Source organism: Beta vulgaris, chromosome 5 (genome assembly GCF_026745355.1).
Source record: "Beta vulgaris subsp. vulgaris cultivar EL10 chromosome 5, EL10.2, whole genome shotgun sequence".
NCBI classification, from domain to species: Eukaryota; Viridiplantae; Streptophyta; class Magnoliopsida; order Caryophyllales; family Amaranthaceae; genus Beta; species Beta vulgaris.
In genome coordinates, this window is record NC_079206.1 from 6,737,679 (window position 1) to 6,859,574 (window position 121,896).

General features: G+C 37.0%; 4 protein-coding genes and 1 non-coding gene across 9 annotated transcripts; 2 read left to right on the forward strand and 3 right to left on the reverse strand.

Annotated features, from left to right (window-relative positions):
- Positions 1–69,788: 69,788 nt before the first annotated feature.
- Positions 69,789–77,385, forward strand: LOC104892454 (long-chain-alcohol oxidase FAO4A). Its single transcript, XM_010678395.4, has 3 exons — positions 69,789–70,150; positions 71,150–71,416; positions 75,382–77,385. The coding sequence occupies exons 1-3, from the start codon at positions 69,863–69,865 to the stop codon at positions 77,275–77,277; spliced, it is 2,451 nt and encodes an 816-aa protein (XP_010676697.2). The 5' UTR covers positions 69,789–69,862; the 3' UTR covers positions 77,278–77,385.
- A 484-nt stretch (positions 77,386–77,869) lies between these two features.
- On the reverse strand, positions 77,870–81,663 carry LOC104892456 (hypothetical protein). 3 transcript variants are annotated; one of them, XM_019249459.3, is made up of 3 exons: positions 81,229–81,663; positions 80,772–80,983; positions 77,870–78,048 (listed from the first exon to the last, which is right to left on the reverse strand). In XM_019249459.3, the coding sequence occupies exons 1-3, from the start codon at positions 81,334–81,336 to the stop codon at positions 78,027–78,029; spliced, it is 342 nt and encodes a 113-aa protein (XP_019105004.1). In that variant the 5' UTR covers positions 81,337–81,663; the 3' UTR covers positions 77,870–78,026. The 3 variants fall into 3 exon arrangements, with proteins under 3 accessions (XP_019105004.1, XP_010676699.1, XP_010676698.1); XM_010678397.4 differs by lacking the exon at positions 77,870–78,048 and adding an exon at positions 78,055–78,287 and having other exon boundaries at positions 81,229–81,662; XM_010678396.4 differs by lacking the exon at positions 77,870–78,048 and adding an exon at positions 79,121–79,530 and having other exon boundaries at positions 81,229–81,655.
- A 3,844-nt stretch (positions 81,664–85,507) lies between these two features.
- LOC104892457 (long-chain-alcohol oxidase FAO4A) lies at positions 85,508–91,637 on the forward strand. Of its 3 annotated transcripts, XM_010678398.3 has the most exons (4): positions 85,508–85,652; positions 85,853–86,165; positions 88,104–88,382; positions 89,438–91,637. In XM_010678398.3, the coding sequence occupies exons 2-4, from the start codon at positions 85,893–85,895 to the stop codon at positions 91,310–91,312; spliced, it is 2,427 nt and encodes an 808-aa protein (XP_010676700.1). In that variant the 5' UTR covers positions 85,508–85,652; positions 85,853–85,892; the 3' UTR covers positions 91,313–91,637. The 3 variants fall into 3 exon arrangements, with proteins under 3 accessions (XP_010676700.1, XP_057250907.1, XP_057250908.1); XM_057394924.1 differs by lacking the exon at positions 85,508–85,652 and having other exon boundaries at positions 86,027–86,165; positions 86,679–88,382; XM_057394925.1 differs by lacking the exon at positions 85,508–85,652 and having other exon boundaries at positions 86,032–86,165; positions 86,742–88,382.
- A 4,765-nt stretch (positions 91,638–96,402) lies between these two features.
- LOC125498119 (U6 spliceosomal RNA) lies at positions 96,403–96,504 on the reverse strand. Its single transcript, XR_007274885.1, has one exon. It is a non-coding gene; the product is annotated as a U6 spliceosomal RNA (small nuclear RNA).
- A 21,150-nt stretch (positions 96,505–117,654) lies between these two features.
- On the reverse strand, positions 117,655–121,332 carry LOC104892458 (abscisic acid 8'-hydroxylase CYP707A2). Its single transcript, XM_010678400.4, has 7 exons — positions 120,962–121,332; positions 120,543–120,861; positions 119,686–120,072; positions 119,202–119,376; positions 118,994–119,100; positions 118,387–118,505; positions 117,655–118,234 (listed from the first exon to the last, which is right to left on the reverse strand). The coding sequence occupies exons 1-7, from the start codon at positions 121,153–121,155 to the stop codon at positions 118,135–118,137; spliced, it is 1,401 nt and encodes a 466-aa protein (XP_010676702.1). The 5' UTR covers positions 121,156–121,332; the 3' UTR covers positions 117,655–118,134.
- Positions 121,333–121,896: the final 564 nt, after the last annotated feature.

The following is a 121,896-nucleotide window of genomic DNA, read 5'->3' on the forward strand; positions in this document are numbered from 1 at the left end:
AAAAGTATAAGTGTGTAGATTAAAATAAAACAGAGAGAGTTATAAGCAAAAATAAAGTATATTAAACAAAATAAGCAAAGAAAAGATTTGCTATTTTTTTTAATAATTAACGCACTATAATTAAGTTTACAGAAGAATAATACTATTATTCATTTTTTAATTTTTAGATAAAACCTTGATTTTGTTATACTATTTAATAAAATTATAGATTATTCAGATAAAACTTTCCTATTATTCAAATAAGATACAAGTTCGAGTTTTAAATACTCTGAAGATCCAAAATATTTGTAATACAAAGGTCATATTATTGCCCATTAGAGTCCCAAATCTCTTATGAAAACCTCAAGGACCTTATCAGTCACTACTACTTTCAAAACCACTGGTCACTACCTCTTCCAGCATGTTATTTGTTGGAATATTTATAGGGTAATGGGTTTATTATGCTCATATGGTCATATACTAGAAGAGGAGGAGATCTAGTATGCAAAAGATTAGAGTACACAAAGTTGCAAAGGCATGTTGAAAACCAAGGAAAACAGAAGCCGGTCGCGGGTTGCGACACCCGTCGCGGGTCGCAACGTGTCTTCTGTCTTTGGAACGTAAAAAGATGCTTTGGCCGTTTTCAACCATTGTGATGTGTACGTTATCCTTTTAATGACTTTTAGGATCCTTAAATCAGTGGATTAAAGGTCCTTAATCAGTGATTAAAGGGGAGGGGGTATGAAAGTAACCACTCTAATCTATGAAGGGTATATTCTCTATGTAACCTTTGTGATTCCTATGAGGAGAGGGTTAGAAGAAAAATCAGATTTTCAATACTCTCTAATCTTCTTGCTTTGCTTGAGAGAAACTTTGATAATTTCTCTTGAGTGTTCTTCACAAACTCCAAAACATAAGTTCTTGTTGATTCACTTAGAAGATCATCTAAGTGAATTGTTCTCTCCATTGTATCTCATTAGTTATTTCGTGGTAACCCGATGATTCTAGAGGGGCGAAATTAAACCAATAGGAAAGTGTAGTTTCCGTGCCTTGGAGTGGTATATCCGGTTCTCTCGTTGATCACACCTAACAATCTATTAGTTTAAAATTTCTTCTTTCTTTTTGGATGTGGCTCAATCACTCAGGGACATGACTATGAACTTATAAAAGTTGAAGGGTCAAGGGAGTCAAATTCGACTCAAATATCATATTGCTACAATATGGAGGAGGATCCTAGGACCTTTGATAAGGCTATGAAGTCTCATGATTCTGCTTTCTGGAAAGAGGCAGTGAATGATGAAATGGATTCAATAATGGGTAATCAACTTGGATTTTAGCTAATTTACCTCCGGTTGCAAACCTAGGTTGTAAATGGATTTTTGTAAGGAAAAAGAAAATCGATGGAACCATACTAAAACATAAGGCCCGGTTAGTGGTCCAAGGTTTTAGGCAAATATATGGTATCGATTATTTTGACACTTATGCTCCGATAGCTAGAATAGCTACTATTAGACTTTTGATAGCATTAGCTGCGATTCATGGTCTAGTAATTCACCAAATGGATGTAAAAACTGTTTTCTTAATGGTGAATTGGAGGAGAAGTGTACATGAATCAACCTGAAGGGTTTGTGGTCAAAGGTCAAGAAACTAAAGTTTGCAAATTAGTTAGATCTTTGTATGGTCTTAAACAAGCACCTAAGCAATGGCATCAAAAATTTGATGAGTTTGTTCTAGTGGGTTAAAATAAATCAGTCCGATAAGTGTGTATATAGCAAATTTGATAATAACGGTAAAGGAGTTATAATTTGCTTATATGTTGATGATATGCTATTTTTGGGACTGATTTGGAACAAGTGGAAAAGACAAAGTCTTTCCTCTCTAGCTTCTCCATGAAAGATTTGGGTGAAGCGGATATTATTCTAGGTATTAGAATAATAAGAGGAAAGGGTTTTTCTTTATCACAATCTCATTATATTGAGAAAGTGGTCAAGAGGTTAATGAGTCAAATTCGACTCATTTTGCTACTCCTATGGATCCTAGTATTCATTGGTTCGAGTAGTGGTACTCCATTTCACAATTGGAGTATGCAAGCTTAATTGGAAGCTTGATGTATGCTATGACTAGAACTCGCCGGATATAGCTTTTGCTATTGGCAAGCTCAGTAGGTATACTAGTAATCCTAGTATGTTGCATTGGCAAGCATTGAGAAGAGTGTTAAGGTATTTGAATAAGACCTTGGATTATGTCATAACTACAATAGAGAACCTTCTATTTTAGAAGGTTACTCGGATGCTAGTTGGATTTCAATAAGGAAGATTATTCATCCACTAGTGGTTGGGTGTTTCTTCTTGGAGGAGGTGGGCATCCAAGAAGCAAACATGTATAACGGATTCCACTATGGCATCGGAATTCATTGCTTTGGCTTCTTGTTGCCAAGAAGCGGAATGGCTAAGGAATGTGTTGAGTGAGGTTGACTTATGGGTTAACCTATGTCACCTCTTGCTATCATTGTGATAGTGCATCAACCATAGCTAAAGCTATAGTGAAGTCTACAATGGCAAGTCAAGGCACATTGGAGTTAGACATAGCTATGTGCGGGAAATGATAAGGAATAGTTGTATAACTATTAATTTTGTTCGGTCTAGTTTGAACTTGGCGGATACGTTTACAAAACCGTTGTCAAGGGAACTAGTGAACAAAATGAACAAAGGGATGGGTCTTAAGCCTATTGACAACCTATGGTGAAGGAAAACTCTATTTGATGTCTAATACAACGTTAGATCTCAACTTCAAAGAGAATAGTACTTCTCTGGAAGGTTGGGAGCACTTGTTTAATACATCCCGAGGTTAGTGCTTGTTGCTACAATGTTAAAGAGGTTATTGATAAATCTTTGATAAAGTGCTTAATTGTAGGAGCATGTACATAAAGATTTACGTATATAAGCTAGAGGTTTGGCCGCTTCACCAAGTCTAAGGCTTGACTTGGAACGCTTATGAATGGATATGGACACCAAGGCTTCATAGGTGTCGGAGGTTAAAGAACCTAGTTTATGTTTATGTGTATTAGTATCTTCAATAATTTGTAGTGGTTATATGATTCAAATTAAGCTTTGTCTATCATTATGATCGAAATTATTGTAAAGTTACTTTTACTGAATGGAAATTCAATCGTAAGATATTTCCATGATGCATGAACATGGTGTTTGTGATTTATAGCAAGTTGAAAACTTTTCAACATTACCCTATAAATGGGAGGAGGATTGTTGGAACATTTATAGGATAATGGGTTTATTATGCTCATATGGTCATATACTAGAAGAGGAGGAGGTCTAGTATGCAAAAGATTAGAGTACACAAAGTTGCAAAGGCACATTGAAAACCAAGGAAAACAGAAGTCGGTCGCGGGTCGCGACCTGAGCCTTGCGACTCGCAAGCTATTTCATGAGTCGCGACGTGTCTTCTATCTTGGAACGTGAAAAGATGCTTTGGCGGTTTTCAACCGTTGTGATGTGTACGTTATCCTTTTAATGACTTTTAGGATCCTTAAATAAGTGGATTAAAGGTCCTTAATCAGTGATTAAAGGGGGGTTATGAAAGTAACCACTCTAATCTATGAAGGATATATTCTCTATATAACCTTTGTGATTCCTGTGAGGAGAGGGTTAGAAGAAAAATCAGATTTTCAATACTCTCTAAACTTCTTGCTTTGCTTGAGAGAAACTTTGCTAATTTCTTTTGAGTGTTCTTCACAAAATTCAAACACAAGTTCTTGTTGATTCACTTAGAAGATCATCTAAGTGAATTGTTCTCTTCATTGTATCTCATTAGTTATTTCGTGGTAACCCGATGATCCTAGAGGGGCAAAATTAAACTAATAGGAAATCGTAGTTTCCGTGCATTGGAGTGGTATATCCGGTTCTCTCGTTGATCACACCTAACATTATTCACATTTCATACATCTGGATTCAAAGGAAGTGCATATGATTCAATTATTTGGAGACATTGCTTAATGATGCCACAATGTGTTTTCCCCATCCAACTTTGGGAAACTATATCAAAGTTTTGATATTGCTTAAGGATGTCTTGACTTAGTGGTTAAGGTTGAGGTACTGTGAACAATAGATCACAGGTTCGAATCCCCCTCCTATTCTTTGTACTTTATACTGCCTTCGTGACTCATATGGATAAAAAAAACATTGTTCAACATATAAGTTGCTAATATTATTTTCGTTAGCTTCACATATGCAAGAAACTTTTATTTGGTGGACTCGGGATAGTCACATACTGGAAGATATTTAAGTCCACATCAAAGGAGACAATTGAAGTATCATATGAAAAACTCGAAGAAGGTGAACACCCAAAAGGCATGTTAAAATACTTCAATTATCGACATTCTTCTTTGCATTCAACAAGATGGAAAAATTTGAACAATATAATATCACATATGGAACACATATCAATTGGCTATAATCGTTGCTTGTTGTACACTTTCATAGCAATAGCAATAACAATAGCAATATCAATATCAATATCAATATCAATATCAATATCAATATCAATAGCAAAAACGGTAACAATAATTAACAACGACAATGATGATGATGATGATGATGATGATGATGATGATGATGATGATGATGATGATGATGATGATGATGATGTGATGACGACGATGATGACGATGATGATGATGATGATGAGGTGAAAGAAGGTGAAGTAAGATGGAATAAGGTCTCGTAAAAAATAAATAAAGTATATTTAGGTGAAATAATATTAAATGAGTTCTAGTTAAGATCTAATAAGGTGAAATAAGATCTAATAAGGTGAAATAAGATTTGTTAGTATGTAAGTGTTGGTTGTTTTAATAAGTATAAACCATTCATATTAATGCAGGCGCAAAACAAGTGCTCTATTTTAGCACACATTCATAAAAACAGGGACTTTTGCAGGAGGGCCGGGGCACTCGTAAATTATATGGAATATGGGACGGTTGCTCCATACTATTCAGTACCGGCAGAAGGTTTTTCCAGGTCTTCTAGAGTGGACCATGTCATGCATCATCCAAATTTGGAACGAGTGCTCCGTTCTAGCGGATACACCTGATTTTAAACGGTCATATCTCCTTCATTTTACTTCAGAATTAGACCCATAACATATTTTGTAGACGACATCAAGCCAAATTTTCATATTCAAATTGAATCACTTAAAAATATTATGTGTACTGAAATATATGTCAAAATTTGAACTTGATCCTTGTTCACAAATTCTTCTAAAAGTTCTAAAATTGCACCATTTTATGCTCAATGTGCAGGATAGGAACTTTTGAGGTCAAGCATAAAACATAAAATACAAAGTAAACATTAACAAACCCAACGAAAGTAGACAAAATAACTAATATTCACAAATAAGTTACAATTAACTCAATTAATCTAACTTACTCAAAATAAGCTAGAAAATTCAAAATAAGGAGGAAAATATACTCTAAAGATAGGAAAATAAGGTATTAGACTCATCAAATCCGCAAAGCATAACCTTTGCTCGTCTTCTAGCAAATTTTTAAAAAACAATGAAGAACTATTGTAGGAAAGAAATAAATTATAACACATTGTTGTAAGAATCATGAATGGTTGCACTTAGCAAGTATACAAAGCCCTTTAATTTCGTAGATCGTTCTAATGGACAAGTTTTGTCTTGTGAAGGTTTCCGAAAATTTTAACCCACAACTCCAATTAAATAAAATTTAGATAAATTACTCCAAGGTCAACTAATCAAACATGGTTTTCAAAATAAAGTATCATTTAAACAAAATTTCAAAACATAACCACCAACAAAATGTGTTCGCATGTTACGATTATAAGGAGTCTAAGATGTAAGAATAACACCAATGCTCAAATAATGGAAACATTCCCAAAATCAACCGTCACAACTTATAGTGCACAAGAGCTCCCCCAAGGATAGACTTTTACTAAGGGAAAAGACAAAATTCAATTAGTTGAGTAATGGATTTAAAGTCTTGAGTTTTGAGCTGCAATGACATTCATCATTATTAGGGGAAGCTTACATATTAGATTTTGAAGCCCCCACTCAATCATCGTAATTAACTCACTTCTCAGAGGATTTATAGTATATACCATTTGTAATATCACTAACGATTGCTTTAAAGGTATTTATCATGCTTCTCATTCCAATTTAGCGGGCAATAAAATGTATCTTTTTTTATGGAGTTCATTTCCTTAAGCACTCCACAGTTAAGCGTGTTTGCCTAGGAGTAGTTCAGGGATGGGTGACCTTTTCAGAAATTTCTCGGGGTGTGCATAAGTGAGGACAAAAAATTTGCCAAAAGAACTTATGTATATTGTGGAGAATTGTTGATCCTGGATGGACATTGGTAAAGATAGACTCGACACCGCATGGGTGGGATGTTACACCATTTATTTATTCTTTTTTTATTTTATTTATTTGAAAGTTACAAGCTTTACAGGCTGCTAGCCTTCTTGGCTCACCGACCCACTTATTTTCTTGAACTTAACATTGTAGGCTAGCTACTAGCCTGTCGGGCTCATTAGCACCCCTTGTTGAACCAAAAGAACACAACATTTTTTTAACTTTTGGATTGCATTGCATTCTCGTATTGGCCTCTTGAATATTTGTTTTATTGATACCTTAATCAAGTTGAGAAAAAAGATTAAGATTTATATTTATGCTAACATCTTGCTCAATAACTCATGAAAGCAGTGAGATATTTGAGTAACAACGGTCATATGATTTTACAGTATACTTATTCCTTGGTTGCTTGTTGAGATTATGAGAGTAGCTTTATTATGTGATTTAGATATTTTTATGTACCCTTGAAAAAAGGCTTAAGATTACTTTGAGAGTTAATAACCTCAATTAGTTGCATATTTTTCTTTCCTCAACTTTCCACCCTTCTAATTGCCTAAATTATGAGTAGGTTGATGTTGGACCCCTTTACCTAATCTTATATGATCTTTAGTGGGTAGTATGGTTTAATGGTCCTAAGTTAATTAACTTGAATCGACTATATTCTTAGTCCTTGCGCGTGGAAGAATAACCCTTGTTTGCCAGTCTACTTAGTTTAGTGCTTACTGCTTGTTTTGTTTGACTTTGGGAGATTAATGACAACCTAAAGTTCTTGTGTTAGCAATGAAGACATTTTATGTTTCTAAAACCATTAATCTACTTTATTTTGACAATACATACTAACAATAAAACCATGTCAGATATTATTATATTTATTTCAATATACATGTCCAAAATATCATGTTTCCATATTTCTTTTTTTTTAGAAAACACCTTATATGATATCTTTAGTTTATCAAAATACCCACTTGTAAGCAGATTTTTCGCCAAAACGGTAAAGAAGTGGTCATCGACCTTTTTTTTTTTGCTCTTACTTGTAATAGTCACGGACATTTACTTAACTTATTTTGGTCGGAATGACGGATCTGAAGCACAAAGTGGGAGGGAAAACCAACATTTTTTTTGATCCTTATGAACCACAAAGGCAGTATAAAGTACAAAAAAGGAGAGGAGGGATTGGACTGTAACCTATCATTGACAGTACTTCAATTTTAACCATTAAGTCAAGACATCCTTATAACAGTACATAGAAGAATGGAGAGAGTTAGAGAGAGAAACACTAGAGAGAGAGGAAAGGGAGAGAGAAGCCATGACAATCACTGGACCGTGGTCACCAGACGCAAATCAAAACCTCACCAACCATCAGCATCAAAAACATGCTTCATCAATCACCTTCCTTTATCAACCACCATCTCTGACCTGTCACAAATCTTCAAGATCCATGGAGCCATATCAAACATACACATACCCACCTTCCAAAAGTACCCAACTCACAAATTCGCCTTCGTACAATTTTATTACCCTCAATCTTTAACCACAGCCATTAGGGATGAAAATGGCAGACAATTTGCCCACAAACGCATCTCAGTCTTCCCTGCAAAGCATGATATGTTTATCAACCACAACAAAATCCCAGAATCAACACCTGCAAAACCAAAACCTGTTAATGGATTCACTTCCAAGGGAGTCCATTTCTCACTAAGGGACAACCGCACCTACAAGGACGCAGCCTCATCTCCCAATCCCCATACATACCAACCCAAGAACTCAACCACCCAACCACCACTGCACACAAACACCTACCCTACCCCAACCACAACAACCAGCCAAAACTATGAAAATCAAAAACCCAATATGTCCACTCCAAAGCCATCTAAGAACAGAATTATGAACTCAAGAGCCTTGGGAGAGGAAACAGAAAACGTTCGCAATAATCTCAAACCAATAGATATTGATAGCGACTTTGCAGCAGCCATGAATGGGTGATATGTGATGAAAACGTGGAGATGCTCCAGCGTAGCGCCCTTGCAATTGCACCCTCTTCGCAAACCTCAGAATCAATCCTAAACGCCATACTTTCGGAGGGTGTTAACTGCCTTACAATAAAGTCAATGGGTGGGATGCAACACCTCTTGATTTTTGACACCTTTGAAGATAAGAAGCAAATGATGGAAAGTGAATGGCTATTGCAATGGTTCATGAAAATTACAAATGTCAATGACCAGAGTGCAACACTATGGAGAGAAACATGTATAAGCATTTACGGAGTTCCACTCATTGCTTGGGGTTATAAAAACTTTTTTGACATCGGATGTGTATTTGGTAGAGTGATATCTGTAGATTATAAAAACTTTGACTGCGCAAATGTACGTATATTCACAGACTGCCTTTTTGATACTAGTTGCAAAATATCCATGGAAATAGAGGGGAAAAGTTACGCAGTTCACATCCTGGAGAAAAAAGGAAACAGGGACAAGGGGAATAACCTGCATCAGGGAGCTAGTCAGAATGATGTCAACCCTCCTCACCTGATCCTGACTGACCAACCAACACAAAAACAAAACAACATCAAATCTGTAACATCATCTCTGGCATCAGACACGCAGAATTTCAATGATTGGAGTGGAGCAAAGCCTGACGAAGAAGAAGTGGAACAGCCGGATAAAAATTGTGCTCACGTGACTCCCAACGTGGGTATTACCGAGGGGAACTCGAAAGCCCAGGGATGTAATGATGGATGCATGGGGAAATCTCCAACATTAAATGACCCGCTGATTGCCGTTGAGCAGGTGGCACCTACATCTCCCTCGCAGCCGCCAGAATTTTTAAAATCCCCATCTCCCTTACCCAAAGCCCAACAAATAAACCCTACCTCTCCAAATTATCCTAAGCCCACCTCATATGGGCTTCACTCAGAATCCAGCCCAGTTCACAACCAGCCCTCCCCTTCTCCAATCCCACTCACAAACCGATTCAAATCTCTTCTAAGGCCCAAAACATCAAACTCATCATCCTCATCCCTATCTGGACCCATTTATCCACCTGGATTCGAACCAAAAATTCCTTTCAACATCATCCGAATAAATGACACAAAAAAGAAGAAAAAGAAGCAAAAGAAAAAACACCCTGACCTCCTGCTCTTGAAACCAAACCAATCAAAATTACCTCCAATTGCATCTACTTCACTGGAAGAAATCTCAACCTCCTCAATAATGGTGCTCGCAGAAAAACTTCAACTTCAATTTGATGGCCCAGCCTCTGACTTGGAAGCTCGAATTGACGAAATTTTACGTCAACAAAAATCAAACTGGGACTCCCGCAACAAGTAGGTTGTCCATCTTAGTTCATCCTCATTTTCAAGCATCAATGATATTGATTTCCTGGAATATTCGTGGGTTAGGAGCAAAAATAAAAAGAAGCTCCTTGAGAAGGCTGATGAGCCAACACAATCCGAGTTTGGTTCTAATCCAAGAAACTAAACTGGAAGAATTCAATCCAAAGCTCAATAGAACCCTATGGAACGAAGATGAGATAGGAATGACCTTTAGCCCTTCGCAAGGGGCCTCAGGGGGTCTATTATCACTGTGGAAAAAAAGCTTCTTCAATATGGAATCAGTTAGAAGCAATAGTCATTGGATTATTCTCACAGGAACCATCACTTCCATAAACCTCAAGTGCTCAGTGATCAACGTCTACAACCCATGCGAAAACTCGGCCCGGTCCATTGTGTGGCAAGAACTTATATCCGTCTGTGGGTCCTCGGAGGTTCCATGCCTATTCATTGGGGACTTTAATGAAGTTCTAAAAGCATCAGAGAGAGGCAGTCTTATTTTTTCTACTAACAGTTCAAATGAATTTCAATCTTTTTTGCAGGAACTTAATCTCATTGACATACCATCATCAAATGGCCTATACACTTGGTTTCGCGGGCAATCGAAAAGCAAACTTGATAGATTGTTGATACAACCACAATGGTTATCTGCTTATCCTTCCATCTCAGTCACACTCCTTAAAAGGACGGTTTCTGACCATTGCCCTCTACTGGTCTTGTCTAAGCAAAATAATTGGGGGCCTAGACCTTTTAGGTTCTTAAATTGTTGGCTTAGTCATCCTGGTTGCTTGAGACTAATTAAAGAAACATGGGCCGATTCAAATAACATATCACTCCCGGAGAAACTGAAGAAGGTGAAAGAGAAATTGAGGGCGTGGAATTTGACCGAATTTGGTCTCATTGACTCAAAAATTTCCATGCTTGAATCGAAAATCCAGGAAATTGATTCCATAGCGAACGAAAGAGACCTTGATCAAGGGGAACTTGAAGCTCGAAAAGAAGCGCAAATGAGTATGTGGGAATGGCTTAGACGAAGAGAATCCTACTGGGCCCAAAATTCAAGGGCCAAATGGATCCGGGAAGGTGATAAAAACACGCGTTATTTTCACTCATTGGCTTCAATAAGAAGAAGGAAGAACAGCTTTGAATCCATCCAAATTGAAGGTCGTGTAACTGAGAACCCAACTGAAATCATCGAGGCAGCAAATGACTTCTTCAGTGGCCTTTTTACGGAAGTCCATCAATCCAGGCCAACCTTTAGTGGGTTAAATTTCAAGCAGCTCAGCGAGGAACAAGGGAATATGCTCATTAAGCCTTTTTCAGATGAAGAGATAGACTTGGCGGTAGCTTCATGTGATGCCTCAAAATCCCCGGGCCCGGACGGGTTCAACTTCAAGTTTGTAAAAGAGTCTTGGGAGATAATAAAGGAAGATGTATATGCCACAGTTCGTGAATTCTGGAGATCATCACATCTGCCGAGAGGATGCAATAACGCTTTCATCGCTTTGATCCCTAAAGTAGAGGCTCCATCAGGCTTCAAGGATTTTAGACCCATTAGCATGGTGGGTTGTGTTTACAAGATCATCTCAAAACTTCTTGCTAGAAGACTTCAACAAGTAATCGGCTCGCTCATTGGCTCACATCAATCATCCTTCATCAAAGGCAGACAAATCTTAGATGGGGCATTGATCGCAGGTGAATTAATAGACTCATGTAAAAGAAACAACATTGAAACTACTATCTTAAAGCTTGATTTTCATAAAGCTTTTGATAGTGTTTCGTGGAACTTTTTGGATTGGACCTTATCTCAGATGAATTTCCCGAGTGAATGGAGAAGGTGGATTAAATCGTGCATTACGACGGCGTCGGCAAGCATCCTCATAAATGGATCTCCGTCACCTCCAATCAAATTGAGGCGAGGTCTCCGGCAAGGCGACCCACTATCGCCCTTTCTCTTTGCCATAATTGCAGAGCCCCTTAGTCTTCTCATCAAGAAAGCAGTTTCGATGAAGTTATGGGACGGGATTGAAGTCTGTAGAGGCGGTTTGAAGATTACTCATCTCCAATACGCGGATGACACAATCATTTTTTGCCCACCGAATCTTGAATTCCTGGCAAACATAAAAAAACTCTAATTCTATTCCAACTTGCGTCAGGCTTGCAAGTTAACTTCCATAAGAGTTCTCTCATGGGTGTGAAAGTTGATAGCTTTCGAATGGGCCAGCTTGCGTCCCACCTTCAATGTAACATGGGCTCAATACCATTCACTTATCTCGGTCTTCCAATCGGTGGAGGCATAGCACGCATCAATCTTTGGGATCCGATAATCGCAAAAATGGAGAAAAAATTGGCAACTTGGAAAGGAAATTTGCTATCCATTGGTGGAAGAGTGACATTGATCAAAGCATCACTATCATGTTTCCCTATTTACTTTATGTCACTCTTCCCCATCCCAAAGGGAGTAATTGAGAAGATTACAAAGATACAAAGCAGATTTTTCTGGAGGGGAAGTGCGGAAAAAAAACCTATTCCATTAGTTTCTTAGAGTGTCATTGAATTGCCAAAAAAATTAGGGGGCCTCAACATTGGCAATCTTCATCACAAAAACACTGCCCTTCTATTTAAATGGGTGTGGCGCCTCCTTAATGAGCCCAATGCTTTGTGGTGTCAGGTCATTAAAAGTAAATACTCCATAAGCCCATATTTCACTATCCAAGATCTGAAACCACTTGTCCATGGTGGTCCCTGGAAATTCATATGCAATTCCATATCAAAAAATGAGGCAGCAAACTTCCTTGCAAATCATAGAGTGAGGAAAAAAGTGGGTCTTCCCTCTTACTGCCAAAGAATTTTTTTATCAGTGGCTCCCCCCCTTCAAAGGCTGTTTTTTCAAGAAAGTTTGGTGTGCCATATATTTCATCATCCTCTGGACCATCTGGCGGGAAAGAAACGCAAGACTGTTTGAAAGCAAAGTATATTCAATCGACTCGATCAAAGATTTGATCCTTTTTCGATTGAGTTGGTGGATCAAGAGGTGGGGTGACCCCTTTCCTTACAACTCAAATGAAATACTCAGAAATCCTTCTTGCCTTAGGTGGGACTCGCACACAAAACCGAGATCTCAAACTGTCTCTTTGGTCTCCCCGGACCAATGGTGCCCGCCTCCATTAGGCTCCTTAAAGTGGAACGTTGATGCGTCCTCAAAGCCATCATCTAGTTCATCCGCCATCGGGGGTGTCCTCCGCGATCACTCGGGCAATTTCGTATGCATCTTCTCTCGGCCCGTACCTTTCATGGACATTAATCAAGCGGAGATATTGGCGATTCATCGAGCCCTTCAAATCACATCCACTAATAGCAGATTTAGTGAATCCCCCATCATAGTTGAATCAGACTCTTCCAATGCAGTAAAGTGGTGCAACAATCCGGAGGGTGGACCATGGAACCTTGCTTTCATAATCAACTTCATAAGAGATGCAATGTCGAAGGAGCCTAGAGTCTCAATCATTCACAAAGGAAGAGGAACAAACACAGTTGCAGATTCAATGGCAAAAAAAGGTCTAACTAGAGCTGACGAGTTTATAGCCTGGATCCACTAATGTAATGGCCAATTCAGTAAAGCTGTAGTCTTTGGCTGTAATGGGCCTCGTCCCAGAATTCCTCATTAATAAAATTACCAAATTATCAAAAAAAAAAAAAAAAAAAAAAAGTACATAGTATTACCGCTGTAGTTGTTGGATGAAGTGGCAGAGTTATATAGCACGTCTTAACTGCATTAAAACATTGTAGTGGTAATGGAATCGTCAAATCAATAATGCATTGACAGCATTGTTGCATAAAAATTTTGTCCACTTGCGAAATCTTAATTTCCACCCAATTAGGAACCATGCCCGTAGCTTGGAATTGTAATGCTACAACTTGCTGCAACACAACAGGAAAAGCCCAAAGAGCCTACAAAGTAAAGCATGCAGCAGCCCACGAAGCATGTCCAGTAAGTGATAGTCATTCAAATTATGATCATCAATAAAGTTACTTCTTTCATTTTTTTTTATATGTTACACTTTTAAAAAATCTATTTATTTAGGCAAAAATTCAAAGAGTGATTAAGAGAAAGTAAGGGTGGAGATTAAATGGAGTGGAAAACACCATTGAGCCACCACCACCAGTGGGCCATAGCAGTGCCGCAGTGCGCCACCGCTGCAACCACCGGCGCCACCATCGCGACCACCGACGCCACCAAATCGACCACCGACCACCAAATCGACCACCAATTTGACCACCAAATCGACCACGAATTCGACCACCGACACCACCAAATCGACCACCGACACCCTCTCCCTCCCCTTCCCCTGCTGAACGCGCAACCCTCTCCCCTTCTCCTCCCTTGCAGTCGCCCGATTGGGTTTTCGACGGGTGGGGTTTTCGGCGGTGGGGTTTTTGGCGCGTGTTGTGGGGTTTTCGGTGGGTGAGTGGGGTTTTCGGTGGGTGGGGTGGGGTTTTCGGTGGGTGGGGTTTCCGGGGGGTGTAGTGGGGTGCAGTGGTGGGGAGAGGGGGGCTGCTGTAGTGGTGGAGAGGGGGGCTGCTGCAGTGGTGGGTGGAAGAGGGAGGGTGCTTAATTGTTAATTTAGGTTAAATTTAGTTAAATTAAACAGGTTTAATTTTGATTAATTGTTATAAGTAAGGGTAAGTTGGTCATTTTACAAGGCAAAACTTACTAATTTAGGAAAAAAAAGTGTAACATTTAATTTGAAACATGCCAGTTTAGAAAAGTGTAACATCTAAAAAAAACAGAAGAAGTATTATTAGATTTTAGGTTCGGACGATATCTTGACATTTTATTTATTATTCAGTAACTAATTAGTATGTCATAATATTTGTGACTCTCTATTTAAGAAGTGCTAGTTGATTTGATTATGTTTAGTAAATAATGCCTCGTGTCAAATATCGAGACGTTATATTAATAGTTTGTCATATTATTTTAGGCTGCGATATTACGAGTTACTTACATGTGTTACATTTAGGAAGTTCAAGAAATAACGTATGTCATTTTTCTTGCACTAAGTAAATTATTACAGCCTTGGTAAATGACTTGTCTTTTCTATTTATGGATGTTAATTCCATTGATTTTTTTATACCACTAAAAAATGTTGAATATAATAGTGGAATTTTTTCCTTGAATAATGTAAAAGTGGGTTTTAATTCCCAAAATATGTCCAAAAAAATTAGAATTCCCTGCGTACCGTCCACGTAGGACTAGTGGTGTCAAAACAGGTTCTGGGTATACCCACGGCGAACCAGGTCATACCCGGACAGGTCAGGATTCTGATTGTCACTGTCCCAGGTCATGATTGGTCGGGTTTTGTTCAACTGGGTCGAACACATTTGAATCATTGGATTCCCGGGTGCCGAACAGGTCTGAGCGTTCCATTTACAAACCGATCAAATCCCGGAAATGATCACCCGTTGATATTTTTTTGCCCGCTTTGCTAATGTCGTATTTAGGTTTCATGTACGGTTGCGTTAAGTCAAATGTACTCGGGTTGAATTACTAATGACCTTAGTTCGATCATTGTGAAACATCGGGTCCATTCGCTATTGAACGTCCATTCAACTTCGGGTAACTCCTGATCGGGCCATCTTGATTTTGTTATATATTTTGTAAATAAATCATATTAATAAAAGTATTAAGATCGACATATATATATATGCGTGTGTGTGTGCGATAAATATATGGATGACGACGAAAAACCAATAAAAACACTATATTGATTACCGTGATGTTTAGTGTATTCTCTTAGTCAACTCTTATTTCGAATAATCAACTGCGTAAAACCACTCTAATGAGTAAAGGACTAGAATGACTCTTCATTGTTTTAATATTATATACTATAACCAACGATAATAATAACGGGTAGACGATTAATTTCAAACTTTATATTGATGATTTATTACTATAAACATTATGATTGATATATAAGTTTGTAAATAGCTTTGATGGTAATGAGAATAATAATACTAATAAACATAAAGCGACAATGATAATAGATAAAAATACAAATAATAACAGTAATAGTAACAAGGCTAACAATAGCAATAGGAATACAAATAAGAACAGTAATACTAACAATAACAATATAAATACTAATATGTCGAATCATTTTAATATAAGATTGATATCAAAATAATTGTAAAAGCAATCTAATACTGTATTGATTATAAATTAGTAAACGACTCTTAATATATATGTTATATTAATATAACAAATGACAATCATACATTTATGTGTTTACAACGACGGTTATGTGAGGCCTAAGTGATTACAATGAGGCTGGATTCGTAAGTGTTGCACAACCATATAGTAGTTTAACACTTAGTCAGTTACTCGGTTATTCCTTTGTCCATAAGCATTATCATTTCTTAAATCTCATATCATTGACCAAAAAACAATACGAGTATAATGTGATCATAATTGGTGATAATGATGATTAAAGTCGATCAACACAAGCTAATACGAGTATAACGTGATGGAAGCCAATGTAGGGGGTAATCACCAGGCTAAACTAAATTAGTATATAGATTAATGTATTGCATTTCGACTATATGTCAATGTATAAATATTGTATAGATCAATGTATTAAATTTCTAGATAGTATAGATTAGTATAAACACAAAGTAATACAAATGGATTATTGTATAGATTAGTCAATGTAAGTGGGTAATCATTATGATAATCGTCCTCGAGTGTTAATGCGTTTCATAAACAAAGAAATCTACTTGAATGATTCAAATTACATATTATACTAAACGAATGTGTATGGTAGTTGATAGGCTAATTAAGATAACAATACAATATTTGAGTTAATCGTCTTTATAAAATGTGCATTTTGAAACAAAAAACATCTACTTGAGCTATATGTCTTAACTTTGTATATAGTGACTATAAACAAACTATTTTATCTGTAGATTTAAATACTTTAGTACGATATAATAATATTGGAATCATTCTAACTAATATGCCATTGATTATTAATGAGTATAGACTCTTAATATGTTCTAATATCATAACTAACGATAATAATAATGAGTATTATATATTAACTACGAATATACGATCAATTAGTGGATATGAGATTACTACTATAAATAATTATATTATTATTTGAAAAATGGGGTCATAAGGTATGAGATTTGGGGTTTAGGGATGTGAAACATGGAGATTAGTTGTCATGAATAATAATTTGGTAGGATTATTTGTTTTCTTAAGGCAAAATCCAAAATCATCTAATGGGCAAAATCTAAACCGTTAGATCATCATAATCAAGGGCACACAAGAAAATAACACAAAGCACACGGATCATGAATATTAACCGTTGGATACATGTCATAAAACAAACTGAACCGTTAGATCCCCTCCTACCCTATTACCTTCTCCCATCTCTCCTCCAAACCTAAAAAATCCTATTTCTTTATGTTTCAGCCGCTGCTCTTTCAATTGTGTTGCTCCTTCCTTCCTTTCTCTGTCCTTGCCGGAATTCGGCCGCCACCACCACCCTTCCTCCTTTTTTCGATGCTCCTCAGTCACCATATCTATCGCGAGCGCTCAAAAAATGAAGGAAGCAAACCAAATCACCTTAAGACGATTAAGAAGACATCCCTCGAGTTGACAGAAGAAGACCATTGTAAAATGCACCAAGATCAAACCAAATCACCTACATAAGTCTGACATGATTACCAGCACAGTCTGAACCTGATTTCCAAATCAAAACTCGAGAGTAACCCAGAGAAATCGACATCTTCAACTTCAATGTGTTTCAAGGGATGTCTCCAACATTTTGCTTTGTCCCTCAAAGCCTTTAAGAGCAACTACAAAACAAAGATAAACATTTAACGTTGCAGATCTTTCAGGGTAATTTATCGATCTCATAATCGTTTGTCCCTCAATCGCCACCCTCATCCTCGCTTGTCCCTCCTCGAAGGCTGTCCACAATCTCTCATCGTCGCTCGTTGCTCGTCGAAGAACCAACATCTAAAGTCACTGTGTTTTCGCACCAACACCCTCTCGTCTTCGCCGTCGTTAAGCTACAATTTTTCAAAGTCGAAGCTCCGGTCAAGTTAGGGTTTTGGATCTCTAATTTCATTTTAATTCTTGAATGATTTACGATCTTTATTTTTGTAGTTGTTTTTGTTAGATCTGTCAAATGTATAAAGCTGTGAATTTTTCCTTGAATTATTTTTGTAATTACTCATTTCTGTCATGTTTCTCTTTGATAATTGAGTTTATATATTCTTAATTTATTTCAATTTATGAATAATTTCTTTTCCTTACTTTAACTACATTCACTTGATTCAGATTGCTGTAGTTTTATGATGAATTAATTTGGTATAACAGAGACATCAATTTCTTTCTTTTTTTGGTTGTGAGTAATGTTTTTGTTGATGGTATACTGTTGAATGTGAAGCATGGGAGATATTCCTGATTCTTTGTCAACTTCATTCCTCTTCTAAGAATGTATTTGATGTAATGGACGTTTATACATCATACATGTTGACGTTGTGATTTTAATAATATACATCATTAAATGTCAAATTAAAACAAGAGTGTAATGTACACAAGTAATTCAAAATAAATGAAAATAAAAATATAAACCAATACATGATAAGATTATTAAAAAATGTAACCCTCAAATAGTCAAATTACATGTAATTTAATTTTTTATTTAATTAATTATTAAAAATAAGCAAATTTATAAATTAACATATTTAAATGATTTTGTAGATATAAAAATAATAATTGAATTTTAATAATATCTTGTTGATTACGGTCGGGTTCGGGTTTGAAAGCAGGTCTGTCTGAACAAGTCAGGATATAATCTTGCTAGGTGCCGGTCAGGTCTGGGTAATCCCAGGTCAGGTTTCGGTCAGGTCTGGGGACTGACCCTCACAGGTCGAACCAGGTTCAAGTCAGGTCAGAATCAGGTTGACCCAGCGGTCAGATCTGTTTCTGACACCATGACGTAGGACGGCACGCGAGAAAATTGTTTTTTTTTTTTTGTTTTGACCCACGGAAACCGCTACTCAAAGTAGCGGTTTAATTTTAAAATAAACCGCTACTCTGAGTAGCGGTTTACCTGCGCAATATATGGTAAGTAGATATCAGTTTTCATAATAAACTGCTACTCCGAGTAGCGGTTTTACCTAAGTTGAGAAAAAAAAATTCTCGACACTTGTAAACCGCTACTGCAAGTAGCGGTTTTACTAAAAAAAAAAATCTCGCGTGCCGTCCTACGTGGACGGTACGCAGGGAAATTTAATTTTTTTGGACATATTTTGGGAATTAAAACCCACTTTTGCATTATCCAAGGAAAAAATTCTATAATAGTGTGATGACATTTTAAAATTTCCTTTGAGAGTAGAGTTTCTTATGCCTTCTTGTACGACCTTTTCTAAAATTTGAGAGTTTATACTTCCTTTATTTCTTTTAGATGCAATATATTTTTTTTTGGAAAATTTGGCAATAGTTGCAACCAAGTCCAAAAAGAACTATACTAAAATGCACATTTACCATTATGTAATTAACTAAGTAAAAAAAAAAAAACTTGAATGAACATGGTGCACAATAACTTATTTTACAATGATATCGTATGATATAGTCAGTTTATATTTGATATTAGTCAATGTCCATATGATTTTAATAACATTTTTATAGCCAGATTTTGTGCGATATAGTTAGTTTTTCTCTATTAGAGTCATTTTTTATCTGATGTAGTCAATTTAGATTGGCAATATAATTATTGTGATTGAGCTTGGTCCACTCAAAACTCGGTGTTAACTAAGCATGACAACTAAATTTCCTATAATCCACCCCTCTTTACTTCCCCCTCAAACCTCTGTCGACCATATCCCAACCTCAGCCACCAACATCAACGAAGCCTCAACCACCATCACCACCACCAATACCACTATAGCCTCAACTATCATCATCTTTTGAACTCGTCTTCTCCGACAGTCTTCTTCTCAGTTGGATCCATACTCCTTGATTCTTATTCCAAATTTCGTGTTTTTGGAATCTAATTTCGAATTCATGAAAGGTTGAAAGACACGACATAGTGGTACGACTGGTGGTGGTGATACAGTTGCGTAGACGGAGGTGTGCGACTGGTGTAGGCAAGGATGGCGGTATAGGCTGATGGTGGTAGTAGTGTAGTTGGCTGAGCTGTGGAGGTTATGTGGCGGGTCCGTGGTGACTCTATCATTATAAACTCACTATATCATGAATAAACTAAATGTATCATTTAGAAACAAATTCTACAATGCAGAAACTACATCATTATTTAACGATGTACTATATCATTCTGCACTTATTATGTCATGCAGAAACTCACTATATCATTCAAACACTCATTATATCGTGCATAAACTATATCTTTTTATATGTCAAAGCACATATCACAATATATACTACACAAACTATATCTTCCTGCATGTTAAAACATTAAAATTATGGTTTTTTCACCATATACCCCTGACTAATTATTTTTGCACCGTATACCTTTTCAAATTTCCAAATTCATCATATACCCCTCACATTTCGAAAAATATATCAATTTACCCTTTTGACTAACGGTGTTAGACTTCCGTTAGTCATTAACCCCTAATCCCCTCTAATCCTAATTAACTAGCCTAAATTAAACCCCACTACCACATCACCCCACCCTTACCCCCACTGCCACATCACCCCCTAATCTAATACACTTTGGGCTCTAACCCACTGCCACATCACCCCCACCCTTTTCCCCACTGCGACATCACCCCACCCCTTAGCCCCACTGCCACATCACCCCACCCCTTACCCCCACTGCCACATCACACCCTCACCACCACCACCTCCTCACCACCACCCCCTTCCCCTGCTGACCCCCCTCCTCCTCCCCACCACCCTCGAATCCCCCTCCCCACTCCCCGGAAACCCGACCCCTCCCCACTCCCCGTACAACCCCTGAGACCACGCAGCCTCTTCCCCCGAGACCACCCACCCCCGTCGATTTTCGCACCCCCCGCACCCCAGTCGAATTCTGAGCCCTCCCCCATCCTCGCCGATTTCCGCTGCCCACAATAGGTCAGTAACCAATTCCCGCAACGTCAGTATCCGGTGAGTACCATGGGGGAGATCCGATGTCGGCAACCTGAAGAGACGGGGAAGGGGTTTGGTGCGACGGAAAGTTGTGGGGGAATTGGGGGGGAGGGGTTGTGGGACTGAGGGGGAGGGTTGTGGGGGTGGGGATGCGGGGAGGGGGCTGCGAGGGGTGGGACTGCCGGGGATGGGGGCTGCGAGGAGTGGGACTGCCGGGGAGGGGGGCTGCCAGAGAGGGAGGCTGCGGCTGTAGTGGGGGGGAAGGGGTGGGGTGGGGGTGGGGGAGGGGTGGGGGAGGGTTTAGGGTTGATGAGGGTTAAAGGAGGATTAGGGTAGGATTTAGGATTAATTAGGTTAGAGGGGGTTAGAGTTTAAGTTAGTTAATTAGAGGTAAGGGGGAATTAGGGGGATGATGACTAACGGATGTCAACGCCGTTAGTCATTAAGGGTAAGTGGATGTATTTTTTCAAACGTAAGGGGTATATGGTGAATTTGAAAAGTTGAAAGGGTATATGGTGCAAAAAAAATTTGTCAGGGGTATATGGGAGAAAAAATTGTTAAAATTAAATTCTCCACTATATTTTATATAATTTCACTATATGTTTTCCTTTAATAGAATCTAATATATTTTATATAAGTTCACTATATCACTAGTAGAATAAATGCTATTTGTTGTGGTTAAAAAGAGCCCTATTGCTGCGGTTTTGGGAGCGCAACAATTAAGGGGGCAGCAATAGGTATTAAATATATTGTTGCGGTTTTAAACCGCAGTAATATTTCAACATATTTGCGGTTTCTAGCACAAAACCGCAGCAATATTATCATTTATATCAGAAAAAATCCAGTATATTGCTGCGATTTCTAGCCAAAATCGCAGCAATATGACCTGGTACAAATTTTTTTTTTTTTGCATTTGCCAATTAAAGTTGAAATATTAAAACCAAATAGTTAACATATTCACTATCCATTTAATTTGCAGATAAACTGAATATAAAATGTTTATTAATATATAAAGATGAAAAATCTAATTACATCAATATTACAAAAGAATAAAATGTAAAATAGAAAAGCAAAATTAAAAAAACAATTACTAGTAAATGACAAGAACAAATAATACCAAAAAATAAAAAACTGAAAATAAAAAAGAGATCAACTACAAACCACACTTAAGAAACGAAAAAACAATGAAAATAAAAACGAAAAAAAAACAGAAAATTCTAAAACAAAAAAACGACGCTGACAGAAGACTAAAGTGAACAAATCTTGAAACTAAAGTGAAACTACAAACCAAACTTAAAGAAACGAAAAAACAATGAAAATAAAAATGAAAAAAAAAGAAAATTCTAAAACAAAAAAACGACGTTGACAGAAGACTAAAGTGAACAAATCTTGAAACTAAAGTGAAACTACAAACCAAACTTAAAGAAACGAAAAAACAATGAAAATAAAAACGAAAAAAAAAGATAATTCTAAAACAAAAAAACGACGTTGACAGAAGACTAAAGTGAACGATGACGACCGCGAGAGGACCGACGACCACGAACGACGACAGACGACCGACGGTTGGTGAATGACGACGAAGACGACGTTGTTGAAAGGGTTTGAAGGAGACGGTGTCGGTGAGAAGTGAAGACGACGATGACGTTGTGAGAGTTTGGGAGGTGAACGACGACGACGTTGTGAGAGCTTGGGAGGCAAACGACGACGACGTTGGTGGAATGTGGACGACGAAGACGTCGGTGGGAGGTGGACGTCGACGACGTTGGTGTCGAACGAAGAGGGAAGATGTGAGAGGATGAGAGGATGAGAGGAGAGAGGAGAGGTTTGAAAAAACGGTTGAGAGTATTATAGGGTTTGTTAGCAGCGTGAGAGTATTATATATGTGAGGTTTCCACGCCTAATAATATTACGGCTAAGTATATTGCAGCCTAATATTGCTGCGGTTTCCACGTGGGACCGCAGCAATATATTAATTTTTTTTTTAATATATTGCTGCGGTCCTGCGTGGAAACCGCAGCAATATTAGCTGTTCAAGGTCTCACTCTATTTAAAAAGTATTCGTTAGACAATATTGCTGCGTTTTGGTCGGGAACCGCAGCAATATTGTCAATTTCTATTTTTTTTTGCGTGTTATATTGCTGCGTATAGGTAGAACCGCAGCAATATCACTGCAGCAAATAGCATTTATTCTACTAGTGTATCTCTATATAACTTATTATATAAAGTTAGTGTGCCTTAGGTCCATTCAAGTTTTTTCAAAATAGAGTTATGTTTTCCATTTTTTTAACAAAAAGACATTTAATTCAATATTTTGAAGTTATTATTTGACATTGACAAATTTTTCTTTTTTTTTCAAAATGAAACTATTAAGACAAAACAATTCAGTAATTTTTTTTTGAGGGGAAATGTGTTAGATTGTATTAACTCAAAGCAAGAGAATCCATCAGCACGTAAGGAGCAACCTCCGCCGGACAATGATAGGCCCAATGTTGTTCAACTCCGAAAGGTATAAATCTAGTTAGTTAGGTTATGAGCAACCATATTCTCAAGTCATACCTAGACACATGAGACAACTAACAGAATTAAAGTTCTTACTAAGAAATAAAACATCATCTAAGACAACAATACAACATCGAGGTCAGAGAGATAGGTTACACCCTTTGACAAGATTCACCCAAGATTGGCAATCCGATTCCACTATCACATTTTGGAGATCGTAAGCATATAACTTTATTACAAATTAGAGTGAGTTGTTACGGGTTCAAGATCTCTTACATACATTTTGATCATATTCTAGAGACATGTCACTTTAAAGATAAAATGACGCGATTAATGATAACACTTGAGATTTTCAAATTATGAATGCTTTGAGTTGACTATTTATTAATAAAGGGGTCAATAATGATTCTTGAGTTGTAAGACTTTAACTTTTATTACTATTTCAAGAGAGTTTTAATTTGACATATTTTCGCAAAATCTACATAAAGTAGTCTAGAATATGTAGAATCTGGGCATTATATCATTGTAATTCGCCTTTATCATCCTCAATTATGTTAATAGTCTAAGATTTGGTACTACATCTCTTGTATTTGATTTTAAAGGTTCGACCTCGAATGTCTTTGGCCCGCACATCAAAACAGAGAAGCCACTCGAAGCATGTTGAATCTCATTGATGCAGACATGTAGTGTCCCATATTGGAGAAAGAGGAGAGATTAAACCACTTTATACGCCTTAGAGTTACCCCTCTTATCATCAATTGATTTTAGGATGTAACCTCATTGCGCTTGTAAGTGGGCTAAACTCTCCTCCTCCTTATTGGGTTACCTAGGCTTATTTCATATAATCTGAAAATTAACATGGTATCAAAGCCCAAGTTGTGGGTCTCTTCTAAAGAGTCCTTTAATCAAGCAACTGGATAAGTGTACCTCGACAGGATGTTTAGCCTCTAAGAGGATTATTTTTGATTACCTTTCCAGTTAGCTCAAATTTCTAATGACAGAGACTAAACCACTTTATAATCTTTGGAGTTACTACTCTTATCAACAATTGATTTTAGGATGAAACCTTCTTAGACTTGTAGAGACTAGAGAGTTCCCTTTCGAGGCGAATTTCTTTTTTACAAGCTAATTCAAGTAAGAATGGCTTAAGCAAGCTTGCTTAAGAGGATGTTTTCCTTATAAAGTCAACTTACTCATGTCCCTATCTGAGAACGGAAATTTGGAAAAGGATACGTAAACGTGGTAACTGGTAACTCAATTACTAACACGTAGAGATTAATAGAGTTGTAGCAAGACTAGCAACCAATATGGGACCTTGAGAACTAGAGAAGGAGAATAGTCCACCTTTTCATTAATACTTTTGATCAGAATTGTTTATACAAATATATATATTGATCACGGAAAAGGAAGGTTGCATTATATTGTCACAGCTTCACCACTCACCAGTACATGTACATGAGGTCCGTGTGATTTTTGACTTAATGAATGGTGGGGTTTCATATCGATACAGGTGGGTGTGCGAAGACAAATGGAGTTTTGTACAAGCTTATCTTACGCAACACATTTATTGATGTTTTCTCATAATTTGCAAGTTGGTATAAGAGTTGATACGTTTACATCATGTATACCATAAGTTTTCTAAGTCTCTACATTCAGAGGCGGATCTAGGATTTTTGATTTTGGGGGTCCTTTATTAATATAATATATCAATTACTAAATGTTTCTGTCTAGAAATTAAGGGTTCCGATTCCTTTGCTTAGGGAGTACCGGGTCAGATTCGAATGCCCTGAGTCCAAAGTCCGTACGCCGGAATCCTGCAAAAGTAACGGTTAGACTGCCCCGGGGGTTGTTCCGGGATCGCCTCTCCGACGCTTAAGTCAGTGATCAAGCTTAGAGAGATAAAGTCTAGAGAGAGATGCTCTGGTTTGTTAGGTAAGAATTCAATACCTTCTCATTGATGAGGGGGTTGGGTATTTATAGTGCTGGAGATATCCCAACTGTAAGCCAGCTGGGGGGCACTGACAGCTGGGATGCACCATCACAGGTGGGGCCCTCTGGAGGTTTAAGGCCTTTATTGGGCTTAATTATCCCTGGTAGGCCTAACCCAGGAAATAAGCCCAAACAATTAGCCCCACGCCAGGAATGGGAAACATCGAGGCCTTGCTGAAGTGTCTCCCGTTCGTGGCGGAACCTAGACAGTTTTGAACCCAGGCTGACCTGATCTTTTTAGGGAGAAAAAGGGGGGCACGTGCCGACCCAGTCTCCTCAAGGAGGAGGGGGCCAGTGCCGACCCGGTCTCCTTGGAGAGAAGGGTGGCGCGCGCCGACCCGGTCTCCTCAAGGAGAGGGATGGCTAGTGCCGACCCGGTCTCCCCAAGGAGAGTGGTGGCTAGTGCCGACCCGGTCGTATAGGAGAGAGGGGGAGCTTGAGTGCCGACCCGGTCTCATAGGAGAGAGGGGGAGCTTGAGGGCCGACCCGGTCTCATAGAGGAGAGGGGGAGCTTGAGTGCCGACCCGGTCTCATAGAGGAGAGGGGGAGCTTGAGTGCCGACCCGGTCTCATAGGAGAGAGGGGGAGCTTGAGCGCCGACCCGATCTCGTAATGAAGTGGAAGGGTATGGCTTGCCTATGGCTCGGACTAGGGACCAATGAGCCCCATGCTTGTCCGAGCCGGCACCCACATTCGCTAAGTCAATCTGGGACTTAGGAAACTCACTCAACCAAGGAGGAGAGCCTCCTTGGGCCGAGCTGGTTGGACGCGGCTCGGATGAGGGGCCAATGAGCCCCATGCTTGTCCGAGCGGTGCCTGCTCTCGCTAAGTCTATCTGGGACTTAGGAGACTTACTCAACCAAGGAGGAGTGCCTCCTAGGGACGAGCTGGTTGGACGCGGCTCGGATGAGGGGCCAATGAGCCCCATGCTTGTTCGAGCCGGTGCCTGCTCTCGCTAAGTCTATCTGGGACTTAGGAGATTTACTCAACCAAGGAGGAGTGCCTCCTAGGGCTGAGCTGGTTGGACGCGGCTCAGATGAGGGGCCAATGAGCCCCATGCTTGTCCGAGCCGGTGCCTGCTCTCGCTAAGTCTATCTGGGACTTAGGAGATTTACTCAACCAAGGAGGAGTGCCTCCTAGGGCCGAGTTGGTTGGACGCGGCTCGGATGAAGGGCCAATGAGCCCCATGCTTGTCCGAGCCGGTGCCTGCTTTCGCTAAGTCTATCTGGGACTTGGGAGATTTACTCACCAAGGAGGAGTGCCTCCTAGGGCCGAGTTGTTTGGACGCGGCTCGGATGAGGGGCCAATGAGCCCCGTGCTTGTCCGAGCCGGTGCCTTAGATTTTGGACCACTGGCTGAAGTGACCGAGCTGGTAACCTTGAGCTGATGAACTAGCAATCTTGAGCTGGTCAACTTAATAGCTTCTTGAGAACCCAAATGCCACGTGGCAACGGCGGATTATTGGGGTGCTTGAAAACATGGTGGCGATTCAACTTCTGGTCATTTATGACTTTTGCGACGATTGACCTTCCCGGGAGCTGTGCATTTTGAACAGTTTTGGGCATTTGGGAGGCCCATTAAGGTGTTGAAAACACAGGGCCCGGTCCAAGATGTGACGTGGGACACGGAGACCGAGGATTTTACCTATAAGTAGGGAGAGGGGGAGAGATTTTGTCACTTTTACAATTCTCTCTCTCTCTCTAAATTTGAGTTTTCTGCTCTCTCTCTCTCTACTTTAGAGCACTTTCTCTCTCTAAGTCCGGGCTCCATCTTCTTCGTCCGACCAGGTACGCCTTTGTTTTGTTTTTTCGCTAAGTTTTTCTTCTCTTTCTTTTAATAAAATCGGCCGACCCCCTTCTGTTGATAAATAATGGGGAGTTCGTCCGAGTCAGTGACACCCCCTCCCTTACCTCCTTATAATTTAGCCGAGGAAGTGAGAGGTATGGGAATGGTATTGGTGTCAACTTTAATAAGTTGCCCGGATCCCTCGGCTGTGCCTGAGGCGCTTTCCCTCCCGAGTACTCCTTCGCAAGCCGAGGAGGAGGAGGCCGAGGGTACCATCCCCCTACCTGGGAGGTGTCCCTGGCCTATCCTTCTTCGAGGAGTTACTTAGACAAATATTGTCTGATGGTGTAGTTTGGATAGCTATGCCGGGAGAAGAAGGCGAAGCTTCACGTCCGGGCGGTTCGTGTATCCGGAGCTTGATCCTAAAGGCGGACCGGGAGCGAAGTTCCATTCCGTCATTAATAAAGGCTCTGCTAGAAGACGCCCGAGGTCAGGCGGCCAAGTTTCAGATAAAGGACCCTTACTTGCTGGTCCGACCCGATGCCAGCCATACCATTCTGACCCCACTTGCCGGATGCACTGCCTTCTATTACAAGGCCATGGAGCTGGGCCTGAGGTTCCCGCTGACCCAGTTCGAGAAGGACATTTGGAACGCCTACAATTTATGCTTGGGCCAGCTCTCTCCGAATTCGTGGGGTGGAATCTTGGCCGTCCAGGTAATCTGTGACGTCATTGGTGTTAGGCCGACCCTTACCTTATGGCGGCATATGTACAAGCTATTCGAAATGCCCGCCGGGGATCATGGTCAGGGCTGGTGGTGCTTTCAGGCTCGGCGGGGCTACCGAACAGTCCTTGATCTCCCCACTTCTCAGAAGGGGTTCCGCCGAGGGTTCGCTTTTGTGTACCATGGTGGGGAATGGGGCATCCCTACTGTGCCCCCATCAGTCGAGCCAAACCACTGCTTGAATTTCAAGGTGCCTGAGCTATCCGACGAGGAAGCTGTGGCCGCTATTTATATGCAGTTGGAGGCCAAGATAGTTGATGGTGGCGAAGTGTTTGTAGCGGGGAACTGGCTCCCGAGCTGCAAACTTTTCAAGAACGAGCATTTCTTGGCGCCCTTCGGCTTGAGTCCGGCCTTTCCTAAGGGTAATTCGGCAAGAGGGGGTCCGGTTGACTTATTTTTATGCCTTTTTGACATATTGTCTAACTCTGTTTCCTTTTGCAGAAGCCTCTCTAGCCTTCCTTAAAGAAACCGACCAAGACATGACCGAACGACTGACCTCTGCTGCTCTGAAAGCGGCTCGGATTAGGGCCGAGATGAAGGCCAACAAGATTAACAAGCCTTCCAAGCCAAAGGTAAGCGCCCTTTTCATCCGACCTGGTGTAGCTTTAGACTTTCTTATTCTCACCAACTTTTAATGTGTTGTAGGATCCTTCCAACCCTAAGCCGAGGAAGCGCAAGGAACGAACTGAGGAGAGGGTGGAGATGACGGAGAAGGCCTTGGCTAAGGCTCGAGCCGAGACGGAGGCCTCAGCAAAGAAGGCAAGGCAAGAACCTTCCGGGGAGGTGAACAGTCCCCGCCCGGCTTCCGGGGATGAAAATACGCACATTTCCCTTCATCCAGAGGATTTCGAGCCGGTGCGTAGCCCGAGCCATGTACAGGGGACCTCGCATACCGAGCAGACTTTCCGAGGCGCCGGTCCCCTTTACGAAATGTCCAAGACGGACAAAAGGCAACGGATTGCCAGTGCCTTGGAGATTCTCGTTACCCAAACCGACCGAGATCACATCAACGCGGTAAATGGGAGGAACGAGTCGAGCGAACTTTTTCGCTCCTGGATGGACGTAAGTACCTTTGCCTTACTCCTCTTTTTACTTCTTTATTGCTACTTTTTAACTGGTCCTTGTTTTGCAGTTTTCCATCCGGATGACTAAAGTAGCCGAGGACCGGCTGCGCTGGTGCAAGAGGTCCAGAGCTTGAAAGAGGCGGCTCGGAAGCACTTCGATGAATTTATCAGGCCAAGGAGGCCAGCGTCTGGCCGAGCTTCGCTTGGAGGAGGCCAACAATAAAATTGAAAGGGCGAGGCGACCTGGAAGCAGGAAGGGAAGACTGGAAGGTGGAAAGGCCAACCTTTCTCTTGCCAAAGAAAATGCGAGTCCGCCAAGGTACGGCCGAAACTAAGCAAGCTCAAGCCGAGAAGGATTTGGAGGAGGTCCGGCTCAAACTCTCTGCGGCCGAGGCTCAACTAAAGGAAGCTCAAGCGGCCGCTTCTCGCTCTCAGGAGGAGTGGTTCAAAGCCTGGCAGAAGTCGGATGACTGTACCGACTTCTGCGCTGAGGTGGGCCAATCCTCCCATAAGATGGGCGAGGACGAGGCGCTCTCCAAGCTAAGGGAAGCCTTGGCCGACTCCTGCCCCGAAGCCGACTGGAATTCAGTCTGGTCTCGCTATCAGGAGTTGTCTGAAGCCGAGGCAGCCGAGATTAAAGCCAAGATGGCTGAGGAGATGAGCTCGGATGATGAGTCTGATGATGGCGAAGAAGAAGATGCTGCTAGCACCGAGCCTCCACCTACCGAACAACCTGCTGAGCAACCTGCCGCTGGTCCTTCCTCTTAGCTGCTTTAGGATTTTATTTGCTTAGCTTTGGCCTTGTCGGCCTTTTAGCTTTTCTGCTTTCGACCTCGTGTTTTTGTAAACTTTTGGTTGTATTTTGCAACTTTTGATCGATTGGAATACAACTACTATTTTGCAACTTGCCGTTTGTCGCCTATTTTTCGTTATTTGCAATATTACAACATTTAATAGACAATAAACTGGTTAAGTCTTGCTTGCCTTTTTGATCAAAATAATGAGACTGGCTAAGTCTTTTTATTTCTGGGGTAGAAACCGACTTGGTACATGGACTGGTTAAGTCCGAGTTACAATTGGATTTGCTTGCTAAACCGACCAGGTAGTGCTGGCCTTACAACATGCCCCTAGTGCAAGTAACGAAAAAGAAGTTAACATAGAATCTTTTGAGATTGTCTAGTTCCAAGGTCGAGCCAGGGGACCCCTTCGGGAGATTCGAGTCGGAATGTCCCTGGCTTGATGATTTCTGTAACCTTGTAAGGGCCGTCCCAATTTGCCCCCAACTTCCCTTTGAGATGGGAAAGTCCGGTGGCTTCGACCTTTCGAACGACCCAGTCGCCTAGACCGATTGGCCGAGGCTTTACTCGCCTGTTAAAGTGCCTTGTGATTCTTTGCTTGTACCGGATGGCTTGTAGCAAAGCATTGCCTCGGGTTTCTGGCAACAAGTCTAAGTTGACGGGCTTTTCTTCTTCATTTTGGTCGAATTCATAGAATGTCATCCGGGGGAGGGGATTCCCACCTCGACCGGAAGGACAGCTTCGCTTCCATAGACCAAGCCGAAAGGAGAGTGCCCCGTGGCTTCTTTCACCGTTGTTCGAGCCGACCAGAGTACTCCGGGTAGGTCGTCCACCCATGCCCCTTTAGCAGCATCAAGGGATTTCTTGATACCCTTTAGGACAATTTTATTGCCGACTCGGCTTGCCCGTTGGTCTGAGGGCGGGAGACTGCCGAGAACCTTGTTTGAATGCCGAACCGGGCACAATACTCTCGAGTCGGCCCGCTGTTGAACTGTCGGCCATTGTCTGATACCAAGGCTCTTGGAATTCCGAACCGGGTAATGATATTCCTCCATATGAACAACTGAACCTGCTTGTCAGTAATTGACGCCAGTGGCTCGGCTTCGGTCCACTTGGTGAAGTAATCAATAGCCACAATTAGGAACTTCCTTTGCCCAGAAGCCGGGGGAAAAGGTCCGAGCAGGTCCATGCCCCACTTGTCGAAGGCAGGACTGCTTGAATGGTGGTGAGGGGAGTGGCGGCGCCCTTGGTATGTCCGAGTGAATCTGGCAGGAGGGACACCGCGGACTAAGTCCGAGGCATCAGCTTTCAAGAGTAGGCCAATAGTACCTGCTCTTAGCGCCTTTCCGGCTATGTTCGACCCCCTTGATGGCTTCCGCAAGCTCCTTGGTGTATTTCCCGGAGGACATAATTTCCTTCCTCGGGGGTTATACATTTGAGGAGGGGATGAGTGAAGACTTTTTATAGAGCTGCCTTTCATGCCAAAGGAACCAACCTGACTTATGCTTAATCCGGTCGGCTTCTTTAGGATCACTGGGTAAGGTCCCGTCTCGCAAGTACTCCACAATTTCACCCATCCAGTTTGAGGATCGATTGAGTACGAGCTGCTCTTTGGCATTTATGCTAGGCTCCTTCAAACTTCCCAAGTTATGGTTCTGGGGCCGACCCTCAGCAGAACTAGCCATCCGAGCCAGTGCATCAGCTTGCTGATTTTCCGAGCGAGGAATGTGGTAATCCGGAATCCGGACAACCTTGCAATGACAGCTCGGGCTTTGGCCAAGTACATCCTCATGTTGTCCTCCTTGGCCTCATAGTCTCCGGAAATCTGACCCACTAAGTTGTGAGTCGGACTTGGCTATGATTGATGTTGCCCCAGCTAGGATGCATAGCTGTATTCCGAGGATGAGAGCCTCATATTCGGCTTCATTGTTAGATCCGAGAAATTCGAACTTAACAGCATATTCAATTTTTTCTCTGACCGGGGTTTGATGACCAGCCCGGCTCCACAACCACTCTTTGTGGATGATCCATCAACAAGCAACTCCCACTCCTCTTGCAACCGACCGGGGGTCGAGTTGCGCATTCAGTGATGAAGTCAGCGAGTGCTTGGGCCTTGATGGCTCTTCGGGGCTCGAACTCGAGCCCAAAATCTGCTAACTGGTCTGCCCAATGCCTCATCCGACTCGAGTGATTTCTATTCTCAATAAGCTTCCGGAGCGGTTGTCCGGTTAGGACTTTGATGGGATGTGCTTGGAAATAGGGCTTGAGCTTCCGGCTCGCCATCCAAGGCAAAGACCATTTTCTCAACATCGCTGTACTTCGCCTCGGCCCCCCTATAGGCGTGGCTGATGAAGTAAACAGGATGTTGCTTTCCTTCTCGCTCGGCTATTAGGACGGCGCTAAGAGCGTAGTCCGAGACAGCCAAGTAGATAAACAGGGGTTCCCCCGGCAAGGGGGAGATCAGTTTGGGCAAAGATGCCAAGTGATTCTTGAGGTCAGCGAAGGCTTGCTCGGCTTCGTCGTCCCATGCGAACTCTTTTCGCTTCAGGGCCTTGAAGAACAACAAGCTTTTATCGGCCGACCGGGAGAGGAACCGACCGAGTGCCGCTAAGCAGCCGGTTAGGCGCTGTACTTCCCGAACATTCCGAGGCGATTTCATTTCTAAGACCGCTTTGATTTTGTCCGGGTTGGCCTCTATACCTCTCTCATCTACTAGAAATCCGAGGCACTTTCCCCCTTTAACCCGAAGACGCATTTTTTGGGTTGAGCATCATTCGGTATTTCCTTAGGGTGCTCAGCGTTTCTTTCAGATCTGCAGGGTGATCCGACTGGGCCTTGCTTTTGACTATCATATCGTCAACGTATACCTCAATGTTCCGACCCAATTGGTCGCTGAAGATTTTGTTGACGGTTCGCTGATATGTCGCCCCGGCATTTTTGAGGCCGAACGGCATCATTTTGTAGCAGTAGACACCCTGAGGAGTGATGAATGCTGTATGAACCCTATCCTTCTCGGCCATGGGAATTTGATGATAGCCGGCATTTGCATCCATGAAGCTGAGAAGGGCGTGCCCTGCCGTTGAATCGACCAGCCTATCGATCTTTGGCAGAGGGTGATTGTCTTTTGGGCAGGCTTTGTTTAAGTCGGTGAAGTCGACACACATTCGCCATGCCCCACTCGGCTTTTTGACCAAGACCACGTTGGCCAGCCATCCGAGTATTGACATCTTCTATGAAACCCGCTTCGAGCAGCTTCTTGACTTCTGCTGCTGCCGCGGCATTTCTTTCGGGACCTTGGTGCTGAGCTTTTGCTTGATGGTCTGAACCCCTCTTTGATGTTAAGCTCATGCACATGATTTTCGGGTCGACCCCGGCATTTCTGTGGCCTCATAGGCAAAGACATCTTGGTACTCCGTGAGCACTTGGATGATATCTTGCCTTGTTTGGGAGTCCATGGCCTTGCCTACCCTGACAGTCCGACCGGGGTCCTGGCCGATCGCGACTTCTTCGTCATCCTCGGCTGGCTGAGGAGCTCGTATTGCTTGGGGTTTTCAGTTATGTACACCCCGAGGCTGGTTGAGGGCTGACCCCCTTCGTATTTTCTTTTTTTCGAGTCCTTTTGGACGTCGTTGTCCGAGTCCTTTTGGACGTCGTTATTTTTGAGGCTATTCACATAGCACTCTCTTGCGGCCTGTTGGTCGCCTTGAATTTTTCCTACCTTCCCGTCATCAGTCTCAAACTGCAAGAGGAGCTGGTAGGTGGAGATGGCGGCCTTGGCTTTGTTTAGCATGGGCCTCCCCATTATTATGTTGTAAGGCAAAGGGATGTCTACCACCAAGAAGTCGATCGGTAGGCTTCTCCCCTTACCCTTTTCACCCATCCGAGTGGGTAATTTTATTGATCCGACCGGGTGGACAGAGTTCCCCCGAAGCCTATGAGCGGCTGAGCCATGGGGTAACATCCCTTCGGTGTACTTCAACTTTTTGAGGCAGTCGAAGGTGATTATATCAGCGGATGACCCACTATCCACCAATACCCTCTTCACCTTTGTATTGCTACCTTGAGCTCGATGACAAGGGGTCGTCGTGCGGAACGCTGCAACGTCCGACTGGTTCCCCAAAGTCATGACGGGGCGCTGCTCGGGGGAGCTGGAACATCAAGCACCTGATGTTTAAGGTTTGGAGGTGAGCCTTGCGCGCTCGGCCGGTTAGGCCTCCCGACGCGAATCCCCAGCGATGACACCAATGAATCCTTCGTGTCCCCACTGTTCGACTGACCCACCTTTTGCTTCCCTTTTCTTCGCTCGAACGCTTTAGGTAGGGTTGAGTTGCCCTGGTCGGCCAAACCGTTCAAGGATTTCTTGAGCTCCCGACATCGTTGGTGGTGTCCACATTCCTTGTGGTAGTCACACCATAAGCTCTTATCCCTCCGAGACGATGATGTCCGGATGGGGCGGCCTGGGAAGCCAATTTTTGTTCCGGATGTCAAAGTAGATTTCCTTCCGGTTTTTATTGAATCGGGGGTCGTTGCCATTATCGCGTGAGCCGATCCCCTCGGCCCCCGTTCTTTGATGTTTAGGCTGACCCGTGACTCCTTCATCTTTCTTTTCTTGCCACCTCTCCGAGTAACGGCAGATATCCGTTGCTGGATGAATCTTTGGGCCCGAGCCATGGCTTCCGAGTAAGTTTTACTTCATTCTCGGCCAATGACCATCTGAGCCGACCGGTTGGAGCCGGACATAGGGGCGCGAAGCTACAGCGTCCTGTAGGTCGGTTATTTTGAGAGATCCTCTTGAACCTCTTTATGTAGTCCGACAAGGATTCATTCTTGTCTTGCTTCACCCCATGAGTGAAGGCTGGTTTTTCTTTGCCTCTTTCCAGCTACGAACTGTGGATGAAGAGGTGTTCCAGTATGCGAAGTCAGTGATGACCCCCGCGCGAGTTCTTGGAACCAATTCAGAGCCAGACCCTTGAGGGTGGTAGGGAAGAAGCGCACCAAGTGGCCTCGCAACTTGTCTGCACGCTCATTTGAGCCTTGTAACTAGCCATATGATCATCTGGGTCGGTTAGGCCCGCAAATGGCTCGATCAGGGGGTTTTGATTTTCCCGGGGTTGGGTCCCTAGGATTTCTTGCTGAAGGGGATCAGGAACTTGAGCCCTCCTCCGCTAGCCTAGGAGGCTGAGAATGAGCCGAGTCCCCTTGGCCCTCTCGGTCATTGCTTTCTTCTGAGGAACTCCCGAGCGTCATAGCCTTGGCTGAGGCGCTTCTTGTTGTTAAGGAATTCTCGGGCATCTTGGGGTTTCCGACCCGCCCCCCCCTTGGGGATTTAGATATATGGGTTCCGCATGCTGACGGGCCGACCCCTGTCGGCTGACTTTTCTCTTTCCCGGTGGCTGGGTCTCTCGCATCGGACCGTGGCCGGCTAGGCTGCGGTCTCGATTAGAACGAGAGTTGTCCCTCTGGGAGACGACCGTGCGCTCCCTGGGCTCATGCTGATTGAGCGGGACGACTTGTTTGGCTGCCTCTGCTGGAGCATGGCCATCATGTCCATCATACCCTTTTGGAAAGTTTCCTGGAGCTGAGCCGTGATAAGGGCCAGGTCAGACGCAAAGAGCGGCTGAGGCTCCACATGCTGAATATGCTGGGACACTGACCGAGGGTCCAGAGTTTGGACGGTAGGTGACCTCAGAGCCGGTGAGGGAGTCCGCTCGGCCTCCCGGTTATGCGCAGGCGAATGACCTCGCTCCGGTCGAGGGTTCGGGGGATCCCTATTGTGCGGGGAATGGCCTCTTTCTGGCCGACCGATCTGGTCAGAGGCTTGCTTAGCGCGAGTGTTCTTTGTTGGGGCCATTGTCAATTGGCGTTCTGAGCTGAGTAGCTGAGTGAGTAAATCTGAGTGAGTGGTGGCGAAGTAACTTTTCGTACTATTCCCCACAGACGGCGCCAAACTGTTTCTGTCTAGAAATTAAGGGTTCCGATTCCTTTGCTTAGGGAGTACCGGGTCAGATTCGAATGCCCTGAGTCCAAAGTCCGTACGCCGGAATCCTGCAAAAGTAACGGTTAGACTGCCCCGGGGGTTGTTCCGGGATCGCCTCTCCGACGCTTAAGTTAGTGATCAAGCTTAGAGAGATAAAGTCTAGAGAGAGATGCTCTGGTTTGTTAGGTAAGAATTCAATACCTTCTCATTGATGAGGGGGTTGGGTATTTATAGTGCTGGGGATATCCCAACTGTAAGCCAGCTGGGGGGCACTGACAGCTGGGATGCACCATCACAGGTGGGGCCCTCTGGAGGTTTAAGGCCTTTATTGGGCTTAATTATCCCTGGTAGGCCTAACCCAGGAAATAAGCCCAAACACTAAATCATAGAAACTAATAAGTAGTATGCAATATGTCACCAAATCATCAATCATTTACCACAAATATTGACAATAAAATTCTATATTTGATATCATCAAGTCCGACATTAATAATGTTGTACTACTACTTCTGTTTCATAATACTTACTATATAGAAAGAGTGAAGAGTTTTTTTAAAAATTAAGATAAAGAGAAAGCGAGGGACTTATAGCAAGTATTTTGAAATAGAAGAAGTTTCAAATACATTGTATTTTTATAATTGTGGGTTTTAAAACTAAATAATGATTGGAATTGGATTTTATTGATAAAAGAAATAAAGAGGTTGGTTGTACTTAAAAAAAATGATCTGGTTGTACTTGATAATATCTTACCCCTATTGGTTTAGGAGAAATGATAAACCTCTAACTGCTAGATGTTTGCCAAACATCTAACATTCATGTGGCAACATATAAGTGGTACACATGTCATTATATTGTTTATCCAAACAAATTGCTTTTTCCAATTTTTAAACTTGTATATCTCAAAAAATATATTTTAGAAAAAAATAAAAAATATACCAATATTCATATATTTTTATTCTCTACAAATAGACATCCATCTTGATATAATTTCATCATATTTTTATTTTACTCTTCTCTATCTCTTATTTAGATATGTAAAAAAAAAAAATACGAACACTATCTGTTTATACACAAACACTATTGTGATTTGTGAGTTGCATAAACACTAGTTATATTTACACGAACACTAGTTCTAGTAGCATGAACACTGTATATTAGCATCAGAATCTTCTGACAGTGTCCAATTAAAAAAATACGAACACTATCTGTTTATACATAAACACTATTTTAAGTTGCATAAACACTAGTTATAGTTACACGAACACAAGTTGTAGTAGCATGAACATCATATATTAGCATCGAAATTTTCTGACAGTGCCCAATTTTCGAGATTACTTTTTTGTTTGACTGATAACTTTTTTTCATGTATATTGACAATTTTACCCCTGCTAGATGTTTATAAACATCTAGCAGTTAGAGGTTTATCATTTCTCCTAAACCAATAGGGGTAAGATATTATCATTTCTCATTGGTTTAGTTCTTACGAGTTAGGCACTTGGAAGTAGGAAGAAAGATAAGAAAATCCTCTACCTTTAAGTACGCAATTAGGAGAATTTAGCCTTATTATCAATTACAAGATGGATCTTAAACCAATTATACCAAACCTTGAATTGTGTACACTAGTTGATCAGAATTCCTAACTCGTAAGAACTAAACCAAGAGGGGTAAGATATTACCAAGTCCATTCTCAGTATACCAACTACAAATAAAGATTAACTACTAAGGATGTCTTGGCCTAATGGTTAAAATTGAAGTGTTGTGAACAATAGGTCATAGGTTCGAATCCCCCCTCCCCTTCTTTGTACTTTGTACTGTCTCGTGGCTCATATGATAAAAACCACAAAACAAGATTAACTCTACTATAGAGGAAATTGTTTTAGTTGACGTTTATGGTCCATAAGACTACCACCTGCAAAACATAAATGTATAAAAGATAAACTACTTTTTTCACCCATTTTAAGGACATTTTAAAAGTTTTTCTTAATTATTTCTATAAACCTAATGAGGGCGGTCTACTTATCAACAAATTGTTTGATAGCCGACAAGAAATTCTGATAAATATGAAGAATATACTTGTAACATGGTGGGGAATGTCTTATGCTGAAGTCCATGGTATTATAATTGTTGCAAATGAATCAATAATATGAAACTTAATTGTTGAAGTATGACGAAGAATAGTTTGTCGTGACGTGGCTGACTATTATTCTAAAAGATGATTTCGCGCTATTCCAGTACATTAGAAATCAAATGATCATCCTTTGAGATTAGCACGACTCCAAGATATGTGTGCACTCACACACCTCGGATAGAAACCATAATATTGCCCAAATACCAGAGAGCTTTTGTGGAGAAGTTTTTAAGGGAATATTACCCTTAAATAGCCTTAACAAACAATAAGAAAAACGAAAAGCTGATTATAAGGAATGAGATCAATGAGAAATCAATTTGGCTCCGAAAATCTTGCTAGCAATGTTTACAATATACGCTAATAACGACAAGTCGAGATTCTTGCAATTTGCGTCAAAATAAAAGAAGGAGATCGTCCTCCGGGATTAGCATGACTCCAAAATATGTGTGCACTCAGACACCTCGGATGGAAACCAAAATATTGCCCAAATACCAGAGAGCTTTTGTGGAGAAGTTTTTGAGAGAATATTTCTCATGTGTTTTGGCTCCGAAAATCTTGCTAGCAATGGTTATAATATACGCAGATAACGGCAAGTCGAGATTCTTGCAATTTGCGTCAAAATAAAAGAAGGATATTATTCTCCAAGATTAGCACGACTCCAAAATATGCGTCCACTCACACACCTCGGATGGAAACCAAAATATTGCCCAAATACTAGAGAGCTTTTATGGAGAAGTTTTTGAGAGAATATTTCCCGTGTGTTAAGGGAAGCAGCTTTAAATAGGCTCAACAAACAATAAGAAAAACGGAAAGGCTAATTATAAGTAACGAGAAATCAATTTGGCTCCAAAAATATTGCTAGCAACGATTACAATATACGCTAATGACAATTGAGATTCTTGCAATTTGCGTAAGGAGATCTAAAATGAAGCTAAGACCCACAACCCCCACCGCGCTTGCGATGATACTGACCGGCACACAAATGTGTGTACATCCATCATTCTAGCACTCGATCAAACAATAAATGTTAAGTAACTCTTATAAATACTAGTAGAATAATTGCTTATTGCTGTAGTAAAACTATTGTGGTTATACCCATATATATGCAGCAATAAACCACGTCAAGAGAAAAGAAAAATTCAAAAATTAACTTATTGTTGCATTTTTGGGTGGAAAATGCAGCAATAGATATCAACGATAATTTTTAAATTTTTTTTGACTAATTTAGCCAGACCTATTGCTGCGGTTTTTACCCAAAACCGCAACAATAGATTAAAATATTATTGTTTTAATAAAATTTTGATCTATTGTTACGGTGTCTATACAAAATCGTAGCAGTATGTTGATTAATTAATAAAGATGCGCTAGGATTTATTTACACTCTATGTGGGCGTCATTATCAGTCTTTATCACCACTCCTCTTTATTCTCTCGCTCTCACGTGTCCTCGCTCCTCGATCTCACGTTTCATGTTTCCTCTCTTTCTCACTCATCTCTGTTGTCTCTCTCATCTCTATTCTCTCTCACTTTCCTCTCTCACTTCTTCTGTTCTCGTCGTACTTGGCTCGCACTGGAGGAGCAACGCCGATGTCGCCGGTGAGCCGACTCTGAGCTTTATGAGATTCCGTGTTTCTGTAACGACGACTCGTTGTGGTGGCGATGAGAGGCTCGCCTGTGAGTCGGTGAGTGGTTCAAAAATTTCAGCATCTCTCTAAAACTACCGTTGGATCTTGCATCTTGCTCTTTGTTTGAGCTTCCACTTCCAGTCAATTGAAACAACATTATGAGCTTTCATAAGTTCTTTGATTTTCGGAATTCTATAAGCTATAGTTTGTGTCTCTATGTTTTGGTATTACTTTTGGAATTCTATTCACTCGTCGTCGTTGCTCCAACTGAAAACCGCAAGCGGCGAACTGATCCGACGAAGATCTGGATGCTGTTCGATTTGTTTTTTTTATTTCAGATTTCCAAGTGTTTTTGTTTCTTAATTACTCCCTCCGTCCCATAATATAGTGCTCACTTCTCATTTTTCACAAGAATTAAGGAAAATGGAAGGAGTTTTAGGATTTGACAAAAATATATATTTAAGTAAATGTTTATTGGGTATTTTTGTCTTGGAACTAGTTTTTTTTTTCTTCTTTTTCCTTTAAAATTAAATGAAAGAGCAATAAATATTCCTTGGAATGGTGTAAAACAATAAATAGGGACACATATTTTAAAAGAAAGTAGGGTATTTTGGAAATTTATGTAGAAATGAAGGATAATTTAGTCCAAACAAATTAATAAAAAAGAAATAGGCACTACATTTTGGGACACCCAAAGAGGAATGCAAGCACTATATTATGGGACGGAGGGAGTAGTTTTTTCTATTTTCTTTCTTAGTTTTTTGTTTTATATTATTAGTTTTGTAGTTTGTTTTTCTTAGATTTAGTTAAATTTTTTCATTTGTTTCTCTTAGTATTATGTATATTTTGAGATAGTGTTTGTAACATCCACTAAGTTGTTGTAGGTATCCTTGTATTACATTTGTATTATAACTACTCTTTGAGAAATGATTTTTTTTTTACCTTGCTCTACATCTATTGTTGCTGTTTTGTAAAGAAACCACAACAATAGACCTGTATTTTTAATATTAAAAAATACCTATTGCCGCGGTTATGGTTAGAAATCGCAGCAATAAGTAATTACCTATTTTGTACCCTTAATTGTGACGCGGCCAAAATCATAGCAATATGCCACTGAATGACCGCCGCACTAAGCATTTATTCTACTAGTGCAATAATCAAAGTGGAGCATAACTATTTTTTCTATGTGGGACATGAGCTTTTAATTTCACTTTGATTTTTTCCACTCCTTACTTTAAGATTTTTCTTTGAGAATAATTATTGAATTTCCAACAATAATTTCTTCTTCAAACATTAGCTATTCCTCTTTAGAGTGGTAATGAGAAGTTCATAAAAAAAATGATCATAGTTACAATTAAGCATTATCAAGGACACTAGCATCAGAATTTTCTTATAACAAGTCTTATATGTTTATTCGCATTAACAACCTCTATTACAGTTTACTAGTTACCCAATACAAGGATTAAATGAACAATTATATATCCAAATCAGACACTAGTGATCATGAAAGATATGAGTGATCTTATCTTTGATATCCCACGGGCCACGCGGTTAAGCTTCAACAGACATCCCATGTTTTAGGAGATCACAACGTATCGGTTCGTTCACGCTTGGGGAACGCCGCATGCTGCTACTCATTAGACGAGGTAGAAAGTTTCATTTCCTGCTCCTTGTATATCCTCCTATACCAAAACAGTTTTGCTCTCTATATCAAATATCGACCATAAAACTTCGAATCCCTTGAAAAAAGTTATGCGTGCAATAGTTGGTTTGGTCCAAGTACTTGTATAGCGTTAGAAAAGTTTTAGACAAAATTTATGTGTGGTAAGTTTAAAGCTAAGTATTGTCTATTCTATATGGTACTATATTATTGGGAGATTTTAATTTTTCATGATAGTAGAGTCCACCTTTTTTTTTATTGACGATTGTAATAATTCGACACTTAATTTCAACCTTGTAAATGACATTATACTATTTTAAGGGTTCTCCTCGTGCCACGTGCAGTGGTCTTCTAAAATTATTTTATTTTTACCTTATAAACAAACTCTTTAATTATTGATATTTTTACCATTGCAAATAAATATATTACATCCCACCAACCTAAACACCAATAATCACCTATTCACTTCAAATAAAAAAAATAACAACACTCGTCAACTATTTTTCCAAAGTCTCATCCCACTATTGTCACTAACTATAGACCTAGAGGGGTAGATGAGGATGTGCAAGGAGCCCAACAGCGCAGGACCCCCAAAATTATAAAGGCCCCAAAATATATTATTTTGAAAATTTTACTTTATATTTGAAGAAATCACCCTTGTTTTCCGGCCTTAATAAATTTGTCAATGATTTATCTTTAGATTTTCAACTTTCATCTTTAGAACTCTAACTTTTCATCTTTATTTTCTATAGATTTAGGGGCCCAATTTTCATGTTAGAACCGGGGCCCCAAAATTTTCAAGACGGCCCTGTATAGACCCACTACAACCAGTTTTAGCACCCATTTGGTCCATCAATTATATATTATCGTGAAATTTTGGCAGAATTAGTAATTAGTCAATAGATTTCAAAGAAGGGGTATATTTGACGATGACAGTATTGGCTAAGGCTAAGGTGTTTGACAGGGCCGACTATTGGCCTGTGCAAACAGACCAATAGCACAAGGCCCAAAATAAAACAGGGCCTCAATCTGAAAAAAGCAGTAGAGATAAATGTCAAAAATGCAACATGGATTACAATAAATGCAGTGGCTCAGTGGTTTTGGGATTAACTTAAGGATGCTTTTGTACGGAGGTGTGGGGTTCGACTTTGCTCAACAATACCTCTTCAGTTTTATAAGCTTCTTTTACTCTTAATTTTTTGTTAAAAGATAACGAAACTACCTTTCTATATTTTCTTTCCTTTTCAAGTAACTTCATACTTCCAAATAATAAAATATCAATTTTCGAATTATACTAATATGAGTTTTTTCAACTGAAGAATAGCAGCGATATGTTGTAAAACTCTATTCAAACTTTTTTTTTACCAAAAATCTTATGGTAAAAAGTACTTCTATGTTAGAGACATTCAGATAGTAGATCTAAGAAAATTTCTAGCCAATATATCTTTAGAAAAACATATATTAACCGTCTTCAATGTATAATAATTAAACATTTTTTTTAAACAATACGTTTATTAGGATTATCTAAGTTAAAGTTTTAACTATTAACTTAGAATTAAAAATATGTTAAACTTGAAGCGTTGGTCAATCATAAGACTTGCCATTACAAAATCGTATATTGTTAAAAAGTAATCTTACATTTTTTGTTTATCCCTTTATAAGTTTCATTTATCTTGTATTCATATCTCCATTGTTAAATTTTAGAATCTCCTACCACTATATAAATAAAGAAAAATTTTTAGGTGTTTCATCATGTAATCTAAAGGATATTAATAATAATACTATAAAGTATAATCTTATATTATAATATGATATGAAATTTTTTAAGACGTCTTCATTTATAATTAGCATAGGGTCCCGTAATTATTTAAGACGGCTCTGGTGGTTGACAAGTGGTTAATTAAGGTGGTGTGAGGTACTATAAGTATTTCAAATGGTAGTACATAAAAATGTCAATAAGTGATACCAACGTGAATTCAAAAACTCCTGATGGTATCATATGGAAAAGTCAATATTACAGGGTACTATATATGCATTATTTCTTGAAATTTTATGTTCTTTTATGTATTATTTCTATATTTTATATCAGGCATCGGTTAGGCTACCTTAAAAAGGAAATAGAAAAAAACAAATTGTTTAATCACAACAAATATACATTTTATACTTCTTTCTCATATTAATCTCAACATACCCTAGTGTATAAAGTTTTTAGGAAGTAGATAAAGTAGAACATGAATTATATTTTTTTATTGTTAAATTTTTTTTGATTGGAGACAACAAGTATTACTATAATATTGTGGGTAATTGTGTATGTCCTTATATTGTTGTGGATATGCGTAGAGAGTTGTTATTTTATATTCTATATTTTTTTTAATAAAGATGTGGCGTATGATTATAAAGTGGGGAATAATAAACAGTTAGCAGGTCCACATTTAAAAAGAAAGTGCTATATTTAATATGAGACGGCTAAATATGAGTGTTGCGATTAAAATGGGATGGAGATAGTGCATATTTATATAATCTATATAATCAAGGTAAAAGTAAAAATATGAGAGAGGGAAAGAAAGAGAGAAGAAAAAGTAGCTAGAAAGTACAGCGATTGAGATTGCATAAACAACCTCAGTGTTCTCACATATTGAATGACAAATAAACAATTTTTAAAATTGAGGAGTTATTCCTTTGTTTTGTTGCCAATTGGTTTTAGTGACCCTTCTTTGGGTAAGCAAGTTGTCCCAAATCATTTCTATTCACGAGTGGGGCGCAAGCCCATTCAAAAATTGACTTTAACATCACATGAAGGTTCCAATAGTTGTAGTTAGGAACTTGTTTGCAATTTTCGAAACCCTAATTACTAGCTTGATCATTGAAGACACATTTAGCAATTAGCTTGGCCAAGCAAATTAGCTTTGAGAAAAAAAATATGCTAACAGCAAACCGAAGATGGTTGAAAAAGTGAGTCTCATCACTGACAAGTGGGAAGTCTTTTAATTGAGAGCTTTAGCTAAGCATGGGGGTACTAATTAGTTAGAAATGAAATTGGTGGAAATCCTATGTGTCGTAGCAAACTAATTTGACAATTAGCTTGTCATTGAAGATGCACTTAGACAAAATATGTCGGGTGTTGCGTCCTATATTATAAGCTAATAAAAAACATATATATAAAGTAAAACAATCTAAAAAGAGAAGTATGTATATATACTAAAAATAAACTAATTAAGGAGTTAATAATAAATGTATTTTAGTTTAAATATATGTTTTGTAATAAGAAAACCCACCCTTAATTAAATTGTCTATTCCTTTATTTTTTTTTTAAATAAAAATTGTCCATATTGTATCAAAATGTCTACTTAAAATCAGTTTTGTTTGGTATACAAGAAATTATGTAGTTAATAATAATTTCCATGATTTTCTGATTTGGGTAGTTCTTTATTTGGTTGAAAAAAAAGTGGGGAAAATGGGGACAATGCATGAGAATTTGAAATTCCCACAATATATAGGATTTGATTTACCTACCTTCCCCTTGATTATGTGTTGAGATCATCTAGAGTTTCAAAATAACTCTACACGGTAGAGTTCGTTAAATATCAATCGTTGATGAAGAAATCAAAGGCTTGTATTTTCTTTCCCAAAAATTCTCCCTATTCCCCCCCCCCCCCCCCCCCCCCCCCGAATATCTTGCCCATATCTTTTCCTTTCTCACTAATCATGAGCCCTTGATTTTTTAATATAAGGTCATGATTCAACTCTATTTTGTAGAGTTTTCATAAAACTCTAGAGGATCTGGACCCCTTGATTACTCACAATTCCTATATAATTTTCTATAAATTACAGCTTCTCTTGTTACTACCAAACAACTCAAACTAATTCTTAGAAATTTTTTAGAAGAATTATATTCCCATAAATTATAATTTTTTATGGAAAAATAATTCCCATTATAACCAAACAAGTACAAAATACCTTAAGAAATTGTCTACGGAAATGCAAGCTACATGTTCAATCTTATCTCAAGCAATTGATTTAGGTTAAATTAAACTACCTTTTATCAAATTCTCGGGACCGCGGATTGGTGAGAGAAGAAGTTCATCAAAATTAAATTGAAACGGACAAATTTATAAACTACAAACATTATCTTTTTTGCTCTTAAAAATAAAAATATTGCCTTAAAGACGGTTAGGACTTGGATCTAATCATATATGGAGTATTTGTTGTTAGTGGTTGAAAATTAGGACCATACTGAATTTGGTCTTTTGGGACCATTTGTAAAGAATCCTTTAGTAGTTGCAACAAGTGGAAAGTAGGAGATCGCACACAACATTCAAAATCCATTGACACAGTAACAACAAAAAAATATACTCCTTGTCTCCTTCCATCTCAATAAATGGTTTCTGTTTTATTTTTTAATATTTTTGACCTAATATTCTCATTAATATATAAAAAGATATATACTTATGAAGGATCTTAATAGATTCATCTCAATGTGTAGTTTTATAATATCCACTTTTTATATTTTTCTTAATTGTAACTAAAAATATTATTGATGGTTATAAATACGTGTTGGAAACGATCGAGAACTAATTTTGGGATGGAAAATACTTAATAGATGCAACGTTTGATTTTTACGTTTTTCTATACACAATTTTGACTATTAGTATCTCTAGTTTTATATTTATGAAAATTACAAGATATTGGAATCTTATAAATATATATTGAGAATTGAGATAAATCCAATTAACGATATATATTACATGCATGCTAAAATTAATATTATATATAAAATGTAAATTCATAGCCGAAGTAAGTACTTCCTCCTTTTTTTTACATGTTACACTTTGATATTTTACACTATTCGCAAATTTCACTTTGACTATCGTTTGTTATTATTTATATATGAATCAAAATACAGTCATGTGAGACTTGTTAGCTTCGTCTTAATATTTATTTTTTACAAATACAAAATTAGAGATATTCTCTTTTCTGATGATAAGCTCCAATTGCATCATAGGAATTACAAAAAAAAAGTTTCTTTTTATATACTTATGATTATTATCGTCAATTCTGTGTCCTTAAAATTTTGCATTGGCATGCGTGAAAAGTGAAAGTGTAATATGTAAAAAAAAAAAACGGAGGAAGTATATAAATGGTGCAAAGTCAAAATGTTTCAATTATTAAAAAATAAAAAGCATAATGGATTTCTAATTGCAATAATTGGAATAAATCTTCAACTTAGATTCTATTTAGATCCTGAAAGTTATTTTTGAAGGTCAGGAAACCACACCATAATTGTAATGTTAAATTATGAAATAATGTCTTATCATGAATCGCGACAATTCCGACAAAACTCAAACACTGATAACTACAAAACAATATGAATTTGCAAAAACGTCCCAGCGGAAATTGCTATAAAGCAGAAAAGAAAGAGACCAACATTTATATCCACAAATAATATTTTTTAATCATGCAATAGAAAAGTCCCAACTGATTCCTCTATTGAGAATTTGAGATGATGTCTAGACATAAGACATTTAGTAATATCTCAACTGACCCCTAACATATTTTGACAGAGTTGTTTACTTGTATTCGGATAACATTATATATCTCCATCACATCAGTATTGCCGGAGAAAGATGAGTCACACCAAAATCCAAATAATGTAGATCACTTGAGAACCTAGAGTTTTTTATTTTATTTTAATGTTTAGAGATTAGAGTTGCACTAAGTAGTTCGTGTTCTTTTGGATTTATTTTCAGTTAATTTCAGTTCGATTTAATTAATTTCGGTTCAGTTCATTTTCTCTCTTCAATTCAATTTCTCTCAGTTTAATTCAATTCAGTTAATTTCTCTTCAGTTGAGTTAATTTCAATTTCTTTTAATCCAAAAGAACGGAACCTAAATATAAGTAGAAGTTTCTCTATATACAAGAAAATAAAACTTGTGCAATCCTAAAAATTTAAAGGCAACTTATTTCCTCAATAACCTTATTATAAGTTGATCCTTTTTTTCTTTTTTTTTTTCTCATTCCGCCTATTCCACTTAACACACACACAATGACATAAATCTGTAATGAACTAAGTTTATGCACCTCAATTCTTGGCGTATGACTGTTAACGATAAACAATGACGTGAAGAATATATTAATAAGTTAGCATCATATTTTTCGTTGTTCGAAATTAATCACAATGAACCTTACAAGGAAATCTCATCTCTTTTTTTTTTTTTCAAATTTTATCGCGATAAAAACAATATATAAACTTAATTTGCAATATGTTTTGGCTTTATTCGATAATACCAGCTGAAAATAAACTACAACTGATAAAATAAAGTTCAAACTAATAACGTGTTGGAACTGATAGTGTAGCTGATTAGCTTAACTGTTTGACAAGATTAGTTGTCTAAGTTGATAAATTATTTTGAAAAAAATTAATTGTTATCAAAATTTTAGAAATATTTTTCAAAACTACAGTCACTTGATTTTGAACAGGTGGAAATTTAAACTTATCATTTAAGTTATTTTAACGAGCTGAAATTATATTTTAGGTACTTCCCAAACATTACTAATCATTTTATCAGTTAAAATATGTTAGCAACTTATCATTTATGGTAAGTAAAAGAGAATCAAGTGGGAGTCCAATGGTTGGAGCTCCCACCTCCCAACCTCATGGTCGGAAGTTCGACTCTCATCAACCCCTTATTTGGCGTGTTTGTGAGTGGATATTTGCTTCATGGTATAAATTCTCAGTTTCCAATCTCTGTAAGTTTCTTTATAGGTTGGGATCCACTTCATACCCTCTAACTCGAGGGCTGGTCCTGCTTGGACCAGTAAATTACAGAATAAAAAAAAAATTAAGGTAACTAAAATACTCACGCAAGCATAACCTTTGTCTACTACTAATAGTACTTAGTTTGAGCTGGTTCTACACAATGGTTCCCGAGAAACTTTTCTGGTTCTACACAAAGACCACCTATTGATTTTTCCGGTTTTACATAATGACTCCAAGTTCCCGAAACAGGTACTTATGCACTTGACTATATTAAGCATAACACTGCTTGCTGTGCTTGCTGCTCTTCTATGTTCAACTCTGAATCCTATAATGAGGATTACAGTAACACATTACATCACACTATACAAGCCTACTGGATTCTGTTAAATATTCTGTTGAGCCTAAGCTTCTAGAAGGATGAGCTGCCCAATGCTGCCCTTTTCTGTTACAACAGTGACAACTCAGCAATCCGGGCATTTTAGTCTAGACCAATCAAGTTTCAGCATTATTGTATATAAATAGCAAAGTCTTGTTAATGATGTAATAATCTGAGAATTCTCTCTGTAAAGATGTTAGTTCCAAAATAAGAAAAATATATTTCGGCTTCTTCTGTAAGCTTTCCTTTCATAGCATCAATGGAGTATTGTTACAAAATTCAATCATACAATAAAAATTGACATGGTATCAGAGCTAACAATCGATCAATAGCTTCATTCATTTTAGATTTTTTTTTCCTCCTTTTCTTCTCTAAAAACCTCAAAATCTTCAACAATGGTGACAGAAACCAATTCACCACAAATCGATCCTTCTTCTGATCCTTCAACTCCATATTATGTGCATCCAAGTGATTCGCAGTTTCGTATTGCAAATGAGAAATTCAATGGATCAGATTTTAATGATTGGAAACGATCTGTTATAATTAGCCTATCATCCAAGAATAAGCTTGGCTTCATTGATGGAAGCATTTCTAAACCTGATGTTAGTACTGGACTTTACAAATGCTGGTTCAGAGTCAACAGCACCATAATTTCGTGGTTTATTCAAGCTCTTGACACTCACATTGCTAGAAGTATTCTGTATTTCGATTCAGCACAAGAAATTTGGAACAATCTTCAAGAGAGATTTGGTCAGACAACAGGAGCTCAAATTTTCTCTTTACAGCAGCAAATTGCTGAGATTCAACAAGGAACAGATTCTATTTCACTATTCTTCACCAAAATTAAAATGCTATGGGATGAATTGGATTCAGCAAATCCTCTTCCTATATGCAGCTGTGATAAATGTACTTGTCAAGTGATAAGAAGAATTCACAAGATGCAAGAAGAAAATCGTTTAATACAATTCTTGATGAAACTAAGTCCAGAATTCAATAATGTCAGAGGCAGCATTCTAATTCAGGCTCCTCTTCCTACAATTTCTCTAGCTTACAGGTTACTAATGCAAGAAGAGAGACACAAGGAAGTCTATCAGGCTAACCATGTCACTGATGATGCATCACTTTTTCTAGCTAATAAGAGAAGATCTCTGGATTTCTCTAACAATGCTGGAAATAACAACTCATGGAACCATAATAGGTTCAGTTTTGGCAACAATCAGATCATCAGATCAGGAGGCACACAAGGCAATTACATGAGAAGATCAAATTTGTTCTGTGATCATTGTAAGATTAAAGGTCACACAAAAGAGAATTGCTGGAAGCTACATGGTTATCCACCAGAAATAAAAGAGAAATGGAAGGGCAAGAGAGTAGCTGCTATGGTTCAGGAGGATACCAATCAAGTTACTGCTGCTGCTGGGACTAATCAAGCTGTTCCTCAGATTACAGCTGAACAATACACTAGGTTGATGTGTCTTTTGGAGCAAAACAAAACAGAAACTCCTGACAATCATGATAACACTGCCTTTGTAGCAGGTATGCATTGCTTACTATCCTTTGATCATGATGCTTGGATAATTGATAGTGGTGCTACCAATCACATAACACATGATTTGAGTAAATTTACAAATTATGTGCATGTTGAACATCTGAATAATTATATAACTATTCCTGATGGGACTAAAGTGCTTGTTAAGCATAAAGGGAATGTGAAGCTGGATGATGAGATTGAACTACATAATGTTCTTCATGTACCTGATTTTCAGTTTAATCTGATATCAGTGAATAAGATGTGTAGAGACATGAAAGGTTCCATTTCATTCACTGATAATGCCTGTTTTATTCAGGGCCTTTTACAGTCAAAGCCTTTGAAGCTTGGTAGTCTGAGAAGAGGTTTGTTCTACTTGGATCTAAACACTATTGAAAAGCATGGGTTACAAACTTGCTGTGTTGCTGAGTCTGGAAGCAATGAAACCACTAGTAGTCAGTTTGTAAACAGTTCAAATAATGTCATAGAAGATGTAAAACTTTGGCATCTAAGGCTTGGTCACATGTCTTTTCATCATCTGAATAAAGTAATACCAAATTTAGATGTAAAGTCATGTCTGGATAGCTGTTTTTGTCAGATTTGTCCTGTAGCCAAACAAACCATTTTGCCTTTCCCTACAAGTCAATCTAGAAGCACTGAAATTTTTGATTTGTTACATCTTGATCTATGGGGTCCTTACAGGGCTTCCACTTATGAAGGTTGCACAATGTTCTTAACTGTTGTGGATGATTATAGTAGAATGTGTTGGGTCTTCTTTCTCAAAAACAAAAGTGATGTCTATGAAGTTTTTGTTGCCTTTCTTGCTTATGTTTTCAATCATTTCCACATTAAAGTCAAGAATATTAGGACTGATAATGCCTTAGAGCTGTGTGAGGGTCAGATGAAGAAATTCTATAAAGAACAAAGGATCTTACATCAAAGTTCTTGTACCTATACCCCACAACAAAACGGCATTGTAGAAAGGAAACATAGGCATATTTTAGAGACAGCAAGGGCATTATATTTTCAGTCCAAAGTGCCCTTGAAGTTTTGGGGAGAATGTGTCAAAGTTGCAGTGCATTTAATAAATCGAATGCCATTATCTAGTAATCAGTTTTTGAGTCCTTTTGAGCTTCTTTTTAAACACAAACCTAACCTGAACTACCTTAGAGTTTATGGTTGCCTATGTTTTGCTACAACAGTCAAGGTCCACAGAACCAAGTTTGCACCACGAGCTGAACCTTGTGTTTTCATAGGGTATTCTAGTAGCCAAAAGGGATACAAACTAGTGAGTCTTGTAACTAACAAAGTTTTTGTCAACAGGAATGTAAGATTTCATGAAAAGCATTTTCCCTACCATTACAAATCCTCTCAATCTGCCACAAATACCTTCAAAATATATCTACCAACTTCTACCAACACTAATATTTTCTATGATGATTTTCCTTTATCTTCATCAAATACATCTGCTCATATCACTTCCACTACCATAAGTTCAGCATCCACACCTTCAACATCACCACATATATCTCACCATATCAGTTCTTCCACTCGACAAGAAGCTTCCAACTCTCCTAATTCTGTTATGGACATTTCACAACAGCTAGGTGAAGTTCTAGAGTCCTCTCAATCTCTTGCTGATATTTCCAGTCACCTAGAAGTTGTCCTTCCCTCTCTTCCCAGACGTTCTAGCAGAACTCATCTTCCACCTAAACGGACTGAAGATTATCTTTGTAATTCTGCACAACAGACATCCACATCTTCTGATCCTACAGAACACTGGTGTGCCTTGATTTCCTATATTGATTTTCCTCCAGATCATAAGTCTTTCATTGATACAATAAGTGAAAGAAGAAAACCTACTACATTTGCAGATGCTTCTCAGTACGTTGAATGGGTTGAAGCCATGAACAAAGAGATTAAGTCTCTTGATGAAAATAAAACTTGGGAGCTAGTTGATTTACCAAAAGGTAAGAAAGCAATAGGCTGTAAATGGGTCTACAAGATCAAGCTTAAAGCAGATGGCTCAATTGAGAGATTTAAGGCTAGATTAGTTGCTAAAGGATTCAATCAGAAGCATGGGGTGGATTTTGATGAAACTTTCTCACCAGTTGTGAAGATGTCCACTGTCAGGGCTATTATTGCTATTGCAGCAGCAAAAGATTGGCAAATTTATCAATTAGATGTCAACAACGCCTTCTTGCATGGAGATTTGAAGGAAGAGGTGTTTATGAGAGTTCCAGAAGGCCTTGCAAATCCTGACAACAAAGTATGTCTGCTAACAAAGTCCTTGTATGGACTTAAGCAAGCCAGCAGACAGTGGTTTGCTAAGCTTCACCAAGAGCTTCTACTTCAGGGTTTTGTTCAATCAAGAAATGATTACAGCATTTTCATTAAAAGACATGCTCACAGTTTTACAGTAGCTGCTGTATATGTTGATGATATCATTGTTACTGGCAATGATGTTGAATGTGTTCACCAACTCAAAGAGCACTTGAATCTCTTATTTGGGATCAAGGACTTAGGAAAGATGAACTATTTCCTTGGTATAGAAGTTGGCTATTTGAAAAATGGTATCAGCCTCAGTCAAACTAAGTTTACAAAAGAGTTACTTGAAGCTTCTCAATTCACTCATTTCAAAAGTGTTGTCACTCCTTTACCTATGAATCTCAAACTCAGGGATGAAGATGGAGAATTATATCCAGATCCAGAATATTACAGAAGCATTGTTGGGAAGCTTAATTTCCTAACTAACACCAGACCTGATCTTGCCTATATAGTCCAACATTTAAGCCAGTTCATGCAACAACCAAGGATGCCTCATGTCCATGCTCTTTATCACACCCTTTGTTACATTCATCATACACTTGGTCATGGAATCCTCCTTAATGGCTCCTCACAGTTGGTTTTACAAGCTTACTCAGATTCTGATTGGGGATCATGTGTAAACACCAGAAGATCCATTACTGGTTATATACTGATGTTAGGTGCCTCTCCTATAAGTTGGAAATCTAAGAAACAAGCCACTGTCTCAAAGTCTTCTAGTGAAGCTGAGTATAGGGCAATCAGTTCAGCTGCTAGTGAAGTCACTTGGCTAGTCAGACTCCTAGAAGAGCTCAAGGTTGATAAGTTAAAGTCTGTCAAGCTTCATTGTGATAATCAAAGTGCCATCTACATTGGCAAGAATCCTGTTTTCCACGAACGAACAAAACACATTGAAGTTGATTTACATTTCACAAGAGATAAGGTTCTAGAAGGGTTACTTCAACTAACTTATCTTCCTACTAAGTCACAGCTTGCTGATGTTTTTACCAAGATATTACCTTCTCATCAGCATAAGCAACTATTGAGCAAACTAGGCATGATCACCATTCCTAGTTTGAGGGGGGATGTTAAGCATAGCAGTGCTTGCTTTGCTTGCTGCTCTTCTATGTTCAACTCTGAATCCTATAATGAGGATTACAGTAACACATTACATCACACTACATCCTACAAGCCTACTGGATTCTGTTAAATATTCTGATGAGCCTAAGCTTCTAGAAGGATGAGCTGCCCAATGCTGCTCTTTTCTGTTACAACAGTGACAACTCAGCAATCCGGGCATTTTAGTCTAGACCAATCAAGTTTCAGCATTATTGTATATAAATAGCAAAGTCTTGTTAATGATGTAATAATCTGAGAATTCTCTCTGTAAAGATGTTAGCTCCAAAATAAGAAAAATATATTTCAGCTTCTTCTGTAAGCTTTCCTTTCATAGCATCAATGGAGTATTGTTACAAAATTCAATCATACAATAAAAATTGACAGACTACTTGAGCACTTCTATCTGATACATTGACCGGTACCCTTTCATTAGTAACGAAGTTAACTACCGCTGTAACACCCCCAAATTTCTCTCTTTTGGAAAACTTATTTTAATATAAAACTCCTTGAGAAACTTGAGAGTATTACCGCCACGTGATAACGTTAAAGGCTTTAATACTAACTACTAACTGAACTTTAAACTAATGCAGCGGAAATAGCTTAAATAACTTCTCTTTATTAATATAAACTTTATTGTACAATTATATAACAATGGAAATAAAGAAAATATAATAATTACAACTCCTTGACTAATTATGAATCCTCACTAGCTCCCCCATACGAAGTATGCATCATATCAACCTGTAAAATCTGCTCACCAAAAGGGTCATCACAGGGACAAAGCCATAAAACAAAACAAAACAAAAGCATGTCAGTAAAAATACTGAGTACATGTATATGCGGAAATTTAAATACTTTACTAAAATTCAAAATACTCATATAAACCTTCCTTGGATACTTGAAATAACTTGTATAAACTCCTTGGATACTTGTATAATATAAAGTATATAACTTTAATAAAACTCCTTTTTCTTTGCCTAGATACCTTGCCTAAAGTGTGCACACCCCCCAAGTTTAGTATTCCTTACCGAGTCTATTACGAGGGGAACTACCTTGTCCACATGACTTATACAAAAAGTACATGGGTAAATAATATAATAGCTACCGTTCTTGCTAATAAATAACAAGCCGTGGCCTCTTTATAAATTGTGATCATAAAAGATCATATAACTAATAAAAATCTTTCGGAAATAATCTTCCTTTATAAAGAATAATAAGTAATATAAACTTAGCCATATAAAGGCATGAAATTAATACCTTGTTAATATTTGAAAACATACTAGCAAGGATAGTAATAATACTAAGAATAATGATAATATTAATATTGAAACTCTCATCATTGATAAAATATAATGACAACATAGTAATTAGATGTATTACACGCCTAAAGAATTAAAAAGAAAGACTGACTTTACATGACAATATAATGACAATGGAGTATTAGATTTTCAACTTGTACATGCAAAAACTCATTAGGTGCACGACCAAACTCATATAAAACAAGAATATTATTAATCCAAAACGATAACCTTGGAAACATGGTATTAAGTTGCAAACAATAATTTAAAGATCTACATATGCACGCACCTTGAATAATAATAACTACTAGGGAGAAGAGAAAAGGTAGGCTCAGAGGGAGAGAGAGAGTTTAAACTTGAGAAAAGAGATTTATTTCTCAAATTTGATGTGAAGAATATGATGGGTGGAGACCCCTATTTATACTAGTTGGGTAAATAGGATAAGAATAGGAATAGGAACTAAAAGATAGATTTTTCAGAAAAGATAATTATTTTAGCTAGGATAAACTATCTTTTATGATAATATAGCTAGAATAGAGGAATATTCCATAAGATAAATAGTCTAGATGCTAATTACCCAAAAGATAAGACAAACAAATTAACAAATTAACCAAAAAGATAAAATAAAAAACAAAGTTACCAACTTGGAAACAAAGTAAACTCACTGGCGTGAGTTCCTTCACTTTATTTAAAGAATTTTTTATTTTTTATTTTTTTTTTGTAAATCTTTTGTAAATCTCTTATAAATCCTTTTTGAATTTTTCTTTTTTAAAATATCTTCTAACTACTTGGATTATAAGTTGTAAACTTAATTAGGCCCAATATATAATTTGGGTTAGAATTTATTTGAAAACCTCATAATTTCTCATAAAGTCCTATTTAAAACCTTTATAATTAATAAAAAGCCTTTTTAGTATGTAAAACTTTTCAAAAACTAAAACTTTTCTAAAAATATAAATATTAACTTACTAAAAAAAATACGGAGTATTACAAACTACCCCCCTTAAAAGAAGTTTCGTCCTCGAAACTTGAAGCAAGCAAGTAAGAAATAAAGCAAATAATTAACATATACCAAAATTTTTCTATCAAAGTAGGTTGGCTTATTCAATAACTCATAAAATAAATAAAAATTACGTCAAAAATAGCGTTTTAAGTTCAAAAGCGCGAAACTCTATCGCATTCTACCCCCTTAAAAAGGAGTTACGCCCCCGTAACTCGCTAAGGCTTAAAACTTGACTTAAAATTACTTACCAACTTTATAATGCAAACAATATAAAAATCTTTGCTGGAAATGTAATAATAAAATCACTAGAGAGATAACACTTTCAAAAATAACTTTTAAGCTTTAAAAAATTTAACCTCTATTTCAAGGTATTAGAAATAATTGCCTTCAATAATAGATAAACATAATAAAGAAAGTATTTGAATAAGTACAAAAAGGGTATGGTTTATGACAAACTGAAAATTTTCTAAAACTTGAGTAGGAAAATTTTCCAAATTCTTGAAATAAAGAATTACATACTGATACTAAAGATAAGTTTTGTAGGAACACTATTTGAGAAAATACTAATATATTATCAAAATACTATAATATAGTGAGAACAAAAGAACTTTATAAAACCTTTCGTAAGCTTTACTCGAAAATACAATATTCAAACAACTTTTTTCTTTTGTTTGTAAAATACATTTGTTTTCTCCTCAAAATTTAATCAGCTTCACATAACTCATGAAGGTCTCATAATGAAAAAAGAATTACCCTTGCTCTTACTTTATTACAAATCGAAATCAAAACAATTCATCATTATTCACAAGTAAAACTTGTTAGCATATATACTAAACACAACATATACTTGAAGAAAAATAGGCTTCCTTACTTAGGTCCTCAAAACTAAAACTCTTCGAAATTCATCTTCAAATTTTTCTTTCTTAAAGTACCATAATTAATATTCTCCCAACAATAAGTAGTTGTCAACTACGACTTGAGATAGTAACTAAACAATCTTTTCCTGAAAATTCACACAATCTTCACTTCAATAAAATGAACTCTTCACATAATATAAACTCAATGCTTAAATCCATAATAAAAATACGACTATTTTTTTCCAAAGTCATTACCTTGATTGACTAGTTTCTTCCCTTTTCTCCTTTATTAAGCTCTAGATTTCTCCCAAAAGAATATATTACGTGATATACCCAATCCTTATAATCACTCTATTTTTCATATTGCCAAAACAATAATTCTACAGTATCCTTCAAGCAAAAGTTTAAGACTACTCCCAAACATAATACTCCTCTTGACACTCAATAATCCCCAAAATCAACTTAAAATACATTTAGGTTGCGTTTGGATATACACATTTCATTTCAAATAGTGGAATTCAAATTCAGAATTTCAAATTCTTGAATTCAATTCCAAGTCCATTGTTTGGGAACACAAACATTTCAAATTCAAAATTTTAAGTTCTAATAGTTGTTTGGGAATGCAAAGAATTTTGAATTTGGAATTCAAATTCATTTTTCAAATCAAAGCAAAATATAACATTTTAATTAGGCATATATACTGTGATAATTGATATGAATATATATAACAAAGAGAATATTTTTACCTATCAAAATAACAACCACAAACAACTCAATTCAGCTATATATTAAAATCAAGTACTCGGTATTATACAGTAAGTTAAAAAAACAGCAAAACAACAACAAAAAAATCAGAACAATCTAGCTTGTATTTCTATATGCAACTTAAATCATTAACTCAACTAAACTTTCTACCTAATTCAAAGATTTTGAAATAATCAAATCAATAGCAAGTAATTTCTTTTTCCCCAAAACATCAGTGAAAAGTGAAAATTATGAATTTTGGGGCAAATATGAAAAATTAGGGGTTGGTTAGAAAATTTGGGGGAGAAGAGAGGAATATTAAGTGGAATGAAAGATTGGTATGGAGGAGGGAGAAATAAACGGTCATGAAGGAGAGAGAGAAACAACGGCGACGACGATCAAGGAGAGCTGGCGAGTGACAGGAGTGACTAACGCCGAAGGTCGACGACTACCAATGGATGAGAGAGAAAGGACAGCAGTGAGCAGGAGGAGTGAAAAATGACGATGAGAAGCGGCGCCGACGAAGGAGAGAGAAACAAAGCAGCGGAGCAGCGACACTATTAGTGGAGAGAGAATCGTTATTTGTCGTGAAATTGTTAAAAAAAATTAGAAGAGAGAGAATGAAATAAAGAGTGTATTTCAAATGACAAGGTTTTAGGTGGAATTTAAAATTCTGATAAATGATCTATATTTTAAGTAAGTTGGAATTGGGCCAAATCCAAATGCAAATGTTTGAATTACCCAAACAACTAATTTAGCCCAAATCCAACATTTGAAATGAAATGCTCAAATCCAAACAAAGCATTAGAGAATTCAAGTATCTTACTTCACCTTTAAGACAATAATGATCTAGAGGAACCTGCTAAAGCTTCAAATATGGTCTTACTTCGTACTTTCTTTGCTTAACTATAACAACGATAACTCCTTTGTGATTCAGCATAGAGGAAAATTCCTTAATTAAATCCAGCTTCAAATATGATATCTTGTATACCTGTAAAGTCCTCATTATATTCCTTATTTTGTCACCTTTCAAAGGTTATATCTATATCATTGCTGAGACAGTGTTGACTATATCCATAAACAAATATATATAACTTATCAAAATCTTAATATTCCTCCAAGATGGTATAAACCATTGACCTCCTACTTTTTGCTTCCACAAATTATGAAAAACAATTTCTTCCTTACTCATGTCACGAAACATTAAAGATCATCCAACTACATAAACTTCAAATGACTAATTTCACAATTCTTAGCACATAATATAATGTATTGCCTTCTTCACTCCTACGAAAAAATATATATTAAACTTCTTTCCTTCAAATGAATAAATTAAGACAATCTTCACCTTTAATGAATCTAACATACTCAACTAGTCTTACTTTGAAGTCATAGCTTCTCCTAACACATATAAATAAATAATAAATAAATAAAAAAAAACATACTGATGCTTTATACAATGTATATAAATCACTTTGCATGAATTGGATCACATGCATACATGTCATATAAGACATTAAAAAAAAGCCAAGTTCATCTCATAGGAAATATACATGCCAAAAAAAAAAATGTCATAAGAGATGGTAATACCACAACTTGCAAGTAGCTTCTTAATAACATGTCATGAAAGACAGAATAATAACTCAATTCTTATAATAAACAATAAACTCTTTCTTTTGCTTATGAAAAATACGAAGATTTTTCATATTAACTTGACAATAAGTCAAACTTCCTTAAAATATGTTCAAAATAATCATTACAAATAGAACAATAAATGCTAAACAGATCTTTAAAAAAAAATCAATACTTTATAAAAAATTTCAGCTTTGTAATTCGAATAATTATATATAGATTTATAAGATAAATACGGATTGCATGTTGACATAATAGTCAAAATAAAAATAACATTTGAACTATAATTTGAAATGAATCAAAAAAATATATTATTTGAGTACTAGGCTTAGTGTATGAATAATTCTTCGAGTGAGTTCCCAGGAAAGAGAGGTACGGCACAAATGGCCAACTTAAGTACCAAATCTTTCCTTAGCCAGAACTTTCCTCAGAAAAATAAATCAACATACTTATTTCGTTCTTCAAATTAAAATATAAATCAAAAAAAATATTTATACTTGGAAATATAACTATTTGCTTAAAAAGAAAGAACTTTTTCTTCACATAATATAAAATGTAAAAAAAATATGCAAATAAATGCGAAACTCTATCTTATATGCCATTCTTAGATCTACCCATACTCTCATTGACTGCTTATTTTATTTTCAAAAACAACCTGAAAAACTGATACCACTTTGCAACACCTGCAAATTTCTTTCTTTTGGAAAACTTATTTTAATATAAAACTCCTTGAGAAACTTGAGAGTATTACCGCCACGTGATAACGTTAAAGGCTTTAATACTAACTACTAACTGAACTTTAAACTAATGCAGCGGAAATTGCTTAAATAACTTCTCTTTATTAAATAAACTTTATTGTACAATTATATAACAATGGAAATAAAGAAAATATAATAATTACAATCCTTGACTAATTATGAATCCTCACTAGCTCCCCATACGAAGTATGCATCATATCAACCTGTAAAATCTGCTCACCAAAAGGGTCATCACAGGGACAAAGCCATAAAACAAAACAAAACAAAAGCGTGTCAGTAAAAATACTGAGTACATGTATATGCGGAAATTTAAATACTTTACTAAACATTCAAAATACTCTAAAACCTTCCTTGGATACTTGAAATAACTTGATAAATTCCTTGGATACTTGTATATATAAAGTATAAACTTTAATAAAACTCCTTTTTTGCCTAGATACCTTGCCTAAAGTGTGCACACCCCCAAGTTTAGTATTCCTTACCGAGTCTATTACGAGGGAACTACCTTGTCCACATGACTTATACAAAAAGTACATGGGTAAATAATATAATAGCTACCGTTCTTGCTAATAAATAACAAGCCGTGGCCTCTTTATAAATTGTGATCATAAAAGATCATAAACTAATAAAAATCTTCGGAAATAATCTTCCTTTATAAAGAATAATAAGTAATATAAACTTAGCCATATAAAGGCATGAAATTAATACCTTGTTAATATTTGAAAACATACTAGCAAGGATAGTAATAATACTAAGAATAATGATAATATTAATATTGAAACTCTCATCTGATAAAATATAATGACAACATAGTAATTAGATGTATTACACGCCTAAAGAATTAAAAAGAAAGACTGACTTTACATGACAATATAATGACAATGGAGTATTAGATTTTCAACTTGTACATGCAAAAACTCATTAGGTGCACGACCAAACTCATATAAAACAAGAATATTATTAATCCAAAACGATAACCTTGGAAACATGGTATTAAGTTGCAAACAATAATTTAAAGATCACATATGCACGCACCTTGAATAATAATAACTACTAGGGAGAAGAAAAGGTAGGCTCAGAGGGAGAGAGAGAGTTTAAACTTGAGAAAAGAGATTTATTTCTCAAATTTGGTGTGAAGAATATGATGGGTGGAGACCCCTATTTATACTAGTTGGGTAAATAGGATAAGAATAGGAATAGGAACTAAAAGATAGATTTTTCAGAAAAGATAATTATTTTAGCTAGGATAAACTATCTTTTATGATAATATAGCTAGAATAGAGGAATATTCCATAAGATAAATAGTCTAGATGCTAATTACCCAAAAGATAAGACAAACAAATTAACAAATTAACCAAAAAGATAAAATAAAAAACAATCACTGGCGTGAGTTCCTTCACTTTATTTAAAGAATTTTTTATTTTTTTATTTTTTTTTGTAAATCTTTTGTAAATCTCTTATAAATCCTTTTTGAATTTTTCTTTTTTAAAATATCTTCTAACTACTTGGATTATAAGTTGTAAACTTAGGCCCAATATATAATTTGGGTTAGAATTTATTTGAAAACCTCATAATTTCTCATAAAGTCCTATTTAAAACCTTTATAATTAATAAAAAGCCTTTTTAGTATGTAAAACTTTTCAAAAACTAAAACTTTTCTAAAAATATAAATATTAACTTACTAAAAAAAATACGGAGTATTACAACCGCTCACAATGGTATTGTGTTGCTGCAAAAACCTAGCTATATGCTGTTAATATGCATTTACCAATTAATTCAACTTGTACAACGTTGTTGACTTCTTGTTGCTGCAAAAACCTATGCTTAATTCAATTTTTATCGAGAATATGCTTGATATCAACTGTACCGCGAGATTAATAAGAATCCTTGATATCAACGGTGCAGCAAGATTCATAGATCAGATGTCATGTGAAGAGTAGTATTAGAATGAGAGAATAAGGAAATTGTAAATATTTGGTGTTATTTGTGATTTGAAATATTGTAAAAATGGCATAAGGCTGAATTTGAATGCACATATCTCTCAATCTATAAATATTTTTGATGTGATTATAATTAGAGGTGATAACTTGTTCCAAAAGCTTTCCAACGACAAGTTATATACTCAATTCCGCTAATAAGTTCCAAGAAAGTTATGGCTAAAACATCTAATGATGAGGAAGAGAGAGAGTAGAAGCGATACATATAATTCTTTTATACATCACTGAAATTTGCATTAATTATAACTCGAATTACAAACTAGGGACAAAACACACAAATAATAAACCGAATATAAACAAACATTAAACCGAGTTTTACTAGCTTTTACAAACAATATATTTAAAGTAAGACAACAAATAAACTCGTCAGGATACTATGAAATTTACTGAGTGAACCCTTATTGGGCATTATTTTTGGTAAGATCGAATTTCACGTCCTGCTGAGAAAGTATTGCTAAGTGTGATGGAGGCGCAGTGGAATTTGAAACAGATCTTCGACGATGGATTGTCATTGCCCAACCTTATTATTTAGGAAGTGATATGTTAAAACAAGGATACTATGTTGAAGTTATATTGATATTTTAAATATTTGTTTAATTAAATGATCCTGTATTTAGTAGACTTTATTACCTGCACTTAACACTTATGCTTTTACTTATTAACACCTATTGTTTTTGTCCAGAAACTGTCAAAAATAAGTGTAATGTTGAGTCTTGAAATTCCAAGAAGGTCTGAAGAGCCGTGGAAGAAGTCTCCGATAATCCTGCAATATCCAATTAAAAATTGGCCCCGGGGTGTTTCCAGGAAAGCCCCTCCGACGCTCCAGTCAGTTGACATTGAGGTAGAGAGAGAAAATGAGTAACTGTAGAGAGAGATGCTCTGCATTTTTGTAGGTGAGAATTTCATACCTTTGTCTGATAAGACAACCCCTATTTATAGAGGATGAGACATGTAATAAATAAGGGCATTTTAGTCAGCTCTACCTGGTGGAGGATTGTGTTCTCTAGAGTTAGGGGTATTATAGTAACTTCGTCATAGATGGGCCAGTCCAGAAAATGTGCCTAAACAATTAGCCCCACGCCAAGTAATCGAAGTAAAAAAATCCATCATTCTTAGTGCGGTTGATTGGCGGAAGAATAATGTTTTTGCCGAGGTTAAATCATACCTTGAGCTAGCTATCTGGCGCTAGGATTAACCAAGCACGGGAGTAAAAATCCGTCATGAAGCTACTAGAATCCCGAGTAGGTCCAATTAACGATACTTAGCCGTTTTCCGGATAAGTTAGTAGGATGCTCCTCTTATGACCGAGGAGGTGCCAATGAAAGAGTTTCTCGACTGGGAGGGGGGGGGGGTAATGAGCCCCATGTTTCCTTAGGAGGTCTCACAACGCTACTCGGATCCCGAGTAAGTCCAATTAACGATACTTAGTCGTTTTTTTGGCTAAGTTAGCCGGATGGTCCTTTTATGATCGAGGAGGTGCCAATGAAAAAGTTTCTCAGACTCAGGGGGGCTAATGAGCCCCATGTTTCCCGAGGAGGTCTCATGACGCTACTCGGATCCCGAGTAGGTGCAATTAACGATACTTAGCCGTTTTTCGGCTAAGTAAGTAGGACGCTCCTCTTATGACCGAGGAGGTGCTAATGATGGAGTTTCTCGACTTGGGGGGGAGGGGGCTACTGAGCCCCATGTTGCCCAATGAGGTTTCACGATGCTACTCGGATCCCGAGTAGGTCCAATTAACGATACTTAGTCGTTTTTCGGATAAGCTAGTAGGACGCTCCTCTTATGACCGAGGAGGTGCCAATGAAAGAGCTTCTCGACTTGGGGGGCTGATGAGCCCCATATTCTCCGAGGAGGTCTCACGACGCTACTCGGATCCCGAGTAGGTCCAATTAACGATACTTAGCTGTTTTTCGGCTAAGTTGGTAGGACGCTCCTCTTACGACCGATGAGGTGTCAATGAAGGAATTTCTCGACTCGGGGGGGGGGGGGATAATGAGCCCCATGTTTCCCGATGAGGTCTCACGACACTACTAGGATTCCGAGTAGGTCCAATTAACGATACTTAGGCGTTTTTCAGCTAAATTAGTAGGACGCTCCTCTTATGACCGAGAAGGTGCCAATGAAAGAATTCTCGACTCGGGGGGGCTAATGAGCCTCGTGTTTCCCGAGGAGGTTCATTTGTTTGCACTTAGCTATTTTCGCTAAGTAGAGTACTCCTGGCATGGCCGAGGAGGTAACGCGAGAGATGTGCTCGACTCGGGGGGATGATGAGCCCCTTGCTTGGCCGAGGAGATTGATTTGTTTGAGGCTGAGGAGGTTCATTCGTTTGCACTTAGCTATTTTCGCTAAGTGACAAGGCACTCCTGGCATGGTCGAGGAGGTACCGTGAGATATATGCTCGACTCGGGGGGGGGGGGGTAATGAGCCCCTTGCTTGGCTGAGGATGTTGATTTGTTTGGACAATGACAGTCGGTCGGGGCGCTCCTCCACGCCTGAGGGGATGCTATTGGAGAATTTTTTTTACTCAGTGGGATGACTAACATCATCATATACCTCCATCGAATGTATTTATTGGACCAGCTGATGGGTTCAAGCAATTAGCCCCATGCTGGATGAACGGATAGGGCAGCCTCATTCCTTCCCGAAGCTGTCGTCTACTGGATCCTGAGAAAGATTCCTAGTCTACAGTACCATGTTGGTCCCGGAAGGGGGGGGGAGGGTTCGAGATTGCGCCTTCTTTCTAGGTGCCCTGATATGCGAGAACCCCAAATGTTATGTTTTTTGAGGCCGACCTAGGTGGGCCTGATGGGGGAACCGAGATGACATTCCCGAGTGGGGCGAATCCCAAAATTTCTCGAGTGATGGACACAACGTTGTCCATTTTATCTTGCTAGCTAGGTCACTGAATTAGACCCTCAAATCTCCCGAGTTGGAGGAGAAGGATCCCCATATATTTCCAAGGGGGTATATATGTGTGGCTATTGAGCCAAGATAGGCAACGTGTTGGCTAGGACGGGGACCGAGGTGTAATGCGCCAACTCGGGGCTAATAAACCCTCCACGGTGATCCCGAGTTGGGTGTTGAGCCCCCTGGCAGGGCCGAAAAGGGTAATGCACCAATTCGGGGGCCAATGAGCCCTTCATAGTAATCCCGAGTTGGATGTTGAGATACTTAGCCAAATTTAGGCTAAGTGTTGGGCCCTTTTTTGGGGCCGAGAGGGTAATTATCTTCCGGAGATGTTCTCGACTCGGGGAGCCTATAGGGACCTCGTGCTTCCTGAGGAGGTGTTAGGGGAGAAGTTCCCGATCGACTCCGGAGGGCTAATAAGCCTCAAGCTCACCGAGGAGGTCTCTTTTATCGGAACGACGCTACTCAGATGCCGAGTAGGTCCTAATAAGCGATACTTAGCCATTTTATGGCTAAGCTAGTTGGGGCACTCCTCTCACGATCTAGGGGGTGCCATTGGAGAAATTCTCGACTCGGGAGGCTAATGAGCCTCTGCTTTTCGAGGAGGTCTTTTTCGCCGCCGGAATGCCGCTACTCGGATGTGGAGTAAGGCACAATAAATGATACTTAACCATTTTTGGATAAGTTGGTTGGGCTTTTTTTTCTGATGACCGAGCGTGATTGTTCACATTATGATTGTTGTTGATGGACTCTCGGGAGGGAGCCTCTCTTTTTGCTTCCTTAATTTCTCGCCGACAGGCTTATGTGCCGCCGCTCGACATTGAAGTGTCGAGTGATGCACAATTCATGATGGTAGCAAGCTAGGAAAGAGTCCTGAGAACCTGTTGAGGGCCCGAGTTGCATGTTCCTTATTTGTGCTTGTTGGATGGGGTCCCTTCACACTTTCTTTGAGGATTTGTGATGCGCAAGTACTATCCACTAGACCCTTCTTGACTTGCTTCATGATTGTTGACAACTTGACATGCATTCTATTTCATCTTACACCAACTTGTTGTTGCAAAAAATCTTCTTAGTCCTTTTCTTCCCGAGCATCCTCCTTTCTACTTTGAGTGGAGTAAACTAGGCTTGAAGATGAGGCCCTTAGTTGAGTTGTGGCGTGTCGGCTAGGAGCTCTTGAATACTTCGTTGAATGTCTAGTTGAGCTAATCAAATATCCTCTCTGGATTAGTTGCAGTGACGCAGGTGGATTTAGAGGAAATTAGTTCCAGAATTAAGGTTGTTCTGCTCATCTCGAGAGGTAGATCACTCGTCTTCCTAATGAGTTGGTTCCACACTAGGTTTGGTATGAGGACATGATGGGAGCTCTTCGATCCAGGTGAAAAGCCCTTGTCTTCCTTCAGTCGGGTGCCATGTTTCTCTTGGTATGTGATTTTAAGATGTAGCATCCACACAGACGGCGCCAAGCCGTTTATGCCTGGAAACTGTCAAAGGTAAGTGTAGTGTTGAGTCTTGAAATACCAAGAAGGTCAAAAGACCTGAAGAAGAGGTCTCCGATAATCTTGCAAAATACAATGAAAAACTGCCCGGGGGTGTTCTCAGGAAAGCCCTCCGACGCTCAAGTCATTTGAGATTGAGGTAGAGAGAGAAAATGAGTAAATGTAGAGAGAGATGCTCTGGCTTTTTGTAGGTGAGAATTCCATACCTTTGTCTGATGAGACAACCCCTATTTGTAGAGGATGACACATGTAATAAATGAGGGCATTTTAATCAGCTCTAGGTGGTGGAGGATTGTGTTCCCTAGAGGTAGAGGTATTTTAGTAACTTCGTCATAGATGGGTCAGTCCAGGAAATGGGCCCAAACACCTATGTGTTCTATTCTATGTCGGCTGAGTCATTACTAAAGATGGAAAAACCCGACTCGACTCACCAACCCGACCCAAATCCCCACTCAATTATAATAGCGGTTTAGGTTGAAATTTTCAACCCGTTTAATTACATGTTAGGTTGACCTAACCTAACCCAACCCATTTAGTTAATTACATGTCGGGTTGACCCAACCCAACCTATTTAATTAAATTGGTTGGGTTATCAGGCTAAATTCACAACTAGAGCTGGGCATGGGTCGGGCCGGCACGACACGACACGATTTGAGCCCGGCCCAGCACGAGTCCTAATTAATCTACACACTTCACTTTGAGACAGAATCAAGAAAAAAGTGCAAAAGTATGAGAGATAAACTAAAAAGGCGGAGAGAGAAACTGAAGACAACACGGGTTATTTTATGGCTTAAGAAGCGGGAAGCGTTTAGCCCATAAACTGTAGCCCTTAGTAAAAGGGTTGTGGTTACCCCAAAAATCGCAGCTTAAGGGTTGCTTTTTGCAATAAACCGTAACCCTTGCCCTTTTTTTTGCACTAGTGAAATTTTATAAGGTTATGATACACTTATATGAGCTATGTGAAGGTAATGAAAAAATAATAATAACAAAATATAATATAGAGTTCGTTGTATGATCGAACTTCAGTGAGGCTCTCACATACAAGTTTATTACCAACAAAATTGATCAATATGTTGGATGACGTTACATGAGAAATTAGGTTTTAGTATAAGATTAATTCCTTCTGTAACTTTTCATTTTGTTCATCGGAAATATTTTAATCAAGCATAAAAAAATCTGACCATGTTTAATATTTATTATATACAAATTCTTGGGTTTAATTATATCACCATAATTTACGGTGTAACAACTCACAAACTACCACCTCTTCTGTAAAAAAAAACTCAAATAACATGAAATTCATGTCATTATTTGTATAGTCCATGTCATTCTTGTTGAAATTTATATCATTGTACATGTCATACAATCTTTACCAAATCGTACCTAGAGCTAAGTTCCTTCATTCGAAGTGACCCCTCACTAGACCTCTCTTTCTCCTCTAGCACCCCATTCTCTTTCTCTAACTCCTTCAGTAATCCCAAGTCAGATGCCTATCCCCCAATTCTAGTTGCTTGGGAGCCGCCTTCTAGTCATTTCACAAACTCTACTTTGATGGTTCAGTTTGTTCCTCTTCCGCAGTCGCTAGCTGGTATCATCATCAGAAATCACCAAAGTAAAACCCTCCAGACAATTACTTATAACCTCGGTTTTACCCAAATGCATATTGTCGAGGCCACAATACTCCAACAAGGCCTCCTGCAACCGCGTGAACTCAATGCATAAATGTTGCAAATTAAAGGAGATAATCTGCTGGTCATAAATTGTGTCAACAATGTCTGGCCTCTCCCTTGGCAAATTGTTCCCCTTATTCAAGACATTCAAGCGCTCCTTACTCGATTTCAGGATTGGAATCTCCATCACATTTTTAAAGAGGCAAATCAAGCCGCAAACTTGATTGCAAATGTTGGGCATTTGATTTCATCTTCAATGAACTTAGATATTAATAGCTCTTCCTTCTTACAAACCATACTTGTAAATGATGTATTAGGGGTTCTTCTCGTGCGGAGGGTTTCCTAATTCTTTCCTTTTTCCTTACCCAAAAAAAAAGTTCTGGTGTAACATGTTACACTCAATAAGCACTCATTGATATCCTTGTGATTTGGTGTTTTACATTGATAACTTGTGTGTGTGTTTTTTTTTTTTACTATCATTGATAACTTTAAACTCATTGTAATCCAAACATGACCATAGTTATGTTGTATGGTCAAATATTCGTTACGATATGTGACATTACAATTGCTTGATTGTAATGATTTTAGTTTGAGTGTTCGTGACATTAATAATTATCTATAATTTCTAAACCTGTTAGCTAACAATTCACAAAAAGACCTTTCTTGGCAACTCTTTTTGGATTTTAGATTCACTCTTAGCATTCATCCTCCTTCCACTCTGCCTGTAGGGTGTGACTAGGGATGGCAACGGATCGGATCTGGACCGGGTCCAGGTGGACCTGGATCCAGATCCGTTTTCAGACCCTGGATCCAGATCCGACCCGGATCCACCAGGTCCAAGAAAGTTGGACCCAGATCCAGATCCGACGGATCCTGCGAATCCGGGTCCAAAACGGGTCCGACGTAATACGTTAGGGATTAAAATAAACACAATACATTAGGGATTAAAATTAGGGATTAAAACAAAATCCGGAACTAGTATGTTAGGGATTAAGTCCACAGACCACAACCATACAAATGAAGCAACCACCACCACAATACAACCAGTCAACCAAGCGGCCACGTCGGAAAATATGAAACACTAGGGATTAAAATAAACGCCCTGAACATATGAAACATTAGGGATTAAAATAAAAGAGAGAGAAATACCTAAGAAACGTTGGAGAAACAGTGGAGAAACGCGCCGGAACTGGTGGAGAGCACGCAGAAAACCGTCGCCGGAACTGATGGAGACCGCGCAGAAAACCGTCGCTGGAACTGGTGGAGAGCGCGCAGAAAACCGTCGCCGGAACTGGTGGAGAGTGCGCAGAAAACCGTCGCCGGAAGTTGGTGGAGAAGAAACGCATGGAACCGGTTGGTACTTGGTAGCATCCAGCAGGAGGGAGACGGACTAGGGTTTTACGTGTTTAGGACTTTAGGTAGAACTCAGAAGCTTAGTAAATTAGGAAACTTAGACATTAGGACACTAAAATGGACCTGCCAGCTGCTAGCCCAATGTCGCCATTTTGTTTAAAAATACGGATCTGCGGATTCGGGTCTGGGTCTAGTATGCATATCCGGACCCGGATCCGTGATCTAACAAATGGATCCGGATCCGACCCGGATCCAACGGGTCCACAATTTCAGGCTCCAGGCCCGAAAAAACGGGTCCGGGCCGGGTCCAGGATTCGCTGCCATCCCTAGGTGTGACGGAGCATCGAATCATCGAATTATTTTAGGTGTAGAATTATAAATATATTGTGTAATATTTTGTATTATCTTTTTTATTCTTAATATAATTATGATTAAGAATCTTTTTGTACAAACACTATATGTATGAGATAATAAGAACTCTCCAAATTGAGGACATTTACACAGTAACAATATTAACGGTCAAATATATACGTTGGAGACTGAAAAGATATATATCAGAATATTAAGAAATAATATTGAAAATTCTGAATCAAGTGGGAGAAAGTGACTATGCTATACTCCTTATTCTTTACATGATATACTAGTATTCACAAAGAAGAAGGAATGAAACAAATACATATAAAGAAAACCCATCAGAAACATGCCACATTTATTTCGGAAGTAGTATCAATTTAGTTAGTTGTCAACGCTCCTCTTCCCCCACCTGTTAATTGTGCTTGCTTTGTCAGCTAGTTCTAAAAACCACTCAATTATCAAACTTTATGTACTATATATATACAACATAATATAGCTTAAATTAGATCATTCTTTTTTCCTGTAACACCCTACTATAGTGTACTATATTTCATTTTATTCACACAAAGGAAAAAAAATGAGTACGGAAATGGGTGATATTAGGCATTATGAGAATGCAAATATCCTCACAAACAAAAAGGGAGAGGAGTTAGTAATAGATTTAGGAAGCATAGATACACAAAGCCTTTTGATGGAAGGAGAGATACAAACTTATACAAATATATTGTCTGCTAGGGAGATGGACTCTCTTACTGCCCTTTGTGACACCATCTTACCGGCCGTCGATCCGCCGGAGAATACGGCCGATGAGTCCCTCGTCCGGTTTTACAAAACTTCTGCCTCCATGGCTGGGACTCCTGAGCATGTAGGCTCCCTTGACCTTCTATTTTCTCCCAATTTTTATAACTACAATTCATACGTCAAATACAAGTTTTATCTCTTGAGTATCTAAACTCTTGTTTTTGTTCTTTTTATAATGCTTTTTTTTTTTTAATCGCTATAGAATATAGTATGGTACTTTAATTTTATTCGCTTTTATAGCCATGCCAGCCGCAAAACATAGCAGGTCCAAAAAATGGCTTTCGAATTTTCTTCATATACAAGTTTCCTCTTATTAATATTTTCTACCTTCGTTAATTATTTGCTGGGGTCGAAATTTGGCTTTCAAATTTTCTTCATATACTTCGTGATGGAAATTACAATTAATAATGCAAAAACCAATATCAGTAACAATAACACACATTGTTCTCCTTGCGTGGAGGATCTCCAGTGGCGGATCCAAAATAACATATTAGTGGGTGCAAAATATTTTTTCCATTATTTTAATAGATGTAAATTGTCCAAATTCTACATAAATAAAACTAAAATTTTGACTGAAAAATACTACATATTAAGATATAAGTGGGGTCAAATGACCCCACACCTCAAAGAATAGCTCCGCTCCTGAGGATCTCCTAATATTTTTTTCTTACTTTATAAAAAAACAATAATACACACTCTCTTTAACCTATATTCCTCCTTTCTTTTTTAAATATAATGTTTTTCTTATTTAAGAATTTCATATTAATTGCAACGTTTCGTATGTACTTTCTTCAATTTTGAAAGATGGAAACTCGGACAGTAGACACATAATTTTTTTAAAAAAATATTGCACTGTGATTTATGCTTTCTACCCAACCCCCCAAGAAAAAGTAGTTTCATATTTCTTTTAGGGCAGTTGAAAAGTTTGTTAGAGTTTAGAGTAACACAAAAAAAGTAGTATAATGCTTTATGTAGAAATTTTGAAGTGAAAGAACACGTACTACCTTGTGTCATGACGAATACTATGACTAACACTTTATTGATTTGTGTGTATGAATTGAAGTTAGGAAGGATGATAAGCCACAGACTTCGGCATCATGTGTTCTTAATCCGATTTCTTCTATTTATGTTGTCAACGAGGTTGGGAACTTTTGTATTTGGAGGAATACACAGCTTGTCCATTTGTTTCCCATTTTTCCTCAAGTTCTCCGAACTATCCCTTGAAAAACGCCAACATATTTTGCTCTCTTTATCTACTAGTTGCTTCATTTTATTTCGGATGGCCTTCGTTGGCATCAAGCTCCTTGTTCTTCTGGCCTTCTTTACTCAGGTATACCTCTAATTCCCTCATTTTATTATTACAAAATAAGCTAAGGATAAGACATTAATTGCTTGATCATATTATTCGTCAACACTTGAGTATTTATACAAGCTTTGAAAACGTAAGATAGGAAATAATCTTTTAAAGATAATACTACGAAACACTCCTAAGATATTATTCTCCTAACATTACATGTGGAAAATATATCGTACTTCCTCCATTCTGTTTTTGAATGAAACATTGGGTGAAATGATACTATTTATTGATCAATTTTGACTCTAATTTATCGCTATTATATAAAGAAAAACATAGTCGAGTGGGATCTTCTTGTTATATTCGTCTCGATGCATACTATCAAATTATAACTTTTTTATATTTTTTACGTGTACATAATTAAAGATATTAATGATTAAAAAAGCACATTGAGTTGTGTGAAAAAGCAAATATTTCATTTAAAACAGAAATGAGAAATTATAAATATATTTAATATCTCGTATCTCTATTTCCCTAACATATTCATATCTGTTTATCTACAAATCAGTTTGTTTGAAGATTTTTTTTGCTTGATGTTTTCATTACCTTTGGCAACTGTGAGACGTATATGTAACAGTTAGAAAATGCAGATACATTGTACCGAGAGTAAGGTACCAATATAAGTACTAGAAATTGCACAGCAGCTGATGATAGTCTAATAATGGTATTGGCATCACCTCCAATCTCAGAGATCACGGGATCGAGTCTCACCCCTTGTAAGGAGAGATCCTCAATTTCATCCCTTCATTGCAAGAGATTTCATCTTACCTTAAAAAGTACTAGAAATTGCAACATACACCTTATAAAGTCATGTGATACAAGTTTGATAACCGCCTAAAAATAAAGGGAAAAATAATTAACTTGTTTGTTATTGGTTATTTATGTGTAAAAAAATATTCACGTGAACATTGTTTATTTCGTTTCAATGATTATACTTTTAAAAGGATTTTTCTGACCTATGTCACAAGGCATAGATTAAGATCATCAAAAAACCCTTTATAAGATATAATATACAAAAAGTTTCCATTTCAATTCCAACCAAACTTAAAAAACTTATATGATTATCTCGATTTTAAGTATCTATCCTTATTTATTATCCAACAAATAGAATCTTGTTGTACCATATTTTTCCGAAATGTAATCTTGAAATTCTTAATCTATGCCTTATGAAATAGGTTAGAAATCCTTTTTTAAATATAAACTTATTAAGTTTACTCATTGATAACTAATGATATTAATGTTAAAAGTTTTTCCATTTTCACGTACGAAAGAAAATTATGTAGATTGAAAAAGAAACAAAAGATACTATTATTAGACAGAGTTTTGATCAACTTGTTTTCACAAATTTTAGAGAAAGCTAATAAGTCTGGATAAGTTGTGATAAATCCAATTGACTATTATAATACGTTAAGTTCAACAAAGGTATTTCGACAAGGCCCGTAAGTTTGGATAAGTTAAAATATATCTAATTAATCATGATGATAGGTTTAGATAAGCTCATTTACATTAAAATAAGTAATATAAGCATCCTAAAAAGAAAATATAAGCTCAAATAATCAAAATGAACACATATTTAGGAGTATCAGCAATTCGCCAAGAATGAGACTATTCTCTCCATTTCTTTTCTCAAATCCTCATGGACCTCATCTAAAGATTACGATACCTACAAGCAAAAAAGCAATTCCTCATCATACCGTTCTTCTATCAACAAGAGAGTCTACCTTTTCGTTCAACCACCCACTAATATTGATTTGAAGCTTTTTTTTTTATGGAATTTTGATTTGATGTTTGGAGAGTGATTTGTGCTTATTTAGTAGTTTTCGTTGTAGTAGTTTGGAAATATTTTTTCATTTTGCGGGATAATTTAGACATATATTATACCTACTTTTTAGTTGAATAATAAACTTCGACATGAGAATTAAATTTGATAACTAATCCGAAAGCTACTACAGTAATAATCTTATTAGTATGACGTTTAGCTTAAGCAGAACCTTCCACGCAATTTTGCCAACTGTCCGAATGCGGGTCTCATTAATGTTTAAATATGATCGTCGGCTACCAAATTGGTCACGGCAACAGAAATACAGAATCATGTGTTTGACGATTATTGTTTTTTTTTGTTTTTTTTTGACGATTATTGTTAAAACGTTCCCTATTGAACAATTTGACTCGCAATAATACGAATACAAGTTAGTTGATCTAGAATAAAAGTCAATGAACGTGGAATCATAATGATCTATTTAGAATGGTAACCCATCGAGTAAGTAGATGTAATTATGACTATATGTATATTAGTATATAAAGACGTTTTTAAATAAGAAACAGTGTTATGTCGCGTTTTTTACTTCATGTAATCCATGCATAATAAAAAAAAATAGAAATTATATAGTATATACTTTTATCCCATAATTTCAGGTTCGTCCATATACTAAAGTTTTAACTACTAAACCAAGTAGTATTTAATGTTAGCATTTTAAATTAATTATATAGTATATACTCATATCACATAATTTCAGGTTCGTTCATATACTAAAGTTTTAACTACTAAACCAAGTAGTATTTAATGTTAGCATTTTAAAGTACAATATTAATAAATGAAAATTTTTCTTATATGGAGGATAACCAATGCCTAATAACTTGTTAGTTACCAAAACCAACATATACCTAGTTTTCTAGACATACTATAATCCTTAGACATATGGAACTTCGTAAAATTAATATCACCATCGAAAAAAGGACAATCTTGATATTAGATTTAATTTTTTGTTAATTATAAATATTATCATAAGGTTTTAGTATTTTGGTTAATTGCTCCAAATTACTTACGTCTATTTTACTATGTTGTTTATTAGTTCATTTCCAATTATTTTTGGAAAGAAAATTATACCAAGAGTAGACTTCTCTTTTTCTTCTTTTTTTTTGAGAGGAAGAGATTAACACCTAATTTTCTAGAGTTTGTCTTGTAAGAGACCGCTTATTTTTAAATTAAAATTAGACAATGGTAAGCCCAATATCTAAAACATATTAGCCCAATAATGACTAGGTTAATTTCTTTCGATGACTAGTCGTTTAATCCAATTAGTGACTAGGTCTATTTTTATATTAAAATTAGACCGTCTCTTTTAATAATTTTTGAATTTTCTAATTCATTTTTGTTACATGAATTTTGGCCTCTCCGTCTTGAAAGATGATGTTATAATAGTTTATTTTGCTTTTATCGATTTTCGGCTTTCGCATCAAAATCTAAATCTTTTACTATGAATAATTATTAAGATAGAAGTATCCTAAAGTAGCAACTACTTTCCAGTCTTTCACCACCTACCAGTCTAGAAGGGTTAGGAAGGTCCTCGGAACTTTTATCAGTAGAGTGCACTGTTGGCACTATCATCACTTTAGTCGTTAGAGTCTGACTATCAAGGGAAACAAAAAAACAATATAGAAAAAGAAGAGAGTAAATAGTATAGTAGAAAGAATTCTTTATTTTTTTAAAGTAATGAGAAATGTTAATAAGTTGGGAGAATAAAAGACATTCCAATTTGTCAAGGGTGAGAATCGATCCCAAAACCTCCTGAATTCGGGAGGGAAGCTTTAACTACTAGATTATCCCTTACTCTCGTATAGTAGAAAGAATTGCTTAATTCGTCCACCAATCTAAGTACAATACCGGAATTTAATCGCTATACACCAACTTGCCACATTAAAACAAGATAGAATAAGTCAATCATATGCTTGCATGCTCCAACCCCACTTACATTTATCATCCTTTACGTTCAACTTGTTGTTGTCTAGCAAAATTAATTGTACATTTTCTGTGTACTTGTTCCCACCATTGTAACACACATAAGTGTCATGTTGTTTCAACTTACTCCATTCATAAATCCTATCATTCTTATCATGTTTTCTAACACGTGCAAAATGTTACATCCTTTGAATAATATCAGGTGGACGAATCTGAAGAGAACCCATCTTGGGAAGCAATAGGCTATTGTGGTCCAGATCCAGATTTCGTATCCAAAAAGCGAAATGAGTCAAGCCAATCATTGGGCTACATCACACCCAAATCCTATCATAGTAGCCCAACTACAGAAGTCCAAGCCCAAGCCCAAGCCCAATCCAAATATGATCTATATGGCCCACTTTACAAGGGTATAATTAGTGTAAAATATCCCCAAGAAATTCTCACTGAATCTCTGAAACGATGTGGCATCCACGTGTCAGTAAATCGGAAAAAGAAAAACTCCGAAAAACCAAAAATTACAATTCAATGTGATGTTGTTGTAGTAGGTTCAGGAAGTGGTGGTGGTGTTGTTGCTGGAGTTTTAGCTTCAGCAGGATATAAAGTAGTTGTAATTGAGAAAGGAGATTATTATGCTAGAACAAATCTATCACTTTTAGAGGGTCATACTTTAGATCATATGTATGAAGGTGCAGGGATGATATCAACTAGGGATTTAGGTGTGAATATATTGGCAGGATCAACAGTTGGAGGTGGATCAACTATAAATTGGTCAGCATCAATAAGAACACCACCACATGTAATTAAAGAATGGGCTAATGTACATGAACTAGAGATTTTTGATAGTCCTTTATATAAGGAAGCTCTTGAAGTTGTTTGTGAAAAGATGGAGGTGCAAAGTGATGTAAGTGATGAAGGGTTTAATAATGCAGTGCTTAGGAAGGGTTGTTTGGAGCTAGGATACCCTCTGGTTGATATTCCTCGAAACGCGCCACCGGATCACTATTGTGGTTGGTGTTGTCTTGGTTGTAAGGATGGAAGGAAGAAGGGTACTTGTGAGACTTGGCTTAAAGATGTAGTGAATTCAGGAAATGGAGTTATACTAACAGGGTGTGAAGTTGCAAAAGTGTTGTATGGAAGGCAAAAAGGGAGGAATCGAGACACAGCTAAAGGTGTAATGTTCGACATTACTAGTAATGATCATCAATCATCATGTGTTATAGTGGAGGCGAAGGCAACAATCATAGCTTGTGGTGCACTCAATACACCAGCATTGTTAAGAAGAAGTGGACTAAACAACAAAAATATAGGAAAAAATTTACACCTTCACCCTGTAGTTATGGCTTGGGGATACTTCCCCGATTCAGAACCACTATCATCCTTGTTGTCGGACAACCAAGGTGATCAAGTATGGCCGCAAAAGCAGAAAAAGAGTTACGAGGGTGGTATCATGACCACCATGTCTACTGTGGTAGCAGATTTTAACGATTCAGGGTATGGTGCCGTGATCCAAACACCATCGTTACACCCAGGTTTATTCTCTGCGTTGATGCCATGGACCTCGGGTTCAAACATTAAGCATAGAATGACTAAATTTTCTCGTACAGCCCATATATTTGCCCTTTCACGCGATGTTGGATCCGGCATTATTTCTACTTCTCCTTTCGATATTTCATACATGATGGATCCTATAGACGAAGCTAATCTAAAAAAAGGCGTGGAGAAGATGCTTAGGATACTAGCAGCTGCAGGAGCTGAAGAAATTGGTACTCACCATAACAGTGGAGAAAGCATTAATGTAAAGAAAGCTACTTATCATGAATTTGAGAAGTTTGTTAAAAGAGAGAGTTCGAAAGAAATACAAGGTCTGTCAACGCCAGTTGCTTCTGCCCACCAAATGGGAAGTTGTAAGATGGGCGTCGATCCCAGGACCTCAGTGGTGAACCAAATGGGAGAGAGTTGGGATGTAGAGGGACTTTATATAGCTGATTCAAGTGTCTTTCCTACTGCTTTGGGCGTAAATCCCATGGTCACTGTTCAAGCTATTTCTTATTGCACAGCTCAATCAGTGCTTGAGTATCTAAAACGAAAAAAGAAATGATGCATAATGATAATGTAATAATTATATATATACATATGTATTGTATGTTTATGTATCTATCTCTACACATAATTATATATATGTCTAGTCAAGTTTTTACTTTTTATATATACTACACGTATAGCTAAATGTTCTGTCTCATACTCTTATTTGCCTTCTTAAAACATCATTTTCCTCATTGTATTTCTACAATTTCCCCCGTTCTATAATAATTGCAACATATTCCATTGACGCACATTATTTTAATAAATTTATATGAAAAGGAGAGAGAGATATAAAGTGAGAGCAATGTGATAGGAGAGAAATAGAGATAAGATATTGCCAAATAAAGAAACATCGCAATTAATATAAAACGAATTTCAAATAAGGGGAATGTTACAATTAAAAAAGAAAAGAGAAAGTATAACTAGATTAAAGCGAAAGAAATAGCTTGTTTTATTTATTGTTCTTCTATTTAAGTTCTTTCTTGTATAAGTTAATTTTTTTTTTTGTTAACTGGAACTAGATACGAAAAAATTAGCAGTTTAGTACATCATCAGCTATCACTACTACCGGGAGTTATTCCCCCGTCATTATAACATAGCATAATATGTTCATAATTTAGATAATCTAAGGCAATGTTCCATTTCACCTAAGGGTTTGTACAAAATTGGTGAAAGACATTATCCACCCTACTCCCTTACTGAACTGTCTTAGCCAAAATATCTGCCTCATGGACCTGTGATCTTTCAACTTTCGGAATCTGGACTTTACTCTCCGCCTACATCAACCCTGCACATAGTAGTATAATGGTTATAGCGGTCACAGATCTTGGTTTGGCCATTTACATTGTCCACAACCACCAAGGAGTCAGAGAGGCCCTAGGTAGCTGGACCATCTGTGATCCTTAATCCATCTCAAAGTTTCATATGAGGCTATTAACTCTGCCATGTTCGTATCAATACTCGCAAAGGAGCCACATGTTCCTTTGATCCACTGCCCTGAACTACTCCTGGAAATAGCTCCCATACCTGCATGAAGGTTAAAGTACAAAAGGAAGCATCTACTATTATGGTGAAGTCATGATGTGGTGAGGTTTGAAAGGGCATTGGTGGTTGGGGGATTGATATTGGATTAGGTCGAGAAAAGTGAAATTCCACAGCTAGAAAGACTGATTGGTGCCATAATTGCTCAATTTTTTAGGTCATTATTATTGAAAACCCACTAATTCCTTCTTATCCAGATTCTCCAACAGACGAAAGAGAAGAGGGTGCTCCAGGAAATATTATGATGGTCCTGCACAGTCCTTTGGGAGTTGAAATTTATACTCACCGAGGTCTCTAAGTTTCTAGTAAAGAACTCCCTAAGTAAGATACACTTGTCCCATACTTCTCTTGCTCTCACACAATTCCTAAGGACATGTTCCCTAGTTTATGCCACAGTTTGGTAGAAGGGGCAGTTTGGGTTCTTAGTAATTGTTCTGGTATGGAGGGATGCTTTGGTTGGGACCATTCCATAGTCAGGTCTTGAGGAAATTCTTAATGTTTGGATAGCAGGGACACTGCAAACACCCTTCCAATCATAGTCTCTATGGGTGGGAGGAGAGCTTTTCATCCATTCAGTCACATAGATTTTTTTTTAAGTTAACTATCTTACCAAGGGACCACTTTCAACAAATGACATATAAAGTTTGGCCTTACATTGATTAATTGACTAGTGGTTAAGATTGAGGTGTACCGAACGATAGGTTACAGGTTCGAATTCCCTTTTCCTTCTTTGTACTTTGTACTACATTCGTGATTCATATGGATAAAAAAAAAGATTAATTGATACCTGAAAACGACTTTATCGATTTTTTCAAAAAAAAAAAAAATACAAAAGATTATACATGATACAGATTTGGTATAAAATATTGCGAGATGGAGCTTGCTTCTCCAAATATACACTTGCAAGAATAGTATAATTGAAGAGGATAAGTTGCCTTAGATATAGGAGAAATACGTTGACAATTAGTTGACTTAGCCTTTTCAGTTATCGAGTCTCACTTGGGAATGGACCTTTTCATTAGCTGAGGCTAGGTATTGTTTCCTTAATGTTGCAACTGCAGATGCTAAAGTGCATCCTAAGGAAACAAGGACCAAAATTGCAGCACCAACAAAAACTCCATCTTTTACTAGATAGCATTCCCCATCTAGCCATCCTTTTCCATAAGGTTGTCTTCTATTCATGCTTGTGGCTGTGCTTATCAATAGGACTGATGTTCCAAAATTGATCCTATCAAAAGGATATTAATCTCATTACTTTCTTTTGTTAGACGGACATTCTTTCCGTAAATAAGAGTTCAAATCTGTCATAGAAAATCTTTCTTGAATATTCAATTGTGTGGAAATGATGTAGATACAAATGCTACAACAAAAGTTATTAAAAGAAACGGTTTAATTTTAATATAAAAGTAGACCTAGTTACTAAATGAATTAAACTAGTCACCGAAAGAAATTAAGCTAGTAACTATCGGGCTTATTCTCTTTTTAATATTGGACTTATCCATTGCCTAATTTTAATATAAAAGTAGGCGGTCTCTTACAAGACAAACTCGTGTATGCTACAATAATAATACTCTATGTCTTAAATAAGAAACGTGTAATCCAACAATTATCGAATTTAAAAAAGAGTCAGAAGAAATGGTTCGATCCTCTTATTTTTATTTCTCAAACCGAGAGATTCATGAATCGGAATATTGATAGCATATAGATACAAATGGTTCAATAGGAGCAAAAAATTTCATGAACATTTGGAACAATTCATTTTTGTCTTGACAAATTATAATAATAATATAATATGTTTGTTGCAAATATGCGTAATGTCATCTTGGGTATTGTTTCATATTCGGATTGAGTAATGCTGGGTCAACATTCTCCCTAAGCGGGACTCGGTTTGGAACTTTGAGTTAACTAGGTCATCTTTGATCGGATCAGGTATGTAGAATTTTAGAGGAGAAAAAAGAGAAACTTGGAGAGAAATTAATGAGACTACATTTTTATATATTTTTCATACTCACATAATTAATAAACAAAACAACCTCTAAATAGGCATACAAAGCACTACTAATAACATGTCCACTATGTAGCCCACTACTCGCTATCCCACTAACTAGACCATTATCTAGACCACTACTTGTTAACCCACTAACTAATTATTAGCAACTAATCCAAACTATTAGAAAAACTATTTGACTAATTTTGGAGCATAATCCAACAAGGTAATCGTGTCATGCAAGACACCTTAAATAATATGTGAGATTTTATTACTGTTGTTTCAATTTCACATAGAAGTCTTAAAATGTTACAATTTCACTCTGATTTTAATATGTACTACGTATATCAATATTCTAATTCAACGAGAGATGATGAAAAAGCAAAAATTGCACTTCTTTACTTGATTCCTCTTTTTTAATTTCGTGGGTGAGACTAGAGTTTACAATATACAAATAGACAAATAGTAGTATTGTTTCTTACCAGGAAATAAGTAAAAGTATGCTGGTGATGGTGGGCCTTTTAATTTGGGAACATAATCTTCTTTCCTTAGCATCTTGGCAATATACTACGAAAGACATCGAGTTTCCTATGATCTGGGCAGTTGAAATGCATATCAACGCTGCAATTCCAAACCAGAATGCTTCACTTTCTGGTAATTGACATAATCTCCCATCTAATTTTACATCTTTTGCCTGCCAATCATTCAAAGAGACTAAATGACTAATACGTAAAAATGAAAGACTCAAAAAATCAAAAGAAAGGCCGGGGAGGGGAACGTACGGGACGAGTCACATTAACATAATAATCGGATCAATTGACTGCACTTAAATTCGGAACTATTTAAAACATTTCTTATTAGAAAAATATGATTTCGGAAAATCTTTTGTACAATTGATATATATCTTGTACACAAATAACAAAAAAAAAAAATTCGTACCTTGGATTTCTTGAATTCGGCGAGGATGCAAAAAACAAATGCAAGAAGGGCAAGTGACAACACAATACATAGTATTAATGAATATGTGAAAATGTGTATTTTTCCCATATGGGTTTTAATGGGTATATAATTTAATCAATGAAAATACTCTCTTTTTGATATGGATGAAACTAATTAAAGAGAGCATTGATCATTAAGGAGTGAATAAAAGGGGAGTAGAAAGAAAAGAATCAAGCCATTGTTAATAATGGTTATTTACAATAATAGTGGATTAGGTTGAGAAACTTAAGATTGTTATCTTTGGTGTTTTGGGATTGTGGTGGTTGGATAGAAGAGAGTTTCTTTAAGCAAGAGTGTAAGCCTGAAAAGAATGGAAAGATGTGGGCATAGGAAAAAACCAAAAATTAAACTACTATTTCGATACTTGTTGTCTTCGAAGGGTTTTAGAATAATTGTACTTTTGCTGACTTTATTAGTTGTGAATCCTTCATCATTGACAACAATTGATTCCATATTGATTTAGATTGCTCGATAGTATTAGAGCGCGTAAGAATGGCATTAGCATAGGAGTACGGAAATGGGGGGACGAAGTCAAACAAAAGGGTGGCTTTTGCCTACCAAGAAGTTCATCTTGTTTGTTACGCTCGTAGCCTCGTAGGGAAGAGAACAGGTCGGGTTTTGGACGGGTCTACATGGGCCCGTAAATTTAGAAAATCTAGACTCTTACCTAGATCCTATAAATTTAGCGGGTCTTGGGTCCAAAACAGGTCCAAAATAGATCGCAAACTTATTAAGAGTTTTCATTGTTTTTTTAACAACGATTTTTAAGCCTTTTTTTTAGTTATGAAAATGATAAGAGACTATTATTATAGTATAACTCTTCTAAAAACCTTCCAAATTAAACACATCCACAATAATCTAATTTCAAAAGGCCAAAACGCACAAATATTAGCTCTTTATATATTTTGTATTATTAATTATACACATAATTATAGATTTTTTTTAAAAACGGATCTATGCGTCGGATCTGGGTGTGAACCTATTAGACTCGAATCCAAACCCAATTTCAGGGCCACAAGTCTCAGACAGGTCACTCAATGCCTCTTGGTAAACTGACAGCTGGTCTTTACAATGTTGAAGCTCACTCAGTACACTCTCCTGCTATTTCTTCTTGCTATTCTGTTGTAGTCTTGTAGATAATGCTAAGTTGTGGCATCTATGCCTAGGACACTTACTATTTTCTCAAATAAAACACATATATACTTCCTGATTGTAATGTCCAAGCAACTTTACATGATGTAGTTTGTCAAGTCTGTCCTGCTGCTAAACAGACTAGGAAACCTTTTCCTTTGAGTAGTATCCAAACCACTAAACCCTTTGAATTGATACACATTGATGTTTGGGGTCCTTACAAAACAAAAACTCACTCAGGATGTAATCAGTTTTTAACTATAGTTGATGATTTCACTCGTTTCACTTGGGTTCATTTTATCAAATACAAATCTGATTGTGTGTATGTTCTGAATACCTTCTTTACTTATGTTCAAACTCGATTCAATAGCACAGTTGTTTGTGTAAGATCAGACAATGCTAAAGAATTGGGAGAGGGAGATATGAAACAATTATATGCAAAGAGACGTATTGTTCACCAAATAAGTTGTTCAGACACTCCTCAGCAAAATGGTATTATAGAACGCAAGCACAGGCATCTTTTAGAGACTGCTCGAGCTCTTTTATTTCATCCTAAGTGCCTGATAAGTTCTGGGGAGATAGTGTGATTTGTGCAGCCTACTTGATCAACATGATGCCCCTTCAAAGTTTGCAGAATATCACTCCTTATGCTAAATTATTTCAGAAAGCTCCATCTTTCAGCCATCTCAAGGTGTTTGGGTGCCTTTGTTACCTCTCAACTTCTAAAGTCAAGAGATCCAAGTTCCAACCCAAGGCACATCCTGGTGTATTTTTGGGCTATTCAGTTACTCAAAAAGGGTACAAGGTTCTAGATTTGACAAGCAACACAGTGGTTATTTCTAGGGATGTCACTTTCTATGAAAGACATTTCCCCTTTCATTTGTCTCCTCTCTCACACCCCTCTCATCCTGATCCTATCTTTTTTTCTCATTCCACCTATGATTTCTTTGATGATGGTTATCCTCCCCCTCACATTTCTACACCTATCTCTCCCACTTCTTCTCCATCCAATTATGTAACTTCTCCTTCCCCACCTTCTTCACCTCTTGTTCCTGATTCTCCTCCTCTCATTGATCTCAGTGTTGTTTTACCTACACTTGCTCCCCCCATATCTTCTAGCAGGCCTCATAAACCCCCTTCTTATTTATCTAACTATCACTGTCATTTGACCATAGATTCTACTGCCTTATGTTCACATTGGTGTAACTTGGTTGCTTATTCTTCATATCCTTCTCATCACAAAGCTTTTCTTTCAGTGCCCTCTTTTGACATTAAGGAACCACTTTCTTACAAAGAAGCCTCTTATAAACCTGAGTGGGTCTCTGCAATGGACAAGGAAATCAAAGCTCTCACTGATAACCATACATGGGATTTAGTCCCTCTTCCTGTTGGCAAGAAAGCCATTGGTAACAAGTGGGTTTATAAGGTTAAACTCAATGCAGATGCTAGTCTTGAGAGATGCAAAGCTAGACTAGTAGCTAAGGGTTACAACCAAAGATATGGTGTTGACAATGAGGAGACTTTTTATCCTGTGGTCAAAATGACTACCATTAGGTGTCTCCTTGCTCTAGCTGCTCACAACCATTGGCCTATCTACCAACTTGATGTTAACAACGCATTTCTCCATGGAGATTTGCTTGAAAGTGCCAGATGGATTCCCCAATGCACTGAATCATGTTTGCAAACTTAATAAGTCCCTTTATGGACTTAAGCAAGCTTCTAGGCAGTGGTTTGCTAAGCTTGTGGAGGCTCTCACTGCTCAAGGATTTATAGAATCCAAGAATGACTACAGTCTTTTCATCAAGAAACTAGATCATCTTATTGCCATAACAGTTGTTTATGTAGATGACATATTGCTCACTAGCACTGATTCTACTTCTCTCACAGCATTGAAACATCACCTTCACACTGCCTTCAGCATTAAAGATCTAGGTATCCTCCACTATTTTCTGGGTATTGAGGTGGGTTAATTATGTACCTGAGGGTCTTATTCTCAGCCAGAAGAAGTTCACCAGGGAACTCTTAGCTTCTTGTGATCTTGATTTGTCCAAGAAGGCCCTTACTCCACTTCCTACTACTCTGAAACTTCAAGCCACTAATGGCACTCTCCTCTATAATACTGAGCATTATAGGTCTCTTGTTGGTAAGCTAAACTTTCTCACCAACACTCTACCTGATTTAGCTTTTACTAAGCCAATATGTGCAAGCCCCCAGATCTTCTCACATGGCTGCTTTGTTACACACATTGAGATATGTTAATTGTACACAAGGCCAAGGTATCCTACTGGCTGGTCGTGACAATCTCACTCTCCAAGCTTACTCAGACTTTGATTGGGCAGCCTGCCTTGATTCCCGAAAGTCCATCACTGGCTATGTTCTGTTGTTTGGTTCATCTCCTATTTCATGGAAATCTAAGAAGCAAAGTACAATTAGCAAATCATCTTCTGAAGCTGAATATCGAGCCATGGCTTCAGCTGCTGCTGAATTACTTGGGTGGTTCGCCTCTTGGATGAACTAGGTGTCTCTAAACTCCAGCCTATCACTCTTCACTGTGACAACCAAAGTGCTCTTCATATTGCCCGCAACCCTGTCTTCCATGAACGAACCAAACACATTGACATTGATTGTCACTTCACACGTGACAAGGTCTTAGAAGGTCTCCTTCAACTTTCATACTTACCTACTACTTCTCAACTGGCAGATGTCTTCACCTGCAAGTCCCTCTCCTCTCCCCAGTTCAGGCTCTTATTGTCCAAGTTGGGCTTGGTTGATCATTCTTCTCCACCTCCTCCCAACTTGAGGGGGGTATTGAAGTATACACTCCTCCAGCTCAGCATATACATAACTAATTCTGTTAGTTTGTTTGTTAGTCTGTTATACAGACAGTTTGAGTAGGCTTCTATTACAATACATTGTATATACCTCTCTTCCTCATTCATGTAATAATTAATTCATACTGAAATAATACACCGAAATTCTCTGAATTCTTTCTCTCTTTCTCTCTTTCTCTCTTTCTCTCTCTACATTTTTAGTCATATGTGATCTGAAGTTCACAAATTATCAAGTATCACTCCCAAAATATTTCTTTCTTGTACACATTACTAAATACCATAGATTTGTTGGTTGGGTCACGAAAGTATATGTAGTTAGTTGAGGCCACTGGCCAGTGGATGCGCCAAGTATTTGGAAGCCGAAAATACAACCACAAGAATCGTGCGATAGTTATTTCAAAGGTAAAACTTATGGTTATTGGTTAGTTCTCATTTCTCAACGCTACTGAAAACTTTTGCTAACTTTGCCATGATCAAGCTATTATGATATGAGCACCACACAAGTGACATAATTAAGGAAACTTTCGTACTATAGTCTATATATACAACAAACCTAGTGACAGTATAAACGATTTCCTTCTAATACACATACATTACTCCAGGTTTCATTGTTGTACTCAATAAAAACAGAGTAAAATTACTATGGAGTGCAATGATGGTATTAGCCATCGCCAACATCCCAATATAGAGAAAGAGGATTTGGTGATGAACTCAGAAAGCATTGACACGGAAAGGCTTTTGATGGAAAGCGAGAAGCAAACTTATACAAATAAATTGTCTTCTTGGGAGATGGAATCTCTAACTGCTCTTTGTGATACCCTCTTACCTGCCGTTGATCCGCCGGAGTCTACAACCGATGAGTCGGTCGTCCGGTTTTACAGGACGTCAGCTTCCATGAATGGGACTCCGGAGCATGTAGGTACCATTAAATCATTTCATTGTTGAATGTTTCCTTCTCTTGTTTATCTTTTTTTTTTTTTTTTTTTACAACGAGAAATCGTACATTAATTAAAAAAAGAAGTACAACTTAATGCTCATACAACCTAAACTAAAATAGACAAACAAATCTAAAAGGAGTTTTAGGAGCTCATACATTCCACCTAAAACAAACGAAAAAAACCCAATACAAAGACACATAGGAAGGGGGCGTCGCTGGTCAGTGCCAAAGTAAAAAACATAGTTTTACTTCGTGTAATTTTTGTGTTTGCACTATTTGGCATTTGAAAACTATTTATCAACCAACTTTCAAAAAAAAACCCTAGCCTCCCTTACCCTTTATTCATCAATTAGGGGCTGCCATGGATGTTTTCATCCATAGTAAGCCCCTTTTCCCCTTTTATTTCCAGTTTTTAATTCATTTTCTTGTTTTGTTCAATAAATTAATCCATTCTTATGAGATTTTCTCAAACCCTGTTATGGGGTTTTTAGTTTCTGTTTTGGAAATCTCCTTCTCCCTTATGGGAGTTGTGAGTATGGTTCTTTTGTTTTTAGGTATGAGAAAGTATTCTCATTGGTCGAAGTTCGAGACTCAACATGAAGGTATTGGAATCTCGGATGCGGTCAACCTGACTCGATCAAGAATGTTCTTCCCAAGCTATATCAGAATGATGGACTTCCTCATCAATAGCTGCTTGATTCAACAAATACAAGAGGGTTGTGATGTATTGTTCGATCTGGTTCATTGTAGTTTCTTCGAAGACGAATTTGATTTAGTCTTGTTTGATTGTATCTTGTTTTACTTTAATACCTATTGTAGATGCCGTTTGACCTTCAATTAATGAAATTTCTCTTTCAAAAAAAAAAAAAAGAAACCAACTTTCAAAAGCTTTTTTTTTACTATTACATAAGTAATAAACATAATCGATAAGTTCGTCTCAATGTGAGAATAATCTCAAATATTAACTTTGTAAAAGTTCCACTAATGTATAATTAGAGATAATTCTCAAAATCTCAAACATAAGTAATAAACATTTTTCAATTCTTAAGAGAAAATTTACCTGTTAAAAGTTGAAACCGCTACCAAAAAATATACTATCTTCCTTTTTCTCTACCATTTCTGATTTGCGATATCTTTAATTTTAAATTTGTATAAGTAAAGATCATTAATATTTTTAAAATATATATTGAGATGGATCTAACAAAATCGCAAATGATTATACCATTTTCTATATAAAAATAATATAAAATAGTCAAAGTGAAACATATAAATAGTGTACAACATCGTATGGTAGAAGATAAATTAAAAAACAATACTCCCTCCGTCCCAAAATATAGTTCACACTTCTATTTTTTCACGGGAATTAAGGTAAGTAGAATCTAAGAGAGGTAGTAAAGATTTTTTGTTTATTTAAATAATTGTTGCATGAGAAAAGATGATTTTAGGAGAGGGAATGAAGAATAATTGTATGTAACACTTGGGTTGAATAAACAAAGCAAAAAACAAAATTCAAGAAGCAAATAAATGATGGGGACACGATTTTTCTAGAAAAATTACAAAAAAAAAAAATGTGAAACTAATATAGAAACGAGAACTATATTTTGAGACACCTAAAATAAAAATGGGAACTATATTTTGAAATAGAGGGAGTAGTTGTGATTTTTTAGCCTACATATTTTGGTTTCCTAACACGAAACTTTAATCATTAATCTCTTAAAATTGATATTTATAGGGGCACGAATAAAACTATTTTTGTATGTGTTACTGTTAATTACAAATAATTGTTAAAGTTGAGGATCAAAAGAGCAGAAACATTATAAAGGGACGAAGATGGAGCTATTTGGTTTGACGAATCATAAATTTATTGATGTGGCTAACAATTATCCATCTTTAAAATTTTTGGGTATGACATGAAGGTAGGTAGGATGATAAGCCAGAGACTTCGGCAACATGTGTTATTGGGGAGAATTATACTGGTTTTGTTGGCCACGAGGTTAGGAACATTTGTATTGGGCTTATTGGGTGGAGGATTACCCAATTTATCTCCTCGTTACCCATTTCTCCTCAAGTGCTCAGAGATGTCTCTTGAAAAACGCCAACAACTAGTTCTCTCTTGGCGTACCAGTTGGTTCTATCTAGTTCGAATGATCTTTTTTGGCATGAAACGCCTCATTTCAGTAGTCTACTTTACTCAGGTATATCTTTCCCTCATTCTATTCTTTTTTTTTTTTTTGTTTCTTTTAAGTGCGCCTTTTTCTCATTCTCAAAACGTTTACATAGTAAAAATCTTCATGATCGGAAATATTTACATAACAAGAAACAAATACACTTATGACCCACTAATACTAGTACTACTTGCTAGTCTTGGCGTATGCTTGACTTGAACGCAGACACTTACAAACACAAGTATTAGAACAAGAGTAGACCAAACTAACATGTTTTTTCTCTTTGACTTACTCAAGGATGGTGAAATTAAATTAGGTTCCTGAAGTTCTCTATATCATATGCCTCCTTGAGTTTATATTCTTGAGATCTTCTCTTAAGAGAAGCTTAATTTTCTAATATCAAAAGGTGTGGAATATTGTATCACATGTTAGGAAATGGGGTGTTGTAGTTTGGTTAATGCGGAACAAATCAATAAAATAAAAAGGATAAGAAAAATAATAAAGAAGATAAACTGAAAGAATACAAGGATTTACGTGGTTCAGTCAAAATAGACATACGTCCACAGGTGGGGGAATTGAGAGCTTCTTCACTATGATGGAAAAAAAACAAAGAGATAATTACAAGGAGTCCTAAAAATACTAGAGGCTAAAAGTTTTATGTTAAATAATGAACATCACGAAACCCTTTTATAAAATAAGGAACCCTTACAAAACCCTAAAAGATAACTCAACCAGAAAAAGTCGAAATTGTGTAAAAGCTAAGCCGCCCAATCCGGCGGTCAATTTCTCCAAACCTGCTGACTTTCTCGGGCCCAATCGGGCAACATCTGCCTGGTCGTAATTCGCGACGGATGCCCCGGGCCTGTGAAAACATAATCGGAAGCCTTTAAAAGGCACCAAACTTAACATCACACTTAATGGCAGTTGGCAACATGCTGGGATACTCTAGATAACAGTAAATTCTGGTAACTAGCTAATCACTAATACAAGATGAATGCAAAATTATATACATCACTATTGATTTTTATATTTTAAGAGGTTACTTACTTGTGTCCTATGGGTGTTTCATGCTTAAATATTGTCAGGTCGACGACAATGAAGATTATAATCCAATATGGGAAGCAATAGGATATTGTGGACCGGACCCATACTTCATATCCAAAAAAGCCAGTGAATCAAACAAACAATCAGCATACCTCACACCCAAATCCCTACATAATCAACCTAAAGAAGATCTTTGTGGCCCATTATACAAAGGCATTATTAATGTAAAGTGTACACAAGAAATACTCATTGAGTCTCTTAAGCACTCCAACTTCCAAGTCTCAATCAACCGCAAAAAGAAAGATTGTCAAATGCAAGTGATTACCATCAAATGTGATGTTGTTGTGGTAGGTTCTGGCAGTGGTGGCGGCGTTGCTGCAGGTGTTTTAGCTTCATTAGGCTACAAAGTTCTTGTTATTGATAAAGGAGATTACTATGCAAGGACAAATCTTTCTCTCTTAGAGGGTCCTACTTTAGATCAAATGTATGAAGGTGCAGGGTTATTATCAACTAAGGACTTAGGTGTGAATATATTGGCAGGATCAACAGTTGGAGGTGGATCAACTATAAATTGGTCAGCCTCAATACGAACACCACCACACGTAATTAAAGAATGGGCTGATGTGCATGAACTTGAGATTTTCGATAGTCCTTTATATAAAGAGGCTCTTGATGTGGTTTGTGAAAAGATGGAGGTGCAAAGTGATATAGATGTAAGTGATGAAGGATTCAATAATGCAGTGCTTAGAAAGGGTTGTTTAGAGTTAGGATATCCTGTTGTGAACATTCCTCAAAATGCACCGAAGAATCATAATTGTGGTTGGTGTTGCCTTGGGTGCAAGGATGGAAAGAAGAAAAGCACTTGTGAGACTTGGCTTAAAGATGTAGTAAATTCAGGAAATGGAGCTATACTAACAGGGTGTGAAGTTGCAAAAGTGTTGTATGGAAGGCAAAAAGGGAGGAATCGAGACACAGCTAAAGGAGTAATGTTCGACATTACAAGTAGTAATGATCGTCAATCATCATGTGTTATTGTAGAGGCGAAGGCAACAATCATAGCTTGTGGTGCACTCAATACACCAGCATTGTTAAGAAGAAGCGGACTAAACAACAAAAATATAGGAAAAAATTTACACCTTCACCCTGTAGTTATGGCTTGGGGATACTTCCCCGATTCAGAACCACTATCATCTTTGTTGTCGGACAACCAAGGTGATCAAGTATGGCCGGAAAAGCAGAAAAAGAGTTACGAGGGTGGTATCATGACCACCATGTCTACTGTGGTAGCAGATTTTAACGATTCAGGGTATGGAACAGTGATCCAAACACCATCATTACACCCAGGTTTATTCTCTGCCATGATGCCATGGACCTCAGGCTTAAACATTAAGCATAGAATGACTAAATTTTCTCGAACATCACACATGTTTGCGCTTGCTCGTGATATGGGATCAGGAGTCATATCTACTTCTCCTTTTGACATTAAATACAAGATGCACCCAATAGATGAAGCTAATCTACAAAAAGGAATTGAGAAGATGTTAAGGATACTAGCAGCTGCAGGGGCTGAAGAGATTGGCACTCACCATTATAGTGGATCAAGCATTAATGTAAAGAAAGCTAGTTTTCATGAGTTTGAGAAGTTCGTCAAGAAAGAGAGTTCGAAAGCGATACAAGGTCTGTCTATGCCCATCGCCTCTGCCCACCAAATGGGTAGTTGTAGAATGGGGATCAACCCTAGGACCTCAGTGGTGAACCAAAGGGGAGAAAGTTGGGAAGTGGAGGGACTTTATTTGGCAGATTCTAGTGTTTTCCCAACAGCGTTGGGGGTAAATCCTATGGTCACTGTGCAAGCTATTTCTTATTGCACCACTCAATCAGTTCTTGAGTTTCTTAGGAGGAGGAAGACATGTTGAAGCATGAATAATTTATCCTTTGAGGACACATATATTATCTACTTCTAGACCTTTAAGCCTTTGATTAAAAGTAACTTATATGATAATTGTAATGTAATGTTTCATAGTTTTAAATTTGTCTGCAATGTATATCTTTGTCCTGTATGTATATGTTATGACTCTAAGTCAATGTTATTTTGATGATGATAAACACATGTTATTTTATTGATAAACGAATTGTGCCATAACTTGTATGAGTGTATCAGTGATCTTAGAAAGCCATGAAGGCTAGACGTTCGTGAAACAGTGAAGAACTTGAAGATATGGAAGCTTAGATTTTGTTATACTCTTAATTATATAATGTAAAGTATTGGAACCTTGTGCTAAACTTTGTGCTAAAATTAGAAATGTGAAATTAGAATGGTTATTTATTTTCTTAGAGTTAAGAAAATAGGTAAGCATATTAATTTCATATATCTATATAAAAGGGAATCTTAGTTTTGAAATTAAGATATTAAAGAAAATGTTTTTAAAAAAGGATTTTATAAAAACAGATTTTTAAAAAAAAGGACTTTAGAAAAACCGAGTTTAAAAATATTTTGTAAATATCGATTTTAAGAAAAAATATTTTATAAAAGAATTTCGAAAGCAAAAGGATTTTTAAGAAAAAGAAAAAAGGAAAACTAGTTTGTGATAAACTATTTTGATAAAAAAAGGATTTCGAAATAAATGAGGAATATGAGATAAAAAGGAAATCAAATTGGTTATCAAGATTATGGATAAACATTGATTTAAAGAAAACTTATCTTTTTGAAATAAGGATAAAGATGAATAGATAAAGTTTGTTTTCTTAAAAGAAAAGGTTTTATCCCTTAATCTTAGGAGTAAAAGATAATCATAACTTAGAGAAGGATTTTCAATCGAAATATATGCTATAAAAGGGATTGAAAATTAGTTTCATAACTCACGTTTTCACAGAGAAAAAAAATCGCACTAGCAGAAAAAGGACCATTTGCGTCGCCCCATTTGCGTCGCATGAAAGGCAAAACAACGCAATAACGTAATTTGCGTCGCATGCAAGGATCGGAGGAGTGTGACACACAACATGGGTACATGAGCATCAGTATGAGTTATATGCGTCGCACGTGCCTCAAGTGCGTTGCAAAAGCTCAATGTGCATCGGACCACCTGGAGCATACGACGCAGATCGTCTCCTCTTTGATAAAAAAAATTCACACTATCTGCGTCGCACTATCCTTTGGTGCGTTGAAAAATACTAAATTGCATCGGACCCCTTGGCCCATCCGACGCAAGCCCACAGCCCACAACACACTTAAAAATTTTAACACGCCAACTCCTCTCACCCTCTAACCTAAAACTCCTTCTCACCCTCTAACCTAAAACTTCCCTACTCTCTCTCTATCTCTCTAAGCGGCGCTACTTTCTAACCTACCATCTCTCCCTACTCTCTCTCCTTCTCACCCTCTAACCTAAAGATCTCGATTATCTTCAACCATATCTGAACGCAAATCGACCGAGGCTAAAACAGATCCTAGAAATTGAAGATCTCGCCAAAATCGAACTAAGAGAATCGAGTGAAATCTCATCGAAAAGAGTTTGTATCTTGCCAAATTCGAATGAAGAGAATCGAGTGAAATCGGCTTCTCAGGTAAAACTCAGATCTCTTTCTCTCCCGTTTTCACCCTCAATTCCTCCCTCTTTCCTCACCTATTCTTTTTTTCGATGACTCCATTGACGAAATCTCATTGAAAAAAGAGTTCGTATCACTTTTCGGAAAAATTTGCTTAAATTAGAATAATTTTGATTTTTTTTCCTATGTTAATTTTTTTGCTGTAACTCCTGTTTCAGATTATGTTCGCATCCACCCAGATTATTTTAATTAATGTTCGTATCCAACCCAGATTATGTAATTTGTTGGATTTGTTGAACCCACAACTATTCAAGCTCAAGGATATGGTCGACATCTTATAAGAAGGCATGGATTCAAGCTCACTTTGTTTCTTTTATGAATTTTTGTGATTTTATAATTAATTTTATTATTATTCGGGAAATTCTAGAAATTCAAGAATTTTGTAATTTTATTCTTAATTATATTCTTAATCTTTGATATATTGAGAAAGAATGAGTTTGTATACAAGTTGTAAAATTGACGCAACAATGGAACGAAGATTTGATTAAAGTCTAGGTTTGATTGAAGTCTGGATTATTGTGGATTATTGTTGGATTATTGTGGATTCTTTGATTATTTTTTTTCATATATAAATTGCCAATTTGCGTCCCACCTAAGGGATTATGCGACGCAAATTTATTTTTTTTATAGTTAAATTGTGCTTGATTTGCGTCGCACATATAGCTGAAGATTATGTGACGCAGATGCATGATTTGCGTCGCACCATGTGCTATGTGTGACGCAAATTCCCCTTCTATCCAGGCTACTTTGTGGGGTTGGGGAGAGCCATCTGCGTCGCACCGAGTACAACGTGCGACGCAAATAGATAAAAGATCTGCATCGTTTTCGCATACGACGCAGATCAATTATAGGTCATCTGCGTCGAGACCTATGCCGTCGGACCCAAGTCCGACGCAAATAGGGGTCCCAGGTCTGACGCAAATCGTCATTTCTCTACTAGTATCGGAGATTTTAAGAGCTGAAAAGAGTTCTAAGGCACAAAGCATAGTACAGTTCTAGTCAGGTGAGGGAAACTAAATAACGTTTGTGATTGTCCTCTAATTTGTTTGAATAAGAAGCACACTTTTGAGGATCTTTTCTTTCTGTAATTTCATCATTATAGAGAGTGGCAACACTTAGAGTTAAGTCTTGGGGAGCACAACTATGGTTAGTAGTGGGGGAATCTTATTGTATCAAGGGTTTGATATTTAGGATTCAAATAATAAAAGAGTTTGGTTTGTGTGGACGTAGATCTCAGAGGAGATTGAACCACGTTATATCTTGTGTTTGATCTTCAATTTCACATTTTGTTACGATTTAATTTTCGCAAAATACGAATCAGAGATTTACGAGCGATTTGCACAGTGCCTGGCACTGTGCCATAACCAAGATTTTGCGAAAATCGATTAAATTTCGTCACTCAATTCAAACCCCCCTTTCTTGAGTGTTACCCTGTGTTCAAACAGTATATCATATGGCTAGTAAACATATCGAGTTGAGTCGGGTTTATGATTTTGTCGATAAAAAACTAACCCATTTAATAATCAGGAAATGAAAAACTCCATCTAAAACCTTTTTAATTACTAAAAGATGTAGTTGTGTGATCCATGTAGCCTATTAGATCAGTATTATAAGTATTACTTGAAGTAAACTAATTAATTATAAAACATTAAATGAATAAATTTAGTATGAAAGGATGCATGCTTCAAGTTTAGCAAAATAATTATGTTAGCAAATTTCACATCTATAAATATTACTTCATAAAATTCAAGGATCAATTTTATCGACATGATCTCTTTTATTTTCCTTCCCCGAACTTGTCAAAATTTCTACTAACCAAAATAAAGTACTATTGAATTGAAGCGATATAAAACCAGAATCGGTGTATTACCTCGACCAAATATACAAGTTTATTATGTGCAATCCATTATATCTGTTGTGTGTTGTATGCATGTATATCTAAGCGTAAATTATGTATCAATGCTTTATATCATCTTCAATGTTAAACGAATAGTGTTACGAGAATCCGGAATAGTAAGTTTAAATCTTTGCTTTTTGGAGAAGTATGCTTTTGAAATTCTGGTATTTAAGAACGACATTAGAAAAGTTTCTTAAAATATTACTCCCTCTTTCTCAAAACATAGTGCTTGTATTCATTTTGGGTGTTCCAAATATAGTGCCTATTTGAAATCTTTATATTACTTTGTTGTGATCCTATTAGTTGTTTTTGTTTATTAAAGTTTACTTTATTAATTGACACATTGAGCACAATTTACCACAAGTAAAGATTTTAATAGATTGGATTTGGACCGCATTATGCACAATTAGACTCGTGTCCTACAAGAAAATGGATTTTAAATTCATGAAGGTCTTGGGATCAAACCCTATACTACACAATTTCTAAAATTTTTTATTGTACATTGCTCTTCAAATGGTACAATGCATACATAATTAATTTTAATGAACATGCAAATTTATTTATTTTTAAGGATGCAAGGGATATGTTTAATAACATTAACTGTGGAAACATGGATCACTAAGAGAAGTTAGATGAGATGGTGATTCTTTGAAAACCCTTACATAAGGTCAGGGGTTCGAGCCCAAGCTTTAGCATATTTATTTTTAAAATAATGACCACTTGACTTTGTTGGTTAATAGATACGTGGCGAAATTTTGTGGCAAGAGGAGGGTGCCACGTGGCGCATCGACGTTGTTACGCACGCTTTTTAATATATTAGTATAGATTAAACTTAGCTCCGATGGATTGATTCATAATAATCAAGTAAATAAGGATATTCCTAGAATGTCAAAAAGATTGAGGTGCCAAAGGGAGTTTAATAACTATAAAGTTGGCAGTTTGACTTAACTATGTGTGTGTGATGCTTAGGTCAATGTAATTTTCCTATCATTGTGTAGCTAAGCACTAATGGGTATAAGATTAATAAGAAAATTAATGTTTGATTGAGGAATCTATGAGTGATGAAATAAGCAATGATTTCACCACAATTTTTGTCCGCTATATTATCTTAACATGTTGTAAAGGTATTATTACTTCGAGAGGACGATCACTCCTCCTCATTTACAGGACTTGTTTGTATCCTGCTGTCCCTATCTTGTACTCCGACGTAAACCAATCAAGATATATGTAAGTAGGTTGCTTCCAATTGAAGTTAGGTAAGTCTATAATTATTATATGCATGTTATTGTATCTATAAAAGTCGAAAATGTGTAGTTAGGTTGCCACTAATCAGGGTTGCAATTCTTTATGATATGCATGCTCACTATTAAAAAAAATAATTATATAGAGTCCGTCTAAGTAAAGAGAATTTGAAAATCCAATTTTACAAGAGGCAGGAGAGATTAAACCCTTGTTACGAGGATAGAAGGAGGGCCTCCAACCAACAAGGTCAACTTGATCCATACAAATTTAGACCATTTCTCGATTGTGCGTGTCCTTTTTTGTGTTGGGGTCACACTAATCTTCTCTGTGTCGTTCTAATTTTATCAGATCTCTCTAAATCAACCCTTTAAATTTTAATTAAAGTTGTCTATTATAAAAATATGACGTATAAGCTTTTCGAGTTACCTATTACAAATTTCGATGTATAAGGCTCGATTTACATCATTACAAACAAAAAATTTGTAGAACAGTTTTTGTGTCACTTGCTACATAAATAACATAATAGCCAACACAATATGTTTATGCTTCTAATATTTATTTCTAGACGACGCTAGACCAAAATTTCGAAGCTTTAGTCCATGCAACTAACGGAAAATCTAAATCTCCTTTTTTGTTATTTGTTATTTCTCAAAACTATTTCATTTTCCTAATAGTCATTTGTGTTATCCGTGATCCTTAGGTCTTGTCTTGACGTAGTTCTCAAATTTAATTTGTATAATAAGTTGATCTTAACACTTTTGTAAGAATAGTGTCTTGAATGTGTTCCACAAAATGCGTCAAAAAGAGCTTTTGTAGTGCCGCCCAATCGGGTCGGGTGAAACCACCCGATTGGGCCCGAGACGATTTTGTCAAAAATTGTTTTTGGAGGTCGCCCGATGCTATCGGGCGTGTTCGCCCAATCGGGAGCCTCACCGAACTTACGACTGGGCAAGGTCGTCGCCTGATCAAGCCCGTATCAATTCTGGGATTGGTAAATTGTCGCCCGATCGGGCAAATGTCACCCGACCCGATCGGGTGAATGTCACCCGGCCCGATCGGGTGGTGGCCCGTTTTATGCGCTGATGCGTTTTTGACGCAGAGTATAAATAGGTTATTTACCTAGTTGTTTTAGACTATGAATTTAGTCTAATTCTCTCTGTAATCTGGTTTTCCTCACATAATAAAATATTCTCTCTTTGCCCGTGGACGTAGCCAAATTGGTGAACCACGTAAATCTGTTGTTTTTTTTCATTATTTTACATTCAATTATTTGTTTCTTTTTCACGTCCGTTATAACAACTTTGATTTTGGTTGCTTTTACTATTTTCGTTTAATCTACTGATGTGTGTCACCATTTTGATTGTTGAGTATCTATCAATATGCATATCACGCCTAATAAGATAATGTTGACAAGTGGTTCTAGAACCTTGCAATATCATTCTACAAATAAAGGTGACCACCTACTAATCAATCTTATGTGTTAATGAACCGATTTTAGTATGTTTGTCTATATTAGGGTGTTAACAAGCATGATTTATGTGGTTATTCGGATTGGAATGAAACATTACCTATTGGGTAAAGGACTAATTATGGGTGGATTCGGGCTCAAGGGCTACTCCACCATGAACAGATGAACTCATTCACAGATGCACTTTGGTTCAAGAGAGGTTGTCATGTATTGTAACATCAGCTATAACTTTAAGCGGATGTCTTGGCCTAGTGGGTAAGATTGAGGTGCTGTGAACGATATGTCCCAGATTCGAATCCCCCCTTCCCTTCTTTGTACTTTGTACCGCCTTCGTGGCTCATATGGATCCAAAAAAAAAAAAAAGCTATAGCTTTAAGCCTTTAAATGATAAGATCTGAGTGGCTTAGTTCACTCCCCAAATGAAATAAAAGATTGGAATTTTACGTGACGAAATCCCTCTTTGCCTTCCCGACTTTACATGAATATTTCTCAATAATTACAATTTCTTTCACTACGGCAAACTTTTCAATAGTCCGTGTAATAAGTAATAACTATGAAATAATCGCAAATAATCTTTCACAGAAATTGTAAAAAACAATTGTTCTTCTGCTGTTCAATTTGTACGAAACATTTTTTTTTTTTAAAATAGTAGCCAATTAGATAGATAGATTCAAAAGTCTACAGTCCGAATACGAAACAGTTTATACGCGACTTCATGTATATTTCATTAAAGAGAGTCTAAAATTTCATTCAAGTCGCATGAAATTGGTGACTTTCCAGATTAAAAAAAAAGTCAACAACTTACATCAATTCAAGTTCATGGTTCATGTGGGTCGAAATTATCATATATTTAATATCATATAAAATTAGAAAATTTGCTAAAAAAAATCTTTTAAAAGTTCAATTTTACATGCGAAAAAAACCATTTAAAACATTGTTTGCAAAATACAAACCACAAACTTAACTTTTCTTGTAAGATGAAACCTATTCCCTTTTTCCAGTGTGGTTTTTGAGATGCATAGGGGTGGTGTTGCAATTAATGGAAATAGGGGGTTGAAGAATATAGAAGGGTCAACGTCGGAATTGAGAAAAACCACACCGGAAAATGGGAATAGGTTTTATCTTGCAAGAAAACTTAAGTTTGTGGTTCCTTTTTGCAAAGACTGATTTTAAAGGTTTTTTTCGCAAAATTGAACTTTTAAAAAGCTTTTAATTTTACAAATTTTCAAATCAAATTTTACTCAATTGATTTGTTGTTTTAGTCTATAAAACACGTGTAATTAGAAGACTGTGAGTGTCTAACACCCATAATAGTCATGAGAGGAAGTTGGACTTTAATTTTTTTTTTTTTTTTTTTTGAGGGGTAGACTTTATAATTATTTGACTACAAGTACAAGTGTACAACTTTATGCACAAATAAAAGTCAACGAAGATGAACTTCGAAATCAATGAGGGTAACGATTATTAGTGATTTTTTATTCCACCATGAATCATGATTAGATGTAACATGTACAGATGTTCTGCCACACTCCAAAACCATCAAAAGTCAAAGCATTTTAGCAATTAACTTTTTGTGATTAGTAAGCAAATGCGCCGGATCAAAGCTCGCAAGGGTTAATTCAACATAGATTAGCTAGAAGCTTTGAAATTTGGAAGAAAAGGAGGGGATCCTATTTTTTAGGATTTTTTGTCAGAAAGTACCTTATAAATATCACTTTTTGTGAAAAAGTACCTTATATAAAAAATGTTGTGAACAAGTACCTTTTACCAACTTTTTTGTTGTAACTTAGCACCTTTTCCCGGATTCTGAGCATTGACTAAAAATTCCGGCGTTGACCAGACCACGTGCGAAGCACGTGATCATTAACTGAACCAAAAAACCCCCCAAATTCCCCCAAAAAAACCCGATAAAACCCCAAACCCATTTTCCCCCCAAAATCCTTTTCTCTCTCTCCTTCTCTCTTCTGTGCAACGGCATCATCATTGAATGCAGGTATTGAATTGAAGGCAACTTGCAGAAGATATTGATTGGAAAGGTTATTGGGTGGTTGGTGAACTTAATGTTACTTAGGGTTAACAAAGTAAGTTTTTTTTTGCTAAAAAAGTCTGTAATTTTTTTTCCTTATTCATCCTCACTTTCTTACTTTCTTCTTCTTGTCCTTTTCAATGGGTAAAGAAGATGGTGGTCCTGTAAAGCAACAAATTCGAGACAAAAAGGACAGGTTTACAGTAGTTCAAAGGCCAAGGTAAGTTTTTTGATAATTTCAATTTTTGGTGTTTGCAATTTAAAAATAAAAGCTGAATGGTAGATTCTTAGGTTTATGTTTGTTTATTTTGATTCAGGTTTAATGAGTAATATAATTATCCTTGGTATAAGTTAATGGCACCTGTTAACATTCATTTGTACTATGGGGAAGATTTGTCACGAATGTGAAGAGGAAGAAAACAACTTATGAACCTGGGCCTGGGAATTTTTATGGAATTAGCTTGCACAGTAGAGTAGAGGAAGTATGTTACTTTGAATTTGTGGATTGGATTAAGAATGGATTAAAATTCACAGATGTTGGACAGATTTGGTTTAGGAGGAGGGGTTGTACATTATTTAATGGAAGAAAGGAGATAAAGGATGATGGTGATATCCCTGAGTTTCTTAATGCTCCTGAGGCAAATGGAGCATACTATTTGTATGTGACTCATTGTGAAGAAGGGGATAGAAATGCTGATGAGGGGGAGAGTAGTGATGAGGGGAAGGGTACTTATAGGAGAGTTAAAGGAAAGTCAAAAGGACCTTCACAGTCAACAGGGGGTCCACAAAAAGATGGGAAAGTGGTCCCCACATCCAAAGTTGCTAACCCTACACAGAAAAAAGCCCCAACCTTTACCTCTTTCTAGCTCAAAACAAACAAAAAAACAGCAGCCATACATCAGATCTAGAATAAACACTAGGTCAGGGAGGTGGAGAAATTATTATCCACAGGGTTTGGAAGCTGAGGGTCAGGCAGTAGGTTCAGTTGGTGAAGGTCAGGAAGTGGGTGCAAGTCAGGTTGTGGGTGAGGGTGAACAACTGGGTGAGGGTCAACAAGTGGGTGAAAGTGAACATCTGGGTGAGGGTGAAGATTTAAATGAGGGTGGTTCATGGGAATCTGATGAGGAAGATAGTGATGTAGTGTTAAATGAGGGTGAGTTTGAAGATGAAAGTGATGATGACATATTTGCTGAACATGTTGATTTTGGTATAAGTGAGAGGGTCACAAGGAGCTTAGGTGGTGTTGAAGGTAGTTTGTTAGGAAGAGAGCCAGTTGAGGAGGATGATTTGAACATCCAATTGCTAGATGAAGAGGATCTGAATGATGATGATGATGATCAGGTGGCTAGCTTAGGTGAATCTGATGAGGAGTTAGGGGGAAATTACTCTGTGTTCAACCCTGTAGTTGATTTCAAGGGGAAAATCAACTTGACTTTGGGACTCAAGTTTCCTTCCAGTGACTGTTTTAGGAAGGCACTAAGGTACCATGCCATTGACAGGGGCTACAACTACTACTTTCTGCATAACAATAAGAGGAGAGTGAGTGTGTATTGTGTCAATAGATGTGAGTGTGAGTGGAAGAACAATAAAAGGGTGAGGTGCACATGTAAAGGGAAGAAGTGCAACTTTAAGGTTCATTGCAAGCAAGTGAAGGGTGAGGCTACATTCCAAATCAAGAGCATTAGGTTAGAGCATACATGTGGTAGGCAACATGAGAACAACAAAGTCACCTCACAGTACTTGACTGAGAGGTTCTTAGATGAGTGGAGGTATACACCATCTTGGAAGTTGGTTGAGTTTATGAAAAGGGCAAGGAGGGTGACTGGTGTGCAGCTTGGGTATTTCAAGTGCTATTATGCTAGGCAAATAGCAATGAAGAAGATTCATGGGGATGCAAGTGAGCAATATGGGAAGGTTTGGGACTATGCTGAGGCCATCAAGCTGCATAATCCTGGTTCCACAGCAGTGGTTAAGGTGACAGGGGTTGAAGATGGTACCCCTTGCTTTCAGAGATTGTACATCTGCCTGCAGCCTTGTAAGGAAGGCTTTATGGCAGGTTGCAGGCCCATCATAGGGGTGGATGGTTGCCACCTTAGAGGCCCATACCCAGGCATTTGTCTAACTGCAGTAGCCAAGGATGGGAACAACAACCTTTTTCCAGTGGCTTGGGCTATTGTGGAAGTGGAAAATGGAGACACTTGGGCCTGGTTTCTGGAGCTTCTTGTGAAGGATATTGAGAGTGTAGCACATACTGTCACATGGGTTAGAGAGGGCACACCTTCTGACATCACATACATGTCTGACAGGCAAAAGGTAGTTTAATCTCTTTACATTGCTTTGTGAATTCATTTTGCTAATTGCTTTTGCTAATTGCTTTTGCTAATTCATTTTGGTAGGGCTTGGTGGATGCTTTCAACAAAGTAGTCCCAAATGCAGAGGTGAGGTTCTGCTGTAGACACATTTGGGCTAACTTCAAACAAAAATTTCCAGGAGAGTTATACAGACAATCATTTTGGAAAGCAGCAAGAGCATCTACAAAGGTTAGTGCATGCTTTAATTGCCTTTATTTAATTTGGATTCATGATATAGGTTAGTGATTATTGTTATTTTGCAAATGGCAGTGGCATTTTGAGTGTGAGATGGCCTCCATTAAGTTGTTGTCCACTGATGCACATAAGTACCTAGTTGATATTCCACCTTGCCATTGGTCTAGGCATGCTTTCACAACTAGGTCTAAGTCTGGTATGATTCTTAACAATGCTTGTGAGAGTTTTAATGCTGTTATTAGGGATGCTAGGACAAAACCTATATTATCCATGATGGAATGGATGAGAAGGTATGTAATGAAGAGGTGTAGTGCAAAAAGAAATGGACTAAAGAACTTTAAGGGAGTGATTATGCCTTCAGTTGAGAACATGCTTGAGATGGCTGTTGACCAGGTTAGGAATTGTGATGTTGCTCAGGCAGATGTATGGGAGTTTGAGGTGGACCACTTGTCAACTGGGGAGTCATATGTTGTGAATTTAGAGAAAAAAACATGTGGCTGTTTTAGATGGGACTTGTTGGGGATCCCCTGTTATCATGCTTTGGCATGTATTGTGAGGCAAAGGCTCAATGTTGAGGACTATGTGCATCAGGCTTACCATGTGTCCACCTATTCCAAGACATATACCCCTGCATTTCACCCCATGCCTGGACAGAATGAATGGCCCAAGACTAACTTACAACCACCTGCACCCCCACCTTTAGAAAAATGCCAGGAAGGCCTAAGCTAAAGAAAAAATAAAAGAGCCAGGTGAAGGTCAAGGTGAAGGCCAAGAGAGGGGAAAGTTGTTGGTTGTGAGGGCAAAAAAGAAAAATGCATGTAGTCATTGTGGTGGTTTGGGTCATTACAAGAACACATGTAAGAATCCACCCAAACCAGTTGAACCTCCAAAAGGCAAGACTGGAAGGCCAAGGAAAGATCCATCTGCTCCACCTGCCAAGAAGCAAAGAACAGCTCCAACTCAGCAACAAGAACAAGCAACAGCAACTCCAGTGCATCCACATGACCACATCAACCACAACAGCATGATTTCTCTTCTCAAGCTAGCAGTTCAGCTGGTCCTTCATGCATTTCAATGGGTGCAAACTTCAATTCAAGCATAATGTAGCTGATGTTTTAAGTCTATTAATGTACTGAACATCTCTTTTGGCTTTTGATTTCAAGTTTGTAATGAACAAACACATGCTTATTGTGTTAGGCTATCACTAGTACAGAAAAGGCGATTTGCGTCGGATGTGAGGCGCCCATTTGCGTCGGACGCAGGTGCGACGCCAAAGCCCTCGACGCAAATGACTAGGAAACTATCTGCGTCGGACAAAAAACGACGCAAATGGGTGGGCTATTTGCGTCGCACCTGTATACGGTACGACGCAAGTGGATCTTGCCAGCCCCCCATTTCTAACCCAGCAGCCATTTTTAAGTGATTTGCGTCGCATGAATCACTTGGAGCGACGCAAATCAAGTATTTTTTGCTTAAAAAAAATGAATTTGCGTCGCATCCGTGATTAGGTGCGACGCAAATCAGGTCTTTTTTTAAAAAAAAAAATATTTTTGCATCCTTCAAACATCAGATCTAAAACAGAATGAAAATCTTAATAGTATTGCAAAAATTCATCTGTGTTGTGTCCAAACTAAAATCCAAATCATCCGTTTACAGAAAAAAAAAACTAAAAACAATACATGATTTACAGAAACTTAAGATGAGAAAATTACTGAAAATTAAAAAAGAAAATTACAACAATACAGAAGATGGAGCAGATCTAGAGATACTCGAGCACAATTACAACAATACTCGAGCAGATTATTGTGAAATCAACAAATAATCTGATATCTTCTTCCTGTTTGGGCTATCAATTGCTACTCGTGTCTCATACTCGAGCAAAATACCGAAATCTCTGAAATGAGAAAAGATAAAAAAAAATCAAAATCCTAATTCAGGATGAGCACTAAACTGATGTAATTCATCGACTATGATTATGACGAAATGAAATTAGTAGAGACTTATTATTTTTACAAAAATCGAGAAAGAATTGAAATCAGAACCCTAACCATTCGTATTTCGCTTCGCCATGGATGTCAGCGTTTCTTTGAACGAAGATGGAGCAGATCTAGAGATGAACAAAGATGTCGAGGAGTTTTTCGTTGAACTTCACATCAAAAACTTCGCCGGAGAGGTTGCGTTCCTGCGTCGGAGAGAGAGAGAGAGGTTGTGCGCGCCGATTCTCGAAAACTAGTGACGAAATGAAACGAAAAAGAAAGAACAAACCGTCGGTGCATGAGATGGTGAACGAACCGTCGGAGAGAGAGATGGTGAACGAGATGTAAACGAGTTATCTGAAACGAACGATGAACGCATTCGTAGATCTGACTGAGTTCGTCGACTGTAAAGAAGTGGCCGGAGAGAGAGAGAGAGTTTGAGGAGAGAGAGAGAGTTTTAGGGTTTGAGAGACTGTGAGGAGAGAGGCGCGAGAGAGAGAGGGGAATTTTAGGGTTTGAGAGACTGTGAGGAAGAGGCGCGAGGGAGAGAGGGGAAAATGAAGAGGCGCGGTTACTTTTTAGGTTATATATTTGGATGGGCCAAAATCTGCGTCGGATGGGCCATGTGATCCGACGCAATTTGGTCTTTTGCAACGCAAACAAATACGATGCGACGCAGATAGCTTAGATGTGCGTCGCACTCTTCTTCATGTGCGACGCAAATAGGGTTTTTGCGTCATTTCTGTTTAAGTGCGACGCACATCAGGGGACGCAAATTGTCGTTTTTCTACTAGTGTATGGTCATATTTTGCTAAAACAGTTAGTTAATGATGCAATATAAGTTATTTGTTTGCAATCAGTTAGTATTTGTCAATTGTTGTGAATGGTTGTTCAATGTACTCAAACAAACAGAAGATAGTCAAACAAAACCTTAACTTATCATAGAAGATGTGACAAATATCACAACATTGGTACATCAATTCCTTAGATCAAACTACATTCTCCCCCATCCCATTACATTGCTATTATAACAACAACCTATCCTAACCTAATAACTTAGAAACAATAAAGCTAACAACAAGTGCAAAAACACATGCTATGATAACAACAACCCCCAAGTTTTGTTGTGGAGCTTCCACAGTCCTCTTCACCTTATCCATTTCTTCTTTGCCTTCACCAATTCATCAGCAAGCCTGTTTTTTTCATGTTCAACAAACACAAATTTTGCCTTCAGCACATTCATTTCAGTTGCCAATCTCTGTTTCTCACCAAGAAGTACATTGGTCACTTCTTTTTGCCAATTACATGGCTCTTTATCAATCCACTCAAAAAAATTGCACCCCTTGTGCCCTGTCTCGAAATTGTAGAACTTACAAGCCAAAAACTCCTTCCTGGGTTGTCATGAGTCCAAGCAGTCTTCTTTGCAGCTCTAATCCCACAGTTACACCTTCGTTCATGTTGAGAAGAAGAAGACATGATGACTTGCCCAAATTCTCCCAAAAACCCTAATTTTTCGCAAAATTCTCCTGTACTAACTACAACACCAAATTAAAAAGTGGAGGAAGAAGTGATAATGGAAATTAGATAGTGTAAGTGCGAATGGTAATTTGGGGAAAATTTAATTGCCAATTGAAGAACACAGAAGAGAGAAGGAGAGAGAGAAAAGGATTTTGGGGGGAAATTTGGGTGAAAATGGGGTTTGGGGTTTTATCGGGTTTTTTTGGGGGAATTTGGGGGGTTTTTTGGTTCAGTTAATGATCACGTGCTTCGCACGTGGTCTGGTCAACGCCGGAATTTTTAGTCAATGCTCAGAATCCGGCAAAAGGTGCTAAGTTACAACAAAAAAGTTGGTAAAAGGTACTTGTTCACAACATTTTTTATATAAGGTACTTTTTCACAAAAAGTGATATATATAAGGTACTTTCTGACAAAAAATCCTATTTTTTAAGTGCTTTTGATGAACTTTCACAAACTTAATAAATTGTGGAATATAAACCTTGAGAGTTGAAACAAACAGGTCCGGTCCGAAGGAGTGTTTTGAGGGATAATGGCCTAGGACTCAAGCTCGAAAGAAGCCCAACAATCCTCTAAAGTTTTAAATGAGTAGTCATGAAAAAAAATCTTCAATTTTCACGCTGGAAGGTGGAAGCCTGGAATTACGCTTGCTTGAACAATAAAACTTCACGCCTTCACCATAACGGTTTCTCGCATCTCGCCTTCCCTTTCTCTCTCACACACTCTCATTTCCCAATATCCAAACAAAGATTATTAAAAGAGATGGTCTAATTTTAACAAAAGTAGACGTAGTCACTAAATGAACTAAACTAGTCATTGAAAGAAATTAACCTAGTTACTATTGGGCTGATTCTCTTTTTAATGTTGGGATGATTCTCTTTTTAATGTTGGGCTTATCATTGCCTAATTTTAATTTAAAAATAGATGGTCTCTTACAAGATAACTTCATATCCAAATTAAACTCTTTTTCTACTTCCAAAAATTTTCTCTAATCATCATTAAACTTGTGGAAAAATTTCATATTTCTAAAAATTAAGTTGTGATTGTAACACCTTCTTGAACTTCTCTAAATTATGGCAATCGGAATTTTTTTTGCTACCGTTTAAGTAGAAATAATTGCATTTAAATAATGCATCACTTATAAGTTTTATTCTCAATCAATTGAAGTTATTAAGAAATTATGAAATTAGGAATAAAAGTGTTCTTTATGGGAAATTTTGTTGTCGAGTGTCTGTGGTTGGGATTGATTTGTCCCTACGGACGATGGTCGATTGCCTTGCTGAAGCCGTGGGCGTCTTCAATCTTCCAGTTGGTAGTGCCTATAGCCTATAGGACTTTTGGCACATAAGTCAATGTGTTGCAATTTCATTTTCTAATTTTCTTGTAATATAATTTGAGTGTTTGATTTTTTTTGTGTAAAACTTGCAATGTGGCTTAAAAAACATTTATTTGAAAGTGAAAAAGAGGAAAAAGAGATAACTTGTTGAATATTTACTAAAATCACACTAAGGTGTTGTTGACAATGGACAGTAGTGTTGTTGTTAGGATGTAGTTCATGAAAATTTAGATCAATATGTTTTTATTTTATTCTATTATAAATTGCATCTTTTTTTTTTAAAGGACCTTAATCTATTATTTTACTTAGGACCCCAAAAAGATCAGAACAGGTCTTGGATACAAACCATAACTCCTAAATTGTAACTTCTAGTTCTACAATGAAGAGTCTGGTTTCCTACTTTTCTTTTGGCTGAATGGATTCGAAAAAAATCCTTAGTACCTTCCGATTGTAGTAATTATATTTCGAACAAAGTATACAAAATTGTTTGATTTCTTATGTGTTAAGTAAACGACAAGCTATACATAAAGAGAATTTTTTTTCCATTTTGTCAGACCTAAAACTTTTTTTTTAGGGGACCTAGAACCATTAAGTTTTCAATCAAACAACGTGATTATTTTCCATTTACAAATCTTTCAGATTCCCATATTTTTTAATATTTAAACAAGTACTATAAATACTCCTCTTATAATATAGTGTTTGTTTTTTTCCTTGAGGTTTAAACTTTAAAATATTTTACCAAATATTCTCATTTGTACATATAAAATAACATATTCATGTGGAATCTTGTTAAAATAACCTCAATATTTAATTTTAGAAAACTTTTTATATTTTTTGTCAATATATAAGAAATTGAAGATATTATTGATTAAAGTGTATCTTGTAAACACATGTAAAAAAGAAACAAACACTATATTATGTGGAGGAAAATAATTACTTGGCGACTATTCCGCCATAAATGAGAATTCTCGGCATAAATGTTACGGTCTGCCACTTGCATTAGACAGGTTCTGTGCATGGCAGCATGGCTAAGGTTTCACGTGTCTAATATATGCCCCGAAATGTACAATACGGCCTGTACGAATACTATGCTTTGCTTTTGGAAAACTACTCGTTGAGTGACGCATTATTTAGTTAATGAACGTTATTGGCATTAATCGTAGTTATGAGCCTGTCGCTATGCACTGTAAGGATAATTTTTTAAATCGAGTCCTTTCTGCGTTTGTTGAAGGTCGACTTAATTTACCACTCCCTCCGTCTCAAAATATAGTTCTCATTTTTATTTTGGGTATTCTAAAATATAGTTTCCATTTTCATATTTAGTTCCACATTTTTTCCGTAATTTGTCTAACAAAACCGTGTCTCATCATTTATTTGCTTCTTGAATTTTGTTTTTTGCTTTGTTTATTCAACCCAAGTGTTACAATTAATGTTCTTTCACCAATTATTCTCCATTCTCTCTCCTAAAATCATCTTTTCCCATACAACATTTATTTAAATAAACAAAAAATCTTTACTATCCCTCTTAGATTCTACTTGCATAAATTACCGTGAAAAAAGGGAAATGTGAACTATATTTTGGGACGGAGGGAGTATCATATACCAGTAGTTTTAAGTTACAATATTTTAACAATATTTAATAAATACTACTATTTATTTTGTGAAAATTTAATACTATGTTTGGAAATCATTTTAGCCTTTAGGTACCTTAAATAAAAGGTGCCAAAATAATTACAAGAATATTTCATTTAATAAGTGTTGGCTTAAATAATTCCGAAAGTGACTGAAATAGATAATAGGCGAACGATTTTGAACGGATGTGTACATATTTGATAAATGACTCTGGAGCTAATATTTCTTGTTAACAACATGTTATTTTTTTCGCATTTTTTCATTTTACTTTTATTTATCCTATTTTTTTTTATTAAATTATAAGCCTAAATCACATGTACATGTGCCGACAAAAGTTAGATTATGAGTCATTTATGACACTTGCTACACCAGGCCAATAGTTTGTGGTGGTTTGGCTATTAATCAAAGTTAATGGCACTGGGTGCACCCACATCGTATTGTGGTGTTGAGGTCAATTTTGCCTAATATATATACTTCAAAACAGGCAATATTTCATAAAACTACTTTTTACATAACCAGAATTTTCAAAAAAGCTACCTTATTAAAATTTTCTTTCAAAAATCTACCTCATATAACAAATTTCTTTCAATATGCTACCATTTGACCCTTAATGAGGTTTAACCATCAGTAATGGGGTAGGTGACCACAAAATGCTTTTCATTACTCCCCTCTCGTTTCCATCATCCTTCCTCGTTACCCCGTCGGCAGCAACCTTTAAGGCAGCAGTCTATTAATTATTAATGGTATTAACTATAAACATAAAATGGTAGTATATTGAAAGAAATTTACTATATAAGGTAGTATCTTGAAAAAAAAAAGATAGTTTTTTAAAAATTTACCTTAAAACAATAACATTAGTCAAAACTGTATTTCCTCCTCTCTTTAACATATGCAATATTATTGGAAGTTAATATAATCAACTATCGAAATTTTTGCAAAACACTAGCTTCCACAACCATTTTCTCCCAAAAACATACCCTAGCGCAGCAAATCCTCAAAAGAAGAAACCCCATGGGCTCGCCGACCACCTGAGTCGCTTGGGCACGGTGGCTATCGAGCCCCTCCCCCTTCCTCTTCCGCGTCTGTCGACCCTAGCTTTCCCAGTCGTTTCCTTCATTGATGTTATCCAGTATCGGAAGGTCGTCGTCCCTTCTACATCCCTCCTCCCCTGTCGCGTCTGTCGGGCCTCCATTCCCCTTCCCCTGTTTTTATTTCGTCGGGATTCCCCCCCCCCCCCCCTCTTACTTGGTCGAGCTTCCCTTCCCCCTCCCCCGTTTTGTTTTGTCGGGCCTCCCTTACCTGTCCCCTCTTACTTGGTCGGGCTTCCCTTCCCCCTCCCCCGTTTTGTTTCGTCGGGCATCCCCTCCCGGCCCCTCTCCTATCTTTGTTTCATCAGGCTTCCCTTCCCCTGTTTTGTTTGTTTTTTTTCGTCGAGCATAACACTCCCTTCCCCCTGTTTTTTCGTTGGCCTCCCCTTCCTCCTCCCTTTTTTTTTTTTGCTCGTTGGACTTCCGATCCCTTTCCACTCCCCTTTTTTTTGCCAGTTGGGCCTCCCATCCCCCTCACCTATTCGTGGTATTCTGTCGTGCCCCCTTCTCCCTTTGTTGGTCGAGTTTTAGTTTTTGGGCCTCCCCTTCCTTTCCCCCTTGGTTGGTAGGCTTCCCTTTCCTCTCCCCCGTGCTTGTTGCTCCCCTTCCCTTCCCCCTTGGTTGGAAGGCTTCCCTTTCCTCTCCCCCGTGCTTGTTGCTCCCTTCCCTAACTATGTTAGATATAAGTAAGTTAGTTGTTTTTTAATATGTGTGGTTAGTTGTCAAATAGTCTTTCTTTCGAGTTGCTAAGCATGTTGTTCGTAGTTAGGTATGGCAATTAAAAAATATTTGCCAGTTGGATAAAGGATGGTGGTTTAATGTTGTAATAGTATAATATGCAGTTCTTTTTGGAATCTTTGATGAAGGAACAGGTGACTAAAGAGGATGAGAAGTGTGAGTGTGGTCGAGGCGATGAATGATATTCATGGTTGGGACATGTGTTTTCCGATTTCACAAATCGGATGTGCATGTGTTCTAGAGCTCAAAAATTTTAGCTTGGCATTGATCTTAATGGTTTTTGCCTTGAAAAATTCAATTCCGAAGGCGACACCGCAATTGCGTCTGATGGAGTGCAGCACGCCCCCTTTCTCCTACCTAATAGAGAAACTTGAAATACTCTCAAGATCATGAGCCACAAATCCAGAGCGACTAGAGATCGTTGGGATTGCTCATGTGGCGAGATGTGAAGCTCGCCATTGGTTGTTCGTTGTCCAGATCATAAACAACATTTGCTTCTCCTACCACTTCCATCAGCCTTATGTGATTTGTGAGTCTAGTTTGTTTATTTATAGGTATGAAAATTGTTCTCATTAGTTGCAGTTTAAAACTATAAACATGAAGGTATTAGAAGCTCGGATGCGGTCACATGGATAGATCAAGCATGCTTTGCTCCAAATTATGTAAAAATGATAGATAGTTCCATTACTAGCTACTTGAGACAACAAATACAAGGAAATTGCGCCACAATTTTGCGAACTGGTTCATTGCAGATTCATTGAAAACTAAGTTGATTTGATCTTGTTTGATTGTATTTTATTTTTCTTTTATTAATACCTATTATAGATGTCGCTTGGCTTTCAAATATTGGAATTTCTCTTTTAAAAAAACTATGTGAGAAGTCTAATAAATGTATACAATACTTGTGTCACTATGCGGGATCCAAGAAACCTGAAATGGGGATGCAAAAATAAACTTTAACTTATCACAGTTATTGATAGGACAAGTTAGTGTCTATATTCATAGAAATTGAAGTGTTTTAAAAGCATCTTAAAATGGATCTCTTTTTAAAGATCTAAAAATAACGTTGTTGTTACATTTATTTTATTTTTTGCTTAATATTTCTAGAACATGGCTATTTGAAGATTTTTAATGATTTCCCAGCCCCTCTTCTAATATACAATAAGTGTCCCTCAATATATGATTTTCAACTATTTTGCATCCTCACTTGATCAGAAAACGGGGATGCAGTTGCTTCCTATAAGAGCGCTCCCAATGGTTGTCCTCCTTGTGGGTTATGAGAGAGAGTATAAAAATAATATTAGTTTATTAGGAGAGAGAAAAAATTTGGCCAAAAAATTGATGTCCAGCTCTTCATGATGGACCAAGAAAAAGAGGAGCAAAGAAGGAAATGGAGGAGAGAAAAAAAAATAGTGAGGTAGGTGAAAGAGTGAGAAAGTAATAAAATAATTGATGACCACAAATTATAGGGCAACTATTGGTTGTGCTCTAAGGACTACGTAGATTCGCTGGTCCGCCCATGCTTGCTTGTAACAAATACTCCCAAAGAAGACTTCGTTAGTTGGCTGAAGGAGTGATCAAGAAGCACCTAATTGTTGGTATGCATCACCAAAGGTCAAAGGATCATGATAATCATTCGATACATGTACAACCTATGGTACATATATAGATCCAGGCCACCATCTCACTTCCAATCATTTCAAAATAATTAAACTAGTAGTATGATTGTGTTCAATTAACGAGTTGCAACTAGCAAAGTGGGAGTCTCTGTTGCCAATTCATCTTAAAAACAAAATAAACAAATAATCCATTAATAACCTAGCCACCTCTGCTCTCTCTTTTCTCTCTAAAACACTAGCCTCCTCTACCCTCTTTAACAGAATTAGGAGATGCTATGGATAATTTCATCCATGATAAGCCCCTTTTTCCCTTTTATTTTCAGTTTTTAGTTTCTTTTCTTGTTTTGTTGAATAAATTAGTATATCTTTATGAGATTTCTTCAAACCCTGTTATGGGATTTTAGTCTCTGTTGTGGAGATCTCCTTCTCCCCCAGGGGAGCTATGAGTAGGGTTTTTTTTTATTTTAAATATATGAAAAATTGTTCTCATTGTTGAAGTTCGAGACTCAACATGAAAGTATTGAAATCTCTGATGCGGTTAACATGGCTCGATCAAGAATGCTCTTCCAACACTATGTCAGAATGATAGATTTTCTCATCAATAGCTGCTTGATTCAGCAAATACAAGGGGGATGCATTGTATTGTTCGATCTGGCTCATTATTGTAGTTTCTTCGAATATGAATTTAATTTAATTTTGTTTAATTGTATTTTGTTTTTCTTTAATATCTATTGTAGATGTCGTTTGGCCTTCAATTAATATTAAAAAAAAACAAACAAGAAAAGAAAAAGAACAAAAAAACAAGAAAAATAATAAAATAAATAGTGGAGAGTATCTAAGGTAAACTGAACATATTCCTAGCCCTATATCCTCGTTGCTTCCATTTTGTAGGCAATGGCTAAAATTTTGTTATATTTTATAGACAATCGCTGAAAATATTCGAAGGTTTGAGCTGGATGTCTCGAAGGACCACATTTTTTGTTTCATAATATATGATTATTTAGTATAATTATTGGAGAATTTCAAATTAAAAAAAGGTGAGGCACAAATTTCAAGGTCGTCTATGGTATCGGATTGGACTCATTAGAGCATAGAAGTATGGGACCAGGTGATGAAAGTAATAAAGTTCTACTTTGAGAACACAATCTTAGACTAATACTCGCAATTAATCAAATTATATATAGAAATTATGCTTGTTTTGGAGTTGTTACACATAAAGTCTCTCGTCAACATACTCAAACTTTTACTTTCAATGCACATTTGAAAACCAGGGAATATAAAAGTCAATGTCGCCGCTAGTTTTTGAGTAATACAGTGATTTTGATTTTAATTTTCTTACTTACTGTAGTTGATTTTGATCGATTAGGGCAGATCTAGGAAATAGCCAAGGTGGCATGGCCCGCTGGCTCCCCTGCATTGAATTTGTATAGAAGGGAATAATTAAAGTTTATTAATGAAAATAATTGATCAAAGATTTTAAAATTTAATCTGAAAAAAGAGAAATAAGTACTATATTATGAAACGGATATAGTATCAAGGAAAGACCTTTAGTGAAAATATTTGTTATTTGATGGTGAGAAGGGACACGGAGTACGCAAATTTGTCAACGAGCAACTTTTTCACGAAGAAACAGGATGCTCATCTCTATATGTTTAGTATGTTTATGCTAAATTAGATTACTGAATAGGTAGACGACACTTAACTTCATCATTGTAGACCAAAGTAGCTTTCTGAATAGAAAACGAAGCCCCAAGGAGAAGGTTACATAGCTAACAAGATTCAGTAACTACATCTGCAATACCATAGTACGTATTCGACTTTGGCGCTAGATTGAGATGATGTGGCTTATCATTTAGATGACCAGGTGAGGAATACCGCCAAGAAAGGCATTGTAGCTAAACATTGAGTGTCAAGTATCTGGACAACCACCACAGTCATCGTTAGTATAGGATCGGAGATACGAGTGGAAGTAAATGATGGATATAGATGAAGTCCACGTGTCAAGACGCCCTTAATATAGTGCACAATGCGCTTAGGAGTATCCATATGAACTTCCATGTTGCGGTAGTGCATGAAGATGAAGTCCATGTATCAAGGTGCCCTTAATATAGTGCATAATGTGCTTATTAGGAGCATCCATATGAACTTCCATGGGGTTGTGCATGAAGAGGTAGATTTGTTGTACAACATAGGAGATGTCGGACCTTATGAAAGTAAGAATTTGTGAGGCTGTGACTGAACTACGATAATGAGATGGAGCAACATAAGGAAAACTGAAGGAAGCTATACCAACCCGAATTTTTTCGACCAGCTTACAGAGGATTAAGCACAGCGAAAGAGACTCTAGTCGAGATAACCCGAACTATTATCATCACACTCACCGAACTACTCGGAGAGTGTGGAACTCAATTCCCAATTCTGTTCTATTCAAATTAACTATTACAACAACGCTCTGATTCTCAGACTCTATTCTCATAAATTTCTACAGAAAGTCCGGTGGAGTTTCCTGTGAAAATAGGACACGCTAAAGCGAGAAATAATTTAAACCTGTTTGCAATATCAATAAATAAAATACTCCAAGCTCAAATAAAATAAAATTTTTCGGAACATAATTAACTTAATAATTAAATCTTACTTTTAAATAAACGCTCTTAAAAACAGGGCTATTACATACTACCACTATTATTTAAAGTTTCGTCCTCGAAACTCGAAAATAATAATTTCAATAAAACAAAAATCTCAAACTCGTAAGATATCAGGCATCCAAACCTCAATTCTACCATCAACTTCTGTATCTCCACTTCAACTCAATATTAGAATCGAGGAGAAAAGAAAACAAAAAGGGCATAATTTTGAGTCATCTCATTCATAGAGATCTCGTTTGGAATTCATTTACTTCGCAAATCATACAATTTTCTTGAGATACACACTTTTAAGTAAATAAGATCACAGACAATCAAGTCATAACAAGATAACATTATACACATTAGCAAATATACACACAAGTAATACCTATGCATATATATATAAATGGATCCATATAGCACACGCATAAGCGCAAACACTCATACGACTTGATTCATTTATACCTAACTCTTTAGTCAATCCATTAAACCTATTTTTCAACATTTTCACTATGATATAAAGATCACATTGTATCCAAAAACTACTCAAGCTCTGATACCGCTTGTGACATGCCGAATTTTCCCGACCAGCTTACAGAGGATTAAGCACAGCGAAAGAGACTCTAGTCGAGATAACCCGGACTATTACCATCACACTCACCGAACTACATCCGAGAGTGTGGAACTCAATTTCCAATTCTGTTCTATTAAAATTAACTATTACAACAACGCTATGATTCTCAGACTCTGTTCTCATAAATTTCTAAAGAAAATCCAGCAAAGTTTCCTTTGAAAATAGGACACCGCTAAAGCGAGAAATAATTTAAACCTGTTTGCCATATCAATAAATAAAATACTCCAAGCTCAAATAAAATAAAAGTTTTCGGAACATAATTAACTTAATAATTATATTTAGCTTTTAAATAAACGCTCTTAAAAACAGGGCTATTACAGAAGCACTCAACTTCAGTTTAGTATCAACTCGAGTAGGAGAAGGTAGGCTTACAAGAAGACATGCCAGCATGATCAATGATTTCTTCAGCATGTTGATTATGAAAAAGGAAGAAGTTGTGGGGTATGATGGTTGTATGCATTTCCCCAAAAAACAACTAAAATGACTCATGTCTTTCATAACAAATTCAAAACTGAGAAGAGTCATGATCGATTGATATTTGTTCGAAGAGTATCAAAAGTAATCATTTAGATATTTTCATCCGTATACAAAAGAATGTAAGCAATATTAGTACCTTTCTAGTAGATAAATAGTGAATTGTGAAGGTGTTGTGACAAAACCCAATAGAGGACACATAGTCAGCATAGCGTTCGTACAATGCTCTATGAACTTGCTTGAAATCGTAAATAGATTTCCTCAAAAGGCAAACATGGTTAGGATAAGTGGAGTCCCGAAACCTGAGGAGTTATTGATGCATGTAGAAGTTTTTTTAGAGTTCGCCATGGAGGAAGGCAATTTTAGCGTTGAGCTGATGAATAGGCCATGCTTTGGATAAAGCAAGGATAAGAACCGTGCGATTAGTGACCGATTTATAACAATATAAAAAACATCAAAGAAGATAAAATCTATATTAATATAAAGGAATATGTTGAAAATGATCATATATAATCAGAGAAATTGTCTATACATATGATTTAGGAACTACCACTCTCTTCGTCCCAAAGTATACTATATTAACTATTTTTTTATCTTAATAAAGAAAGATATTTGACTAATAATATTTGTTATTATAATCATCAGAGATCATAAAAACTTGATATTATAAAAAATACATTTATGACGAGAAATCTAATAGTATATTCATATGATAATTCCTCTTTTCTACATATCAATGAGAATTTACAAGCGAAATTTCTTAACCTTTCCCTGACTCCCAAAAAAAGTAAATTGAGCAATGAATTAGAGACGAAGGGACAATGGAATATGTGTGAAGCTACAAACAGTTGAAAAACAATTTTAGCAATAATTTTCTATCATCGTTTGGTGTGTGTTACTCATGGTGCGGCACTTACTTTTGTTCGGTCATATATTATCAGCTATGCATGCGGAAAGTGTAGCATATTTGAATGGAATATATTGGACTCACTCTATCCATGCAAATTCACTACCATCGCATTAAGAACTTATTCTTACAATTTGGATATCATGTTATACATAGATGTTAAAATTTCTAACCCAGTGCATTATCTTTTGTCTATAAGGGTTTTGTTTACAATGGCCATTGTACTTAAGGTTGATAAGATCAAGTCAGTTTCACACATATAGTAGCTAATGGTTGTCGTTTATCTTTCCTTTTTTTTTTTTTTTTTATAATAGTACATGTTGATTTTGTTGTGATAGAGTATAAATCTATTCGTGGAGCCTCAATCATCAGCTTAAGCTTTTGATTGAGTTGGTCCTTTGACATGGTATCAAGAGTCAGCATGACAAAAAGGTCACGGGTTCGAATCTCATCCACCCCTCACCTGTGATGCATCCACACTTCAAGCCCAAAGGGTTCTTGCATGGGGGGTGTAATAAAGTATAAATCTATTTCTGGGGCTTCAACCATCAGCTTAAGCTTTTGGTTGAGTTGGTCCTTTGACATGTTGTATTTAGCCAATGCAACAAAAGAATTTTTTTACCATATCAACCAATTTACGATATCGTAGTAATTATAATAATCCGATATTGTAACTGATACTTCTTCTTTTATGAGTAAGTACTTTGTAATTATATGAATGAATTGAATATTTATATTTATATTTAGACTGTATTACCTAGATTAAATTATTGAATATGTTGAGTCGGTTTTTTCAAAGTTTATCAATACAAAGCACGATAAGAAAAAGAAACTTGCCGTGATAGAACTTGATCTTGTATCTAGTAGATCATAGATTTGGTGACACAAAGATACAATTTAAATATTTAAATAAATACTATAGCAAAAACATTATGATCCAATAAAACTTCTCATTAATTTGCCTTGCGGCATCTTGTAAATATCATACCACTCTCACCAACATACTCATGCTCTAATCTAAATTTACAATTTTACAAGAATCATTCCTTGCGGATTTTTTCTTTCTTTTTCTACTCTTGGGAAAGAATTGAAGTCTTAAAAAAAAAAAAAATAACTACAACTACCACAAAATGAAAACATGATAATTGTTTCCAAAATTTGTTGATGTGTGAAGAGCCTTTTGTACAATTGCAGTAGCTCCTCATTCATTATTTAAATTATTCTCTCATTCTTTATCTCAAACTCATAAAATTATTCTCATATTAGGCTATTTTTTTCTTTTTCTCTCCCTTTAAATTCGTCACTTAATTGTCAAAAGAAGTTGTTTTCCTCGTCATAGATTTAGGTAGTATCTTCTTGTAGGATCCGATGCACTAGTGCTGGTATGATCCTAATTAAAGAATTTATATGCTAGTCTTGACTTTTGAGGGATAAATCAATGGGTAGACCATTCTGGGGAAGTGCAAATGGGCCATACTGTATTTCGTTTTGTGGGCCAATGATAGACCACCTGTAGAATAAAGACAAACCATACCCATGATCAACAAATGTAACAACTAACATATAAAAAATCACTATTTTTAGAAACTGATCATTTATTTTACATGTAAAATTTTAATGCTGAAACTATATTAAGTAAGTTAATAGAGAGTAGTAATCTACCTGTATTTTGTGGTTAGGTGATGTAACAGAACCAGAATCTCTAACTTTGCCAGTTCATTGCCAGGACATGAATGGATCCCATTGCCAAATGGCAAGAATGTATTGGGCTTTGGTGCCACCTATGTACATTAAAAAATAAAAGGTTGAGTACATAATCTATCTAAATATGACTTTTTTTGTATGAAAGTCATGAAAATTTGAAAACAACTTATGCAACATAAGTAGTTGATGACTAAACATATTAACAAGATTGCTTGGTCAACCAACTTGTATTTTGAAACTCTTACTTAGGAAAAAAAAATTCTAAGACTTTAAAGCAAATATTAATTTGACAAAGTATAAAAGTTTGCTTATCTTTTAAGATTACTACATGCTTTTACATTAGCGGAGTCATTCAGAATTGATGAGCATCATTTGAGATTATTATAAGGATTCAGTTACCAAGTCAACAATATAGTACGTTAATTCAAAAGGTTATGATCAATGCACAAAGACAACACAAACATCATCTCGGATATACAATAGTTGCTTCATCTCGGATATACAAACTAATTAAGGAAATGAACTAACAAAAACAGTAATTTTTTGTGAAACTTTAGATTATTACCTCAAATCTTGAGGGATCAAATTTCTCAGGCTCAGGGAAATGATCAGGACTATGGTGAATATTCCTGAATAATGGGAGTACTTTCCACCCCTTTGGTATCAAATATCCTGAAAGTCAAAAGAAAAAGCTCTTTTTTTTAGATTTAGAAAGAGATAAAAAGTATTTTAAAGAGAGTTAAAAACTAGAATAATAATTAAAGAAAACTAACCTTCATATTCAACATCTTCAACAGCTTCTCTGAAAGTAAATGATAAAATTGAAGCCACCCTTAAAGTTTCTTGAATCACTCTTGTAGTAAAAGGCATCTTCTTGGTATCTGTCCAATTTAGGACCTTTTCTTCTCCACTTTCTACTTTTTCTTTAATAATTGCTTCTTGCTCTTCCTGCAAATGTCACCATTCACAATCTTTTTTAAGCCCCACATATATAACCTTAACTATTGGAAACTTTAATCAAAATATATATCTTTTCTAGATAAGATTAAACAAATCTTTACCAAAAATAATAATCATGTTGGTCTAAAAGTTACTACAACAAAATAAAGATTCTCTTCTGTAAATACTGATTGGTTCGGAAATACGTTGATATTGTGAAAACGTTGATATAGTAACAAAAAAAAAATTAAATGATTGGTTTAAAAGTACGTTGATGCAGTTCTCGAGAATGATAGATAGATAGATATACATATATACCGTGACGGATTGCAGAACAGAAGGGTTGTCAGCAAGGTACTTAATAATCCAAGTGAGAACACTAGCAGTAGTATCTCTAGCAGCAAAAATAACACCAATGACATTGTCAGCAATTTGTTCATCAGTGAGACCTTCTTTATCACCCATAAAGGAAGCTAATAAGTCTTGGTGGTCCTTCTTCATTTCTCTTCTAGTTGATATGATTTGAGCTAAGATTTGAGCTAGCTCTTTTCTTGCCTTCATTGATTTATTGAAAAGTGTTCCTGGCAAATTTATAGGCATTGAGTTATACCCTTTTTCTAGTATGTAGTAACACCGCTTTAGATCTTCTCTGTACTTCACTTCATCCTTTCCAAATATTGATAACAGAGCCACATTGAATGTATACTGCAAAATCATATTTGAAATAATATAAACATATAGTAATAACTAACTAACTATGATAACTTATAGACTTATAGTAGTACCTTCAAAAACTACCTCATCCATCCGAATTTAATTGTCGCGTTACTCTTATAATAAAAGTATGACAATTAAATTCTGATGGATGTTGCAGTCTTAAAGGTTGTATATAAGAAGCTAAAAATGAAAATAAGTTGTATTAATTGATCATTTATTACATCAGTTGATGCAAAATTTTTCCATAAATTCACAACTTATTTCCATTTTAAGTAGTGTATTTATGTCTTATATGCAACCCTAAGAACTGCATATAGCATAACCCATTTTTACTTCATCCCTCCGAATTTAATTGTCGTGTGACAAATAAATTCGGATAGATGCATCCAAGCCAATTACCTGCCAGAGCGAGCAGGTAATTGGCTTGGATGTTTATTTTTTACTTCTTTTGGACTTACAGTTTTCATTTCTTGAAAGGTGTTAATTAAGGAACCTTCCAGAGACTGAAGTGTTTGAGTGGCAATGGAATCGATATCAGAGACGAAGTTTCTGATTGCGCCGGGCATGAAAGCCTGAAGAACAAGCTTTCTAAGCTTAGCATGATAATCACCTTGGTGAAAGAAAATAGCTTGTTTACCCAACATCCTTTCTTTACTAGCAGGAAATGTTGGTTTAAACAAATTTGATCTGGTAGCCAATACAAACTTTGCAGCTTCTGGGCTAGAAATCATCACACATGGACAACCCAATATGTGTGACTTAAATACCGAACCATACCTAATCAAACATAAAACAAAAAAAAACACAACATTTTAGCACCTAATTATCATCCAAAAATAACCAAAAACACATGCTTAAACAAAAAAAGATGACTAACTTTTTCTGCTTTGAAGCAAAGAAGACATTTGGGTTTTGAGAGTATAGTTGAAACGTTTCGCCAATATACGGCCATCCTAAGGTACCCGGAGGAAGAGGAAGTTTCCGGTTTCGTGTACCGGATAACCGGAAAACAGAGGATTTAAGTACACATAATAATACTAATGTGATCAAACCAACAAAAATGATCAACATTCTTATCAATTAGTGTCTCTTTTTTTTTCTTTCGGATATTATAGGGTTTTGCTAAATGCCGCGCTAACTACTAAAAGAATTGAAAGAAAGATATTACAAGTACTAGAAAATAGTACGTTACACTAGTAAGTTTGTAATGCAGAGACAAAAAGTTAAATATAGTGGACGAAGAAAAAAGGAAGGATATTAAGGTGTATTTATAGGGAGCAAAAGAAGAGGGAAAGAATGATGAAGGGTGAATGAGTCTTTCAATTACAGCTCGAATTCCATACACGGATTCTTTATCCAGCTCATGTCATCTCTCTAAAAAAAATAGAGGAGAGAGAAAGTGTTGTGGAAGAATAGCACGTGTCAGTTTCTCACTACTAAGTCTGAATTTTAAGTGTGATGTTATTTAAGAGTCTTGGTTGACTCTCATTACCTTTTAAGTTTTAAAAGTTGTATAGGAATAAGCAAGTACTATCTCCAAAATAAATTAATAAAAGAATAAAGTACTAACTAATAATTAACTCCAAATTTATTTTAATGTTACCTTAAGATCTAGGGTTATTGTAATTAGCCAATAGTTGGGGTTGTACTATATTGTTTGACCTTGTTAATGTAAATGTAGTATTTTTTTTTTGGTTATATTTTTTATCATACGTTTTTTTCATAATTTTATATTATTTTTATTATTATATGGTTTTAATAACTTCTATTGTATGTTAATTAAAGTTGATTTTTTCGTCAAATAAGCATTGA

Bases quoted from the DNA above. Each gene is read 5' to 3' on its own strand.
- LOC104892457 (XM_010678398.3), top strand. From the start codon at position 85,893: ATGGAGTGCAATGATGGTATTAGCCATCGCCAACATCCCAATATAGAG. The intron at 86,166-88,103 runs GTAGGTACCATT...TATGACATGAAG, and splicing joins TGAATGGGACTCCGGAGCAT to GTAGGTAGGATGATAAGCCA. The intron at 88,383-89,437 runs GTATATCTTTCC...AAATATTGTCAG, and splicing joins CAGTAGTCTACTTTACTCAG to GTCGACGACAATGAAGATTA.
- LOC104892458 (XM_010678400.4), bottom strand. From the start codon at position 121,155: ATGTTGATCATTTTTGTTGGTTTGATCACATTAGTATTATTATGTGTA. The intron at 120,862-120,961 runs GTTAGTCATCTT...ATGTTTGATTAG, and splicing joins TTTGCTTCAAAGCAGAAAAA to GTATGGTTCGGTATTTAAGT. The intron at 118,506-118,993 runs GTAATAATCTAA...TAATGTACATAG, and splicing joins TTGATCCCTCAAGATTTGAG to GTGGCACCAAAGCCCAATAC.
- LOC104892454 (XM_010678395.4), top strand. From the start codon at position 69,863: ATGAGTACGGAAATGGGTGATATTAGGCATTATGAGAATGCAAATATC. The intron at 70,151-71,149 runs GTAGGCTCCCTT...TATGAATTGAAG, and splicing joins TGGCTGGGACTCCTGAGCAT to TTAGGAAGGATGATAAGCCA. The intron at 71,417-75,381 runs GTATACCTCTAA...GAATAATATCAG, and splicing joins TTCTGGCCTTCTTTACTCAG to GTGGACGAATCTGAAGAGAA.
- LOC104892456 (XM_010678396.4), bottom strand. From the start codon at position 81,336: ATGGGAAAAATACACATTTTCACATATTCATTAATACTATGTATTGTG. The intron at 80,984-81,228 runs GTACGAATTTTT...AATGATTGGCAG, and splicing joins CCGAATTCAAGAAATCCAAG to GCAAAAGATGTAAAATTAGA. The intron at 79,531-80,771 runs GTAAGAAACAAT...TCCTTTTGATAG, and splicing joins ATACTTTTACTTATTTCCTG to GATCAATTTTGGAACATCAG.